The sequence below is a fragment of the Spea bombifrons genome, chromosome 9, assembly GCF_027358695.1.
Source record: "Spea bombifrons isolate aSpeBom1 chromosome 9, aSpeBom1.2.pri, whole genome shotgun sequence".
NCBI classification, from domain to species: domain Eukaryota; kingdom Metazoa; phylum Chordata; class Amphibia; order Anura; family Pelobatidae; genus Spea; species Spea bombifrons.
Genome location: NC_071095.1, coordinates 31,661,179 through 31,780,333, shown reverse-complemented (window position 1 = coordinate 31,780,333; position 119,155 = coordinate 31,661,179). Strand labels below are relative to the sequence as shown.

Below are 119,155 nucleotides of genomic sequence, written 5' to 3'. Positions count from 1 at the left end.
TACGTAAATGAAAGTCTCCTCCTTACCTTTCTGTGAGCATGGGAAATCAACTGGACAAATGCTGTTTGGTTAGGCCCAATTACTTTTAACTCCTTTTACATGTATAAATAACTGTAATATATATTTTTAATGTAATTATCGTAATCCCCAAGAACTTGTCTGCGCGATACCACGACATACGGTTGCCACACTATTTTATACCTTTGGCAAGTGAGCAAAACAAACACCTGAAGGCATGGAATTTGTTCTTGTTGAGCTATAACGGATGGTTCTTCTGGATGGAGGAGGTGGCGTTCAATGATGATATGTCATTTTGGACTGATGCATCAGGAACGGTGGGTTTTGGTTCTGTAAGGGTGTTTGGTTTTCAGCACCTAGCCGGACGGCTGGTTTGGGTCAAATCTGACAAAAAACATGACGCAGTTATTTTTTATTGTTGTGGGTGAAGTCTGGGGTAAGAGTTTTAGTAAAAAGGGAAAAGCAGAGGTTATGGCGAATCTGCCTCGCCCAACGCCCATAGTTTGTGAATGAGTGAGTGAACGAAGACTGTTTAAGGGGCACAGGTGACATAGGCAAGCTTCTTAGGGGTAGAGATGGCACAGCCAGGCTGTTTGGGGGCACAGACAAGCTGCTAGGGGCAAAGATGGCGCAGGCATGTGTATAGGAACAGATGGCATGGACAAGCTGTTTGGGTGCAAAGGTGGACCACTGAGACATGTTGTTTGTTAAGTTGAGAAGCCATGTGGCAATTTTAGCACTGGGATACTGTGATTTCTAGTTACACCACCTGGTGTGGTGTGTAGGCACATGAACTCAACCACACAATAAAATAAATGCTTTTTATTCCCATTCCAGCCCTGGTTGGGGGCCGTGACTAGGGGTAGAGATCAGACAATAAATAGCCCATTATTGAGTGAATGTGGGGATAGAAGGTGACTTCCTAGGATAATGAGCAGTACTAGGGTCAAGGATCCCCAAAACGGCTTGTATTACCAATGGCTAAACATGGCAAACAAACGATCAATCTTACTGAAATTTCTGCACTTTTGACATTTGGTTTCAACGGAGATTCGTACAAACAATTTTAGTTAAAAATAAAGATTGTATTAATCTGAATTCACAAGTCTAATATCACTTAGCCCCGCTCTGGGTCTAACAAAGAAGACTAATCCATGGCAACGTTTTGTATATCAAAATTTCTACCCACTCTTCTTGGTCTATGTTCCCAGTGTGTCATTTGTAAAAAAGACATTACTTCCTAAAATAGAGAATTTTATAGTGGACCAGGGAATTAGGGCCTGTCTCATTCCATGACAGGAGTTTCAAAGTGTCTTGGACCATAACCCAAGTAGGAGTGTGTTTGCAATAAGGCAAGGGTGATGTGGGAGTCCTGGCTGTGTTCCAGCCCTCAGCCCAGTGACTCCATTGTATATAAAGGAGAGGAGTGGGTTAAGTGGCCAGCAGAACCAACTTTGTCTGCAGTAGCATACCAATGCGTAATTATTATTTTTTTTTACTAAAAGCTTGTTGTAATATGCTTTTAGTATTCCACACTGGTAGCAACAGAATCAAGGAGGAGTGAGTACTCAACGATATTTATGGTAACAGTTATGCAATTTAATGACACTTAATCAGCAAGCAGGTTCTGTAACAGACTTAATAGGGCTTATAATATAGAAGGAAAGTCCAGGTAGTGAGCCTAGAGTAAAGTTATAGTACCTGAGGGTAATGAGAGGGAGAGTCCTGGTAGCTGTCTCTCAGAAGGGCTGTAGTGCAGTATTGCGAATGAGCTAGAAAGTAGCTAGGAGGCGGAACAAACGGAGCAGGTAAGTAGCAATATTTAAATATTTAAGGCGAAGGGGCGAACGGCGTTACGAGGGAACAAATCAGCAGGCAATCGGATAAACTTAAGTAGAAGCTAATTAGTCTGCGCGGTACACAATAAGCAGAACAGGGGGAATAAACAGGGATGAAGTCCAGAGGTCTGTAAACGGGGAATCAGTCAGCGCTGTACAATGAGCTGTAGGCAAAAGGGAAATCCTTACAGCAGTCCAGGTAAGTAACAGAGAAGATGATGCAGGGAGCTTCATTCAGGACAAGGAGATGGTTAAGCAGACAAGTCTTTAAGAAATACAGCTCCGGTCTGAGCGGTGGGGCCCTTCCTTGGATCACCTGTAGAAACAAGGTAAGCGTGCAGTGCCTTGAAGTGCCCAGAACCACTCCCTAAAATAGGTTTAAATAGGAAGTGATCATATTAGGTATTGATTACTTGAAGGAACAGTACCTATAATGTATAAACCATGACACTTGTGTAGAGAGTACAATACAGAACATCAAATTGGACATTTTCAGACCTGAGCATCAATAATGAACTTGTTCACATAATAAGTAGATCATACAATAAGCATACCTGGTAACTTTTGAGCTCCGGCTACCTGGAGCCTTCCCTTGCGGGACGTTAATGGGAGTTCCCGCTGACGTTAGTGGGCGGTCCCTGGTATGTGTGTGTGTGTTTGGGTGTCCGTGTGGCAGAGTCTGTCCTGGTATGAGTGTATTTGGGTGTCGGTTTGGCAAAGCCTGTCCTGGCACGAGTGTTTGGGTGTCGGTGTGGCAGAGCCTGTCCTGGTGTTTGTATTTCGTTACCTGTTGACTGGCACTTTACTTACTGAACGAATAAATTGAATCATTTCATTTTATCCAGAGATAAAACGCCCTTCTGAATTTGTCACTTCAGAGGACAAAACTTTCTAGCCCCAGAAATTAGGGAGAGGAAATTTTTTTTTTTTATTTACTCTATTTCAGTCTGCATATTAAAAAGGATTAGTGGCACTAAATTGTAGCTTCAGGTGTACGTGTATAATGGCGTTTTTTTAGTGTACTGATGTACTCCCACTCCCATCACATAAGATTCTATTTTATACTATTAGCCGAGCACTGATGTTCTCTTCGGTGCACATGGATGCCGAGGATATTAGATTCTGTCTATTCTGTGTATTTCTTTATTTCCATAAAAAGGCCCACCAAAATACTCAGCACCAGGCCCATGATGCTCTTAATCCGGCCCTGAATTCAGTGAATCTGGATACGTTGTGCTTGATTATACATGCACGTTTTTCAATGTCTTTTTTTTTTTTAGATTACCTTTTGTAAGGTAATTGGTTTTATTTGGAACTAAGGGGAAAATTAATAATGTAGTTGCATTTGTGCCATGGATTACTGCATTATGTATTTTTTGTAAGTATCGCTGGCTTTATAGTATACGGAATCAGAGCTCCCTATATGAGATTGATAGCTTGATAACACCTCCACTGTATGGTTTCAGGTTGAGGTATTTATATAATTTTCATAGTAAATTCCATAACAGTTTGTCAAAGGCAGATTTCTAATTCTTAGGACAAGTTCAGGTGCATCAGTTTCCTGTTATTGTGTCACTGACTTCCAATATTTGTTTGTGTAGCAAAGAATGCCCTAGCAAGCATTGCAGAACAATATTTCAGTCAAGCAAAACAACCAGACATATCAATCTACAACTATAATGACTCTGACCTTAACTCCTGGCTTTTAGGGTAATTGTTTTGCACGGATTTGTAAGAAAATCTTCTAAAACACTGTGATCTATGCCAAAAGGTTGAGCAACTAACACACCCTATATTTCCTATATTTAATTTTAACTTTTTTTTCCTATTCACCCAACTTAAGGCATTCAGAATAAATTCCACTAAAGAGGATGAGCATCTTGACAAAACAAATAATGTAGGATGAAATGAAGTAATTATCCAAATTATGTGACCAATATGTTATTTTTAGGTTAAAGCTTTTGACCCCAGGCTGTTTTTTTTATTTTTCGTACCCTTTGTGACCAATGTTGTTTTAACACTTTTGTAGTGCAAGTGTTTTGCTGTAATATATATTTCGTTTTCTTCAGATACTATTTGTTTGATCATATCATCTAATTTTCGATAAAAAAAGACAATTTGATGAAAAATTTAAAACACTTAATTTATTTGAAATAGATTCTACTATTTCTCCTGAGTATAGAAATACCCAATGTTTTGTATGTTTTTGTTTTTTACTATTTTCTGCAAGTTGTTGGGCAATAAATACAAGTAGTGCTATTTCGAAACCATTTTTTTCCCAAATCTGGTAATTCTGACCCATGTACTATTTTGGGTATCCTTGAAGCCGGCCAATGCAATTTACCCATCAAAAGACATATTTTTGAAAAATAAATATATATGTAATTGCTAAAAGGAATCACACTCCTACCATGCCTAGACAACCAGTACATGCTGGAACCAGGGTATGATATGAGTGCGAGTGCTGTGTGTGTATATATATATATATATATATATATATATATTAGGGCTGCAACTAACGATTATTTTAATAATCGATTAGTTGGCCGATTATTTTTTCGATTAATCGATTAATCGGATAAAAAAAAATGAATGTAAATTTTTCATTTATTTAAAATAATTTACTAAACAAATGATGTTAAATACAAACAGCAGAATAAAAAAACTTTGATAATACATTTCTTGTCTTTATTTCCCAACCAGCCCCCCAATATATGCACATTTGAGCCCAGGCTTGCTACGCTGCCTCCCAGACATGCCATGCTGCCCCCCCACATATGCCACGCTGCCTCCCACATATACCACACCACGCTGCCTCCCACATCTGCCACTCCACGCTGCCTCCCACATATGCCACTGCACGCTGCCTCCCACATCTGCCACTCCACGCTGCCTCCCACATATGCCACTGCACGCTGCCTCCCACATCTGCCACTCCACTCTACCCCCCACATGCCACTGTGCCTGATACGCCTTATACCCCCTGAAACACCACTCCATCCTCCCCAGACATTCCACCCTGCCCTCCCCACATATGCCACGCCATGCTGCCTCCCACATCTGCCACTCCACAATGCCTCCCACATATGCCACGCTGCCTCCCACATCTGCCACTCCACGCTGCCTCCCACATCTGCCACTGTGCCTGATACGCCTTATATCCCCACTCCATCCTCCCCAGACATGCCACCCTGCCTCCCAGACATGCCACTTCTCTACCCCCAGATATGCCACTCTACCCCCGATATGCCTTATACACCCTGATACACCACTCCGTCCTCCCCAGACATGCCACACTGCCCTCCCCACATATGCCTTATATACTGTATATGCCTTATACCCCCAGATATGTCACTTCACTGCCCCCAGGATTTAGATTCCCCTAAATTAACCCTAAACTCCCCATTAACCATAACTGCCCCTAAATTAACCCTTAACACCCCCTTAACCACAGCATCCCCTAAATTAACCCTAAAGACCCCATCAACCACAGCATCCCCTAAATTAACCCTAAACACACCATTAACCACAACTGCCTCAAATTAACCCCAAACACCCCATTAACCACAGCTGCTCCTAAATTAACCCTAAACACCCTATTAACATAACTGCCCCTAAATTAACCCTAAACACCCAATTAACCATAACTGCCCCTAAATTAACCCTAAACACCCCACTAACCATAACTGCCCCTAAATTAACCCCAACCTCCCCTAACTTTCAGTAGCCCAAATATATATATATATATATATATATATATATATATATATACATATACTTACAGTTAGATGAGTGTCACAGCCATGTGGTTCTGGCCTGGAGAAGGAAGGGGCGGGGCCAGTTGTCACAGTGATTACAGGGAGGGGTAGTAAGTAGGAGCTGCTGCTGTGAGACGGTGAGTCAGACTAAACGGATTATATAATGAGGGGGATTTTTCAGAGCGTTTGCTCTGAAAAAACCCTCATTTTATAATCGATAATAATCGATTCAACTAATCGATAATGAAATTCGTTGTCAACGAATTTCATTATCGATTATTATCGATTTTATCGATTAGTTGTTGCAGCCCTAATATATATATATATATATATATATATATAATCTCTACCACCCCCCTTCTCTTATACCATCACTTGTTTTAAGTTGTAACCTCTATCATGTTGATTAGTATTGCTTCAGACCTGATCAAGGGAGGATAACTCTCGAAAGCTTGTCTTTTTTAGATTATGTTAGTCCAATAAAAAAGGTATCGCCGCATACTCTGCAATACTCTATTTTTTGACATCGTGTCTACTGGACTAATACGGCTTCACCCTTTTACATTATATATATATATATATATATATATATATATATATATACACACACACACATTTTGTTATTGATTTTTTGACCAATTTTGTTTTAAATAGGTGGGGGGTCATTTTCGGTTTCGGCCAAGTGAATGCTGAATTTTCGGTTTCGGTCCAGAATTTTTATTTCTGTGCATCCCTGCTGTGTCAAATAGCTGCATAAGTCACTTCTATGATGGGGCTACTGATAACTCCATTGTCCAATGTGCTCTACTGAGAACACTGCAACCGACGCCGTTAATAAGATAGTTATATGATAGCTATTTACTGCATAAATGACATCTCAACTGGCAAAATAGCGGCGAACAGCAAAACTACGTATTTTTTATAAACCCTGTGCTTACATCTCTGAATTAATGGTGGCAAATAGAAAACTGTAAAATCCTTCCTACTGCTGCATTCGCAGCTGCTCTCTTGATTACGTACCTACCTTTTTATCAGTCATCACAAGCACGTCATCATTACATGCTCATCAAAGCGCGCAACATTCCCATGTAACAACAAATCAACACACACCGAATTACAGTTATGTTAGATGTAACAAAATACCTCATTAAAAGCTCAGCACACTTTATTGCAAGCATCACCATAGGCACATGAAAGTATGCCTCATCTCAACCACAGCACATCCTAGTCTTTAGCTCTATCTAAGTATGAAAGGAGCATCTGTTAATTGGTTAAAAAATACACCATGGCAGTTCAAAATAAAAGTCAGATACAAAGTTACCTAAAATTATCTTCAATTTATTCAGATTGGTTTTCTCTCCAGATAGTAAAAGAAAGATGTGTCTCTTTTTATACATATATACAAATTCAGATATAAAAATAGACAACGCATAGTAAAGAGGAAAAAAGGGCTTTGCATTGTTCAGATTCTCGCAAATTCGATTTACTACTACATGAAATGGTGGTTAACTATATAAAATGTAGGTTTGCAAATTACATGTGGGGATTAAAATGACTGCTATTTTGCAAATGGCCCTTCTTGCAGCATATTTGTTAATATTTGACTGAAATTTGTCTCCTTTTACAGAAGTTAGCTTCCGTTCTTCATGTGTCAGATAAACTGGAAGCAGGGTTTTGCACAAATGACGAGGTAAGAGACTAAATCTAGGACTTTGCCAATGATTACTGACTGTTAATAGATTTATTTAAAGGGTACTGTATGAGTCAACAAATCTATGCAGCAGATTTTTGATCCAATGAAAAACAAACATAAGAAAGGCAAATGAACATGGTGGTTATTAACGACACAGTAGGTGAAGTTGCATGCGTCATCCAGCAATACGCTCCTTGTATGGAACAACTATTTTCCTTTTCAATACCCAGTTTACTGGCAGTGAAGACAGCGCAAGCAGCTACAGTAAGGTTTAATATGATTTTATATGGGAAGGACCTCTGTTGCCCATGAGGCATCATTGCAATATAGTTTTTGTCTGGACATTTTTTCAGCTCCCAAGATTATATGTGGTAAGTAGCAGTACATTTGTAAGCCAGACATAACTCAGATCCAAAAATGTTGATGGTGATTTTTGGAAGGCAAAGATTTAACTGGTTCTGAACAGTTTACGGCAAATTATATCATGTAAATTCTGGAAGCGTTTGAAACCACTTAAAGCAAATTTTGGCCAATGAAGATATAGCAAAACCCTTCCTTCTTTTATCGAATATACAAATGGTTGAAACTACCTAGCACCTGGAGTACTGGGACCTTTGCAGTGTCTTCTTGTAGGGTCTTCTGCTGTAGATCCAATTGGATTCATTATTTTTGCACTAGCTGGAACAATGTTCCCTTTGCCTAAAGGGGAACTAATCGGCGAGGATGTGTTGAGTGGGCCAAAATCAGATATCCCAGAAGGTCGTAACAGAGAAGTCTGAAGAGGACTAGTAGATGGGAGACCTACAAAAACCAACGAATATGAAATTATGAGTTATGTCAACTCTAGATCACATCAGATCCTATAAGATATTCATTGTTACTGTATCTTGTTCTCTTTCTGCTAACAGTGTATCGAAATATAAATTGTAACCCCTTGAGGACCATTTCTTTAACCATGTTTGCACTAAATGTGCCTTTGCTTCAACTCTGATTGCCCACCAACTCATTTACTGCACCCCCACACATTATGCACAATGTATAAATACATTATATATACACCATCATTTAGTATGAAAAATATCTAATAAAGTGAGGAAAATTAGAAAAAATAGTAAACATTTTCACCTATAAAATCTATATATGAAAGAAAAAACCTGTGTATTTAGGCATTGGTCCTGTTTTTGAAAACACCACATGTGTCTGTTATTTTCATTTATTTTGGCACTTATAAGATTAAATATAAATGAGGTGCATCGCTGTTGCTAAACAAAACTTATTAAAGATGTGGTATGCTGGAAGTTATGCCCCAATAGCTGCCAGAAAAAGAAAAACTCCTAAACAAAAGCCGACATCCCAAAGTATTTTACTAGGGGCATTTTAACACTTTTGTTTTAATCATTTCAGCACCAGTTAGTCCTAAACATTGCAGTACTTTTTTTTTCATTTTTAACAAACCCATTCTATCCAGTTTTTTCTGGGTATGTGAAATTACTAAAACGACGTGTGATTTGTACGTGGGGGCATTTTTTTTTTTTTTTTTTTTTTTTTTTTACATTACAGAACCAATAAGCCCACTAGGGCATGACGTACCTGTTACGTTACCGGACGCAGAGGGGTTAAATCAAGCCTGTATGTGAAATGATTTTCATACATGCATTTGCTGCTTATTGTCTTATAAAATAAAGCTTACTGAAAAGGATAAATTTAGTAAAGTATTTTAATATGTATATGTTTTCCTTCAAGACTGGTGATCTTGAAAGTTGTTAACCAGTACAAAGAGCTTAACTTTGTAACACCAATATGTTGAAAAATGTTACAACAAACAAACAGTTAATGAGTTCCCTAGAGAGAGAAACAATTAAGTGTAATTCTTATTTGCCCCAAAATAATGGGATATGTAACCAATTCATCATACAGATCTATGTCATAAAACATGGAAATAATGGGGTTTAATTAAAAAAGTGATTCAGGTTGACAGTTTTGGAAATCATAGTAACAAACCTGCTCTCAGAGATCTTGGATGCTACCACTCCAATGTAATTCAGTAAAGCAATAGGTATTATCTATTGGTTGTATGTACAACTGGGTGGAATGTGAAATTGTGGAGTCACAACTAGATTTGTGTTATTGCATGAAAGCAATATTACCTTTTGGTACACTGTACCCATATGCTGCATAAGCTGCAGCAGAAGCTGCCGCTGCCCCAGCCATTGCACCGGCTATAGCTGCTGCACTGCCTGCAGTGGACTTGCGGTTCCGTGACTTGGTCCCTTTTGAGTTTATCCCACCACTCTTGGGACGTCCTCTGCTTCTACTTGAATTTGCACGTCCACTACTCGTTTCTAGGCTGGACATTCCTGTTTAATAAACAAAACAGAGGGTGGTAACCAAACATTTTATTGGATATTCTAGGCATTGATCTATTTAGTATACCCTGGTAAACCATCTCCATAGTGTACACAATAATAAATCTAAATTAATAGAAAAATTAACATTAATAACAATGATTGGATCGGCACTTGCTCTTATAAACACTCACACCTAAGCTTAGGGAGCCATTATTGCGATTACTGAAGGTTAAAAGAAAACAAGAACAAGTGACTACCGTATCGGCCCGAACATAGGCCGCACCACCCCACGCTTTGGGGGGGGGGGTGCAGCAATGCAAATGTGAATGCAGTAATGAAGAAAACAGAAAACCTCAATCGACAACACTCACCATTCACAGTGTCTGAAACAGATCCGGTGACTGAAGCTGGGGAGTTGGTTCCCCGGGATTGCTGTGCTGATGAGGAAGGATCGTCCACTATAACCAGCATGTCATTACTGCTCTCGTCTGGTGCAATAGATCCAGTGTGGAGTTCACTGCTAATTGATATCTGTTCACAGACAGGAATGCACTTTTTTTTTTTTTTTTTTACAAAATATAATGGTACATCATAAATAAATATCTACCACCAAAATAAACTTTTTGGGCAAAATAAAATTCACATGCATATAGATTTACTTAACCATCTACAGATAATAGTTCTACTAGCATAAGTTTTCGATATTGTATGTGTGGTGTAAACTACAAGCATCTACCTAGTGGACTTTTACGCATGTAGTTGCTTCTATAATCCCTTCAGCATTGTCAAAGAATGCACAGCACAACCTAACCAAAACATTTTTTTTTAAAAACTTCTGGAACTGATGACTTCAACTGGAACACACACATTAGAAAATGGTTAGGCAACATTATTCACTAATTAGTTACACTAAATATTTTGATACTGAAGGTTTACCTGTTCTTTTTTTGTTCTGGGGAAATACTAAGATAAGATAAAACTGTTATTTAAGATAAAACTTGTGTTTAGAAAATTACATACATAGCTTGGAATATATTTATAGCGTTGACCTCAAGCAGATTAATGCTCACCTCACTGAAGGGGCTTGGCACAGCTGAGTCTACACTGATAAAGGAATCCTCACCATCAGCTGAAAGGTTGGAGTTATCAGCTGACGGAACAAAAGGGATCACAAGATTAATGCCTTCTCTCTTCCTCCTCCCATCAATCTCATCCTCTTTCTTCTTCTGCAAAACAAAACCCCAAAACAAATTCTAAAGGTACTGTTATTCATTGTTGAGAATTTTATTTAAAAAAATGAATTTGTTTAGTGTTGCAGAAACATAAATCATCAACCTATTTTCTATGCAATAGTAAAATGTAAAAAAAAAAACCACAAAAAACTTGTGAAATGTATAGCTCAATTATTTATATCTAGCCGATTCTTGATAATTTCTTTTGTGACCATTCCAAACAGGGAAGAGGTTATCAATAATGACCACCAAAATTCACTAATGCACAATAAGTATAAGGCAACGTGTCAGAGTAACATCACCATGAATGGCAGGACCCGAGGTTTGTGAGCAGAACATTGTTCAAAGCATCACACTGCCTCCCCTGCCTTGCTTTTTTGTATCCTGGTGCATGCGTTCTCCAGGTAAGTAAGGCACACACGACCATCCACATGATGTATGTATGTTTAGTGTAGAGCTGCCCCTGGCCATCATCATTAAACTTCAACATACTACTTAATTCCAATACAAAGAGGTGGGCTACAAAATTAATAAAAGAAACGGAACACATTAGTTATGAAGAAGGGTTAATTAATTTAAATCTGTTTAGTTTAGAGAAACGGCGCCTCAGAGGGGATAGGATAACATTATATAAATATATTCGGGGCCAATACAAACCATTGTGTGCAAATCTATTCATAAACAAGACTATGCACAGGACACGTGGTCACGCATTTAGACTGGAAGAAAGGAGATTTAGTCTAAGGCAGAGGAAAGGTTTTTTTTACAGTAAGGACAATAATATAGAATTTTCTGCCTGCAGAGGTAGTTTTATCAGAGTCTGTACGGACGTTTAAACAGCAACTGGATAAATACTTGCAAAGACATAATATTCAGAGATATCATTTTTAAACTATGAGGAAACAGCTTCTTGATCCAAGGAGATATCGGACTGCCATTCTGGGGTCAAGAAATTGTTTTTTTCCCTAGTTTGTTGAAAAGAGCTACAAGCGTGTCTTTTTTCCGCCTATGTAACTATGTAACAACCATTTGCTCTCAACCACCATACTCATAACCTCCAAAGCCTAATCTCAAAACTTTAGCTAGTAGCTATAAAGATTGCATTGGAAAGCTCATCTATGCAAGTTTTTAATCCTCACTGGCACAAATGCTAACCAGCTAGCTGTTAGAGAGTGGTAAGTGCTCTAGCAGAATTTCTCAATGACCCAAAAATGGTGACATTTGTGAAAATGCTGTAAGCACTTGCTTAAACAGCATAGGGCATTTGATGCAACATGCCTTTGAAAAATTAGTCTTACCTATATTTCAACTATATGAACATATTTCAGGTTTAGATCTATCTGCCCACATAAGAGTCATAACCAACTAACAAAAAACTTTTGTTAAAATAAAATAGAATGGCTTTTGTATTATAACCTTTTCTGCATATTTCTCCCTTTTGCGTTTGCGCTCCTTCACTCTGTTTGTCTCCTCCAGTTGCCGCTTCTCTTCTTGTCGTTGACGTACTACGGGGAGAGACAACACAAACGGGTCTGAACAATAGCTTCTTTTTTTCTGAGAAATTTAGAAGCAAGCGAATAATAAAAATAAAAGACAAATGGAACAAGGGGCATAGCAACAAAATAACATTTATAAAAATGCCCTCTGGAATTTGCATTTGGTCTCTACAGATAACTGACTAATCTATTTGTTGGGTATTTGTAATAATATTGGTGTGATTGATTTTAAATCATACATACATTTTTTTTCTAGCTCCTCGTCATCCAGTAGCAGGCTGACCACTTCTTTTGGTTTAAGAGTGTCTGGTTTAAAGTTTCCACCCGATATCACTACTCGTTGGATCTACAGCACACAAGAAGAATAAACAAACAGTTATCCATGTTTTGTCAAACTTTATCTTGACTTGCATTCCATTGTTATAGTATTCAAAATACACAGGAAAATAGCTAAAAAATTGTCTAAAAAAATGAGAACAAAATCAGATTTCACTTCACAACCCTGATTTATTTGTATAAATAAAAACAATCCAGTGCTATCATATTTAAGTTTCACAAAGAGAAAATCTGTCTTTGTCCTGTCTTTACAAAAAGACTCCACAGTGTACAAAGAACTACTTTGAGCTTATTATGCAAACTTTGTAAAAGATGTCAGAATTTCCTTGTTACGGTTTCTCACCTCACTCTTTTCCTTTGCCCTCTGTAAGATTCGCTCCTCTATGGTACCCTTACAAATAAGTCTGTACACAGTGACCTGTTTGGTCTGGCCCAAACGATGAGCCCGGTCCATGGCCTGCTGGTCAACAGTCGGATTCCAATCACTGTCATAAAAAATGACCTGTACAAAAGAAAAGCGTTCGCAAAATGAGTCGTCGCAGCAGTAGAAACCGTAGCAGAGTATCCACAACTACATTTAAAGAAAACCTGAAATACTTTACCCTCCTACAAACAAAATAGTTTATTGGAAGTAGGTCCAATTATACAGTACAATTTAAATAACACCATTATAAAAAATAACCTTCGGTTATAGGGAAATTGTAAGCGGATACTTACTGTATCTGCGGCAGTGAGATTAATACCTAATCCTCCAGCTCTTGTGCTAAGCAGGAAAACAAAGATGTCCGTCCTGAAACAAAGCAATAAAAACGGGTCTTTTTTTTCTTCTTCAAAATGTTAACATAAATATGTTTTCAACAACTAACGGATCAACCAGGTGATCTTAAAGTATTAGGATAAATAATGAAACCTTTGTCACAATGATAATAAAGTTTCACATTGCAATATGCAATACATATATATGCACATATATATGCACAGACACACACACACTAAGGTTTAAAAGTTTGGGGACACTTATGAGTTCCCTTTTTGACAGAAAATCTTTATTTTCCATTAAAATAACATCAGATTGATCCGATATACAGTGTAGGCATTGTTAATGTTGTAAGTGACTATTGTAGCCAGTTTAAAGGAATATCTTCATAGGTGTACAGAGGACCTTTATCAGCAACCATCAGTCCTGTGTTCCGATGGTCACAGTGTGTTTGCTGACCCAAGTTTAGGTTTTAAAGGCAATGTACAAAGTGTTTGCGCAGCAATCTTGAAGGCTTTAATTAGCAGGAAGCATCCTTCCAAACAGATGATGTTTTCATATAACAAACAGCATTGTAATCAATTTCTATAGACATGTATGCTGAAAACCATTGTATACATGATATTTAAATACAGACAATTAACTACGGTTAATTTTGTAATTACTGATAACTTATTTTTTCCATCTCATTTATCTTAAGATGTGCCAGACTTTGTAGCGTTGTGGGTAACTGTATTAATTTCCTGAGTGTAATCTACAATTGTAGTAATGTGACCAATACATGGCGCTCACACCCCTGCTACTAAGAAGTCCATACATTAACGCACACAGACAAGGTTGGAACACTTCAACCAGACCATAATAACTTTAATAGCTGTCACTTTGCAAAACCATGGGGAGCAAACCCTATACAATACTTCCTTATGTCCCAAAGTATATAAAGTACCATGAGTGCAGCACCTCCAGCCTATCCATCGCCTGTTCTGATATGTCTGGGTGTAAGAGTGCGCGTTAAGCATTTGCTCCCCACTCGCCAAAAATGTCATGAAATATGGCCCCCTTTCCGTGCCCTATTTTTCATGGAAATTATAGAATTCTATGGGCACCTCTAACTTTATTATATTTGGGATCACTAACACTAAAGTAAAAAAGCTGGGGAGTTTTTTGTATAGACCAAAGTATTCTCGATATTTGCCTTCACTTGTTTGTGATCAAGGAGGTACTAATATGTCATGAAAAGATGCCCCTAGAGGACATCACTCCAGCGTCACTATTGTGAGCACTAACAAGGACCATACTAACATACTAGAAGACGCATACAACTTACATGTATACTAGGATGTTACTTTGAATGAAATACATAGCGCCAACAGTTTAGAAAATGTATAAGCAAAAGGTATGTGAAGCTTTATACATATGAACGAGAATTTCACATTTGTCTTCTGAATATTACATCTCAACTGATTATAATATTATCATATTATAATAATAGTGACAGGCTGGTGATGGTGGCATTATGTAAATGTGTGGTTTTATCTGTGTATACTAGGCTTTGCTGACTTTTCAGTGTCTTATTTGTTGTAATTTTTGGGGCGACAATCTTACAAATAACTTATATTTTAACCTATGGAAATAAGATATACATGACACCCATCTAGCTACTTTTATAATGTGGTACAAAAAAAAAAAACCCATTAGTTCCAAACCAAATAGAAAAACATATGGAAATTAAATGGCATTGTTAAGAGCCCCCATCCACTCAATAAATGTATGCAAAAGATGAGGCTGTACATACACACAGATCACATACACAGGGACAGTACACAATACAATGAAGTTTACACATAAGAAGGGGTAAAATATCATATTTTTGCTGCAGAAACAAAATATAGGCAAATTAGTTACAGGTTCACCACCTTCATCATTCTGGCTAAAGGCGCAGCAGCTGCAATTCCCAAAAGTCAGGATTACATTAACAAAATTAACATACCTGCTCTGGAAGTCAGCGACCATATCTCGTCTCTCAGAAATCTTGGACGAGCCATCCAGTCGCATGTACGTGTGCTTCCTGTATACCATGTACTCCTACAGAGACAGCAGGAAAATCGGTTACAAAGATAGTTCAGGACTTAAAACAAAACCAATTGTGTAGCAATTTCGTGGGAATTAGAATGGAGAACGCCTTACAATATTGTCTCTCTGAGCTCAGATATAGTGTCTTAGTCACAAGGAAACATACTTATGTTGTTATTCAGAATTGCAAAGACCAACAAATTGCTTGAAAATGTTATCTGTCGTAAGGCCAAGCAAACGTCAATGATTCAACCTCTCCATAGCTGCACTAACCTCTTTCCATCAAGGTATACACCTGCAAAATAATTCTTCCTTAACCAAGCCAAAATTGTCCCATTTGCGTTCCAAAAGCATGACAAAACGTACGCATGCAGGTCATTGGAGACAAAACAGTAATGTATGTGCAAAAACATGCATGTGGGGTGTGACAGAATGACCTGTCATACAAGGCCCCAAGGTAGTCAGAGATGGCTCCAGCCTGGCTGCCAAATATTCAGTAGGCTATATCAGTCTATGTTTTACAACAATACACTGTTCATTCCTGCTGTACTCAGTTCAAGGTAGTTGTGTCTACTTATTGCACATATCCTAGGCCAAGGGTGTCCAACCTGCGGCCCTCCAACTGCTGCAGGACCACATCTCCCATACTCCTCTGCCAGCCATTGAGCTGAAAGAACATTATGGGACATGTAGTCCTGCAGCAGCTGGAGGGCCGCGGGTTGGACACCCCTGTGCCTAGGCAATGAATCCAAAGCAGCATTGCAAAATGTGTTTTCCAAATTCCACTTAGACACCTTTTAATACTACACTATGGCTGCCACAATTAATGGAAAATCCCTGGCATGTGAGGTTTACACACACTCGGGAGAGCTTTAAAACTCTTTATATATATTTGAATACGGTTAAAAAATGAAAGCCCTGAAAAGAACTATATATCTTGTGTGGGGACCCAAAACGAAAAGCAAGGAAATCACAGCTGAAGAAGAAAGCAGAAATGTAGAACGTGCCATTTTCCTCGAGTATGAGAAGCCTTTTCATTTGTGGCAGCAGAGTGAATAAAGGAAGCGGGATTTTTGCAGTTTACCTCTAACAAGTCTATCATCCGGGTCATCTGCGAGTAAATGAGCACTCTGTGTCCTTGGGATTTCAGGTGTGTCAGAAGCATATCCAGGGCATACAGCTTCCCGCTGTCTGTGATTAAACTCTCTTTGTCTGCAAGCAGTGAAGATGACATTATGACAAAATACCATTACAGATTATTTTTGCAGACAGAACGGAAAACAATTTAAGTTTAGATTTATAAGAAGAAGTAAAACATTTTGTTGGATTTTCACTGTGATATTGCAGGACTTATTTACAATTTCTTTTTTTTAGATTAAAAGCACACCACCACAAATTCGATGTGCCTCTCATTCATAGGAGGTCAGAATGCTTGGTGTGTACATCTTTGCTATGCAGAAAATAAAATGTGTTTTCAAATTGGCATAAACTGTTTTGTGCAAGGTAAATAATTTGTGCAGGTCACAACATCACCCAGCAGCATCTTCAAGATTTGCTTTTGGAGAGCACCCAAGATGCCACTTCAATGGATGGAGAGACACTAAATCACCGCTGAATCAGATTATCATTTTTATTTGAAGTAAAATATGTTTAAGAACTTTAATATATGTATTTAATTTACGCCATTAAAACTAAGTTCAAATATTCTGTCCCAAGTTGAACTTTATACAGAGAGGGCTTGAAGGACATGACATCCAAGTGACCTATTGTTTTAAATTGTAAGGTATTTTAGGTACTTTTTATGTAATAAATCCACTCTACTTTTTCTCCATTCCTCTATTTGATAATTGGGACTGGAGGAATGAGACATCTCATATGTGACACAGAAGCCTGAGAAGTACAACTGACGTCACTGAATACAGCGAGTGCAATACATCTATTATCTATATATGCATATTCCTGATGAAGACTTTTATACTTTTATACAATACTTTGCTATGCACTTTGTTGCCTCTTTTTCTCATTGTGATCTCTTATGAAGGAGAACTGATCCTGCTACACGAGCGGAGAAGTTTGGAGCGTTTACTTTTTATCACACACAAAGTCTTTTTACGGTCAGATAATCTTTAGTGTACATCTTCACTTCTATACTTCTCTTCTAGTTATGAGGCACTAGGGATGTTTGTGCTGCTCATACACACAGGCTCTGTAATTCTGATTCCATCACCTACCTGGGATTCTAACATACGACCAGCCGTGCTGGGGTCTGATTGCAACCAAACCACCAGGGCTCGATGGAAAAAACTGCAAATGTCTCTCTGTCCAGTTAGCAGAATGTTCTGGGGAACCAAACATAGCACAGTGCCAGCTAATAAGGCATCTTCCATCTCTGAAAGCCTGCCGCTCACACTCGGCACTCCTGTCATTGCAGTAGGTGTCTATTGGTGCAGCAGTGACCTGTAATAAGAAAATAAAAATATGTCTAGACTATCTTTATTTGCCGTACACGCTTAAAGATTCTGGGGTCTCCTGGATGCTGGTATTTTAGCTACAGGGAATCTGTGGTTTGCCATGGTGACTCTTCTCATCTTTGAAGCTACGGGAGCTTTTCTGAGTGTGAGACATTCTGTATTCATTTCATTCTTTGACTTCACTCATTCTTTGACTTAATTTTTTCATTACGCGTATAACCATTTGTTACATTTGAGCTATATTTCATTAGACTACGGAATTTGGTAATTTGGTTTAAACTTTTTAAATGCCGGCTTAGTGCTTTGGGAGGCTTTAAAGTATCATCCTATCGACACATCTCCAAAGCTTATTGGCTGGCACAATGTGTACGCGACTACTTTCCATTTCTGTTTTTTCTTTGATGACTTTAGGTAGAATGGTGAAACATCCCTGGTAAAGAATTGTAAGCGGTCATCGAAAGGGAAGCGTAAGGTAACAAAAAAGGAAGCAAGTACTGTACTTACCAGAGGTGAGGCAATGCATAATGAAGAGGGGAATTCTGTAATCTGGCACTGTAGAAATTGACACTGACCGGATTTTTCCCCGTATATCCTATGGTCTGTAAATCCATAAACTGGCTTGCAATATTGGGTGAAAACAAATTCCTAAAGAAGCAAAGAAAATATTCAGAAGATAATCAACGATGGGCAGGTAACAGGTAAAGGGTCATACATTCTAATTTTTTTTTTATTTTTATTTTTTTTTTAAGAGCCCCAGGGGTGCTAATTTGTTTCCATTATATCATCCAATACATAAAATTTTTAGTAAAATGTAAAAGTTGAGTGAGTCAAAGTAAATATTTACAAAAACTAGACAGCGCAGGGAAATCTAGTTAGTGACAAACAGGCCTGCCCCATGCAGCTGATTCTACAGTGCCTTCCAAAGTTAGTCTAACAAAAAAAGAAAATAGTTTTCACATCCACGTTGCAGTTTCCCAATGTTTATTTTTCTGAGTGAACATATGAAAGAACAAAATACAGTAACCCCCCCCCCCCGAGTACAGCAATATATGTCATGTTTCTCAGATATTGTGGACTCAAAACCGGAACGTGAGCATTTGAATTTTTAAACCTTTTAAAATATTTTTTTATCAGATTGACAGGTTTAGGCTGCTGACATTGATCAGGGAGACCGATCAATAATCTGTGACTTAAAACGTCACTGACAAGTGATTAGGTAATAATTAAGTATTTTCTATTAATAATTTGTGGGGGGGTTTTTTCATTATTACCTTAGATGACCCCTCTCTCTTTCTAGGGCAGGGTCATCCAGGGGCTGCTATAATGATCAGATCACTCCTATTGGCCAGGAATGATCTGATAATCATCAGCCCACTTCTGATTGGGCTGATGATTATCTTCTTTTATTCAAAGAGGACATGGCACATACGGAACATGGAATGTAAACAAGCCACATCAAGATACAAAATAATAGTCGTACAGCCGTATCGAGTACTGTATAACAATCTAGATTATAGACACGGAAAACACATGATAGGATCAAGTTGAGTTCAGGTGCGAAGTGGTGGGGACATTACCAGCAGCAGTGCCAATGTGCAATTCTCAATCGCTTGTAGCGGCACTAGTACCCTCCTTATTATTGGGATCAGAAAGCTGTTGTCCAGCTTTTTCCTTACTGGCCCAGTAGTTGCTTTCACGCCCATCCACCAGTGTCCAAACAGAGAAGGTATTCGCTGACAGGAAGCACACTCAACCCCCTGAGAACACAAGCTCTCCTCACACCTGAGCTTCTTCAAAATGAGGTTACCCAGCACTCAATATTCAAAGTGAGTGAGGCTCTAGTGCTGCTACTCTTACCTTGGGGGACTAAACATTTGAATTTCAGTAACACAAGGAGGGTGCATGCGCGTATCCGCCAGTGCCCGTCTGGCAAGGTCTAGAGCCCTCCTGCTGCTTCACTCTCACTGTCCTTCCTCTGGGGGATCAACTACTTTAATTTTAGTAATATTGAGGCAATTCAGGCATGCACCAAGGGGCTGCATGTGCCCATTGCCTGCATGCCCAGGCCTTGGACCATACTGCTGCTGCTCCTTTCTCATTGTACATATTCTGGGGGATTATTTAAAAAAAAAACAGTAATATTGGGGAAATCCAGTCCTGCTAGATGTTCCTGCCCAGCACCTTCATGACTTTCCTTATTCTGGGGAATTCATTTATGTTCAATTCTCTTTTTACTTCTACTACTGCTGCTCCTACTGTCCTACCCACTTTCTTACTCTAGGGATAAATTAATCAAAATGGACCACTTTTGGGGAAATTCAGTCCCATAACACACTGCTGGATGTATGTATCCGCTGGTGCAGTGCAATATCAAGTCGGGCTCTCTTTTTACACCTTACAGTCTAATTTATATGGTCACATACCTCAATAGTATATTAAGACACAGATAATGCTATGACCGCTTTGTTACAACAACAAAAAAGGCAATAGATAAATGACTATTTTACCTGAAGTATAGTGGAACAGTGAATATTGGGGAAGCAAAGGGAGTAGTCCATAAGCAGCAATAAATCTGTGTTGGCAAGGTATGGAGATGTGGCACCGGAATCGCCCCTCTCATCCCATAATCGTGAATGGTTGATCCTGTATGAAGCTTTTAGCGACAAGAAAAGTGCTAACCATCTGCAAGAGAACATAAAAGGTACATTCATTAGACAAAAAAAAATTCCAAAAGTTGTTACAGGCTTCTTTCGCCCCTTCTACACTATTATAAAATACCAACCTATTGAGCTCAGTAAATACTAAACAATTGATTCTATGGGAGTTAGTTTTACAGTACAGTAACTTTTCCTTAAGTTCCGCTGCTGCCTTAAAGAATGACAGCTGGTAAGCTTGCGAGCAGGGCTCTCTCTCCAGCAAATGTATCGGTTTGTCTTAGTCTGTCAATTCTTGTCTTGTCATACCCCTTGAATATATGTATTGTATTAAGCTCTGCGTAATGTATTGTATTGTATTAAGCTACCGCTCAAAAGGCACTGACTACCGCAATAAATCAGCCAACCACATAAAAATTGGTATACTGCTCTCTTTAAACTTACTACTTAAACATATAGGAAATGAATTAGGCTCCTAAATTGTATTTTTGGTAAATGCTACATTAGTTTTGCTTTGACTGGGTGTGGTGGTATTATTTAAAATATTTCTGTTAATTTAGGCTCGGATTACAAAGAACATGAGCAGATATTTGCGATGCGCTCCGGAAGGAAATAATGCGAGATTCCTTGTTTTACGCGTATTGAAAATAATAAAATCGTATTAAAAATAAAATAATAAATTCAAAATCAAGATGCCTCTAAAGGGCTTGATTGTTGATACCTGAACAACTACTTACAACATAAATTAAATCACATGAATTAAACATAGAAAAACAACATGTAAGTGAGGCTGGCACACATATGTGAATACAAAATTTGTATTTATATATAATCTTGAGCAGTTTCCTCTAGGTGACATATATACGTATTGTCACACCTAGCAATGCATGCCAAGTAAGTTTTTGTTTAGGGCTGCAACTAACAATTATTTTCATAATAGATTAGTTGGCAGATACATTTTTAGATGAATTGATTAATTGGATAAAATTTATGTAAATTTTTTGTTTATTTAAAATAATTTAATGAACAAACTGGGTGTTAAAAACAAACAGCAGACTAATGATTGGATTTTGTGCATTTCTCTAATCACCTTATTTTACTATGACATCAAAATAAAAGCTATATTATAATACAAACAACTCACACACAATATTTATCAAACTAGGCTTTAATACCTAGAAAAGCTTTACTAGTAAATATTAATTTACATGCGGGGGGGTTTGGTCCAGAGCATTTGCAAATACGAGCAAATGCCGTAATACCAAAACTAACATTTCTTAAAATGCATAGAAACAATATACATAATTTATAGTTTCTAACCCCACTAATATGTTCCAAAATATATTCTGTCTGTGTCCTTGCAGGCCTACATTTCAGATACTACAAGGGCATTGGGGAATATGAACTATTTTAGAACACTACATAAAATATAGACTAATTCCCCAGACTTCGGAATTGAAGACTTGCATTTTTATAGCAAGGTGGAACATCATTTTTGGATAAAGCAAATACACTGGAAAGGATTAAAGAAAAACAAAACACAATGAGGTAAAGATCTCCACGGCATTCATGAACCAGCCTCCAATGAAATTGCTTCCGATCTCTCACCGTAATCCCATTCTCACACGAGCCTTTTGAATATAACAATCCTGCTTCCTATCTTGTAGAATTCATTCACTCATCACCCTCTGGGGGGAATTGCTACCCTCATGCGCATTATCAGTTATATATTTCTCCCGCATATTTGTTTAAGATTGGAATTGTGAGGTGAGCTATACAAGTAACTCTTGACTTATGTTGGGTTAAATTGTAAATTGAAAATATAGGCCAAATTCACATATCATTACATGTACTGTACAGTTGTGGCCAGAAGTTTTGAGAATGACACAAGTCTTCACAAAGTTTGCTGCTTCAGTGTTCTTAGGTATTTGTGCCAGATGTTACTACTGTATACTGAAGTATAATTACAAGCACTTTGTAAGTGTCAAAGGCTTTTATTGACAATTACATTACGTTTACGGAGAGAGAGTCAATATTTGCAGTGTTGACTCCTCGTTTTCAAGGTCTCCCTGTCAATTAACTTCTGGGCCACATTCTGACTGATAGCAGCCCATTCTTGCATAAACAATGCTTGGAGATTCTCACAGTTTTTTTTGTCCCCCTGCCTCTTGAAGATTGTTTCCCGGCCATGGGTGAACAATTTCGATCACTTTTGCAATTAGGCAAGGTGCTCCATCGTGGAAAAGGCATTGTTCGTCATGGCAAAGGGGGACTTTGCAATTGATTGGAATTCATCTGATCAGTCTTCATAACATTCTGGCAGCAGACTTTGTGAAAATTAACATGCGTCATTCTCAAAACTTTTGGCCACGGCTGTACACGTATCATTTTTAAGCAGTCAAGTCAATATAATGAATGTGCATTACAATCATAAACTCAAAATATTGTAAGTTGAACCATCATAAAACAGTTTTATTCTCACCTGGCTAGGTGGCCTTGTAACATGATATTTCTGATCTCTGAAGGAGAGATGTTTATGAAACGGAGAAAAGAGAAGCAGCTTTCTCTGTCTGATCCTGGAAAATAAAAACAAGACAATATAGATAATATCATGACCAAAAATATTAAATTCTTTGTTAGCCTTCCTTTGAATGCTTATTTCGGTAACAATCATCAAACTCTGAACTTCCACTGCATATCCAATGTGAAAAGGCAAGATATGGAGGGTGGAAGTGGAATACTACAGTGTCCCGTTGCACTACATTACCTATTAGATTTCCCCCAAGCTTCTCTTATAACATTAAATCATTATCAGTTAATGATTAGCATTATTAGGTTAAACAAAGTGCTCATTGCCCTTTAACTCTGAAGTAAATATGATCACCAGTGTACATGCACGCAACATGTGCTTGAGATAATGTCATTAATTTTTTTCTACAAAAACAAAATATCAGCATACAGATCCTCACCATTTCTGTGGAAGAGGGATTGCTGGATATGGTCTGGTGCAAACGGCGAAAGAACAACATTGATCCACCTGAAGTGAACACATATACAAAATAGATGCTCAGTAAATGTAAAAATGTGTATTCTGGTCTTTCAAAGTATTGCTTTACAAACAATCCAGATAAAATGACACTTTTCAGAAACCGATAAGAATGCAATTTTTATAACTTAATGTTATACATGAAACATCACATCTGTCTAGTCAGTCATAATAGAATATGCATTGTGCATACTAATTTTCATCTGACAAGAATACCATTTTCCATGAGTTTGGGAAGTCTCCCACATGCCTTTTGGCAAACTGCAAACGTGTTTGCTTTTTGTAGACTTTAAGCAATGCCTTTTTTCTGTCCACTCTTCCGTAAAGCCGAGCTTTGTGGAGCATACGGCCTAAAGTGGTCCTGCAAGCTTCGCTGTGGAGCTTTGCAGCTTCTTCAGGTCTATCTTTGGTCTCTTTGTTGCCTCTCTAATTAATGCTCTCCTTGCCTGGTCTGCGTGTTTTGGTGGGCAGCCATTTCAAGGCAGGTTTGTTGTGTTACTATAGTCAATCCATATCTTAATAGTGGATTTAATGGTGCTTCGTGGGATGTTCAAAGTTTTGTGTGTATATATATATATATATATATATATATATATATATATATATATATATATATATATATATATATATATATATATATATATATATATATATATATATATATATATATATAGCCCAACCCTCATCGCTTGGTGGTGCCCCTTGCTCAGTGGTGTTGCAGACTCTGGGGCCTTTTGGAACAGGTGTATATACACTGAGATCAGGTGGACTGCAATTGGTTGCCTGAGACCTTACTTAGGGGCTTCATAGCAGGAGGTGAATACATCTGCACACTGTTTTCCGTTTTTTTATTTTTTAGAATATGTCCGTTACATGAAATCCAAATAAAAATAAATTTTTATTCCGGTATTGTAGTATTTTTTACTACAAATGTATGCATAGCTGTAACACCTTAGCATACATTTGTAGTAAAAAATAGCTACAGCCAATACTTATTCATTAACAAAGGATTAAAAATGAAATAAAACCTTAGATTCTGATTAAAATATGTCCAGATACCGTTAAAGCTTATTGGAGTGCGCTACCAAAAATGTTTAAGCACGACACATTTCAATAACATTGATTTTATCTACTTACCGTATGCTAGAACTGTTGAAATTCTGGATGTTTCCATTGCGATAAAGAAACTTAGACATCTGGTATGGTCTTAAACGGCAGTGAAATGGGGACCAAGTCTCCTGACGTTCAAAAAGCTCAGAATGGTTACATACCTGGATAAAAGCAATAGTAGAAAATACACTGATCAAAAGTAAATCACAAATTCAAAGCATCCAAAGGTGAGGTTGAGAAATCCTCCTTTTACAGATCCATTTTGCAACTACAATTAATTTTAAAAGACAAGACAGAAAGATGAAAGGTAAGGTTAAAAAGACAGCTTTCTGAAAAATATCAAATTAAATAATACATCTATTACATTATCTATTGTCCCTGTTCTCTGCATTTATCTTTTCCAATGTGATTGTGAGCAGGAGAGAAACAGCATTTTTTTTACTACTTTTTTATTTTACTTTAGTTGGGGGCTACAAAATAAATGCAAATAAAAAAAAACACAAAACAAACTACTTCTCCCAAAAAAAACCACATATAATTTATGTAAGTTAAATAAATGAAAAGGGAAATAACAGTTGAACAATGACATGGTTGAACAAAAACACAAAATTAATAAAATTAATAGGTTACAAGAGGAAATCACAAATCCTATTTCTATTATTTCTCTGAAGTCTGAATTTCACATCCCTTAGGCAAAATATTAGTTTTTAATACATACAGGTTTAATTATTATTTTTTTTAATTTCTAATCTAGACAGATATAAAAGGTATGTAAATTATTTAGATGCATACATGCATCAGATATGCACACACATACATTTTTGAGTGTCCATGGTTAAATAAGCCATTTGGTCTGTGGTGTATTCCGACCCAGGGCAGCACCTACAGTCGTACCTCAAGGTTTACCTCTACGGAGGATGACCTTCATGTTAAGAGGTGGGTAAGGTTGCTAAGGAGGCTTCAATGTACACATGAGCCATGGGGAAAGTGGTAGAATGATCCATATGACTGTATAGTAGACTTGTGCACATGGACCAAAAACTGTTCACATTTTTTGTTTCTGGTCCATTCATTTTTGGACAATGAATTTCGTTTCCTGCCCTTTCGGTTCGGAAACAAAAATTTGTTGTCTCTCACACTCTTTCAATGTCTCCCTACTTTTTCCCCGAGAACAGCTTCCATGTCTCCGCTTCACCATCTCCTTCAGGGTAGCTCTTCTTTTTTTTTAGTTTATCTCCCAGCTTTTTGCTGCTTGAGGCTCACCCCTGCAGCACCTGGGCCTCTTCCATGTTCATGTTTATTTTGTTCGTACAAATGTCTTTAAATGAGGAAGGGCCCCCACAATACAAAGGGAGAAAGCGCAGAATTTTTCATTTGAATTTGTTTTTGTGTTGCACTTGTGTTGCACAAGTACTCCAAGAAACCAGAAAAATGCAGACACATCCCCAGAGAACAAGAAGCATTTCTACTTTATTCTGGCTTCTTGGAGTACCTCCGCAACAGACAAGAGAGTAAGTTAGATTTGAGTTGGAAAACCAATGAAAAATTCTGCACTTTCTCCCTTTGTTTTGTGCGGCGCCTTCTTCATTTTTAGATGTTTGTACAAACAAAATTGTTAAATTTGTTAAAGGTTCTACAAATCCAAATCTGCTGCATAGGTTGTTAGCTTCTCTGAAATATTAATATCTACTTTGCTAACAATGATGCTCTCCTTTTGCCAAATATTGAATAAAAAACAAAGCAAGAATTCAGCACATGCCTCGAGAGTATCATTCAAAAAATATCGGGGATTCCGTCACAGCGTTTGTTTGAAAAAAAGGCATCAACCCACTGCCTCAAGGTATGTATCACTGTATTAAAAACACGAGTTGGTTTTTCATAATCACCTTCCTAAACTGCATGACCAGGTTCATTAAGCTGCTGGTCGTGTTTTGTGATTGCTGTGCGGTACCCATGGAGGACTGCAGAAGGTCATCGATGGATATTTTGTTCTTCAAAGCTTGATAAAGCAGCTTCTGGCGGCTGGTCAGGTTGCAATACATCAGGATTTCAATCTGCAATTACAAGTAGACAGGCTGTTGGTTAACCAACCTCCCTGTTTGTATAATCATGGCGATCTGTAGATGTTCAATTTACATTTTAGAGACTGGAAAAGCAATGGACAGTAAAGATAAAGGCTAGAATTCTGTGGTGCATAGAGAAATCACTATTGTAAATAAACTATTATTACAGTAGGTATTCTCACCTTGTCCGACAATTCATTTTCCACATCCTTCTTAATTCGCCGGAGCATGAAGGGTTTGAGAATCATGTGTAACCGCGACAGTGAATCTAATGTGGAAGTGCACATACATTATTTTATTGCCAGGGAGTACTTTAGAGGGGTGCAAGTCCATGGCAAAACACGTACAAAAACAGTCTGTCAAACAGTTAAGCAAAATAAAGAACGTTGTATAACAGATACATACTTTCATCTATGGCAGATTTGTTCTCGGCATGACTTTCTATATCCTTAGAAAACCACTCGTTGAATTCATCGTGCGAGTCAAACAGGGTAGGCATGATAAAATGCAGCAGTGCCCAGAGCTGTGGGAAGAGTACATCGGATTGTTCTATTTACCATAACTGACAAGTGCCTACAGCAAGTTGATCCGTACATCAAGTACTTCAACAGAATAAAAACTAATATATACATGGCGTTTCTAACCATCAAACCTGATGCATGTTTAAAATAAATATTCAAAGGTTTCTTCGGATCTCAGCACAAAAACAAAACCTAAAGAGGATCCGGCTTGGGAAAAGCACACAGTTCAATGTAAGGTTACCTCAGCCATTGTGTTTTGGATCGGAGTACCAGTGAGCAGGAGCCGATTGCGACACTGAAACTGCAGTAGGATCTTCCATCGGACGCTATGTATATAAAGAAAAAAATTTTTTTTTACACTTTTGTTTTAATAAAGAATAAACGCTGGAGAGATTCATGGAATGTATCTACAATATGTTTGGTTTTTATTGTATGAAACACAAGATACATTTCCAGTAACACTGGTGTGGCCCAGGTATCTATGACTTCAGCATAAGAGAGCCTCTAAAGACTAACTTTCTTGTAACCACAGGCATGGTTCTTAGATCGTCAAAGAAATGCAGTTTTACACGGACCTCAGAAGATAACGAAACAGCTCAGTGTCATGAATGAGTAGGAAAAGTCACACAAAATATCCTATAACTAGCAAAAATAGCAGCCTCCATGTCTCCATATAAAGGAAGTTTATTAGAGCAAAATGAGATAAAAGCAGGTTACCTGACATGCATTACTTTATACAACTTTGTATTTTATCTGTTTTTCATGAGACTTGCCCACAATGTAAGCATTTTCCTCTGATGTACTTAAAATGACAGTATTTTCATACACAAACAAAACTGTTCGTTACTGTGCTTTCATTACAACAGTCACACTTGGAGATGTAAAATTTCCAGAAGACATTGGAAAAAACAAACATTTTTTCCAGGAAAACATGGAAAAAAAATCAGAAGAATAGAACAAAAAATGCAGTGTGGAGTAGTTTTAAATTACAAATTTTAAATTATTTTGTAACACTGGGAACATGAAATGCACTGTATGTAAAAGTGTCATGCTTGAAATAAAAGTACAGCTTATTCAGGAAATAATAAGCTAAATTTGCTTTTTAAAACTATTTTCTTTCTTGTAAATGGAACAACAAGGTCTGTATAGATTAAGAACATTTCAGCTATACATGAGAACAAGTAACCCCCCCTTTCCCTCAAATGCAACAAAATAAATGAAGAAACCAAAGACACAAAAAAAAAAAAAAAAAGATCTCCTCTAATCCTTATTATTTGTGCATCTTTCATACAGGTCTTCATGTAATATAGTTTGAACGCCATTTTATAAACATATAAACGTATTTATAATTGTAAAAGAAGAAGATATTCCACACTCCGTTTTGTTTCATTTTTTCCGGAAATCAACAAAAAATGGCTTTGGGAAAAAAAATCCCCAATTTTTCCTTTTTTCCCCAGACCTTCCCATCTCCTGTCACACTCATAAAATCCCAAACTCAAATGTAATGTCTTCTATCATCATGTATTACCCAGGATAGGGGAAGAAAAATGATGCCAACTAAAAACAGCTTGTAATCTTTCTAACACATAAATAGAAATTAGTTTAGTGATGATTTTATAGAATTGCAGAAATGTCACTTACCTTGAACTACTCTTTAGAGCCTGAGCTTCATCTAGCACCATATATTGCCATTTTACCCTCTGGAAGTATTTGACATCTTGCACCACTAACTGGTAGCTAGTGATAACCACATGGAAAGGAGCTTCCTGCGTATACAATGTCTTCTGCAAAACAGAAAAAATAGATTTCATACCTATAACACTACATATAGTGAGTGCCAAATATAATCACTGGCTTTATAATGAGTTAATTATAAAATGCCTCCGCAACTTTGGACAGCAGCCATGTTGTCATTTATAATTGTGCCATAAAACGTGTAATGACATGGAATCTCATATCTTCAACAGCAACGTGCATGTTTCTGTAGAGCGCTACGAGATGGATACTGGCACAGGAGATGTAAAAAAAAAAAATCCAATTGCCCCCTTACGGCAGCAATGATTATATGGTGTAGTCAACCTAATATGGCTGCTTGTAAGCACACCATCAACGCAAAAAAAAAACATGCCTGAAGCTTGTCAGTCGTGTAGCACACTTTTTGATGCCTGCTTCCACGCAGGGGATCAGATACGGTGCACCAACAAGCCCCTTTCCCTCAAACAAAAATTTCTCCCAATAACAAAAAAAAAAAAAAAAAAAAAACAGATTGTAGAGGGCAAGCAGAATGTTTGTGGCAAGAAATGTAGTTAATTGGTAAGTTCATCGTTCCAGCAGTTTGGATGCCAGGGGGAGAAGTTAAACTGGATGGCCATTTGACAGGGATTTGGAATCATGTGAGGGTTTCTTTAGGACGGGTGAGATATTAGCATGTTTAAATGAGGATGGGAATATACCAGAGGAAAGAGAGATATTAAAGATATTGGTTAGGGTTGGGGTAGGGACAACCAAAAAGGGGTGATAAGAGATTTAAAGGTACAGGGTCAAGGGGGTAGGTGATAAGGTGGGAGAAGGAAAGAACCTCAGAAACTTTAGTAGGGGTAACTGGAGTAAAGCAGTTGAGGGTGGCTTGTAGCGAGGTGAGAGGTTGAGGTACTGTGTATGCTCTAACTATACCGCCCATTTTAATGGTATTGAGAGCACAACCATTGCACAAGTATCTAAGATACTTTTTCCTAATCTAAATACAGTCGAGCATTGGACATTAACACAATTTGCAAAACTGTACACTACCACAACTGATATGAAAGGAAGCAATCGAGATGTGATCAAAGTACGGACCTTCAGGTTTAATTTCATGCATAGCCATTTAAAGGTGCTCAAATGTGATTGAACAAACTACCATTACCATAAACAAAATAATTCTTAATAGTTGGTTAAAAGTCTGGAACAAATTGACATCAGATAACCTACCTGGCCCCAAAACTTTCTGATTACTTTCCTTTCATGAGGGTTGCCCCAATAAGGTAGGACCTTGAAATAGGAAAAAATGAAACATTCAAATTTGAGGACCATTTGGTAAATATTGCTTTACATTATATTTATAAAACACCAGCACATTTAGTAAAAGAGTACAATGTTTTTATTATTTAGGCTTGCCCTACTTTCATGAGCAGGGTTCTAAAGTGTACGTATGTATGCTTCGATATACTCAGCCAGGAAGAGACAGGAAATTGTACAGACAAATCCCCTCCTAATTTAAATACCAAAATAACTGATTTACTGATTGGTAAGCCATAAATGCATATACACCCACCGGTCACTTTATTAGATACACCTGTTCAATTGCTTGTCAACTCATATAGCTAATCAGCCAATCACATGGCAGAAACTCAATGCATTTAGGCATGTAGACATGGTCAAGACGATGTGCTAAGGTTCAAGCTGAGCATCAGAATGTGAAAGAAAGGGGATTTAAGTGACTTTGAATATGGCATGGTTGTTGGTGCCAATCTCTAGGGTTTACAGAGAATAGCCTAAAAAAGAGAAAACATCCGATGAGCGGCAGTTGCGTGGACAAAAATGCCTTGCTGATGTCAGAATGGGCAGACTGGTTCGAGATGACAGAAAGGCAACAGTAACTCCAATAACCTCTCGTTACAACCAAGTTGTGCAGAATACTATCTCTGAAAGCACCACACGTCGAACCTTGAAGCAGATGGCTACAGCGGCAGATTACCGCACCGGGTGCCACTCCTGTGAGCTGAGAACAGGAAACCGAGGCTACAATTCCCACAGGCTCAAGAAAATTGAACAATGGAAGACCGGAAGAACGTTGCCTGGTCTAAGGAGTCTCAATTCCAGCTGAGACATTCAGATGACAGGGTCAGACTGCGTAAACAACATGAAGGCATGGATTCATCCTGCCTTGTATCAACGGTTCAGGCTGGTGGTGTATTGGCGAGGGGGACATCATGGATGTGTAGCAACTGTGTGATGCCATCATGTCCATATGGACCAAAATCTCTGAAGGTTTCCAGCACCTTGTAGAAAGTATGCCACGAACAATGAAGGCAGTTCTAAAGCCAAAAGGGGGTCCAAAAATAATCGGCGAACTAATCGATTATGAAAATAATTGTTAGTTGCAGCCCTACATACAACTGTATAAAATATTCAGAAAGTTGATACCACATTTCCATACCTTGAACTTTGGTACAAATCTTGAAAACTCTTGATGCCAGTTGTTCAATGTTGAGGCAGGTGAAATAATTAGGAAGGGCCCCCATATATTTTCTCTCTGAAATATAGAAATACATTTTCGCACATACTCGTTCCGAACCATAATAAAAGTAATAAAAATGTCTTCACTTCAGATCACAAAAACAAGGCAATTTTTAAGTCTAATGTGATTAAAATGTAGAAGTGTACAAAGGCTAACCCGGTTTTAGAAGAGCAATTAATATTTGGTGAAATACACAAGCATTCAGATGTTTCCCGTTATCACAGATCAAAATTCATGCATAATGGATGTTTCCTAATGTGTGTTACAGTGAAGAATTTTTTTAAAGGGTAGGTTTACCTCTGCAAGGTGTGCCAGGAGGGCAATACTTTGAACAGTTTTGCCCAAGCCCATCTCATCAGCCAAGATACCGTTTATACCCTATGAATAAAGAAAACAAAATGAGCACGATAATATCCGCAATTGCTACAACCATCACCTTTTTTTCTCACATTGCTCAAGGTCAGTCTTCCAGAAAAAGAAAAAAAAAAAGAAAAAAAAAACGACACATAAGTATAGCGGCTTCATAATTTTAGAGCTCTATTCCATCCCAAGCACCTTAACCTCCTTTTCCTCTACCAGTATAAAATTGCCCCAAACAGTGCACAACATTCCATTTCAAAACCGAATTTTCAAGAAACAGTATACTTTTATCTGTCTATTGTGGCTTTGTACTTTCCTTTTCCTTCTGTGTCAACTACGACCCTATGCATCCATGCCAAAATCTGGTTGTTTAGACAGTCTGTACTTTCTACTCTCTGTGAACCTTGTAAGTGCAAACTGGTATTCGAGGAGGTTCAGGAACACCTTTGCCCTAAACATCTTGAGAGAGCCGCCTTTGTCACAAGCAGATTATCCTAACCCCTGTGCCACCTTTGCCCCCAGTTTGTCAGTAACCCTGAACAGTTTAACGGTGCTATTTTTGCCACAAACAGCTGGTCTATACCACCAATGCCCCCAAAGAACTTGTTTGTGCCTTCATTGCCCATTGCACCCCCCTCAACATACATTCCTGCACATATAAGTAAACACACTTACACATGCTCAGACACTCATTTTTACTCATTAACACATACACACACATTCATTCCAACACAAACACTCCCTCGGACACCACTAACACATCCATACTCACAAACACTTTTACACAGGCATCCATGCTCATAACATACATACATATATACATACACATACATACATATATGCATACATACATATACATTACCTCACAAAAGTGAGTACACCCCTCACATTTTTGTAAATATTTGAAAAACCATTTCTTGCGAGAAAACTGAAATGACACTATGCTATAATGTAAAGTAGTGAGTGAGATTATATTTAACAGTGTAAATTTGCTGTGCCCTCAAAATAACTCAACACAGCCATTAATGTCTAAACCTTGGCAACATGTGACTCGTTAGTGTTACAAGGTCTCAGGTGTGAATAGGGAGCAGGTGTGTTAAATTTGGGGTTATCGCTCTCACACTCTTCTTCAACATGGCAACTCATGGTAAAGAACTCTCTGAGGATCTGAAAAAAAGAATTATTGCACTACATAAAGCTGGCCGAGGCTATAAGAAAATTGCCAAGGCCCTGAAACTGAGCTGCTGCACGGTGGGCAAGACCATACAGCTGTTTCACAGGACAGGTTCCACTCATAACAGGCCTTGCCACGGGCGACCAAAAAAGTTGAGTGCACGTGCTCAGCGTCATATCCAGAGGTCGTCTTTGGGAAATAGACGTATGAGTGCTGCCAGCATTGCTGCAGAGATTGAAGGGGTGGGGGGGTCAGCCTGTCGGTGCTTAGACCATACGCCGCACACTGCATCAAATTGGTCTGCATGGCTGTCGTCCTAGGAAGAAGCCTATTCTAAAGATGAAGCACAAGAAAGCCCGCATACATTTTGCTGAAGACAAGCAGACTAAGGAAATGGATTACTGGAACCATGTCCTGTGGTCTGATGAGACCAAGATAAACTTATTTGGCTCAGATGACATCAAGCGTGTGTGTGGCGGCAACTAGGTGAGGAATACAAAGACAAGTGTGTATTGCCTATAGTCAAGCATGGTGGTGGGAGTGTCACGGTCTGAGCCTGCATGAGTGCTACAGTTCATTGAGGGAACCATGATTGCCAACATGTACTGTGACATACTAAAGCAAAGCATTATCCCTCTCCCTTTTGGAGACTGGACCACAGGGCAGTATGATAACTACCCCAAACACACCTCCAAAAGACCACTGCCTTGCTAAAGAAGCTGAGGGTAAAGGTGATGGACTGGCCAAGCATGTCTCCAGACCTAAATTCTATTGAGCATCCTGAAACGGAAGGTCTCTAACATCCATCAGCTCTGTGATGTTGTTATGGAGGAGTGGAAGAGGACTCCAGTGGCAACCTGTGAAGCTCTGGTGAACTCCAGGCCTTAGAAGGTAAAGGCAGTGCTGGAAAATAATGGTGGCCACACAAAATATTGACATTATGGGCCCTATGGGTCACTTACATATACCTGCCTACACACACATACACTGCCCTTACAAATGCCTGCCAATACTCACGCATATACACATATAATGCCCTTGCACATGCCTGCCCATAAACACACATACAGTCATATTAAAAGGAAAGTACACTAGTTGAATGATATTACAATCAACTGTTCCTTAGCTGGTCTAAAATTTAGGTAAACACAACCTCAGATGAACAACACAATCATTTTACCGTGTAATGATTTATTTAACAAAAATAAAGCCAAAATGAAGAAGCCATGTGTGAAAAAAACTAAGTACACTCTTACTGCTGTGTTGTATTGTGTACTGTAGCCTACATGATCTTTGTATGTGCAATCTACATGAACATATACACTCATCTACTGTATAAATTTACTAAGGTTTTGTTAAATACGGGAGAATAACGGAGGAAAAATGTGTACATGGTTTGCCAAGTAAGGCATAAACTGTTAGCAAGGTTGTCACAGATTAACTATAGCAACACTACAAAAGCTAGCCCTGCCTCAGAGATAAAAATGTCTTGGCCCTTTGATTTCAAAAGATTTCCTATTTTAATACAACATTTATTCCACTATACCCTACAGCAAGTTTGATGTATTTTTTAAATGGCCCTACATTTAATGGATGCATCACACAGCTTAATAAACAAAAGTCTTCTCACCTGTTCATACAGATTTGCAAGCCAATTCATGCCTTTAAGCTGGTAACCTTTGAGTTTGCCATTAAATATTGTTGGCTGTGGAATATCCTCTCCTGCTCTTATCGAAGGATTAGCGAGGCTGTAACTCTCTCCAAAGCCACACTCAGACTGGTTGGCTGCCCGCAGAGCAGCTACCCGACTCTCCTTGGAATCTTCATCAAACGATCTTGTCTGGAATAAAGTTACATAGAAAAATGACCAGAACAGTTATACAGTGCCTTGCAAAAGTATTCAACTCACTTTTTTTTTTTTTACCTATTTTGTTGTTTTAGAGCCTGGAATTAAAGCCCAAATTGGTGAAGCCAAAAAATGGAAAAGTCCTGCGTGCATATGTATCCACCCCCTTTACTATGAAACCCTTAAATAAGATCTAGTGCCTTTAGAAGTCACATAATTAAAATGTAGATTGGAGTATCTGTCCATAGGACCACTTTAAGCCGTACACTCCACAAAAGAATGGCTAGAAAAAAAACCAAAAAACCGTTGCTTAATCTTATGAAAAAAACAGCTAAATAGATTCTACTATTTGTCCTGAGTTTAGAAATACCCAGTGTTTTTATGTTTGTTTTTGCAAGTAATAGCAAATCATTACTTGTAATTATAGCCCTATTTCGAAACCATTTTTTCCTGAATCAGGTAATTCTGTCCCATGTGCTATTTGGGACACACTATACTTCAGGTATGAAATTACTGCTCCTGGTATATGTCACTGTGAAATAACACGCCAATATTTGTTTTCAGTAACATCTCCTGACTACAGTGATACCCCCATGCAGAGGTTGTCCCATTACTGATGCAGCCACGGGCCCATCCATCTGGACCATCACTCATCTCATCAGACCATTCAGATATTTCTTGGCCCAGTCTCGAAGTTTCAACTTATGTGTCTTGCTCAGCGATGGTCAGGTTTCAGCCTTCCGTACCGTGACCATATCTCTGAGCACTGAACATCTTGTATTTCTGGACACTCCAGGTAGGTTGGAGTTCTGGAATATGATAGAACTGGAGGATAATGGGTTCCTGGTAGCTTCAGGTTTGATTCTTCTCAAATCACTGCCAGTTAACAGCTGCATCCCTCTGAAAGACTTTTTACAGTTTTTCACCTTTCAGAGTCAGCTAAATCTCCCGATATGCCCATTTTGCCTGAGAAAATGAAGCTGCCCAATAATCATGCACACCTGGAGAGAGGGTGTTCATCTTTTTAGGCCACACCCTCCCTCATTACACAAATATACATCACCTGATATGCTTAAATAAAATAAGCATTCAAGTTTATACAGCTTGGGGTCGGAAAATATGCAAAAAAATATTATTTGGTCAAAATACTCACTTACTTAATAATTGTAAACACAATGTACATTAAAAAAAAGGGTGAGTGAGCACTTGTGGAGGGCGACAAGCACAAAACTCAACCAGAAGGTTACATTTGGTTACTGTAGTTGTTCTTCACAAAAGCAGGCACACCATAGGCGCAAAGAATCATACTTTTATCTTTGGGTATTTTCTACCTAGATGTCTAGTACACTTATGATATTATACAGCATCTAGAGGACTGTCATCTACAATACTTTTGAATTTATGGTGGCGGTACAGAAAGAATAACGTAACATACAGTGTTCTCCCCTTTCATTCATCAGTAAAAGGTCCACATGCACTACAGTATTTATAAAGTTGATCTCTCACCTGCGCCTGGTGTATCCTATAGGCGTCTTCTGCATTCTTTAGGGCCCGAGACTTAAAATATTCACTGTCTGAAGACAAAAAAAAGTTGTTTTTGTTTTAAATAAAATTTGATACCTCTGCAAAGGCGAAATCTTTTATTCAAAATTTTCCTCTCCTGGAGTACCAAGTGTGTGTATGTATGTATGTACGTACATATTGCTAGTACTCCATTTGTTACTAATCATGACGGATTTCTCTGACAATGAATTGTACTCTGCACAAAGGCCTTCAGTATAATCTATATTATTGTCCTTGAGTTCACCCTCTTATCGTTACAGCCCTTTCCTTCCCTTTCCACTCATACCTGCATCCCCCAGCATGTCTCTGCTCAGACTCACTACCAATCCTCATTCCTACCCCCTCCTCCTCCATTCTACTCCGACCCAGCCATCATTATAATACGCCATGTGGAGTCAGTTGCTAGAATTCTGGAATATACTTTTTTTCCTCCATAATCACAAATATTTCTTTACAAGTATGTTTCCCTATTATGCATTTAATTACAAAAATGTGGAATTCAGCACAGTATGTGGGGCACCTAAATTTCTTCCACGCTGTACCTTAAGCACCAGGGAACAGCAAAAAAGTATCATGAGGGACATTGAAATCCTTGTACCATAATCTTCCTGGGTGATCCCCATGGAGACTCCAGATTTGCCACTCTGCCTTTGAGGTGAACCATCATCCAACTTGCTTAGGATTTCTTCTTGTATGTTGTCCGACCCAGAGTCTCCCTTGCGGCTGACAAAGTGAGCGTATAACTCCGTCTGCGTTATCAAGAAGTTTAATTTCCTTTGCTGCCTTTTAGCCTGGCGGAACCAAAGAAAGGTAGTTATTCACCGAAGGTTGAAAGTTGAATGGACATGCAATTTCTGCTTGCAGGTCCTTATTAGAGTTAGTAAGCATTGACAAAAACCTGGTTTCATCTCATTTTGTTCCAATACACTATTTTCAGACCTGGTGGTTGCCATTGTTGTTGGTCATGTAATTTTTCGGCGACTCTCTCTGTTCAGGCACCAGATTGAGCTAGTTTCTCCATAGCCATTCTATTGTTTACCACAGTCAGGTGTGCCAAGGAGATTTAGCTAGGATAACAGAGCTAGACAACATACAAGTTGGTAATATGCTCTGAAAAGATTATGCAAAAACTAGAACGGTTTTTCAAAAAACAAAACCAGCATACTATTTGTAAAAATTTTAACGTGGGGGCATTTTTTTTTGAGATGACATACCTGGTACATCCTGGTCTGCAGCTACCATGTAACCATGGTGTACCAGGTACGTCCTGGTCTCGAAGGGGTTAAAAAGAGTGTCCATAAAGTGTATGGCGCACACAGGGAGGGATCAGACACAGACCCTGATGCCGATCTCAGCGTTTCTGAATGCCTCAACATTGAGGCATTACAGCAACACCGTTAAAGCGAAGAAACGGACCGTAGATCATTTTGTAAGCTTGTTTAATGCCCTGACATGTCGCTGGTCATTCAATGAACATTTTTGTGTGACGTGCTTGGCATGCTCAAAGTAGTTGAAAAAAAAGATTAAAACGAGTTTTAAAATGTATGTATACATGGTGTTTTGTACATTAGTGTTTAGCAATGCTTCTACTAGCCCCTTAATTTTAAGTGGAAGGGTTTTCCATCACCTTTACCAACCATAACTTTTGTTATTGGCATGCCCTATATAAAGAATTCCAAAAATGGAAAATACATTAGTTGCCCCCAGGCAATCTGCTAAGCACAGTGTCAATTGGTGCATATACTGAAAATAACAATGTAACACTTCTGTCAAAGGATTAGCTACACTAACTGAGCTAATTGAAACTCAAGAGGAGTAGGTAATATAGAGTGGGCAGGGAGATAACCAAAAAATAAACTTTCCTTCCAGTTATGTATTCATTAAGCTTTACAATGTAATGCTTTTTAGTACCGGGATTGTTGATGGAAATCCAAGTGATTAACACTAAACTAGCAGCCTACCTCTCGCATTTCTTCATCAAGCTTACGTTGCTCCAAGGCCTCTTTCTCTGCTCGTTTACGATGCTCTTTCTCCACTTTGTCATACTTTTTCCAGTACAGGGACATTTCCTTGGTCAGCCTACGTGCACGTGGCAGGGTCTCCTTACAGTTTTTCTGAGCCTGAATGGCAGCTCTACGTACCTCCCTCATGCACTGGTGCGCCAGCTTAAAAGAAAACAAAAAGAAAAATTCAAGACTTAGGAACTAACTTTTTGAAGCCACCCTTTAAATGGCAGTACCGATAAATGACTAATAAGTTTAATTAAATAGGTTCCACCATGTAGGGCCAATTGGGACTGCCCCTTTACGCTTAAAGGCACCAGAACTCATCAGGATTTTGTATTAAACCTTTGATATTTTTGGGACCAAGACAGAAAAATATGAATTCCACCTGAAGAGGAAACATGAGGTCCAAAAAAAGTAAGGTAAGTGCATTGATGCTCATATTACTACTTCTTTTCTAAACTATTACTTGTTTCATTGTACGCTGCATGGAACACACCTGTGCTTTCTTAAGGGAACATCACACAGAAGACAACTAAACATAAAAGTATTTCCTTCACTTGGTCCAAAAAAAAACAAAAAACAAACAGCATTCGACAAAAACCAGACAGAAAAGTAACCTACTCGATAATAACTTGATCATGAAGAAGTTGGACATGTTGGTTCCTTTTAAATGGAAGCCTCGAACTTCGCAGTGCACATAAATCAATCAATAAGACAAAACTAGGGCTGCAACTAACGATTATTTTAATAATCGATTAGTTGGCCGATTATTTTTTCGATTACTCGATTAATCGGATAAAAAAAATGAATGTAAATTTTTCATTTATTTAAAATAATTTACTAAACAAATGATGTTAAATACAAACAGCAGAATAAAAAAACTTTGATAATACATTTCTTGTCTTTATTTCCCAACCAGCCCCCCAATATATGCACATTTGAGCCCAGGCTTGCTACGCTGCCTCCCAGACATGCCATGCTGCCCCCCCACATATGCCACGCTGCCTACCACAGCACTCCACGCTGCCTCCCACATATACCACACCACGCTGCCTCCCACATCTGCCACTACACGCTGCCTCCCACATCTGCCACGCCACGCTGCCTCCCACATCTGCCACTCCACTCAACCCCCCACATGCCACTGTGCCTGATACGCCTTATACCCCCTGAAACACCACTCCATCCTCCCCAGACATGCCACCCTGCCCTCCCCACATATGCCACGCCATGCTGCCTCCCACATCTGCCACTCCACAATGCCTCCCACATATGCCACGCTGCCTCCCACATCTGCCACTCCACGCTGCCTCCCACATCTGCCACTCCACGCTGCCTCCCACATCTGCCACTGTGCCTGATACGCCTTATATCCCCTGATACCCCACTCCATCCTCCCCAGACATGCCACCCTGCCTCCCAGACATGCCACTTCTCTACCCCCAGATATGCCTTATACACCCTGATACACCACTCCGTCCTCCCCAGACATGCCACACTGCCCTCCCCACATATGCCTTATATACTGTATATGCCTTATACCCCCAGATATGTCACTTCACTGCCCCCAGGATTTAGATTCCCCTAAATTAACCCTAAACTCCCCATTAACCATAACTGCCCCTAAATTAACCCTTAACACCCCCTTAACCACAGCATCCCCTAAATTAACCCTAAAGACCCCATCAACCACAGCATCCCCTAAATTAACCCTAAACACACCATTAACCACAACTGCCTCAAATTAACCCCAAACACCCCATTAACCACAGCTGCTCCTAAATTAACCCTAAACACCCCATTAACATAACTGCCCCTAAATTAACCCTAAACACCCAATTAACCATAACTGCCCCTAAATTAACCCTAAACACCCCACTAACCATAACTGCCCCTAAATTAACCCCCACCTCCCCTAACTTTCAGTAGCCCAAATATACATATACATATATATACATATACATACATATATATATATATATATACATACATATATATATATATACACACATATGTATATATACACATATGTATATATACACATATGTATATATACACATGTATATATACACATATGTATATATACATATATATATATACACATATATATATATACACATATGTATATATACATATATATATATACACATATGTATATATACACATATATATATACACATATGTATATATACACATATGTATATATACACATATGTATATATACACATATGTATATATACATATATATATATATATATATATATATATATATATATATATATATATATACACATATACTTACAGTTAGATGAGTGTCACAGCCATGTGGTTCTGGCCTGGAGAAGGAAGGGGCGGGGCCAGTTGTCACAGTGATTACAGGGAGGGGGAGTAAGTAGGAGCTGCTGCTGTGAGACGGTGAGCCACTGAAACAGATTATATAATGAGGGGGATTTTTCAGAGCGTTTGCTCTGAAAAAACCCTCATTTTATAATCGATAATAATCGATTCAACTAATCGATAATGAAATTCGTTGCCAACGAATTTCATTATCGATTATTATCGATTTTATCGATTAGTTGTTGCAGCCCTAGACAAAACCCTGGCCTGTTGTCAAGAAAGGTTTTATGAAACAAAGTTTACCTTTTTGTTATTTGTAAGCAGCATGTTGCGGGCTGAAACTTTTTGCTTGTAAGCCTAAAAAAAAAATAATAAAAAAAATAATAATAATTAATGGGGTGTGCACAAGAGATATCAGACTAAGTTATTACATGCTACACCGCTCAGCGGCCCCTTTCTGTGAGTATGCATGGTCTACTGCTTTGTGGCCGAGATGCTTTCACATTACAATAATGGCACTTACAGTGGACTGGGGCAGATTTGGCAGGGTAAACAGTCACCGTTTGTGTGTGGACATTAACACACCTCACAGCTTGTTTAATACAGATAAATGTGAAGTCATGCATTATGAGATAAAATTATGCATTATATTCTTTAAATAGTATCTCCTTGGGGAAAAACTACTGAGGAGGACTTGGGAACAATTGTAGACAACTTAGCAACAGTGCACAACGCCAGTAAGCAGCTGCAAAGGCCAACAGGATATTAGCATTTATAAAACGTAGTACTGATTCATGGGAGGAGATCTAGCTTTTTTATGGTAAGACCTCACCTTGAATATGTGGTGCAATCTTGGGCACATTTAAAAGGAATTTATGGAACTTGAAAATGTGCTAAGGAGGGCCACAAAATAAGGGGATTGGGAGATCTTAGTTATTAAGTAAGACTAAAAACGTTGCATCTATTTAGAAATATAGATATACGCTAGAAAACCGGCATCTTAGAGGGATATGATAACATTGTATAACTATGTGCAGGGCCAATATGAAGAGCTCTTCAGTGACCTGTTTATTAACAGAAACATACCAAGGAAGGGATTCTTTACAGTAACGGCAATAAGAAAGGCAGAGAACACACAGGGCTATAAATGATAGAATATAACAATAATATTTAGAGCTTCTTGATCCCAGGAGAAATTAGTCTTTATAGTAATGCTGGTTGAAGCGTAAATATGTATACCGACTCCAATTGCAAAAAAAACATTCTAAACTGTGTAAAAAGTTTCTACCTTTGGTAACTCCTTCTTAACAATTGCCAGCCAGACTTTTCTGCGACGGGCGTTCAACTGTTCAAGTGTCAGGTGCTTTTTCTTGCCAACTGGAGTAGGGGCATCGTGGGAAAATTTTGCAAACACTTTAGCATGGTGATGTTGACGTGGGATCTCCTCCTCAGACAGATCCTCTTCTTTTCGTCTTCTTTTCTTCACCTTTTTTAGCTTGGCTTCGGTGAAAAGCAGCAGGAAATGTTTCAAATGTAAGTATAATATAACTATACTGTTAAACAATTAGAATAATTAGATAATGTAACCAGCCAACTAAGCTGCAGTGGAGAACCTGGTCACATAGCAAAGCTATCTGCACCAAAATCATAGCTTGCTACGGTGATTGTCCACGGTAAAACACACAATTAGCAAAGCAACGATGATGATGATGATGATGGCTCCATTTTTTTCTAACCCCCCCCCCCTGTTTATACTGCCATGGATTTACTATTCAATCTAAAACTTTCACTAGAAAGCCACCATTAAGCTACCTTTAAATTTCTTCTCTTCTTTGATTCTTTTCTTTTTGGGCCCTAGGAAGTGACGGTTCTGTTCATAAAATGGATCATGGGTGGAAAGGAGGCCAGCACTGTAGTATTGATATTGCTGGAGCTGGGAAAAACAGAGGAACACAGGTATTAAGAGCACACAATCAAGATACTCATGTCATCACAAATGAGAAAAAAGTAATTTATTTTATACAGTATAGTTTTTGACTGCAGCCTCTCCATGTTGTTTCTGTAAGTCTAATATGATATGTGATGCACTACTTGTTATGCACTATTTAGCATTATACCCAGATTTCTGCTCTATGTGTCGCCTATGAAGGCATTGAAACTTAAGCATATTGCGTTGGACAAGCAGAGGCATATTATATATCAAGAGATGTTGTGGTTCTGAATTGCTAGCTTTTCTGTGATGCCCAGTGGACAGTCCACTGGAAGAATTGTACTCCATATAATCACTGACGAGACTCAAATCACTAACAAAGGTCCATTGGACTTGGTATTCAAGTTAAAAAAATAAGTGCATTACTTAGGTTGCTTCCTCTAAACATCATAACGTCAACACACAGTAAAGGCATTCATACCTCTTTATCTTTGTGATATTTGTTCTGGTACAACTTTCTGTACTTGTGCAATCTGAGCATGTCATGCAGTTCATCTTTAGACAACGAATACTCTTCATCTTCTTCACTTGGAGAGTCAGTATCACTGGAGTCCTCACTCAATAAAATGTTCTGGATTAAAAAAAAAAAAACATTTTTTTATTACCATGCTCCTAGTATGGCTACAACATTAGCTGCTGAAATGATGATAAATATGGCTGTTACCACTTTATACAGCAAGACCACAAAAAATATGTATACAAAGGACAACAAACTGTATGTAAAATGACTGAACTAAAGAAACTTGATAAACAATAAATACTGCTCAATCATAAAGTATATATCCACACTATAATATCACACTCAAGGCATAAAAAGAGCTAAATAAATCAATTATCTTACTAATTCTAAAAACAGTGATTTTGTTGAAGGTTAAGGCCTTAAAGATGCAGGACTTGACACTTTGATGTTCTCATTTGCATTGACCTGAAGAACTAATATGCACAAATGCATGCAGCACTTCAATCATTTTTTTTGGGGGGGGGTTGCTTTACATACCTTTAACCATCTTCTACTTTTCTTCAGTTTTGAGAAATTATACTGATTTCCTTTTTCTGACTTTGGCTCTGAGGATACTAAGGAAAAACGCACTTTAAATTATTGTTGATACAGTGCCAGGCAAAGAACGTAAGGACAATGGGCGGTCCCGAAACCCATTGAAAACAATGCATTTTGAGCCCGTACATGTACGGGCTTTGTCATTAAGGGGTTAAGAAACCAAACCCACCTAGCGGCAAAACTCCATTGACTGAATGAGAATGTCTACTGTCCAAGTTTCCTTGTCCTGATGTTTCCCCAAGTAGAGGCGACATAGGCTCTTCCTTCACCTGCATGGAAGGATCTTCAGACTCTGGAAGCATGGAGCACTCATCCAACCCATCCTCGCTTTCATCACTGCAAGAGTTGCTTGGTTTAAAAAAAATTGTATAGTTTAACAAATGCACCACAATAAGCTTCAGGTTATAGGATTTTTATTGTTACTGAGCCCTCTCTGCATAATCTAATTTGATATTTTGTCAGTGTGATATATGTGCTTGAGAGGCACTAGGCACCATGACCCATCTGGGGATTTATATTATTAAAAGAGCAGGCTTGTGACCATATACACAATCCATTAACCCAGATGGTTTTAACTCCATTTGTTCTTTACTTTACATTGCCTTTTGCACTGAATGTTCTTCACTCGGTTTTGCCCCTTGCCAATTTCTATCTTAACCCTTCCATCCTACATCCATTAAAAAAGCCGAGACTGGACCAAGAGACCAAGTGACCACAGTTCCAAAATTGAATTGCTGACAAAGAGTCAATCTCGACCCCCCCGTTGTGAGTTGTTTAAGAATAGCCCTTGAGGTCCACAATATGGACACAAGGGTGAAATGACTTCCGTAGAAGAAGAATATTGTCTGCACGTTTTCTCTGTTAACCTTTTCTGTCTTTTACCCTCTTTATTGTCCTTAATCTTTTCTTTTCCAACATATCTCTTATCCATAACCATATGTATAACTCCTTACGCCTTATTCCTCTTGTGAACCTTTCATGTTTTTTCCCCTCTAATTTTTAATTTAACACATATGCTACCCATATTACACCAGAAAAAAACAAATGTTTAGAATAAATAATAACAGGCATAACTGAGGACAAATATCGTATTATATATATTTGACAAAATAAGCAAGAACCTGGAGTTGCTTCTGTTAAATATAGCAGTGGTCTGGCGAAGAAATTGGTCCAGACGAAGGGCCCGTTCCAGGTACTGGAGGTAGAGGGGCTTCGCCAGCTCTGCAGGGCAGCCATCCTCTATGGCTTCCAAATCCGAGGCCATAGACTCAACAGGTCTTCATACAGAGAATAATTTGCAGAGCACACGGCTACAAAAAAATGCCACAATTAGAAAGCATTTTTCAAGATAATTTACCGTTTTTCAAGTATATCTACATTTTCATAAAGCAAAGATTGTTCAAAACAGTCCAAATACTTAAATACTTCTAAGGTAATTTTACACTTAAGTTTCCTTAAACTCATCTTGCAAATGAGTAAAGCTTTTTTCATGTTTAAAGTATTAGCCTCTATCATTCCCAATAGGAGGCTGTTTGGTTTAGGACCCTCGTCGTTCCAGCAAGCAAGAGTCTTAATGTAATCAGAGTGGAATACAGAAACAAGCCGAGTGAAATGTCAAGAGAAACGGACATAGCGTAATTCTGTAGTAATAAATAATGTATTGGTCGCCAATAGCAGAGCTTATGTGAAAAACTGTAAAAAGCGCATGTATACGTATGATTTGCGTGAAAACAGCAACGGGTGGATGGAAGTCTTTATCTGTAAGAAAATCTCATTCCATATCCCTGTCTGCGTCCTTTTATGCAAGGCGTACTGCGAGGCATTTTGCCTTTGATTGGCTTATTCACAGTAGGGGGTGCATTTTCCAGTCCAAATCTCTTGGATGGTTAATGTCACGTATCTGGCTAGCACGACCCACTACCTCCACTGTCTTGCGCTCCCTTAGCCTGGGACACTTTTGCGGTTTCCCAGTCACTAGCCGAGACTCAGTGTAAGGTAGAACCAAAATGAAGACTGCTATATTTTTTTACACGCAGGGCTGGTGATATCCAGTAAAACATACACATTAACATAAAACAGATACTGGGACACAAACCACCCCCTTAATTTGCCTCCCAGAGACAACAGGGGCCGTAAAGAGATTAACAATACGATAGGGTCCCAACCTCCACTATCTATCACTGGCCCAAATCAGTTCCAGGGATGGCTGGGGTAAATGTCTGTAATGGTGAAACTGGGGAATGGGGGGGAGACTGACTCATTAAACTAAAACAATGGTGGCACTCCCTGGTTGCAGATCCTGGCTGTCCGCTGGAGATAATCCCTTCAGCAAGTGATGGGATGATATACTGCTGGGGGTTGCCACATAAGTCTTTACAAAGTCAGGGCCCATAGTCAGTAGGGAGGAGGCTGGGTGTCGGGCCTCTCCAGTGGCCCCAGTGATGGAGGGTTCTGTCAGAGTTAACTGTATAATATATTAACATAACAGAAGGAAGAAGCTTCTCAAACATTAAAAAAGATACAGATCAGCCATAACATTATGACCACCTGTCTAATATCGTACAGAACCTCCTTTTGCCCACAAAACCGCTCTGACATGTCTAGGGGCTCCTCTGCATTTATTTCTGGATTTCTCTCCAGGATATCTTGAAGGGCTGGGTATTTTCTTAGCATAGGCCAACTTCTGATAATGTCTCTTATGTGTTTATGACACCCATTATAGTCCAAAACGATGAGGACTTCTTGTTTAGTCAGTTTTCTTTGGTTCTTTTGTATTCCAATAACTGGTTTCTATCTAAATCTTTATTCTAATAGCGGATTCCAAAGGATTTATTTTGTAATTCCCATCTATAAAGCTTTAATATTCTCTGCTTTTTTTCTTCATACTTAGGTATTTCAGTGCAGATCCTTCTTACATCTTTTAAACCATGAGTAACAGAGGAGTTAACTGTCAAAGAGATCCAGATCATAAATTGCACACATCCCCTCCACTATGTCAGCACCCTGAGGTCAATCAAGGCGAAATGCACAGTGCATGTACTACATGGCGGGTGTGTTCTGCTTTAGATACAAGGCCACAGACGGGTATACGGGACAAGCTTTCCTTACCAATACACAGATTTCTGTCTAGATATATAAAATGTCTAGATATATAAAATGTCCGGAAATTTTGAAGCCGTAATGAAATATGTCATGGAATATTGTTCATCGGAGCTTGTATTTAGATAATTTTTAGATATGCTAAGTAACAGATGATTGTCATGTCCTGATATGTAAAAACCATAGAAGTCAAAGAGGGTGTAATTTCTTTTTCACACAACTGTATATTAAAAATATATCACACATACATATTTGTGTGTTCTTTTGTGATTTGTAGATAATCTATATTGATGCACAAGTTGCAAAACCACAATTCTGGTTAAACGTTTGGTTAATATTGCAAAAATGGCCTGGTCTTTAGGATGTGTAACATTCATGCTCAACTAGCATACATACAAATGACTGGTGCTACTTCCTGACAGCCACTTTCAGTTTAAAAGACCAGCATAAGAATCGTAGCCTCCAACACTCTTCTGCGGGAGTTGGAATGAGCTACAGACTTCCTGGCAGTTTTGTGGGTTTTGAATTCCTAAAAACAGAACGCCCTTTTCTTAACCCCAACAAAGGAAACAAACAGGTTTGATGAACGTCTCCAAGGAACAGTTCTCTTCAGATAAATTTTCAAATACATATGGAAGTCTAGATGGTGAAGCAGATGCTCTGTCATTCTTAGATCTGAGGCAAAACAATAAAAACATTGTCCTCCTTGAGCTGAAAAGAACAACTTGGGTATAAACTATGGAGGAGTACACAAAATTACTTTCTTCAAATAACTGAAGACAGAGTTTCAATGTAAAGAGTGTCTGAATGTAATAGCCACCAACATGACTGTCTTCAAGGTAAGCATCATAATAGTGACTCCAAAGGATCAAATGAGATTCAGTTAAGGCGGATATGACTCCATTTAGGTCCCAAAAAGGGCCAAATTCTCTTAAAAGGTGGACTCCTGCTTACAGTATGCATGAAACATGGTGAAGAGCCAGTTTGTCCAGCAAGGCACTTAAAGCTGCAATGTGGACCCTTAAGGTAACGAGAGACCCTTACAGAATCAGAATAGTAGGAAGTCTAGGATTGGGCCTGTAGAGATGTTGTCTAGCTGAAGTATAGGTGAGAGTAAAATGAAGGGCCTGGAACTGGAGATGAAAAATGCTCTCTGACCACAGAGTTTTCCACAACTACATTGCCCCAGGACCAGCCATCATCCCAGGGACCAATGAGGCAGAAAGTTAAGGGCACTCTTTTTTTCCCATAGCGGGCCAAAAAAAAAAGAAAGAGTGGGGTGCTGCACCTACCCAGGATATAGCAAGAAAAAAAACAAACAAAAAAAACCACTGAGGATTAAAGGGAGGACCTGGACAGGGGGGGCTATCTCCTATGCTGGTGGAAGTGACCTGGAAAATACATGGAAGCAGTCAGCAGAATATTTTGCAAAAAGTTTCTCCCAAAACGTCTTGGCTTGCAGCAAATTCGCTCAGCTACCAATGTGCACACATGCTACACTCACCAAATATTTAGTTGTCTGGAACATGAGTCCATGGTGGTTCAAGAAAATGGTGGGGTTGGTGCCAAAACTTTTGAAAAAGAATGTAGCAGGCACCTGTGTTTGTTGAGCATTACGTGGCAACCATGGGGAAAAACTATGTGGCGCCAGCCTACAGAAATATGGCCCCTCCAAGGACCTTGATCTTTCTCACCTTAGTTTGTGCGGTTGCTGTTGGGCATATTTATTTTTATTTATTAAGGGCTATTAGCATGTTTCTCCCGCAAGAAGGGCTAAATTGGCCCTGTTTAAAGTTTTTAATTTAACAATTTGTCACTCAGAGCAAGTCAAGGAGCTAAAACATGGGACCAGGGCTGAAAACATTTAAAGTTTGTATAAGAAAATGGTCCGGTAACACAATTAAATGTTTCACATTGACCCTAGTGCATTACCTTACTTTTTACTCACTGCATCTGTAAACGCCACTGGTCATACATGCCTGCAATGTGGAGCGTTGAAGGTAACGTACATTCTGATATTAGCACATTAAAATGTATTCTGGAAAAATCTACCAGGTCTACATATTTGCTCTGACACCTCCATGTTTCTAGTGTGGCCTACCTGTTATTATGTAAAGTCATTAAAATATGGACATCCTTAGCATTGATATCAACAGTTACCAGTGTGATTATCTAGGAGGGCATTTAGACACCAAAACAAACAAAAAAAAACAGGTCAACAATTCAGGTGAATAAGCATAAACCTTAAAGTGGACCTGTACCAGAAAAACAATATTATATAAAATGATAGCACAAGGTAGATGATTTAAATAAACTAGCCATCAGAATGGCTAGCAAACATATAGATGTCCCTATCCACTCTAATAAAAATGTAGATCCTCTGGTGCATTCTGCAGGCATTTCCCCTGGGCCGGTCTCATGATTAGCTTCTTCTTATTCTGACATACATAATAGATAAAAGTGGTGTCACACTACTGGCAAGGAAACCAGTAGTTCATATAGAAAAAGACAAGTTAACATCACTGAACATGTTTTTGAGGTAGCGCTCATTATCCCCCCCATTAGTACCACCGCTAAATGAAGAAAACAATGCAGAGAACCCTACTTTACAGTCACACTGTCGCTACCGCAATACATAGTAGGACATATTAATGCTAGGGAAAAGGAAAGGCCAATGGAAACATATTTCTCCTTGGATATAAAATATAGTGCTGTATACATTTCGGTACACGTTGAACTTTTATCCGCAAGCTTGGAAGCTCCCCTTGTTACCAGGGTTACTTTCCTCAACAGCCACACTTAGTTGACTCTTGGTAGCAATGCTAACGAAGTCCTGTTTAATTATTTATATACTTTTATCGGTGATCAAGTCTTTACAACAAGCGGTATGATGAGGAGTCAGGAGTTCATCTAGTTCAGTGGTTGTCAACCTTCCTAATGCTGCGACTCTTTAATACAGTTCCTCATGTTGTGGTGACCCCCAACCATAACATTATGTAATTATACATTATGAAATATGCATTTTCCGATGGTCTTAGACCACCCCTGTGAAAGGGTCGTTCGACATCCAAAGGGGTCGCGACCCCCGGGTTGAGAACCGCTGATCTGGTTGATTGGGCCAAGCTCGCAGAGCTGGAACACATACCAAAAAGCTACCTGAAAATGGTATTCTTTGCATTAACTAGGACTGCTAAAGCGATTGTAGGAGTTATTATTTATTGTTTTATATAGCGCCAAATTCCGTAGCGCTGTACAATGGGTAGACGGGACATAAGTAGTATGTAACATAACAAATTGACGCATTATATTATTTACATAGCACCAGCGACTTAGACAGATCTAACAGTACATGCAGTTTAAGGGTATGATAAAAGATACATGGTACATTAGTTATATATTACTTATTTGTGTGCAAATCTGTTATTAACATTAGTCGCACGTAGCTATATTTTAAGGGTGAAACCGATTTAAAAACTTTATAGAAGAAACCGTGTGCTAGAAATGCCAAGGGCAGCTACTTGTGCCTTGTTTAAAGCTAATAAATTATAACTGGAACACGAACACGTGTCAATCAAAATACAGCACGTTAAAAGGGAAGCCTTAAAAAAAAATCAAACTTTATCCAATAAAACAAGTCTTGAGCGTTTTATGCAATGTAGGAATGTATGAACCCCACTCTCTCCAACACCCCCCCTCCTTCATATTTTTCATACACCCCCGTCAAACGCTCTCTCAGACCCCCTTATTTTGATTCCTCGTACACCGATACCGCTGCAGATCACTACCCAATTCCGGGCCTGTGTGACGCAGCGGCCGCTTCGTACAGACCCATCCTATATTCTGGCAATAGAAGCATACTTGAGTTTCGCTGTTCCCCCCGGCCTCACCTCGGGTCTCCCCCGCCCGCGGCCTGTGCAAGTAGCTGTATGTCTTGGATTGCACACAGCGAATTTGGCCTTGTCAGGTACTGCAAGCGGCAGCCACTCTCCCTTACTGAGAGAGAAGGGAGACAGGGAGCCATGGCGGGGGGGAAGCAGCGCCATTACCAAGGCCAGAGTAATCAAGCAAACGCATCTCTTCCCTTCGGCCTCAACAACCCATCAATCACATGAATCGATGGGCCACAAAACCAAAAATAGCTGTAACACCTTTCGATAGAATGCTACATATAGTAACATTGAAACACCCCTAGAACCCGTACTTTTATGGGGGGTCTAAATCGATACAATAGGCTTATCGATTAACTAGGCTTCCTTATGCAATTGAGATAGCCGAACTGGTGTGGTGACGACATACGGGGGTGGTGGGAGACTACGTTCGAAACATTAGAGTAAAACATTCAGCGCTGCAGGCTTTTTCTAAAAAAACGCCTAATACTACAGTTCTATACGGATTACGTTACTTTCAAGGATATCGATGCATACGGACACGTATCCAAACCATCCAATCAATTTTTCTTATGGTGTCAAAACACGGGGCTACGCTGGTTTAGAGCTTTAGTGCTTCGAACTCTTGGTGAAAATAAAACGGACGTCAGACGTTGCATCTCACGAGATGTATGGTGATAATATCGTGGGTGACGCAAGCGTGGTTCCAGTACTTCCGCATATGGAGCTATACTGGGTGCACGCGGTGAAGTCACAGGGGGAAATGGTGTGTTGCAAGTTGAGAAAGCACCCTCAAAGTGAAATATTACTTACGTAATATGCCTGGCTTTGAAATGACTAGGCCTAAAATAAAAAAAACTTTCTCCTTTCCCATTTTTTTTTGTCTTTTACCACTTCTGATTCAAAAGTGGGCCTTTGATTTGGTTATTTCACAATGGCTGATTTTATTTTTTGTACCCTCTGTGACGATGGCTGTTTTAACATTTCTGCAGTGCTCGCGTTTAGCTGTATATTTTTTTTTTTACTGAATCAATATAAGTTATATTGGTTTCTTTCTCCAGGACATTATTTTAGGACTTTCAATCCACTAACTCTACCACCAGCCTTTGCCGAACTTTTTAATTTAATTTTAATTTAGGTATGAGCTTACTGTTCCTGGTATATGTCAATGACAAACACCCACAACGTCTTAATACAGTGATGCCCCCACATGCAGGGGTTGTTTGGGGACGTCAGCATTTTTCAAATTGTAAATTTGACATGCGGTCATCCTGCCCCGTGTGTTAAAGATAATTATTATTATGACCTCCGACTCCTATTCTGCGTTTGGAATTTCACAAGTATGTCTGTATGAGGTCTCCAAGGGGTTAATTGTGGGAAGAAGAAAGTTCCCTGGTCCAGATTTATGCGCGTATAGATGGGGTTGGTGAAGCCCTCAGGAATGTAAGAGTCCACTTGTTCCTATTTTTTAAGTAGCTTTTTTACGTATTACACTATTTTTGTTTTTTATTCTATGTACGATCCTGATATACTTCTTTTAAGTTCCTGACACTACAACTGTTGGTAGCACATTGAGTGTGATGGGTGGGGGCACCTGGCGATTCTTGTGTTTGTTTTGTTTTTTCTTTTTTCGGGCAAGCAGCAACGCTGCAGGGGACCTGGATCCTCTTCTCTGGCTGCAGGCGGATGTCTGCGGGATCAGTGGGGCTTCTATAACGGGGCACCGGTGTAACGTAACCTTCCGGTGCTCCGCCATAGAAGCCCAGCGGAAGTACCGGCCAGCAGCAGCGGAGGTTGTCTCTGAGAGCATTGCACAGACGTTCACCGGCTGCCAATAAGCGCTGCAGGGGACCTGGAACCTCCTCTCTAGCAGCTGGTGAACGGCTGTGCAACACACGCAAACAACCTCCGCTGCTGCCAGCACTTTACTACCATGTAAACTAAATATTGTTCTTTCAAGAAGAGAAAGGGCTTTCTTTTGATACCATAGTTAGATAATTAGCTGAAAATTTAGGATGAGAAATTTAGTAAAAACTAGCACAAATTAGAAAAAAAAACCCTAATTTGTTTCATATATTTTCCCCTCTGAATCCTCACAAAATCAGGTAAAGTGATGGAAAATCCCCATCAAGTTTATCAATTCAGGTGTCCTGATTTCAGAAATACCTAATTTATACAGAATTTCTATACTTTCCCAGCACTATTAGGGAACATACTATAAGGTGTACGATATTCTTTGCAAAGCCTTAGAATTTTTACATTAGGTGTGATGGGATTGCAACTCTAAGGTTACACAAATAAACCAAAAATAACCACAAAAGTATATATTTCTGTAAACAGACAACCCAGACTATTGTATCTTCATGCAGCTATTTGGGCCCCAATTACTGTCAATGGTGGCCGCAGAAATTATTTCCTGCGCTTCTTTTCACCAACACTTCTGTGTTACTGAGAATGTTTTGCTCAGGGTATGTGTTTCTGCAGAGAAAGCCATCCAAAATTGTTTAGCTGCATCTCCTGATTACTGAAATACCCCACATTCTTAGCTTTTTTCTTGCTAGAGCGCCATATCATCCCTTACAATAGTGCCCTATAAGGTAGTATTTTTTATACTTACTGGTTAACGGATTTGGGGGTTGTGAACGGGGGCAAGGGGGTTATATCTTTTAGAGACCGTATATTCCGGCATATAAGACGACTTTCTAACCCGAGAAAATCTTCTCAAAAGTCAGGGGTCGCCGGGTATACTTACTTACCTAGCCAGAGATTCTCCACGAAGCCACGAATCTCTAGGGGAGGGGCGAGTGGAGAAGCCACCTCCCCTGGGCCGGTCTTCAGGGCCGTGCCGAGGTAGGTGCAAGATCAGGGCTAGTTGGGGAGATCACGACCTCCCTCTAACTAGCCCAACATTAGGGAGCTCAAGGTCTGGCACTTCAGACCTCGGCTTCCCTGCTCCCTAATCACTACGCGCCGGCTATTGATGCCGAGCGTGGGGATGATGTCATGTCCCGGCACTCGGCATCAATTGCCGGCGTGTAGTGATGAGGGAGCAGTAAACAGAGGTCTGAAATGACAGACCTCGCGCTTCCCACAATTGGATAGAAGATGAGAAAGGTAAGAGATGGGGAGAAAGGGGTGTGAGTGCAGTGTATGTATATATGTTGGTGTGAGATGGTCAGTGTATGTGTATGGTCAGGTGTGTGTAAGAGTAGTGTAAGTATTTGTGTGTAAGCTGGTGTTTATATATATATACACACATACCATATATATATATACACACACCATATATATATATATATATATATACATACACCAGATATATATATATATATATATATATATATGTGTGTGTGTGTGTGTGTAAAGGCAGGGGTGTGTGGTGAGGGCAGTGTATAAATATGTATGTATGGACAGGTGTATGTTAGTGTGTGCATGTGTGTGTGTGTGTCTGTGTCTGTATAACAACCAGCAAATCACCGGTAAGGTACATCGCCTGCCGTGATTGGCTGGTTGTTGTACTGGGTAGAGGGGTAGTCTTATACAGCGAGTATAGCCCAAACTCTATATTTGAACTGGAAAAGTGGGGGGTCGTCTTATACGCCGGAATATACGGTAATTGCGTTAGGGCAATGGGATGTAAGGGTTTTTTCTTTTATATTTTATTTTTTAAATTGCACTGTTATCAGTGCAGTATGGTTAGAGATCCTCTTAGGGACCTCTTGACCATGTTATTAATGCCAGTGATGTCACATTGGAGTGCACCGGGTTTTGACATCAAGTCCCGAACCACAGCCACAGTTGCCGCGCGCATCATTTCTGGAGGCATGCCGCCGTATTGGCACCCCTCATATGAGCAGCACCTGGGGCGGACCACCCCACACCAGGTACTCTACTGGCGCGACAGTCGCATTCAATCCCACTCGCCCCCCTGCCAAGCCCGCCCCTGGTCATGGACTGTGGTAAACCATGTAATCTGAATATGTCCAAAAGGAATAGTGTGGCTGTGGTGACATCTGATGGTATTCCAATGCACTTATGCAACCAGGTTATTTATCTACCCCCCTCCAAAGATTTCAGTTTGTTTTGCCATTGAATTGTTCACGTTATAGGTCACATTAAATGTGGAAAAAGTTGTGACATGATGTATCTGTCACATTCCTTAACATTGCAAGAACCTTGACAAGATACTTGCAGTGCCCATATCGGCTTCTGAATATGGACTTCCATTCATCCCCTTTTCTTGTATGGGCTAGAATGTATTGTATGCACCACAGAAGTCAATTTTTATACTGGAGCCATTTTGATCCAATAATTCAGGAATAGGGGGTAATTGGTAACTTATTGAGGTCACGATAAGCCACAAAAGGCATCAAGCTTCGGTCTTTTTTATCCACAAGGAAAATATCAGCCCCAACAGGTGATGTGGATGGACAAATACATTCTCCAAATTCACCTGGATATATTCTTTCAAATGCTTGAGTTTTGGCTTAGACAATAGCTAGATCCAGTAAAATAGTATAGGTGCCACGGGTTGAAGATCTTTGGGACAGTCATATAGTCAACTGGGTGGCAATTGATCTGCATAAGGTAACGGGATAAGATAATCTGTGACTGGTGTAGATTGTTGTTAACTTCAGATGCAGACACACATGCTATCACAAGATTTTGCGTCATATCCTGGAGTCTCATGGGTAAGCATAGGGCTAGTGGCACCTGGGAGGGGGAGAGGAGGAGCAGGAAAAAGAATGTGTGTGTGTATATATATATGTATGTGTGTGGTGGTAGAGTGGGTGGATAGGCCTTGAAGAAATACTGCACCCAGATACCACTAACCCTAGGCTTGCCCTTGTTCTCATAAAGTGTGCTTAAGGTGGAGGGATGGGAGCAATGGGTGGGACAGTAGGATGGACATGGGCCAGACTGATAGGGGGGCATGGGAGCCCAGGGATTAAGGATGTAGTTAACCCCCGAAATTTCTCATGATGAACCTGTGGATAGTTGTGTAGTTCTGGCTCCTCAAATCTGTTGCAAGACATTCAATCTGGGTTGTTTCAGTTTGTTAAAGTTGCAAATATGGGTTATCAGTTTATATTAAGAAATTGGTCTATTAAAACATACTTTCTTCTAAGCACCTCATTCCTGTCCTGATGAACCTCTATCTGTTGAATTATTACTAACATGCACAGTCACAGTGTCATTTTTGACACACTTGAAAGAAGAGTTTGCCTTCTCTGGAATTATGGAATTTAGACCACCTGGCGATCATCCCAACAAATGATTACATGGTGTGTATGTTTTCCCACAAACACCACAAATTTCAATCCCTAGCATCTGAGTGAAACAATAGGGAGAAGATAAAGTCAGATTTGGTACAACCACATAGCATATTCATATTCAGTAAACATTTTTATTTTATAACAATTTGTAAAGAGCCACACAACTCCATAGTGCTGTATAATACAGTAGAAATATGACCTGTTAAACAAGTATCAAAATATTTTCTTATCTCAAAAAAAGAAATCAAAACATTACAACACATATTGGGACGCTTTACCAAAAAAAGAAAATTATTCTTGCAAACTTAAGTCAACATCAGTTTTATATCATATTTTGAGCCTTCTCAAAATATATATTAATAATTAATGTTTGAATCAATCAAATTTTCACATTTATGCTTAATATCTTCAGGTGCATTCCTTATAAGGAGCCCCTTGTTGTTAACATCATAATCTTTTAAGGCCTTTTCGCTTCTCACTTGTTGAAGTACTCTCAGCTGTTGAAGTTCTTTGGGCAGTTCCGAACACGACAGCTGTTGATATAGAAAGGATGAATATGGAGTTTTCTATAGCCTGAAATTGGATTCATAAAGCTCAAAGCTTCCATGAACAAAATAAAAGGAACGGAAAAAAAACAAAAGTAACTGTACAACATACATTATAACTTTAACCCCTTAAGGACCAGGCTGTGTTTTACCTTTTGTACCATTGGGACCGAGGCTGTTTTAACACTTTTGCGGTGTTCGTGTTTAGATGTAATTTTCTCTTCACTCATTTAGTGAACCCACACAAATTATATGTTGTTTTTTTCACGACAAGAAGGGCTTTCTTCAGATACCATTGTTTTAATCATATTATCTAATTTCCCATAAAAAATATAATAAAATATGATGAAAAATTTTAAAAAAACCCACATTTTCTGACTTTTACCCCAAAAATCTTTTACGCATCCAAAAAAGCTAATGAAAAAACCTACTAAATATATTCTACTATTTGTCCTGAGTTTAGAAATACCCAATGTTTTTATGTTTTTTGCTTTTTTCTGCACGTTATGGAGCATTAAGTACAAGTAGCGTTTTGCTATTTCAAAACCATTTTTTCCAAATCTGGTAATTCTTCCCCCCATGTGCCATTTCGGGTATCTTTGAAGCCGGCCAATGCAATTTACCCCATCAAATCATATATTTTTGAAAACTAGACACCCCAAGGTATTTCAAATGCTAGAATGTTAACTCTTTACATGCACTAATTCTACCACCAGTCTTTGTCAAACTTTGTGGTAGTAATTTATTTTGTGTTTTTTATCGCTAAAATTGCTCTTCAGGTATGGATTTACAGCTCCTGGTATACATCACTTTCAAACAACAACCCAATATGTGTTCAGCAACATCTCCCGAGTACAGTCATACCCCCCATGCATGGGTTTGTCGGGTTGTTTGGGAGATAAAACGCCACATTTAGGAAGTGCACATTTTTTAACTTGGAACTTTTACATCTGGTCATTCTGCCCCCATGTCCTAATAGGACCATCTTTGAAGCCGGCTAATTCAATTTACCCCATCAAACCATATATTTTTGAAAACTAGACACCCCAAGGTACTTAAAATGGTAGTATTTAACCCTTTCCATGCATCAGATTCTACCACCAGCCTTTGCCACACTTTGTGGTAGTATTTTTTTTTTTATTTTTTTCACACAAATTGTACTTTGGGTATGGATTTACAGCTCCTGGTATACATCACTTTCAAACAACAACCCAATATGTGTTCAGGAACATCTCCCGAGTTCAGTCATACCCCACATGTATGGGTTTGTCTGGTGTTTGGGGTTAAAATGCCACATTTTGGAAGTGCGCTTTTTTTTCCCCCATTTCGGTCAGTCTGTGCCTATGCCCTATCTTTGAGCCCAGCCACTCCAACTTACCCCATCAAACCATTCATTTTTTTAAATGAGACACCCCTTGGGTATTTGAAATGCTTTTATTTCAATTTTTCCATGTCAGGATTTTTAGGAAGATACAGCGCTAATTTTAGCACTTGCTCCTAATAATAAACGTAATTTTTTTATTATTTATTTTACTCTTTTTGGACTTTTTTTAACATTTTGCTGGAACTGGATAGTTCCTCTAAAGCATAATAATTTTTAAATGTTACCATGTTTTTTTAAGCTTTTTCTTTTTTTCCTTTTTTTTAATTTTTTTTGTTTTAATATTTTACTAATCACATAGTGATTAGAAAGCTGGGCTCCATTGACTTGTATGGTTGAATGCAGTACCTGTATTCAACCTGCAAGCGGAGCCAGAGTTCTCTAGAGGGTCTGGAGACCGTCTAGCTAACTTTTTCAACTTTATTATTCTTTTTCCCGGGCCGCTGGCGGATGGCGAAGACAGCGTGCAGCTGCGGCTGTGACCGCTCTCCGGAGCGGTCACAGCCCGCCCTGGGGTAAGTATTTGGTGTCGCTGGATGCCTCCTGATCGAGGCATTCCAGCGACATCATTGAAGTTTAGGAGGTGATCGTTGATCGCCTCCTAAACGCTTTTAAAACGGGCGTCCGCCGCCATACTATGTATGGCGTATGTTGACACCTCGGGGAGGGGCCAGACATGGCCCATCATGCCGATCTCGGTGTTGCTGAATGCCTCGGCATCGAGGCATTACAGCAACACCGTTTATGCTTACAAAGTGATCGTTGATCACTTTCTAAGCTTGTTTAAGTCTCATGACGTGTCAGGCACGTCATAGGTCGTTAAGTGACCGTTTTGCATGACGTGCCTGACCCGGCAATGGACGTTAAGGGGTTAAAGAGAAAATATCACAAACAAAATTAAGCATTGCTGGGATTTCACAACAGCAGCTTTTAAGGCTATGTGAATGTGCGTTACTTTAAAGACAACCATATACTCATTGCAAGATCAGGAATATAAAATTAACAGTGTATTTTCCCATCTGTGCACTCATATTTGTGCTACAATTTATAGATGAGTCATATTGAAAAACACTAGTGGACAAGAGTTTCTCCTGAGTTTGATACTCAATTTTGTTTCCAATTTTACAGTAGAAACACACCTCACATTCATGTAATCTTATCCTCCCTTTACCAACTTAAATTTATGTACTACAATATTGTTTTTTGAGTCACATTCTAATACTAAACAAATATTTCAAAATTGCTATGAAGTTGAACTCTTATGAAATTTCCTTTATACTTTTTATAGGGAAGAACAACTTTCAGACACATGGCGCTTTTGAAAAGTTGTTTACGAGGGCAATTTCTGTTAAAAATAACCCACACATCCTCACCTGAAACTCACAACATAACACATTTGTAAATAAATAAAATACATACACTCTAGCCACTTTATTAGGTACACCTGTTTAACTGCTTAACACAAATAGCTAATCAGACAATCGCATCCCACTAACTCAATTCATTTAGACATGTAGACGTGGTCAAGACAACTTGCTGAAGTTAAACCGAGCATCAGAATAAGTAAGAAAGGTGATTTAAGTGACTTTGAAAGGGGCATGGTTGTTGGTGCCAGACTGGCAAATGGCCTCCACAGTCACCAGATCTCAATCCAATAGAGCACCTTTGGGATGTGGAACAAATCTGCAGCAACTGTGTGATGCCATCATGTCCATATGAACCAACATCTCTGAGGAATGTTTCCAGCACCTTGTAGAAAATATGCAACGAAGAATACTTACTATATACTATATAAACACGCTTCTGCGCAGCCATTTGCCATTTGAGGCAAAGATTGATTATTTTGGTTTTAATGCATCACTTTTTTGGATGCTCCCTTTTCTTGGGCTGAAAATTGAGGACAGATTGCTTTGTGGATCATTGTTTGAGGTAAGCAGAGTACAGAGTGGGGTCTGTGCCACTCCAAAGTGGAATCTCTGTATTTGAACCCCTTCAGTCACTGGAGGATGCAAAACTTATTTTAACCCCCCATCCCACCAAATGGCCAAGCTCAAAGATGTACCAAATAGGGCATGGGCAGTGGATCACCAAATGTCAAAGTTCAACATTGAAAAATGCGCATGCCCCAAATGTGGCCCTTTTGCCCCCAAACAGCCAGGCAAACCCATTTGTGTGGGGTATCACTGTACTCCTGAGATGTTGTCCACACTTTGACTACCACAAAGTTTGACAAAAAACTGGTGGTAGAATTAGTGCATGGGAAGAGTTAAAATACTAGGATTTGAAATGTCCTGGGGTGTCTAGTTTTCAAAAATATATGATTTGATGGGGTAAATTGCATTGTCCGGCTTCAAAGATAACCGAAATAGCACATGGGGGAGGGGGGAGAATTACCAGATTTGCAAAAAATTGTTTTGAAATAGCAAAACGCTACTTATACTTATTGCCCCATAACATGCAGAAAAAAGCAAAAAACACATAAAAGCATTGGGTATTTCTAAACTCAGAATGAATAGTACAATCTATTTAGCAAGTTGTTTTCATTAGCTTTTAGAGATGAGTAAAATATTTTTCAAGTAAAAAGTTTCACCATATTTTCTACTTTTTTTTATAGTTAATAATATGATACAATCAAAACAATGAAAAAGCCCTTCGTGTCCTGAAAAAAACAATATATAACTTGTGTGGGTTCAGTAAACGGGAAAGCTACACACGAGCAACATGTTAAAACAGCCATTGCCACCAGGGATTAAAAAAAAAAAAAAAAGAGGTACAATAAGTAAAGTTGCATAATTACTACAAAAGCAATACTTAATGAATTACCTAGTAAAGTAAGAAGGTAAATGAGAAAAAATGCACACATGCTAGCGTCTTATATATACCGTATTTGCTCGATTATAAGACGAGGTTTTTTTCAGAGCAAATGCTCTGAAAAATACCCCTCGTCTTATAATCAGGGTCGTCTTCTAATCAGACCTCAAATAGAGGTCTGATTAGGAGACTAAGATCCAGATCCCCCGCACCGCTGCAGGGGACCTGGATCCTCCTGTCGTCGCCCCCCCCCAATTTAACGCCCCCCCCCACACACTTACCGGTGCTTCCGGAGGTGAAGTTGGCAGCGGGGGTTTGTATGCGTCCGTCGCAAATACCTTCCCCGACTGTCAGAGATCAGAGTTCCCCGCGACAGCCGGGGAAGGTATTTGCGACGGACGCATACAAACCCCCGCTGCCAACTCCACCTCCTTCCGGCTGCCGCGGAATGAGACGTCAACCCGCTGCCCCGGCAATACAGCAGGAAATTGGAAGCACCAGTAAGTAAGTAAGTAAGTAAGTAAGTAAGTGTGTGTGTGTGTGTGTGTGTGTGTGTGTGTGTGTGTGTGTGTGTGTGTGTGTGTGTGTGTAGGGCATTTCTGGAATGCCTTATACCCCTATATGCCACTCTGGCACTTAGGGGGTTAAAAGGCATATTATGGGGCAGAGTGGCATATAGGGAGGTATAAGGCATTTCAGGAGGCAGAGTGGCGTTAAGGGGGCATTTAATAGTGCACTCTGCCTCCTGAAATGCCTTATACCTCCCTATATGCCACTCTGCCCCATAATATGCCTTTTAACCCCCTAAATGCCAGAGTGGCATATAGGGGTATAAGGCATTTCTGGAGGCAGAGTGCTCTATATAATGCCTTTTAACTCCTTTAATGCCACTCTGCCTCCTGGAATGCCTTATACCTCCCTATATGCCACTCTGCCTCATAATATGCATTTTAACCCCCTAAATGCCAGAATGGGATATAGGGGTATAAGGCATTTCTGGAGGCAGAGTGGCACATAGGGGGTCAAAAGGCATACCATGGGGCACAGTGGCATATAGAGGGTTAAAAGGCATATCATGGGCCACAGTGCCATATTGGTGTGGCAAGCCGGGGGGCAGATGTGCGTAACTGGGGGACAGGTTGGAAAATACAAGAAATAAAAACAAAAAAAAATATTTTTCTCAATCATAGCTTTTATTAAAAAAAATAGTTTACATGAATTAACATTTACTGGTAAAACTTTTTTCCTTTAGGGTCGTCTTATATTCAGGCTTTTTCTTTTTTTCCTAAGTTAATATTCAGATTTTGGGGGGTCGTCTTATAATCGGGGTCGTCTTATAATCGAGCAAATACGGTATATATAAAATGGTGAATAGCAAAAACTGTCTATAAAGTGTGCTACATTCTATAGAACATAAGCACATAATGGGTGTCTGCAGGGGCGGGCTGGGCCGGGGGGCAGGGGGGCAATTGCCCCCCAGGCCGCCCTGATTCCAGGCCGGTGGGCCGGCCGGTAGACGGATATTCAACGCAGCCGCTTAGTTTGCGGCTGGATTGAATGCGGCCATCGTGCTGGTAGCGTACCTGGCGGGGGGGCGGCTGCCGCTCATCTGAGGGGTGCCGGCGCGGCAACTGTGGCTGTGCGCCGCAATTTGAAGCCACGCCCACCATCTTCCGCACCGGAAGGACAGGACACAGAAGAAGAGGAAGAACGAAGAGGAGGAGGAAAAGTGACAGAAGAAAGGTAGGACAAGATTCAGGGAGAGTGGATAGTGTGTGAGAGTGATGGGTGTTATGCTGAATGTTTGTGAATGAGGGTTTCAGATAGCATGGATATATATATATATATAAATTAATTAATATTGTTGTTGATTTTTTTTAGTCTAATTTTGGTGAGTTACTTTTAATAAAGTATTTTAAAGTTTTTTGGGTTTTTTTTTTGGTTTTGGCTGAATTTTCAGTTTAGGTCCAGAATTTTCATTTCGGTGCATCCCTACTATATACTAAGCCAGTCACTGACGTGGTAGGCCTACACTACATCAATGTTTGGCTTAGTATATAGTGATAGGGGTTGTAGTGCAGTTTTGCCAGTGTGTGGCTCAATGTATAGTGATAGGCACGCATTGACGTCAATGTGTGCCTCAGTATATAATAGTTATGCTGTACCCCTGTCAATGTTTGCCTAATCATAGAAACTATGCAGTTTTAAAGTGTGTGGGGGGGTGCCACATACAGTATATGCCACAGGTGCCAAATACTCTCGGTACGCCCCTAAATCATGCGGCAGTCAGACCCAATGGCTGTGCCTCAGCTCTTTGTCCCAAGTCTTAAAAGGGGTGGGATGAAGAGCTGAGGCACAGCCATTGGGCGGTGCGGTGCGTGCACGCCAGCCGCTTTGATTTCATTAGGCGCCGGTGGAGTGACTGCCGCACGACAGCCGCTTTCAATGTCGCTCGCAGCCGCTTTGGTGGCGCACTGGGCCAGTTGACTAGACTTGCCCCCCCAGGCCATGGGCTGCCAGCCCTCCCCTGGGTGTCTGTCCCAAATGTTAGGCAAGCCACCAGGGAGCGCAGAGGGAAATGCTCTATGATTATACCAAACCACATAAAAAGAAAATGTAACTAGTGTTGGTAGATTACAGACAAAAACAAAAGGAATAAACTGAACAAGAATCCAAATTGCCCTACCATACAATTGTAATAAAAAATATGTATTAATCATGCAGTCAGCATGAAATACACAGAGAATAAGTTAAAAGAAAAAGATCTGACACGTTTCTCAATGTGACTTTATCCATGGTAGAGAATTAAGCCGTCACTGTGCTTTATTTGTATATAAAGCCCAAGTGTATTTGGGATTGGAGAAAATTAACATATCCCTCTTAGAATTGATTAGATGAGATACTACCCTTGAGAGGTGAAATGTGTATCAGATCTTTTTCTTTTAACCTAACCTCTGTGTATTAAAACAGGCAGATATACTCAGATCTTTCTTGGAATTACGTCACAGTTATCACTTACAACTAAGTTACTTTACCTTCCATGCATTTTTATTCTCAACAAGTCTTATGTTTTTTGAATGTTGCATAAAGAATATAATCACTTTACACATCAAGTTGGGTTGAATGCTAATCCATACCTCAGTGCTGGCTAGATCATCTTCTGTTCCCTGTCTACATGAGTTAAGATACCCATCAACCAATAGTGTATAGTCAGCCAGCATGGAGTCTAGCATGGCTAAGCGCAGAGTAAGCAGATGCATCACTTCCAAAGCCAAAACTTTATGAAGTGATGGTGCCAAAGGACGATCAAACCAGATGCTGGGGTTATCCTGTCCGGGTGAAACTTACAATTATTACAAGATTTCACATAAAAAAAATGCAGATCATGTCTTTCATAGCCATCCTGCCTTATATCCCTCCCCGACATTTTTTTCCACAGCAGACTTGTTGATGAGGGTCTGTATAAATGACAACCTAAAACGTCAGGGTTTTTATTTTTTTTAATTGCAATCTATAACTTATTGGCAATCATAAATCACTAACACAATTGGAAATCACAAACTTTAAATCTTATTATAGAAAACAAAAATTAGTGGGACAATTCCAAGGCAGTTGTGTGTGTAAAAACCCAAACATTTGGATTATAAAAAAAACTGTGAATTGTATGTACAAACTAAACAGTGCATAAACACCGACAACTATTGCTAAGCTACGTTGAGGAAAAGTCTGTGGACGCATTTGAAATTGGACATGCCATCAATACATTTTCAGTTTGGACAACTTTTCCTGCAGAACATCAAGTTAATTATTTATACCAGTTATTTATTTACTTAAGTGTAGGACCTGAATTTTTATAAATAGTAACAAATGCCTCTTTTTGTTTTGCAATGCACAATTCATATCGCCCAACATCCGGGACATGCAGTTCCGGACGCCAGACGGGTGTTTTTTTTCCCTTTAATTTAGCCCTCCTAAAACGTTCACCGGCTGCAAGAGAGGAGGATTCCCCGCGGCGCTGCAGGAGACCTTCTATGACAGAGATGCACCGCCAGAAGTGGAGAGCAGTGGCAGAGGTTGTGTATGGGTATTGCGCAGAGGTCCACCGACTGCCCCCGCTAAACACCAGGGTGTCTGAGGAGGGCAGAGTGGCATATCAGGGGCAGATCTATAAGTAAGGTGTATTATGAATTAAGGGGGGGGGACCTTAAAATGAGTATAGGGTTTCCAAATTTCTGTTTGTATATAACATATGCTGACATAACATACCAAAAATAAAATAAATGTATTCCTGTTTATTAGGTGAAATAATTTTTACTATTCCACTCATGTGTATTTTTTCTTTAAAAATATTTTTTTCTTTAAAATAGCACCAATCTTTAAAGGTGCGGCCTATAATCGAGCCAATACAGTATAAGGTGATATCTTAAAAGTTGTGATGCTGGTTCATGTTAATGCTGTGTTGAAAATCACAACAATCATTAAGTACCCTGACAATATCTCATCCAGGGCCGGACTGGCCCACCGGGATACCGGGAAATTTCCCGGTGGGCCGGCAGATTCGTAGGCCGGGCGGCTGCCCGAAATCTTATCTAAACGGCCGGCGCTACTTCAATTCTTTTTTTATTAAAGTATTAAAGCAGCGCCGGCCGCCGGCATCAGCGCTCAGCGGCCGTGTGCGATGGCCGCCTACTGATGGGAGCAGCGTGAGGGGTGAAAGCCCCGCCCCCTCGCACGGACCTTTCACCCCTCATGTTGCTCCAATCACTATGCGGCCATCAGATTAATGGAAATTTAATCGAAACGGCCGATGCGTGCTGACACCGCCGGCCGGAGCTACTTTAATACTTTTTTTATTTTACTTTATATGGCAAGCCGATCCGGCATATTCAATTTAAAAAAAAAAAAGAATTAAAGTAGCTCCGGCCGGCGGTGTCAGCACGCATCGGCCGTTTCGATTAAATTTCCATTAATCTGATGGCCGCATAGTGGCCGCATAGTGATGGGAGGAGCGTGAGGGGTGAAAGCTCCGCCCCCTCACACTCAGACTGCTGGAGCACCGGATGTCCTGTGGAAGAAGTAGAAGGTAAATAAACAATTTTTTTTTTTTTTTTAACAAACTGTATAATATTTTTTTTATATAAAAGCCTTATGCCCCCCATATGCCCCTCTGCCTCCCTGATATGCCTTATGCCCCTTATATGTCACTCTCCTTCCAGAAATGCCTTATACCCCTATATGCCACTCTGTTCCATGATATGCCTTCTGACCCCCTAAATGCCAGAGTGGCATATAGGGGTATAAGGCATTTCTGGAGTCAGAGTGGCATATAGGGGCTACAAGGCATTTCTGGAGGCAAAGTGGCATATATGAGGTTAAAATGCATATCATGGGGCAGAGTGGCATATAGGAGGGTATAAGGCATATCAGGGAGGCAGAGTTGCATATGGGGGGGCATAAGGCTTTTCTGGAGTGCCCCATGGTATACCTTTTAACCCCCTATATGCCACTCTGCCTCTATAAATGCCTTTTAACCCCCTATATGCCACTCTGCCTCTATAAATGCCTTTTAACCCCCTATATGGCAGAGTGGCATATAGGGGGTATAAGGCATTTCTGGAGGCAGAGGGGTATATAGGGAGTTAAAAGGGGGCAGAGTGGCAAGCCTGGGGCAGATGTCTGGCACTCCACCAGAATTGATCTGTGTTTGTTTTCTGGATATACCCTGCAATACGAAAAGACATCAGATTCTACTAACTTAATCAGGTTCTATTAACTTGACATGGGGCTCTGTGCAAGGCAGAGTTGCATATGGGGGGGCATAAGGCTTTTCTGGAGTGCCCCATGGTATACCTTTTAACCCCCTATATGCCACTCTGCCTCTATAAATGCCTTTTAACCCCCTATATGCCACTCTGCCTCTATAAATGCCTTTTAACCCCCTATATGGCAGAGTGGCATATAGGGGGTATAAGGCATTTCTGGAGGCAGAGGGGCATATAGGTGGTTAAAAGCAGGCAGAGTGGCAAGTCTGGGGCAGATGTGCATAACTGGGGGGGGCAGGTTGGCAAATAAAAGGAAATAAAAACAAAAACAAAAAATGTCTCAATCTAAAAATGTTTGCAGTAGTAAATGTTTTGATTCCATTATGTGTAATATATTTCATTTATTAGGGCCTTTTAACAGTTTTGCTTTCTGGTATTTTAATACAAATAATATGATAAAAAGAATGTTTTATAGTTATTTGTATGGCACATAGTGTGACTCGGGTGTAAGGGGTGCGTGTGGGTATTAGAGCTCAATCGCGAGATAAACTATATGGGGCTGCTCTCCAAATGTTTCCAGGGCTGCTTTTCAGTCCCAGTCCGGCCCTGATCTCATCTCTCCCTGTGAAGCAGGACACCACGTGTAGTACATCCATTCCTTATATAGTACCCTATAGGCAGTGTTCCCTCTAAGCTGTGCGCTTGTGCGCGTGCACATAGCTTTTTAAGAGAGCGCACACATCCAAAAATTGTGCGCACAACAGTTTTTCCCCAAAAAAGAAAAAAAAATTTTTGGAAACTTTATGCGGCGCGGATATTGTGCGCACAAAATTTTTGCTCTGTGAAAATTTTTGCACAAGAGAAATTTTCTGTGCACGCCACCTAAGAAAAATTAGATGGAACATTGCCTATAGGATAGTATTTTTAATACACCGGGGACTTGTGGATAGTGAATGGAGCGCGGGGGAGGGTTATACTTTTTGGGTAATGATATATACTGTCCTCCAGTGATGACCCAGTTGACATCAGCACTGCTGACAGGGGAGAGTCCAGGCTGTATCTCCTTTTCCATAGCTCTGCTTTTTGTTCTTTGCTTCTTCACCTTCTTCGTGTTCGCTACATTTTCATTGTTCTCCAGTGATCCACTGTGTTACCATGTCCTCCTGGAGCACTTCTACATCAGGACAGAGCCTCGGTGTGCACCACATGGACAGCCTCTCCCCTGACTGGAGGAATCGTGAAGAAGTTGTCCCGTTGTGATGCCGAAGCTTCACCAAGATGCAGAAGTGCACAAGGAGCCCAGGACAATGCAGCGTAGCACTGGGGGAAGCATATCACAGAGAAGAATGGAGATGTGGAAAATAAAAAGAAGGCGCAAAAGCAAAGAACAAAAACCTGAGATTAGGCGAGTTCCATTTCTGGATATAAAAAAATAAAAAAAACCTCTGAATTTCATCTGAACCAAAAGGGCAAGAATCAAAATGATTTTTCTGAAAGCTAATGAATGAAAAAATAAACAAAAAATTGGTTAGAAGGGGGATGGGAATAATGGATGAAGTGGGCATGCCTAAACACTACGGTCAAACCTGGAGAGTCCCTTTGTATGTTTCAATAGCAGGCACAGAAATCAAACCACTAAAAAAATGGGTTACATAATTTATTGTTAACTAGTCATGTGGAAATATTAGGTTTTATTAGACTGTAACGGATACCTTGGCTGCTTTATCCCATTAGGTGCCTGTTTACCTCACAGTGGTAGAATGCAAGTTTTAATTCTGGTCTTAACCACAACTTCTGGGTTTGGTATTATATGTATATTCAAACTTTGCAAAAGTGTACGCACCTTTTCAAGAGTATGACGTTGAGTCAAGAAGGAAACACGTGATGGTGGCATGTTGAGGTAACGAGTCAAGCATTCCTTAAGTGAGCTTGTACGATGAGGAAGGAATCCCCCGGTCCCCACCGAGAACAGGTACACATCAGCAACCTAGTAATAATTTGTAAAGTGCAATGACTTCAGCTGTTTTAATAATTAGTTCTTATGTATCCCCCACAAAAAAACGTAAAGTTTTAAGTTCTCAGGAATTTCATCTTTCATTATCGATTAGTTGAATAAATTTTATGGACTATAAGATGAGCAAATGCTCTGAAAAATACCCCCCTTCTTATAACGTGACCCCAGTACCAAAAGTGGTCCAAGGAAGGAAAAGCGGTGAACCAATGACAGGGTCATGGGCCGCCAAGGCTCAACAATATGGAACTGTGAGGTACGAATTAAAAAATAACCATATGATCCTACCTGTGTATCAAACACATTACTCAGGACAACACCATACTGATGAGAAAGAAAATCTCCCAGCCAGCGGCAGTCATGGATAACCTGCAAAAGGCATGGCGTTAAGTTTCTAAAACATCTACACAAAAACCTATGTACATTTACATATTAACTTGCTTAAATGGATTAAGACAGTTGAGAGTTAAATTCCAAGTGCATTACCGAATATATTTTTATTTGGAAAAACACAGGTTTTGTGTAAAGCAAAGGGGGAAAAAAGTGCACATTCCTAGGGAAAACGTAGGGGTGGGTAGGAGAAAGCAACTGCTAAGCTACCAGACGTGAAAGAAGCAAACACATGGATAAATATATACTATCTGCAGAAAGCTATTTAACACAAATCATATAGGATACATACAGAAATTCTACCCTCTTGGTCACCAAGCCATACTATTACTTAATGTCACTCATGTTTTTATCATGTTGAATACAAAATTGCAAAATGGTTGGATATTATGGTTCACCTTTAAGATAGATTTATCCTCTAGGACCACTTGTAGCCCATTTTTGAAAATCTTTGGACCGAGAATGAGGACATCAAAAAGGTATGCACGGCTTTTGCTTGCAACCTGCCAGAAAAGTTAATGGAAATATGGTTCATTTAGTGAGAGTGAATGAATATTATGTATTTTTGCATGCTCTGAATAAGGTTTTATTTAATACATGTAGCTCTTGCCAAGGAATCTGCAAATAAAACAAAGCCACCCAGAAGTATAAAATTACAGCAGTACAACACAAACACATTTGACCCAGAGAAGAATATCCAATAGTGAACCAAGTGTTTAGGATTTGTTGGATTAGCATAAAGTGTTTAGTCAGCCCAAGCTACAAAGTATACATAAGGGTATTGATTCAATGACCTTTCTAAACTTGAATAGATGTTCAAGATGATTGAAGTGCATAGCTACCTTAATAGCAAAATAAATGAATTCAATAAACAGAGAGACAACCAAAGAAAACATTTAGTCTGTTTTTGTACCATTTTCATTGAATTTAGTTTCTCACCTGTAGCCAGCAGATCTTTCCATGGCGGCAAAGGTTTAAGCCAACAGCACCAATACCCAGAACTTTCTGGTTTTGGAGATGTCGCACCTAATAGAAATAGACAATCAATGAAAAACTGCTACGGGCAACAGATGTTCCTACACAAAAATACAATGCTCTATACAGTATCGAGGACTAGTCCATGTGAACGTTCCCTGAAAGAGCTAAAATGGCCTTGTATAGTGTATTGTTCAATCAGTAAAATTTCTTGTAGGTTATTGTAAGTTCACTGATTCAACTATGATTGCACTACACATGGCAACCTCAATCAATATTGTAACAGAATTAAACCATTACCACCCGCTCCCACAATGTGTGTGTTCTGCTCCCGCCACATATGTGGCAATCCCGGCCGCTCCCGCCACATATGTGGTCAATCCCGCTACGCCACTTCTGCTTGGGCTAACTGGGGAGATCAAAGTTGCCCTTATACATTACACACAGCACAAGCCAAATGGTACAAGGCAGCCTCACAGATAAGTAGTAGGGGATGACTTGGGCCCAGCCAATATAAGTCTCTGGTTGTAACCATGCTTCTCTTCTATCGCAGCCCCTACATGCTTTTTGTTTTCCTTCATACTACTTGAGACATAGGGATTTGCACAACAGGTGTATTTTTTAGTTCCTGCCTTAGTTGTGCATTTTAAGGAGACAACCTCAAATTCTCTGCTTCACCATAAACTAGCTTGCAAGCTATCTTTGCCCTGGACCCTGACCCCTCAGCAAGTCATTGGTTGTAATGGTGACTAAAACCATGCCTTACTTTGGTAGGTGGGGTGGACAAGATTTTAGTACTAGGAGCAGATTGGGATGTTCGTATGTACTGCTACGGCTGTTGAATGCAACTAGTACTATCTTCAACTCCTGACTCAAAGCAAGAAGGCTTCTGCCTATTTGTGACTGTAAACAGTCAGATAACAATCCAAAAGAAGATAACAATCCAAAAGAGAAAAATCAGAATATATGTACACAAGGTACCATAGCAAACAAATGGAAAATCCCGTGCAGCTATGTCCAAAAGCACTTCTGCTCCACTAAGTGCACAATAAGACATTTATCCAAGAAAATAAATCACAGTACTCCAGGGATGTTGCCAGTGAATCCACACATTTAATAAGCGTGATGACTGGCAAGGTGGAAGTGTCACGACCTCCCTTACACTGGCACTCACCGCGGAAGTTATTCCACCTGGAACACTACGACCAAAGGAGGAGCCCCTGGCAGCAGCACCCCAGGATTTAGATCATCCCAACAGCAAGGAGGCCAGATAAGGTAGGTATAGGTAGAAGATGGCAGTACAAGGTGTAAGGCTTAGCAAAGACTGGATAACCGAGCCAGGATACGGACACAGGAACACAACAAGCCGTGGTCGAGATCCAGAGAGGGTAGTCAAGTAAGCTGTGGTCGAGATCCAGAGAGGGTAGTCAGGTAAGCCGTGGTCGAGATCCAGAGAGGGTAGTCAGGTAAGCCGTGGTCGAGATCCAGAGAGGGTAGTCAGACAATCCGTGGTTCAGCAATAAGATCAGCAAGGCACAGTACAAAATCGGCAGGCAAAGAGAGGTCAAGCAAGCAAAGGGTCAAAAATAACTGGAAGTAACTCAAAACACAACCGAGCATAAAGACCACAACAGGGTAACTGGCTAGAGAACTTCCTGACTTTTAAATCTGGCGCCAGAACCTAACCCCGCCCCTAAGATGACGTCACCGCTGAAGCTCCAGTCGGCCATCCAAACCACGCCTCCAGCTGCGTGGCAACGAAATGCTCCTGCCGCGAGGAAGGGACCGAGTACAGGTAAGTCCCCGACTCCGGGGGTCTCCACTGCTGCAGGCAGGCTGCTGCAGTGTAGTAGGATGATCCCCGGAGGACGCCCTATATGCCCCGGAGCTCGGTGGATCACAGGCATCAGCCTGCCTGTGTCTGCCGAGATCTGCGTCTGTGTCACTAGACTTCAGCGCCCGGCGTTCACAGGCATCGGCTTGCCTGTGTCTGCCGGGATCCGAGTCAGTGACACGCGATCTCGGAGCCCGGCGTTCACAGGCATCGGCTTGCCTGTGTTTGCCGGGAACCGAGACCGTGACCCGCGACCCCGGAACCCGGCGTTCACAGGCATCGACTTGCCTGTGTCTGCCGGGACCTGAGGGTGCAGCCCGGGATCCCGGAGTTTGCCGTGTACGGGCAAACTCTTGCCGGTACCGGCCGGGACTGTGACAGTACGCCCTGCTCGAGGGCCGGCCGTAGGCCAAAAAAAACCAGGTTTATGGGGAAATTTCTTATGGAATTTCCTAAGCAACGCGGGGGCATGAAGGTCTCTAGAATGGATCCAAGATCGTTCCTCAGGACCATATCCTTTCCAATGAACAAGATAAAGAACCGAATTACGTAGTTTCTTGGAATCTAGGATGGACTGGATTTCATATTCCTCTTGGGAATCAATAAAAACGGATTTGGGACGTGGAGTATATTTGGTAAATTTATTACACACAAGAGGTTTAAGCAAGGAGATGTGAAAGGTCCGAGGCATTCTCAGAGAAGAAGGGAGGAGTAATTCATATGTGACCGGGTTAATCTTACGAGAAATACGGAAAGGACCGATATATCGAGGAGCCAGTTTCATCGAAGGGACTTTGAGTTTAAAATTTCTAGTTGACAACCACACCCTATCTCCTATTAAGTAAGAGGGACCTAACCTGCGACGGCGATTAGCTTGACACCTATACATATCAGCCGCCCTAGATAAGGATAGTTGGACAGAGTCCCAAAGAGCAGGTAATTGAGAGATGTAATGATCCACTGCAGGTACTAGAGTTGGTGTAAAGGAGTGCGGCAACATAGTGGGATGAATTCCATAATTACAAAAGAATGGGGACAATTTAGAGGCCTCATGACAAGAATTATTTCTAGCAAATTCCGCCCAAGGCAAAAGTTGTGTCCAGTTATCTTGATGATCATTAATAAATACCCGGAGGAATCGTTCAAGGGATTGATTGGTTCTTTGCGATTGTCTTTCTCTCATCCGGTTGTCTAGCTTGAGAGCCAAAGAAACAAAATCTTCCAATTCATCAGGATGGTCTCTAGTGGATAACTCATCCTTTAACCTCTCCGAAAGTCCATCATAAAAAGCCTCAATCAGAGCTTCATTAGACCAATTAACCTCTGCTGCGATAGTTTTGAATTCAATGGCATATTCAGCCACAGAATGAGCCCCCTGAACGGAATGTAGCAGAGATAAGGAAGCAGTAGCGGCCTTGCCTGGGACATCGAAAGTTTTACGGAAGGCAGATATAAACGAACTGCAGTTATAAATCATGGGAGAGTCCCTTTCCCATAATGGAGAAGCCCAGGCCAGGGCTTTACCGGTGAGTAAAGAAATCAAATATCCTACTTTGGCTTTTTCCGAAGTGAACATATGCGGAGAGATTTCGAACTGGATGGAGCATTGATTCAAGAAGCCACGACAGGATTCAGGATCACCACTGTATCTGTTAGGAGCCGGTAACTTCACAGGAGACGACATGGGAACAGCGTCTGGAGGCGCAGAAGCCGGTGTAGATGATGAAGCGGCCCCCGAAGACGTACCAGCTGAACCGGCGTCAGAACGGGATACCAGAACTTGAACAGCATGCGCTATCTGCTCCAGGGTGTCTTGCATAGATTTAAATCTGGATTCATGAGATTCCAACCGCTGTTCATGAGAGGACAGAACCTTGTGCAACTCCGATGGATCCATGACCCTGTTGTACTGTCACGACCTCCCTTACACTGGCACTCACCGCGGAAGTTATTCCACCTGGAACACTACGACCAAAGGAGGAGCCCCTGGCAGCAGCACCCCATGATCCCAACAGCAAGGAGGCAAGATAAGGTAGGTATAGGTAGAAGATTAGGAGTTGGCAGTACAAGGTGTAAGGCTTAGCAAAGACTGGATAACCGAGCCAGGATACGGACACAGGAACACAACAAGCCGTGGTCGAGATCCAGAGAGGGTAGTCAGGTAAGCCGTGGTCGAGATCCAGAGAGGGTAGTCAGGTAAGCTCCTGCCGCGAGGAAGGGATCGAGTACAGGTAAGTCCCCGACTCCGGGGGTCTCCACTGCTGCAGGCAGGCTGCTGCAGTGTAGTAGGATGATCCCCGGAGGACGCCCTATATGCCCCGGAGCTCGGTGGATCACAGGCATCAGCCTGCCTGTGTCTGCCGAGATCCGCGTCTGTGTCACTAGACTTCGGCGCCCGGCGTTCACAGGCATCGGCTTGCCTGTGTCTGCCGGGATCCGAGTCAGTGACACGCGATCTCGGAGCCCGGCGTTCACAGGCATCGGCTTGCCTGTGTTTGCCGGGAACCGAGACCGTGACCCGCGACCCGGCGTTCACAAGCATCGACTTGCCTGTGTCTGCCGGGACCTGAGGGTGCAGCCCGGGATCCCGGAGTTTGCCGTGTACGGGCAAACTCTTGCCGGTACCGGCCGGGACCCAGGACTGTGACAGGAAGCTTGTCTGCTATATTTCTGGTAGTGACCTCTCACTGATATTATTGTATTGCACATATGGCTAAAAGCCTCAACCGTGGATTATTTATTGATCACAGTGCCTTCTATAACCCTGTTAAACTTGAAACGGACATTGGGACCCTTCTGTGTTTACTTCATCCAAAACACTCTACTAGCAAAGATTCAAGACCGTTGTAGTTCTGCTTCTCTCTGCCTCCCTCTAGTAACCAGTCTTCATATTGCAAGTAAGCATAACACTGTCCATTTAGTGAATATACCCCAAAGAACTTACCTGGATCATATTGTGATCCAATGCACCAGCTAGAACACACACCTTCATAAAGGTACTCGTTTCTCTCTGGGAAGCAGATCTTACTACCAACCCTGCCAAATGTTCCCCAAGCTTAAAGAAAGCCAAATAACTTATGTTAAACTATGGGTAGAGGCTTGGAGAGACCTCAATCAACACAGAAGCAATACTAAATTGGCCACGTCCAGTTTCTGAGAAAATGTGCTAATCATGTACTTGCTACGCCCTTAAAAGTCAAGATACACCTTAGGAAATACTGGTAATGCCCTGACTTTGTTGCAGGGGCAGGCATATCCCACTTCTGCACCACGGGAAAGCAGGCTGCTTCTTGGCAGTCTGTACTCTCCCATGTTGGCAGAAGCCAGCCTCAGACAAGCACTGATACACCATTGTATTCGGAATGTTCATCAGAGATTCCCTTCTGGTAAAAAAAAAAAAAAAAAAAAAAAAAAAAATATAAATAAAATGCATTGGGAGGCCAGCGATGTTGACTATGTGACTATGACATCCCTGGTATCCAAAACGATCCAAAAAGGATCTCAATCCATACTGCCCTGGGAACAGCCCTACCAATATAAGTTAGAAATGATACATACACTCGCTGGCCACTTTATTAGGTACATCCCTTCAACTGCTTGTTAACACAAATAGCTAATTGGCCAATCACATGGCATCAACGCAATCCATTTAGGTATGTAGATATGGTCAAGACAACTTGTTGAATTCAAAACGAGCATCAGAACGGAGAAGAAAGGGGATTTAAGTGACTTTGAACGTGGCATGGTTGTTGGTGCCAGACGAGCTGGTCCGAGTATTGCAGAAACTGCTGATCTACTGGGATTTTCACGCACAACCATCTCGAAGGTTTACAGAGAATGGTCCGAAAAAAAGATCCAGTGAGCGGCAGTTGTGTGGACGAAAATGCCTTGTTGAGGTCAGAGGAAAATGGGCAGACTGGTTCGAGATAACAGAAAGGCAACCAAGGTATGCAGAAAACCATCCCTGAACGCACAAAATGTCTAACCTTGAAGCAGATGGGCTACAGCAGCAGTAGACCACAATGGGTGCCTCTCCTGTCAGCTAAGAACAGGAAACTACTCGCTCACCAAAAAAAAAAACCATTAACATTGGTTATTACTAAACTCAGGACGAATAGTAGAATCTGTTAGCTTTTATAGACAAGTAAAAGATTTTTCAAGTAAAAGTTTTCACCATATTTTATACTTTAATAGTAAATAATTTATGATCTAAACAAGGACATCTAAAGAAAGCTCTTCTTGTCCTGGGAAAAAAAAATATAATGTGTGTGGGTTCAGTAAACGGGAAAGAAGAAAGTTACAGCTAAACACGAGCAGCGTGGAAATTGTCACGAAGGGTACAAAAAATAAAATCAGCCATTGTCACAAAGGGGTTAATTGAGTTTGCCAGATATAAAAGCTAAACGTATGATTACATATAAATTACGTATAAATACTTACAGCTGGACCAAATATTGGTTGGAATTGGTCAATTACTGTGTATTCTACTTCCTCCTCATCCACTGGAACAGAAAAAAAAGTTGACAGAAAATTGATCACTACCTATAACAAATATAAAAAAAACACCTGCATCATTTTTCTACCTACATTGCACACATTTTGTTGAACAGCATACAATGTTTAAACCATTAATGTTATGTCTGTCACAAAACATGTTTTTACAAGTTGGCATTGTAGACGTTCATCTCCTATTTTATTATAAACATTTTGTCACGCATAGCAAAAAAGTCAAGCCAAGGTCAGGGTGCCAGAATTCAGGGTACAACAAAGAACGAGCCGAGGTCAGGAATCTGGAGGTCAGAAGAAACAAGGTCAAGCTGAGATCAAATACAGGAGACTGTAACAGAATGCACACTGAGGAATAGGAACGGCCATCAGAGGGCAAGGTCTGATGTCTACTAAGGGCTTCTATAGGATGGGAACTGACTAGGCACCAGTAAGAGGGTGTGGTGCCAAAATATCTAAAAGTATCTGAAGTCTGACGTCACTTCCCATTCAGTGGATTATGGTGGCCATCTTGTGTGTGGAGTGTGTGGCAAGTTGTAAGACAATAAGTCTATAAGTACTTTTTCAAAAACCACTTTTCCAAAGCCGGCCAATGCAAAACCATCAAAACATATTTTTGAACTAGACGCCCCAAATTATTTCAAACGCTACTATTTTAACCCTTTTCCCTCTACAAATTCTATCACTAGCCTTCGTCATTTGTGCCAATTTTTAACTGGATGGTTCTCCTTAAGATGTCATGGTGACATCATTGGCTTTATAAAAAAAAATATATTTTACTGATTGCATTGTGATTAGTGAGCTGTGTTCCATTAACCTGCATGGTCGAATACAGTACCAGTGGTCAACCTGCTGGGGAAGACAGACCCCCTGGGAACTCATATTTTTAACTTTCTTCTGTTGCTGGATGTCTCTATATCGACGCAAGGGGCCAATAGCGAGTTCTGCAAGGGGATTCAGGTTTTTGAACCTGTTAAAGGACATCTTCATGTCACAACTAGGACTCTTGTCTGGATCTTGTTATAACAAACAATGTTGATCTTTTGTCAAACATTTAAGTAGGGAAACACTTGGGTAACAGTGATCACATAAAACTAGCAAAAATTAGAAAAAAAAAAACACTTTCCCTCTGAATCCTCACAAAATTGGGTAAAGTTATGGAAAATCCCCTCCAAGAAAAAATTAGAACAACAAGGAAACGCTAGGTACTGAGGCTTACAGAACACCAAGCAAGGATCAACAGAAACTTTGATCTTTAAATGTACCCAGAGTTTTTGACCATCGGGGGGACGGGGGGGGGTCTGAGCAGCCTCCATTCTTACTGCTGGATCAGACCCTAGGTGGGGGTACTAGGGTGAGGCACTGCGCATTGGTGCCCTGACGGACGGGCGCCTGACAGATTTACGCCAAACATCTCCACTTTGGTCTCATCTGTCCAAAGGACATTGTTGCAGAAGCCTTGTGGTTTGTTCCGATGCAACTTTGCAAACCTAAGCCATGCTGCTGTGTTTTTTTTGTTTGTTTTAGAGAGAAGAGGCACTCTTGTTCAGTCATTTTGAATACATGTAGCTAATTTGATTTTAAGTTTAAATGTTACATTTTGTTTCTGTGTCTGATGGGGTTCCTTGATATTCCATCCTTTGAGGGGGTTGTTCTTTAATTGGAGTTGTCCAATTATTGGCACAGACCAATTAGTGTCACAGTATAGGAGTTCACCAAGGAAAAAGCAACTTGGAGGTTCTCATCAATACTCCTCTGACCCATCAAGTGCCACCTAGATCCACCACCATTGCATTTCCATCTTTCTCCAGTTATCATGTTCACAATCCTCTTCTTCCTCTTCTCAATTTCCTCTATTAGTAAAACAGTTATCTCTCCAGCCACCTGCACACTATGTCTATATTGCTCCCTCATTCCGTCATTCTACCCTTCTCTCATCCCAGGCACTTTTTACCTTCACCTTCTCTCTTTCCCCCACCTTCCCTTACTCCCAGCAATCTCTATGCTCACACAAATCCTGGCCGTTTCTTGTTGTTCCCTTCTCTATCCTCTCAACATACCAGAAACTTCAATAATCTTGTACCCTGTCACTCCTCCAATCCTACTTTTACCTTTGCCCACTGGAACATAAAGGCCTCGGTAAAATTATGGTAAAGAATTCAACTATGTAAAATTAGTATTTTTCTGTTGCATAAGATTCTTTCTTTTCTTGTGGCATAAGATTGGGATGTTTTAGCTATTCTGTGAAAATAATCAACCTGGCCTCGACAGTAATATTCCTCTCATTTTTATCTGACCATTAGCAACCATTTTTGTGCTAGTGATACATAAGTCTAGTTATAATTATTTACTGTATTTCCCCATGTATAAGATGCACCTTTTTTAGAAAAATTTGGGGTGTAAAAACTGGCTGCGTCTTATACAGTGGTTGTAGATTTTTTATTTTTGTTTAACCTCTGTGTTGCTCAGCAGCGTCTCTTGTTCCTTCGAGGGGACACAGGAATCCAGTAGAGTCATGTGAATGTACATCACATCACATGACTCCGCTCCATTCCTGCTCCCCTGGGCGGGACAAGAGAAGTTCACTCAGAGTTCGAGCAGCGCAGAGGGAAACGAAGTCTGCAAGTGGCACCAGAAGATCTGCAGTTCAGGTAAGGTTGTGTGAGTCTGCGTATCGAGATTCACTGGTATGTTAATTTTTTATGCATATAAGCTTTAATAAGCATTCTATATTACACTCTGATTATTTTTCGATTTATGTATTTTGTGATCTTTTAATAAATAAGTAAATATAATTGGATTCTCAGTTCTTTCTTATAACTGTGCTCAATTTATTTATTGAATGTGAGGCCTATCCACATGTATTAAACTGAGCTTTGGTTTCTTATCACTGAGGGTGGAGAATAACCTCTTCTTAAGACATTACATGGAATGAAAGGTGTGACCAAAACTAACATCCTTACATAACATTGCCTCTAGTTCCATGCACCTTCTCGCTCTAACTTAAACCTGTCTATCCTCTTGTTACACTGCTCTCTCCTATGGTGACAGACCTGATGACAGGAAGTGTAGTGGAGTAGGCTTCCTATTCTCCCCACTTTGTAATCTCCACATTTGCGGTGCATGCTGACTATTTCCGATATTCAGTTAGTTGGAGAGTGTTTGGGTATGAGTTTTCAAGCTCCTTCGGTTTTTTTATGTTTGTGTTTTTAAGCTTATAAGCTTTGTATTGTTGTAATTTATCTCAAAACCATGAGACTTGCAACTTTCTATGTTTTTGTAACTTTGAGTGAAAACCAATATTCAGTTTTTTTTTAAATGATTGAATTGAAAAGATTAGAATTAAAAAGACTAATACTACTAAAAAACGAATCACAGCACAAACATTTCACAGTTACATACCTGAATGTTTGGCGGCTTGTAAAGCACTCTCGTAAATCTGTTGTGAAACGCTGGTGTAAGCTTTTGTGGGTACCACATCCTGCATCCCAATAAATACGGCTTCTTTCGAAGGAAAATCCTCTCTGCAACCAACCAGCAATTTAATATTTTAAACTCTTTAAGGTAAGGCTTTGTAAAATTATTTTTAATGTAAAGATGCAAGCATTACAGTTATTTTGGTCTATATTTGAACATTCACAATTTTCATATTACTTATTTAGTTTACCACACAAATTATATATTGTTGTAGGGCTTTCTTTAGGAATCACTTCAGTCCATACTAAATATCTACACATATAATGTGACAAACCCTGTAGCTCAGCGATGGTCTTCTTCAGGGCCTCTTCTTGCCCTGGGAGCACAGGGTGACAGAAAGGCAACAGTAACTCAAATAACCACTCGTTATGGCCAAGGTATGCAGAGTACCAACGCACAACACATCAAACCTTGAAGTAGGTTTCAGCTAAGAACAGGAAACTGAAGCTACAATTTGCACAGGCTCACCAACATTGGACAACAGAAGACTGGAAGAACGTTGCCTGGTCTGGATTCAGACTTTTGGCATAAACAACATGAAAGACTGTATCCATCCTGCCTTGTATCAACGGTTCAGGCTGGCGGTAGTGTAATGGTGTAGGGGACATTTTTTAAATTCAGGAATAAAAGATCTAGCCCAAGATTATTTCCGAGCTCTAACTAAATATATCTCAGGATTACAGCTATATTCATATAACTAATTTTGATAGAGTTGGTGAGCCCTAAAAAGTTTCATAATAAAAAATGGGTGCCTTTTTGACTCTTCCTTCAACTAGTCATATCAACGTTTCAGGTAGTGGGTATGTTCAAGTGTTGCAATTTGATCACCGAGACAAGCTAGTTCCTCCCCTGCCGGTTTTCTGACCGGACCTAGTTGTATGGGCCTTATGGGCCTAACAGAGAGTAGCCTTAGGTATGGAAAGGTCCTAATCTCTTGAGTAATTTGTTAAGACGGGAGTCTTTCTTGCTGTTGCTGGTCTGGCCAGAGAGCAGCAGCAGTGCCCATGTGATTGCCAAGATTACGGCGAAGTGGGGACAAAGAAGTTTCAGCTACATTATTGGTCCTCAAGTCTTCCATTGTGAATGGGTTAAAATACATGCACCAAAACAAGGAGAGAAATGCATGAGTGGCACATTGGTTCTTGAGTTTTCAGCCATTTAACTTCACAGGGCTGGTTCTTAATATTGTAACAGAGATGCTTTATCTCAGGTTCAACACTTCTAGGTCTGAGTATATGTGATGCAAATGTTCATGTTTTCAGTTTTGCAAATGGATGTGGGATTCTGCAGACTCACACATTCCTTCCTTTCCACACCCCCTCATGCTAAAATAATATTATTGATTTTTTTTTTTGATTGGGTAACAATTGATCAAGATGGTGCATTGGGAATCTAGATTTTAGTAGGGCTTCTGACACTGTCCCACACAGAAGACTTATAAATAAACTGCAGTTTATGACTTTGGATCCCAGTACTGTTCAGTGGTTTAGACAGTTGCTGAGTGACAGACAAGAAAGGTTTGTAGTCAATGGAGTACCTCAAGGACCTGTACTTGGACCCATCATCTCATAATTTTATTAGTGATATTGCAGAAGGTCTTGATGGTAAGGTATGTTTTTTTTGTTGATGGCACAAAGATTTGCAACAGGTTTGATGTTGCTGGAGGAAGAAGCCAAATGACAAATGATTTAGGTAAACTGGAAAAATGATCAGTGACTGGTATATAATCTGGATAAATTCAATATAATGCACCTAGATATGAATGATAAATTATGGAGGAATCCGGTATGCAGGGAGACTCTACTGAAGAAAGTTCAAAGAGCACCATTTAGAGGATAGTGCCCTAAAACTGAAGCAAGCTGAGGTCAGGGGTAACTGAGAAGCAGCAATCCAGAAATATATCAAGTCCATAAACAAGCCGGAAATATATCAAAAGCTGGGGTCGAATACAAGAAGCTAGAACTCAGAACAACAGGAAACTAAGAGGCTGAGTTTAAATGTTCTCGGGCTAAATGACGTCAACGGCAGCGCGCACGGCTGACCGCCTCCCAGCAGCGTGTGTAAAGCGCTGCCCTTGACTTCAATAAAATCACTTTCCCATCGCAGATTGACTACTTGAAGCAGTCAATCAACTGCAAGAATAATCAGACCATGGAATAGGAGAGATGCTGCTGCTGTAGGGCAGCCTCTTCCGCGTCAGCTAAGAGCTTTATTTTAAATTTGTTACATTAGACGATCACATTAAAATATACACATTTGTGTGTACATTGGCAGCATTTTCCTCTCTGTGATGGCCCCTCAGAGCTTGTGAGATATTTTAGTGTGTAATGTATGTCAAAGATGAGATGTGAAATCACCCCAAGGTTGGTGAGGGGTTACTGCATAAGTATTGCCAAACAGCTGCTCCAATACACACAAAGTGTCATTTTAATATCCATATTTTAACAAGCACCCAGGGATCACTTAGTGCCTACAATATGAGATTGATTGTTGGCATTTCATTTCCTCTTTGCCAACTATAAGCAATATTTGCCTATATTTGGCAAAACAGAGGACGTGCCAACAGCCAATCTCTCGGTGGGATGTCACAGGAACACAGAATTAAAAATTTAGGTTCACAATACCTGGGGACTGCAATGCATGTCTCCTGCATTCTTACCTCTTAACAACTGTGAGTCCTGGTTTCCCCTGAAGTGCAGCCATTGATTCTTTGTGCAGTTCCACTAAAACAAAGACAGTAGTATGAGCATGTTAATTATGCAAATTCCCTTAATTATATCATGAAATACAGGGTTAACACTTAGTCTACATATTACATTATCTGTTGGTACTCATTACACAACAGAGGCTGGATTTCCCCTTTTAGTGGTTTGTACATGTTTGACGCTTTTATTGGTCAATTAATAAATCAGTTTAAAGACCTAATGCTTATGACTAAGTACACAAGTGCCATACGCATTAAGCGATTTTTCTTGTTCTGCTTTGGTGCGTCGTGCTCCATGTGGATGTAAATTTTAACACTTATGAGCATTGTATTGACACTTTTGGAATCAATAGTTTCGTTTCCATCTTTTTGTTGCTAATTGGTACAGGCGTGGTCCTCCTGCAGGAAATTCATGGACCCAATGTTTGCTGCTCACACATACATACAAAGACATACAAAGCCAGCTTGCTTCTTTGGACACAACTTTGATTTTGTGACTATTCCAGAATGCGACCAAGGGAGAAGCCCTTGGTAGGAGTAAACTAGGACTTAGCGTATACCAACAACAAGGAGGCCTACATGCAAGCAGGTAAGTAATTGGTACTGAGTAGATGACGTTGACGCCTCAGGGATCGACCAGACATTGCCCCTGATGCAGATCACTGTGTTGCTGAATGCCTTGACGTCGAGGCATTACAGCAACACCGTTTGAGTGCAGAAAGCAAACGTAGAAAGCTTTCTGCACCCGTTGGAAGTCATGACTGTCCTGGCACGTCAATTGTCGTTAACCCTTTGTTTTTAGGCAATGTCAATTGTCATTAAGGGGTTAAAGTGACCTCTCAGCTATCACACACGACAGCTTAACTGTCCAGTTAAAGGAAAATTTCAGACTGATTATTTTCCAGTAAAGGACTTTTCATTTTTCCATTAGGCCACATGGAAAGAACCAAACTGCTTTTTGATGAAACCTTGGGGATTAAGTTCTTTGGGGGAGGGTACTTTGGGATATTAACACAATATATCAAATTGAAAGTTGATACCGGGCCATTAAATTTCTGTCAGCAGTTCAGTGGGAACTCTTGCTATGGACTGGATCCCAGATAGTGGAAGTCCTTAAAGGGGCACAAGAAACTGTATAGCTCACATGAGATATGTCAAGGAGGAGAGGGACATATGCCCAGAGAGTTATTACAAATAGTTTTATAAGCCAAGTACTTGTGCCCTACATGGAATAGGCAGATAATAGGTTTCCATGTTTATAAATTCAGCTACTAGTTTCATTACGCTTACCATTCAAAATATCACGCCCAAAAAGCAGCTGTGCTCCAGGAATGTTCTTGCCAGTTTCCAAATCTTCAACTTAAGGCATAAAAAAAAAAGTTTTTGGAAGTTATGGGGTACAAAATGATACATCCTCATATCCTTTTCCAAACGTGAAATTTTTCTGAAGCCTACATCTCATTTCAGACTGTATAACAGCCTGCTAGCTAATACCCCATTCAAGTATATAACGAATTTATAAGACGACCCCCAATATTTGAATATTAATTTAGGAAAAAACGCCTGAATACAGGAAGACCCCATACTAGTAAATATTATATAGTATACAGTTCATACGGTTAAAAAAAAGACCTAAGTCCATCAATTCAACCCTTCTACCTAACCTTCCTATTCTTGATCCAAAAGAAGGCAAAAAAAAAAAAAACCCTAATTAAGCTACTTCGAATTTTGCCATCAGTGGAAAAAAATCCTTTTTCACTCCAAGAGGCAATCGGATTTCTCCTTGGATTAAGGAGCTCTAAAATACCGTATTGGCTCGAATATAGGCCGCACTTTTTCCCCCCACTTTAAGTCTTTAAAGTGAGGGTGCGTCCTATATCCGGGGTCTAGCGCCCGACGGCAGGCAGCGGAGTTAGGATACAGATCCCCCGCAGTGGTGCAGGGGACCTGTATCCTACTCTCGGATGTGCTCAGAAAACCTCCCCCTGCCAGCACTTCCCACGGGGGGAGTGCCGGCACGGGAGATTGTCCAAGCGCATCGTGCAGACGTTCACCGGCAGCGGCGATGAGCATGAACGACCTCCGCTGCCAGCACGTCTGCTCGATGTGCTTTAACAATCTCCCTTGACGGGAATTCCCACGGGGGGAGTCCCGGCAAGGGAGATTTTTAAAGCACATCTTGCAGACGTGCCAGCAGCGGAGGTTGTTTCTGCTCGCATTGCCGGTGAACGTCTGCGTGAACAATCTTCCTTGCCGGTACTTCCCACGGCGGAATTGACGGCACCGGAAGTGTTATGTGTAGATGTCCCACGCCGGCCCCGCAAGACCCTGTGGAGTCTGTACCGGTAAGTTTGGTGTGTGTGTGTGGGGGGGACATCTTGGGGACAGAGTGGCAGCATATCTCAGGGGGGATAGAGTGGCAGTATATCTCGGGGGGGGGCAGAAACCTTTTTCATTAAAAAAGCACCTAACTTTTAGGGTGCGGCCTATATGCGGGTGCGGCCTATATCCGAGCCAATACGGTATTAATGTTATTCTAGTTACCGTATTTGCTCGATTATAAGACGACCCCCCAAAATCTGAATATTCATTTAGGAAAAAAGAAAAAGCCTGAATATAAGACGACCCTATAGGAAAAAAAGTTTTACCGGGAGTGAGGTATAAGGCATTTCAGGAGGCAGAGTGGCATGTAGAGGGTTAAAAGGCATTCCTGGAGGCAGAGTGGCATTAAGGGGGTTAAAAGGCATTGTATAGAGCACTCTGTTTCCAGAAATGCCTTATACCCCTATATGCCACTCTGGCATTAAAAGGCATATTATGGGGTAGAGAGGCATAAGGCATTTCAGGAGGCAGAGTGGCGTTAAGGAGGTTAAAAGCCATTTCACAGAGCACTCTGCCTCCAGAAATGCCCTATGCCCCATTTAACACTCCCCCCCCCCCCCCACACACACACACTTACCGGTGCTTCCAATTTCCTGCTGTATTGCCGGGGCAGCGGGTTGTATTGCCGGGGCAGCGGGTTGACGTTTACGCGATCCGCGTAGACAACTTCCGCTGCAGCCGGGAGGAGGTGTGGCTAGCAGCGGGGGTTGTCTGCGTCCATCGCGCAGACCTTCCCCAGCTGTCAGAGATCAGAGTTCCCCGCACCGGCTATTTGAGGTCTGATTAGAAGACGACCCCGATTAGAAGACGAGGGGTATTTTTCAGAGCATTTGCTCAGAAAAAAACCTCGTCTTATAATCGAGCAAATACGGTATATCCCTGTATGTCATGCCTTTCTAAGAAAATATCGAGGCCCCTTTTGAAGGTATCTAATGTATTGGATAACACCACCTCCCTTGGAAGTGAATTCCATATCTTTATTGTCCTCACTGTAAAGAATCCCTTCATTTGTCGTCTATGAAATCTCCGCTCTTCCAGTCTCGGAGGGTGACCTCTTGTTCTTTGTATATTTCCGTTAATGAACAGGTCACTGAAGAGTTTGTTATATTGGCCCTGCGTATATATATTTATATAATGTTATCATATCCCCTCTGAGACGCCATTTTTCCAGCGTATATCATTTTAACTTTTTTAGTCTCTCTTCATAACTAGTATCTCCCAATCCCCTTATTCATTTCGTAGCCCTCCTTTGCACTTTTTCTAATTCCATAATGTCCTTTTTAAAGACTGGTGCCCAGAATTGTACCGCATATTAATTCTAATGTAAACTATTTTTTCATATTTAATAAAAACTATGATTGAGAAAAATGCATTTTTTTTCTTTTCTTTGCCAACCTGCCCCCAGTTATGCACATCTGCCCCCAGAAATGCCTTATACCCCCCTATATGCCACTCTGCCTCCCTGCTATTCCTTTTAACCCCTATATGCCACTCTGCCTCCAGAAAGCCGTTATACCCCCACACACACACACACACACACCCTGACTTACAGTGCTTCCCTAGACTTCTCTTCGTGCTTCAGATTCCCTGGTGTGTAGTGGGGCACCTCAAGGGCAACCGGGATCACAAGAGCCCTGCTGTGCTGACCTGTGGGAGGGTCTTTTGTACTGCACAGGGGAAGCGATACCCAGCAGAGTCACACGAATGTACATGACATCACATGACTCTGCTCCAGTCCTGCTTCCTCTGTGCAGTACAAGAGAGCGCAGAGGGAGGCCATGCCCCCTGCTGAAGTCTGTGAGCGTCATTGAGAGAGATGCAGTGCAGGTAAGGGGGTGGGGAAGGGTGTTTGAATGAGTATGAGAAAAATAAAGGTTTTGTGTCATTTACTTATCTGCATATTTTATTAAAGGCCATATTTTCTAACAGTAAAAAATGAGTGCGGCCTGCACACGTATACAATTCTGATGAAGTGGCCCACTGCAGAAAAAACTTGGACACTCCTGTTATAGAGCAATAAGTACAAGTAGCATATTGCCATTTCAATCATTTCACGATTTTGCCTCCATATCCTATTTGGGACATGTTTGAAGCTTGTCCGTTCAATATACCCCCATAAAAACCCTCTGAAAGTTAGGGACTTTAAAAGATAATACTGTACTACTTATGAGTTTATGATGTGGGATAGTTTTAGAGGCAGGTCACAATGTATTCACCTCAACAAAAACCTCAACACATTTTATCAATAGCAAAAGGTAAGGCGAGTAAGATATAATTTAATGCTTACCTTTGCTGATAAGAATTGTCCGACTTGGATCAATATTTATTAAAACTCCCCGCAAACATCCAGTTTTCATTGTAATTTTGATAGTCTTCCCAATGACCCTGCTCAAAAATTTGTAATCAACAATGGTGTCCATGCCTCTGAAGTAACCAGGTCCCCTGCATTACAGAAAACAACATCAACTGCAGAAAAATATAGCATACACCTATTCTGTACAGCTTGGATAACATTTTGGCCTCTGAAGTAACGACTCAAACTTTAATCAGCCCATATGCATTTAAGCGCATATCATGGCTGGAGTGTCCCCTTAATGTGTTAACTTCTACATCTGCTTTAGCAAGTTCCACTTACATACTACCCTTTCAGTAATGTAGAATATCTAATTTACTATTAAATAAATTAATAAAATGGTAAACATTTTAAAACAAGCATTTTTTACTTTTATTTGAAAAATATTTTACTCACCTACACAAGCTAATAAAAAAACCTTCTAAATAGATTCTAATATTTGTCTAACATAAGCGTTTGACAGGGTCAGCTGGAGATATATGGCTGAAACTTTGAGTGCATTTGGAATAAAGGGGAAAATACAGCAGGCGATAATGGCTTTATACAGTAAACCAATGGGTAGAGTAATAGGTTCAGGAATTAATTCCAACTGGTTCCCCTTAGCGAATGGTACAAGACAGGGTTGTCCCCTCTCCCCACTTCTCTACGTCTTCTCGCTGGAACCACTCTCAAGAGATATTAGAGCCAGTCCGGGGATAGTGGGCTGTGGGGAGGGAGGGACACAAAAAATTAAACTTTATGCGGACAATGTATTACTGACAGATTATGGTGTTGATCCATCAATATAGCTCTATTGCTAACTACAAACTAAGCATAAACAAATCAACGGCATTACCATTCTGTCTTAATACAGTACAAAAAAAAGAAATTGAGAAAATAGGATTTGGCTGGACTAGCGAATCACTTGTCTATTTAGTTTTAAAAATTACAACTACTCCAAACTCCTGGATGGAGATTAACCTTCTTCCACTGATTAAGGAAATTAATGTATCCTTTAAAAAAATGAGGAGGAGGTTTATTCATCTCCTGGTGGGGAAGGATAAATGTAGTGAAGGCATATGCTCTACCCAAGTTTATATATATTTTTAGGATGACTCCATTTAGTATGCCTTATAGTTGGCTGGATTTAATTCAACGTTCCATAAATAGATTTATATGGGGAGCTAGAAAACCTAGACTAAAAGCTCAACTCATTTAAAAAATTTTATCGCACGGGGGTCTAAGTGTGCCTCTTATTCAGGAATATTCACAAGCAGCCTTATTTTTACATGCCTGTATAACTCAGAGAAATGAAGCAACACAAGAGGTATGGTATAGAGGTGAGATCCCTAAAAAATGATCCTTATAAAGATTTACAAACTCTTTTCTCCGACTAAGAGAGCCACAGAAATAATGGAAACAAATAGTTCGGTCCTAAGGCATCGCCTCAAGAATTGCAACTGGGTTAAAAAAAAAAAAAAAAAAAAAGGTGGGCCTTGAAGACAAGTTAATAATAGGTCTCCCACTTCTTATTATAGAAAACATACCGTATTTGCTCGATTATAAGACAAGGTTTTTTCCAGAGCAAATGCTCTGAAAAATACCCCTCGTCTTATAATCGGGGTCGTCTTATAATCAGACCTCAAATAGGTCTGACTATGAGACTAAGATCCAGATCCCCCGCAGAGATGCAGGGGACCTGGATCTTCCTGTGTTATGCCCCCCCCCCCAACTTACCGGTGCTTCTGAGTCCCCGGTGCTTAGTCCGGGCAGCGTGAAGAGCTCTATGCGATTCGCGTAGATAACTTCTGCTCAGTTGTCTATGCGAATCGTGTAGAGCTCTACACGCTGCCCGGACTAAGCACCGGGGACTCAGAAGCACCGGTAAGTTTGGAGGAGGGAGGGAGTGTTAAATGGGGGGGCATAAGGCATTTTTGGAGGCAGAGTGCTCTGTGAAATGCCTTTTAACCCCCTTAATGCCACTCTGCCTCCAGAAATGCCTTTTAACCCACTATACGCCACTCTGCCTCCTGAAATGCCTTATACTCTCCCTATATCTCCCACTCTGCCCCATAATATGCCTTTTAATATATAAGGAAGTTCTGGAGGCAGAGTGGCACATAGGGGGTCAAAAGTCATATCATGGGGCACAGTGGCATATAGAGGGTTAAAAGGTGTATCATGGGGCACAGTGGCATTTAGAGGGTTAAAAGGCATATCATGGGACACGGTGGCATATAGGGGGTATAAGGCATTTCAGGGGGAGAGTGGCAAGCCTGGGGGCAGATGTGCATAACTGGGGTGTGGCAGGTTGTAAAAAAAGGAAATAAAAAAATATTTTCCTCAATCATAGCTTTTATTAACAAACAATTGTTCACATAGTTTACATGAATTAACATTTACTGGTAAAAAATTTTTCCTATAGGGTCGTCTTATATTAAGGCTTTTTATTTTTTTTCATAAATTAATATTCAGATTTTGGGGGGTCGTCTTATAATCGAGCAAATACGGTAATTGGTAATTTAAATTTAAAAATTTGGAAACAAAGAGGCATATATATGATAAAAGAATAATTTTTATCAAATTTAAATCAAATTTAACCTTCCATCAGAAGAATCTTGTAATTATTTAAGGGTTAAGAGCTTCCTATTAAAATCTATAAATTGGAACCAATGTTCTAAAGCTCAAAAATTTGTTATGTTATTTAGCCGAAGGAGAAGCTCAGAACAAAATCTTTAAATCTGATAAGGTAATAACCTTGACTGCTAATGATGGCATGGTGGCGGCACCGGACGTTGTCTACGCGTATTGCGCAGATGTTCCTCGCCGGCCCCGCTAGACACACGGGAGTCTGCATTGGTAAGTCTAGGTGGGGGGCATATCTAGGGGGCAGAGTGGCAGCATATCTCGGGGTTGGGGGGCAGAGTGGTAGCATATCTCGGGGTTGGGGGGCAGAGTGGCAGCATATCTCGGGGGGCAGAGTGGCAGCATATCTCGGGGGCCAGAGTGGCAGCATATCTCGGGGTTGGGGGGCAGAGTGGAAGCATATCTCGGGGTTGGGGGGCAGAGTGGCAGCATATCTTGGGGGGCAGAGTGGCAGCATATCTGGGGGTGGGCAGTGTGGCAGCATAGCTATTCCACTAAATTATTTTTTTTTTCTAAGAATCTTATTTTTCCTTTAAAAAAAAAAGCACCTAACTTTTAGGGTGCGGCCTTTAATCGGGCCAATACAGTATATATATAAAAAAATATTCTAACACACAGAAGAAAGCCCTGCACTCAAACTCTCATCACTCTTGGGCGTAACTGTATTCACACAAAAGCTGTCAAATGACAACCTAGGGTCCGGTCAGTCAGCAACAGGTAGTATGTCAAAAAGATGTCAGCATCCCCATCCTACATTAATGTTTGAGATACAGAGTCGGCCCCTGAGGGCCACCACACATGCTTGGCATGCATGGGCTAATACACATGATAGCTGAGCACCACCCTTTAAATTAATGGTGGAGTCATCAGTTTCTGCTCCCTACATATTTGTATCACAGGAGATGCTTGCTTGCTTGCTTGCTTGCATAAGACTGTCGTCTTGCATTAGAGCGCCGGGGTGCAGTATAGCGAGACCCCCACCCTTTCATGCAAAGTAAAAAAAATCCTATTGATTTAAATGGAGGCACATTATGCCTGCTGCCACCTAAAAATAACATTAAAAATGGACAACAGAGGGAGCAGTACACCATAGCATTTTATCAGGTCAATATTTTATTTGTTAACGGTTAGTTTAATGTCATTGACACCCTCGCCAGAGAAAAGGTTAAGAAGTTAAGTACCTACCTTAGGAGAGGCTGGGGATCACTACCTGTAGTCTGTAGTCCTGATCCTCTGAGAAGCTGCCTGATTTAAGTAGAAGCATTTTCCATGCACGTGAATGGGGGTTCTGAAAAGACCCATTTACTGCCATAATGCTGAACCGACATCACATGTCAAGAGGTCAGCTGAACACATATAGCAAATTGTAAGGGATGGGAAAAGGGTCAATATACCTCTAAGCATTTGCAAGAGGAACGCCACAAATATGTAAAGGAACTTTTTACCTATCATGTAAATTATGGCTCCACCCGATAGCTGGAATGTATCGACCACACACTTCTTGGTAGTTACTTTTACTTTGAAGCGTGGTCTGCAGGTTTTATTATTATTCAGGAAATCGCAAACATCGGATAATCACACAATAACTGACAGATTAAACAAACCTCCAAAATATTTCTTTCTGCTTTTCTCAGTAATAACAAAGTCCCTTCTTCACGGTACACTACCGCGTAAAACCCACGTACCGGCTCCGCTACTTCCCGGCTTCTGACCGATCCAGGGACGTTTCATAAGTGGGCGGGCCAAACCATACCACACATGCTTCCCTTACTCGGTAACGAAAACAATCATCCGAGTTGCCCTTTGATATAATAAACTTTATACTTAATGTTTCATACACACAATGAACAAAATAATAAGCGTTTTAGAACACCACATAGAGGATGGCAATCTAAGCAGGGGCACGATTCTCAGGAGGACTGAGAGTAGTAGCCTTGGGAACGAAATACATTGGTTTTGTTAGCGTTTACAGCGTAATCCCTGTTTGGCGTAAAGGCGACTATAAATTCAGTAGCCTATTTATAACTCCTTAGGGACATAGCTTTAGATATCTTTATTTTGATTATAACATCTAACGTTCTATAGAAAAACATGATTTTTTATTTGATAAATGTTTTACTCATCAACAAACATCAATGCAAAAAATCCTACTCCGTGCAAACGACTTCTATTTTACAGTCCAGGGGAAGCATAAGTGCACCAGGGTCATGTGGCGTACGTGACGTGACTCCGGTGGGTTCCTGCATCCACTTGGCTGTACAAGAGACGTTTCTCGCACCCCGTGAGCAACACACAGGTAAGTAGCGGTCTCCTGTGGAACAGAGGTCCTGCGGAAGTCCCGCGACCTCTGTTGCTGAGGGCTGAAGTGGCAGCTGGCCCTTTTGGCTTGCCTTAAAGACGGCCCCGCATCAGTCACGCATATGTCCAGTCAGTCCAGCCCTGACTGGGCCTATTTTCACGTAGAGGCCTGGAGCTGCAGCTCCATCAGCCCCTACGTTAACCTGGCCCTGACTGAATTATAACATTGTGATTTGCCAAGTGGAGTAAACTACGTTACCCTTTGTGACAATCAGGAAAAGGAATTTTATGTCCTAAACATGGTGCTCTTCAATATAATTACAGTAATGTACGAATCACAAACTAATACAACTGGTAAGACAGGTTAGAGAATATTGCCAGATTTATTTCAAATGAGGCATCTCCTGTCTCTGTGAATGCCTGGGTTACATAGATATTTATCTGTGTATACCCGCTGGCCAAAAGTGGTAAAAACTACTAGCTAATATTGACGACTTATTAAATACTTGACATTATTGTGGTCAATAGGATATTTGAGATCAGTTAGGTGTTTTTATGAAAGCAAATCAGTCACCTTGCTTTACAGTTTAGTTTTTTAAATTTATAAAACACACTGTTGATCTGTAAAAATGTTTTGTATTTAGCCTTTTGAACTTTTGCATTTCAAGTTTTAATGTGTGGTTATGCTGACGTTGAGAAGATAATACGAGCTTAGTTATCTACAATAGCACTAAAATAAATCTCATTAGGTGTGTGAGTGCACACTTTTATAACTGGAAATACAGGCTGCTTTTCCATCTGTTCTTGGCCCTCATCAACATGCCTATTATCGATTGATGAAATACGGTATGACATATTAGATATTTGTGAGTTATGCTACATTTGTCATATAACATAATTACAACACCATCTGACACATGAGCTATAGTTATGTCTAACTGTTTTAGTCATGTATTGTTTCATTAAAAGCCTTGTATACATTCAAACATTGTCCCTATAGAGACTACCATAATCTATATGACCTACATCATCATCTACATATGGTTGGCAGTAATTTACCATTAGTCCATCTGTTAAGGTTTCTCCAACATACAAAATTCCACTAAAATATACAAATAATAGGAGACAGTTGCCTTATTTTGTATTTATCCTCAGGATCCTTAGGAAAAAACACTGGTACAATTTAAAGAAAACCTGAAAGTCTTTGGGATGCTAGTCTGTAGAATAGTGCATTTTTCATATAGATCCTTTGCTTCATCCTGGAAAATAAGAGCAAGACCAGTATCAATTCCAATTAAATTTCAATTTGTTTCTTTTTCTCTGAGACTTATTGTTAAAGGCCTGCTCATTTTCCAAGGCTTTTATATTCCTTATCAATATCTTTTCCTTCACTTCTGGTGAATGAGATTTACTATCTGTTCCTAATGAATTGCTATTAATGGATTTAAAGGTGTCATGGATCTTACAGCAAAGTTTAGTGTTCTCCTGACTGGACTGATTGCTTTCAGTATCCACAAAATCAAGAACAATAGCCTGACCCTTCAATATTTTCTGAGCTAATAATAATTTTCTACATTCTCATCACCACAGTTGTGAGTGTTTTCCTCTCGCCAACATTTCCAAGCTTTCCATCTAAATATGCCTTTTTTAGGTGACCTGGCTTCCCATGCACTCCCTAGCATTACTGCATCTATCCGCCAGTTTCTTTTCTTTTTATGCTTCACTTCTCATTGTAGCCATTTTGGCAGAAGTTCACCTTAGGGCAAAGTCATTGTGCTTTCAGTGACATTCTGTCCCTAGATTGGAGAGTTGGGACAGAGGATGTCACTGGAAACTCTGCCATCTTGACATAAGTTTGTGCCAGGTTATGTCTGTGGAGATGTGGAGATAGAAGATTGAAAAGGTAGAGAAGGAATAGAACACTTTAGTTATGAAGAAGGGTTAATTAATTTAAATCTGTTTAGTTTAGAAAAACAGCGCCTCAGAGGGGATATGATTGCATTATAGAAATATATTCGGGGTCAATACAAACCATTGCGTGCAATTTTATTCATAAACAGTACTATGCATAGGACACATGGTCATGCATTTAGACTTGAAAAAAGGAGATTTAGTCTAAGGCAGAGAAAAGGTTTTTTTTTTACAGTTAGGACAATAAGGATTTGGAATTCTCTGCCTGCAGAACTAGTTTTATCAGAGTCTGTACAGATATTTAAACAATTGGATGAATACTTGCAAAAACATAATATTCAGGGATATAGTTTTTAAATTATAGGGAAACAGCTTATTGATCCAAGGAGACAGGGGAGGGCTGGCAGCCTAAGGCCTGGGGGGCAAGTCTAGTCAACCGGCCCATTGCACCATCAAAGCGGCTGCGAGCGACATTGAAAGCGGCCGTCGTGCGGCAGTCACTCCACCAGCGCCTAATGAAATTAAAGTGGCCGGCGTGCATGCACCGCATGCCTCAGGTCTTCATCACACCACTTTTAAGACGAGGGAAGAGGAGCTGAGGCATGGCCATTGGGTCTGACAGCCGCATGATGCAGGGGCGTACCTAGAGTATTTGGCACCTGTGGCAGACCCTGTATGTGGCACCCCCCAACCACACACACACTTTAAAACTGCATAGTTTCTATGGTTAGGCAAACATTGACAGGGGTACAGCATAATTGTTATCATTATATACTTAGGGATTATGCGGTACCACCGTCAATGTGTGCCTATACATTGAGCCAGACACTGACAACCCCTATCACTATATACTAAGCCAAACATTGATGTGGTGTAGGCTTACCACTTTAGTGACTGGCATAGTATATAGTAGGGAGGCACCGAAATGAAAATTCTGGACTGAAACTAAAAATTCAGCATTCACTTGGCCAAAACTGAAAAAAAAAAAACTTTAAAATACTTTATTAAAAGTAACACCAAAATTAGACAAAAAAAATCAACAATAATATTAACACACACACACACACACATATATATATATATATATATATATATATATATATATATATATATATATATATATATACACACACATATATATAACAACAATCACAATCCTATCATGTCCAGGTTCTAACATGTGCTGGCTGACTTAGCATGATAGGAGTGTGATTGCTGTTTGCAATTATATATATATATATATATATATATATATTAATACTGTCATTGAATTAGTCTGTCCAATAAAAGTGTTAACACACCGAAGTTGGACCAAAAAATAATTTATAACAGCAATCACACTCCTATCATGCCTAGGCAGCCACTACATGCTGGAATCTGGGCATGAAAGGAATGTGATTACGGACTCCCTATGCCAAGCTATCCCCCAACACTTACACATCCATGCTATCTGAAACCCTCATTCACAAACATTCAGCATAACACCCATCACTCTCACACACTTACATTCAGCATAACACCCATCACTCTCACACACTTACATTCAGCATAACACCCATCACTCTCACACACTTACATTCAGCATAACACCCATCACTCTCACACACTTACATTCAGCATAACACCCATCACTCTCACACACTTACATTCAGCATAACACCCATCACTCTCACACACTTACATTTAGCATAACACCCATCACTCTCACACACTTACATTTAGCATAAGACCCATCACTCTCACACACTTACATTCAGCATAACACCCATCACTCTCACACACTTACTAATCCACACTCTCCTACCTTTTCTTCTTTCACTCTCACTTTTCCTCTTCCTCCTCTTCTTCTTCTACTTCTACTTCTTCTTCTTCTTCCTGTCCACTGAGCGCGGAAGACGGCGGGCGTGGCTTCAGTGTTGCGCGCCGGGATTTGACATCAAGTCCTGGTGCACAGCCACAGTTGCCGCGCGCACCGTTTCTGGAGGCGTGCCGGCATGGTGGCAGCCCTCAGATGAGCGGCAGCCGGGGCGGACCGCCCCCCTCACTCCCCCGCCAGGTACGCGTGACGGCCGCATTCAATCCTGCTCGCGGCCGCTTAGTTTTTAACTTTGCGGCCGCAGCCGCATTGAATGCCTGTCTGCCGGTCGTCCGTCCGGCCCACCGGCCCGGATTTAGGGCGGCCTGGGGGGCAATTGCCCCCCTGCCCCAGCCCGCCCCTGCAAGGAGAGATCTGACTGCCATTCTGGGATCAAAAAGGATTTTTTCCCCTAGTTTGTGCAAAATTGGAAAGAGCCACAGTTGGGGGTTTTATTTGCCTTCTTTTGGGATCAACAGCAAGAAATAAGCAGCTTTTACAATCCTTGATGGGCTTTTCTCTCACACCATACATTTGTGAGAGCAATTCACTTTTTATCACAACACTGAATTCATACATACTACACTATTATTTTGTATTATTATCTTATTTACATGCGCCCCAAGCTGTGCAGATCGATATCCTAAACATTGAGTGTTTTTTTGGGTTGCTGCAACTGCTAGGAACGTAAACTATTTCATTATTTATCTTTTTTTCCCAATGTGGTATTGGTATTTGTTTAACGTTTATAGAAAAAGATTAGACTGGAGAGAACACCCAAGTCCGCCAAACATGCTAGATGGTAAAAACAAAAGCATCCGTTGGTAAGTAAGCCAGTGACGGGATACACCAGGGTATCACAATAGGAACTGGAAAGGTTCTGATGGAGATGTTTTTCTAAGATGTCCTGGAATGTACAAACAAAGTTGCAAACTAATAGTGTGCGGCTCAATAAGAAGGTGATCATATCGGTGTAACCATCATAGAGGATGATATAATAAATAAATAGATAAATTAGATAACACTTGTAAAACAAGCCCTACACGTTTTCTTGGTTTGATCAACTTCCTCAGGAGCTATAGGCTTTAGTAATAGATGACATGATATACCTATAGTGTTTCTTAAATAATTATGCCCACAATCACAAGATTCCAATTATCAAATTATCCTAAGCAAAGTTCTGCTAAAGTCCACTAGTTATTGAGTGTTCTCATAGAGATTGTGTAGTGCCTGAGTAAAAGAGGGCCAATTTTTCAGAATGTGACTATTAGACTGTAGTAGGCGATGTGCCCATGCAGGAAGTTCTCCAGATAACAGAATATTACAGTTTGGATCGTAAAGTTGTGGCAGGGCCATGGTTTAAGTGAAAACAAATTTTTACAGGACAGGTTGGACAGAGCCTGGAGCAGGGTAACTGCACTCTCCCGGATGGGCATCTAGGGTTGTGTAGCCACATACCAGAGCCCTGACATAGCAGTTGATGTTGTCCAGAACAAAGCAGAACTTGGAGATATCCTGCAGGCACCCTGGAACAGGCATGAGACATAGCATTAGAATCATGTGTAGGATGCTGCAGGCTGGGAGTATGGAAGCTAAGCAGAGTAACAGCTGAAACAAAGGGAGACCGAGCAAGAAACATAACCAGACAAGACATACATGGTACAGGACACAACAAAGGACAGGGAACACAGAACACAAGAGATGGAGTGAGGAGCCAAGATAGGATAGGATATCTTAACTTGAACATGGGGAGAGAGGAACCGAGATCCTTAGATGATTCAGGGAAAAGAGGGCAAAGGTACATAAGAGACAGACACACATGAATACAGGAACTAGCCTAGAACTATAAGAAAACAATTGGAAATTCTGTCCCATCATATGGCCATATAGTATGCTTATTCAGTGAGTCCTAGCACTAAACCCTGCCTAATGAAATACTAATAAACCGAAACTATACATTGAATCTAAACACAAAACCAAGAAGGACATACCTTTAGACTGCAGACTGAGACAAACAGAACAAATGGGTGGGGCACACCTTATAAAGGAAATAGAGCTGAAGCAAAGAGCAGAACTGGAATCAAGGAATCAGAAGCACAGAACAGAGCATACGGAAATTCAGGAATGGATTATAGCAAAAGGGGAATGCTAGCAGTACTGGGGAACTCTGGCGAGAAGCGGCTCCGCAGCCTGAATGGAGCCTGACATCCATTTTTTCCTGAAAAATTGTCGAGATTCATTGGGTACTCCCTTCAGTTGACTGAGATCCTTATTTTTAATAGCCTGTAGCAGGTGCCCAATCATGGGATCTTGAGCTTGAGCCTGTTGTTTCTCTCAAGCTGTAACCACTGGGGTACAGTAGTGGGAAGACACATGGCTTCGGGAATAGCTTCTGGCGTACAACGTAGGGAGTCTGTACATCGCAGCTCAGAGAGGTTCACCCAATCATCATCTACTATGGAAGTTTGACAAAGGGGTCTCACTCCGGGACCAGGAATTTCAACCCAGTCTTCATCATCTTTAATCAGAGGTAGTCCTGGGTGCCGTGATAGGGCATATGCTCTTAAATGCTTAGGTCCTGGTTTGTATTTTAATGAAAAATCATAATTGGACAAGATAGCTAACCACCACTGACCTGTGGCACCTAACTCGGCCATGGTAAGTATGTAGGTGAGGGGATTGTTATCAGTTCGTACCTCAAATTTCACACCATAGAAGTAGTCATGTAATTTGTCTATGATAGCCAATTTGAGGGCAGAAAAGGTCCTGAACTGTGGAGGTGTTGGTGCCTAGTAGGATAGGAGCTGAAGACTGTCTTGGGCTAGGGCAGACTATATCCATGAGGCATATCTTTCCAGTATTCAGTTGAGGAATAATTATCTGAATTTGAATCACTCCATCGACTGGGTAAGGCTTGTCACCAATAGACAAATAGAAATCCTTTCTTCTATATGGAGGTCTGTTTTTTGTACCCCGAGATGGGGTTCTAGAGATTGTTGGCAGATGGGGGTCAACAGCAAGCGTCTTGACTGGTAATGCCTTTTCTCTTTGAGGGCATTTGGATGCATAATGTCCAGGGACCCCACACTCTTGGCACTGGAGTGGCTTCCAGTTGGGCAGAGAGGTACATGGGGCTTTCTTTCCATTTTCTCTCTCCTTATTACCTCCAGATTACATGCTGTAATGTCTGGGGCAAGTCCAGAAACAGTGCTAGAGATCCGTGGCTGTATGATGCTGCCTCAATGGGGATACATTTGTATAATGGATTACTATTAGATGCGTGTCAGTATAGGCGGCTGTCCAAAATATTTCATTAAACATAGAAGCAGTCTCAAAAGCTGCTTTGTAGTCCAAGGTAGTTATATGGTTTGTCCATGTAAGCAGGCCCTTGGTCTTTTGCTCGTGCTAATGAAGCAGTCCATAAAGACCCCTGGCAGAGTGTAGGGTATGTGCAGTGCACTTCTAACTAGTCAAGATCCGTTCAGTGTTCCCGCAGTTCATTTATGTAACTACAAAGTTGGAAAAAGGAAAATATCCATGTCACTAAACTTAACCTTGCATTGTGCGTGAGTTAAACACGCCTTCATAAACGCATCAATTAAACTGTTGACATATTGTATCCCTTTCTGTACCATTGGGTGTATGGGTATTGTGCCTCATCTAGTTGGAAATAGGTATTACCCAAACCGGAATGAAAAAGGTTACACTGCCGAGTCCCAGGCCAACCTCATACGCTTCCACGCTCGTATTGTGGGGCCTAGCAACGAGGTGCTAGGTGCTCAGGGAGATTAGCAAAAGGCGTATGTAAAAGCATATAGGCAAAGACCCATTGTCAGATATAGCCCCATCTGTGTGCGAGACTGTTAGAGATGCATGATGTCAACCCCTGGCCTTTTACTAATAAATAATTTTGGTGAACATCTGCATCAGCCTTTGGTAATTTCTGGGTCTTAGCAATAGCAGTAGAACCTGTGGTGGGTATAACAATCTACGGGAGTTCACACTCAATCAAAAAAGTTCCTACTGGAGTATGTTAAGGTTAGTTTTTCCCAAGAGCGCAATTCTGAGTGGGTCTAATTTAATGTAGAGGATATGTTTAACTTATCACTCAATGCTGCTGTACTCATTTCTCATCCGTGGACCCCACCCCACTGCCATGAAAGTTGACAGCAACATTTAAACTAACATCTGCATGGAATATTCCATTGAAGAATCCTGTCACGGTAGGGAGTATGTGATGTGCCGGTCCCAGAGATTTACTTTGGGGACTTTATTACATTTGCATCTTCCCTTTCTGTGATGCACAAGTGATGTGCCTCCCTGTTAATAGTTTGAAAACTTGGGAAGCCAGGCAGTTCTTAGCAAATTGAATTGTTCAAAATTGTCAGGGTCTGCTGTATAAGTTCCCAGTAGTAGCCTGTAAAGGCTTGTATCAGGAATAGATGTGAAGGCACCAGTTAGGAGTTGGAATGTCTACGGAGCCTGGAATTAGCCATCCTGGCTGGTAAAGGGGAAGACCTATTCCCCATTTATAATTTGTTGCCAGTATAGTCAATTTAGGACTGAGCCCTGGCCCTCACAAAAGTTTCTAATAGTTGTTTATCCTGCATAAATGCCTCAACATTACCCAGAGAGGCTGCACAAGTATGTCCTAGAGACATGACCATACCTGGGAGCTTCTCTGGGTCAACACCCGAATCCTCCAGGTCACAGGAGCGGGATCTTGAAACGCCCCGCTCCCCGCCCATTTGCCCTTTAAATGGGAGTGTTTCCAGCAATGTCGGCAGGAATGCCCACTGAAGTCTGCAGGGCCACCCAACGATGTCAGTGGCAGTCTAGTCCCGCAATGGAAGCAAGCCTGAGCTCAAAAGTTCCCAGGTATGGACATGACTTTAAACTGTGTGGTGCCATCATACTCCCCTGGGTTGTCTCAGGCTTGAAACATCAAATCCCTATAACCACTGTCTGGGATGCCGCTTGTCCTTGCTTCGGCTTGTGCTGGGTGACAGCTAGACAACCTGTGTTGGTACCGTTCTTGAGGAAGATAGATGTCCTGGGTGGGTACCAATAGGATCTGGGAAGGAGTATGTAAAGCTGGGACAGACGCCTATCTAATGGCTGGGAAGGAAGAGGTTATAAAATTATGAAGTCTGGGGGTTAAAAACACACAAGTAGTTTTGCAGGTTCCCTGGGTTATTAGCGTGGTTGGCTAACCTGAGGAACTGGGGCCAATGACCTAGGTAGGTAGTTTGGATGAAGGAGTCTCTCTTTTGTCTAAGTATTTTGCATTGGTTATTGCTATAATAACAAAATGTCTACATTGTTATACAACTATTATACAACTATAAAAACAATTCAAGAGTGCTGAGCTACATAAGGATGTGTATTTAACGCTATTACTCTGTTAAGTGATGCATATTATCACCTGAAATACTAATCTTTCATTCAGGCAAAAAGGACAGTATACACTATTTCCACTATGTTTTAGATAACATTTATTACAGGTGTGTATGAAAATAAATAGAATGGTACATAACAAAGACAGATATTAAGGACCAGACAATGCTTCTTCTTATTGACAAATGAAACAATGTAGTTAATTCAAATAGCTCCAAGTAATGCTTAAGACCACCAGCTTTTACAGCATTTGGATCCTAACGCTAGTGATTCCTTATTCTGTTTGGAAATTCATCTGTGTAATGCACAAAGGACCCCTCTGGCTGATAATACAAGTATGGAATGTGAAATTAAAGGCCACAACACTACTTTGGAATGTTCAGTATCTTCAGTAACAGCAACACCCTTTTTCGTGACATTAAGAAAAAAATGGTTGCCTTATTATTTACAAGGTAGCCTTGGTAACAATCTAAGGGGCAACAGCAAACATTACATTAAAGGATGGCATAGTGGCTACTACCACCTTAAGTTACATTTTCTAGGGCCCCATGGCATATATACATACATAGATACACATACGTACACCGCCTAATAGCAAACCTTGTTTACAAGACAACATTTTCACATAAAATTGACTATTACTGAAAATGCTCAATAGATATAACAAACACTTGCAACCAAATACTGTACTACAGTGGCATAAGCATATTTGTAGCTAGTGAATTCGCAGCCCATTGTTGCACTTTAATATTGCACATTTTCCCTTTTACAAATAATTAATGTTAACAAAATGACATTTTAATACAATAGGAGTCCTGTCTATAGCAGCAACACTTGTTTCTTCCTTTTCCATAATATTTCATGGCATCTATATCAATAAAATATTTATGTCCAAGTCAAATGATGAGGCAAAACTCTTTTTGAGAGGTTGATCATAATTACGTTCTCTGAACTGAATTTACTATTCAAGGTATCATTTTAAAAGGCACAATAACTTGTTCATCACCAATCTTACACTGCTTTTTATGCTGCAGGATGAACACAGAACCAATGCACTAATTTGGGGTTTGATGCATTGGAACATTCCCAAAACAACGGATCACTGGGTGTTAGGTACAAAATGGGTTTCTGACTATTAACCAGAAAAAGTTACTTTTAATTAATACTGTGCAACTTGTGGCATTTACTCTTTTGAAGGAATGAAGAGCATTTCAATGTGTGGACTTCACTATGCATTATTCACAGGGAGCTTTCCATGGAAGAGCAGAGTGGACTTTGTATAATGGATTGTTAAATTAATCAGTGCCAACATTATCTGTGGCCACCTCAACCCTTCTCACCGGAAAGAAATTACTGGAGTTGCCCCTTAAAAATGTATAGCGAAGCTAGGGAGTTGAGAATTCAAAGTATGACCTTCCATTAAGTGCAGAAGCATGCAACTCCAGGTGTTAAATGCCACAGGCAGCAATTTTTGTAGTTATCATCCCCTATGGATTAAGGCTTTAATATTCTTTACATTACTAGTGGCCCTTACAGAACGGATGTGTAACTGTTGCCAACTTCTACACCTTAGTGATAGAGATTAATTAAACCCTATAATCTTCTCATCACCAAGAAGGCAGCAGGTTAGTTATCCTTATAAGATATCAATGAGAAATTTGAACATGGGAATGCTCAAGTGGTTTATACACCTTGAGGTAGACTTTTTATGTACAATTCCCAGAAAAGACCTGCTCCTCTGAGAAACAATATACCTCCACAAAAGTTAACAACCCAATCCAATTACTGCTGTTGCTTTAACTGCTTGCCCAAATAAAGCACCTGTAAGCAGTCAATCTAAAATAAAACCGTATTTGTTAATCGCAGGGTTTGGAAAACCGACTGACATCAAACATTAGTTAATACAGTATACCCCCTCACATTTTCAGTACAGGAATAACATGTAAACTGTGTAAATCCATCTCACAATGTTGGCAGGATTTAAAGCAATTAAAAAGATATATTACAAAGCTGCTGTACATTTGGTCATAAAATGATGTTCTTTGATGTAAGTGATAATGTTTTGAAAAAGAGCCATCATATTGACCTCAAAATATACACTCCAACTATCAGTCTCAGCATAGTACAGCCAATGGGTCATCAGTGCTGTAGAGGCAAGGAAGAATGGCTATCAAAGATTCTTCTATAGAGAACAGATGCTTGTCTTCTGCATCCGGGCAATAGTTATGCATAAAGTCTGCCAGGCGTAAGAGATACTCTATATTATGCCCTGCGCGTCCACTTGATACTATAATTTGTGCTGCGATGTCCTCTTCGGAAGCTGGTCCCAAATAGCTTGGGTTTTGAGGAGTAGCAATGTACACAAGTGCCAACACTGCTCCTCCTTCTCCTTCATCTTGAGGGTAAAACTTAACCAGTTTAGTGATATAGCCACCAAGGACGGATTCACGCACATTCAGGTACTGTAGAGAGGATTCTATTTGGTTACCGCAAACCTCATAAGCCACACCCCATGTGCAATCCTGCAATAAAAAAAGAATATCATTCAATTTGCAATTCCGACATATTTACCAAAATATTTCTCCATGTTTAAGAATAGCTCTTTGGAGCTTTATGCAGCAATCTCGACAAGTGGAACTGTTTGTATGCATGTGAAAAACTGTATTAAATCTAGTTAACTTGACTATAACTTGGCAATACAGTCAGTGGGGTTGTATTTTGGCTTTGGGCAAAATCCCAGGGTGATCAATTTAAGTAAAAACGCTGTGATGGATATTTAAAGCAAATTTGGGATTCAATGTGTTTATTTAAATGCAGCAGCTGCATGGTATGCATATGATTAGATCTACAACATAATAATGATTATTATTACTAATAGTAGTATTGACATCATAAAAGAGGAAAACTCACCTCGTAATTTTCTTGTAATGTTACCACTCGACCAGGCTGTTAGGGAGAAAACAAATAGAATCTAGGTGAGAAACACGATTGCTGCTTTCCCATTAATACACTTATATTCCTGTTATCGTTAACGATTTACGTGTCCGTGGAGTCAAAAATACTTGGTTATGGTCTTAGTAAGTAGAATTACGTCAATGAAGGACGATGCGTTTATACGAAAGGACTATGCATACATTCCCATTCTACAACCTGAAATACTAAATAATTTAAGCCTATGTCTTCATTGCAATCGCTGCATCAGAGAACTATTATTCAGATACACTAAATAGTATTTTCTTCAGCAACCATTTCGAATTCATTCATTCATTCACGGAAAAAAAAAGATAAACCCAATTACCTGTGGAAGTCGTTGTAGCCCACTAGGAAACTTTTGAAATGATTCCCACTAAGGGTGTTATTAAATATCCTTGTGTGTAAGATGCTTACCATTTGCGGACTGCCTCTATGGAAGGTATCGCCTTGCCAGAACTTGCGGCTATATCCAGCGATAAAACCCACTTTACTGGAGGTAAATTCAAAATCTGGCTTCCAGATAAGGGAACCATATCCAAAAATCCAAAGGGACTTATTGAGGGAGATTGGCTCGTCCATGGTAATAGTGTAACCCTGCCAACGCGAAGCAGCCGCAGGTACCTTGCAATGAGGTGCTGATGTAGGGCACCAACGCTATTTAAAGCTGCTGCTCGCTTCCACGCCTTGTGAACGAAACAACGGCAAGCTTCTCGCCAATCATAACAGCGGAGGACGGCCAGAGCGTTCGGTACTTCAACTTTGTCCTGTAATGATTGGATGGTGGGTCCGTCTTTTACACTGGAATCCCCGCCCACAATTCGGCAGTCTGGAATGATGCAACTGTTCGGCTGGTTTCACAGTTCCGTCTCGCATAGAGCAAGTGGAGGAGAAATTGCATCAGGCAGGCGATGGGCGGGCGGTACGCTGTCAGCGCTGCCGTGATTTGCTCTCGGTACCAAAATTAAAAGGCGGGTAATAACTGAGAACTTCGCACTGTATTTGTTTTTTTTCGAATGTGACAAGAATTTTAGAGTTTTATAGTCTACATACCAAAATGTTTAATTAAGAATATACTGTACTTGTACGGTAATCCTACCTAAAGGTGCATATGAGGAGAAAAACTCTTTAACCTTTTAAGGACTAGGCTGTATTTTTCGTGACAGAGACTGGTTTAACATTTTTGTGATGGTTGTGCTTAGCTGTAATTTTCTTCACTCTCATTTAGTTTACCAACACAAGCTATATATATTGTTGTTTTTTTTTGTTTCAGGAGAAAAAGGGCTTTCTTTAGCTATATTTATTGTGATCAGATCATCTTATCTACTATTAAAAAATAAAATACGGTGAATTAAAAAAAAAAAAATTATTCAAAGAGGATATAGTACATATGAAGTACAGAAAAGGAATAAGGCAAACCAAAATACAGTACACAAACACGGTATACACGTATCATTGTATAAGGTAGAGATGGTACATTTCTGTAATAAGCAAGGTATGAACGATACAGGTACAAGAAAAACAGAAAGGGATCTGGTATATAAAGTGCAAAGAGACAACAGACAACCCAGGCGGTAATAGGGAGGTACAATACACAGGTATCAGCAGAATTCGGGGGCGCGAAAAGCACAGGTATGAAAATTGTAAAATGAACTGCAACAACACATAAGCTGCGTAAGGCACCAGTATGAGAGAATCCTGATATGAACCGGGGAGTTAATACAAACATGGGTAAAGAAGACCGAATAAAATATAGAAAAGGTAAGTAAACCTGTGAGAACTCAGCTCCAATACAATCCCTAATACTCTACCCCAACCGTAGCCAGAGCAGGTCAGAACCTTGGTATCGGAGAGGACGCCCTCAGCATCTGAAGGCAAAACCAACCAGTGGACCAAAATGCATTGTAGAGAGACAGTTTAATGGAATCATCCATAACAGCAATGAAGGAAGACCACTTTCGGAAGAAAGATTTAGCCTTTACGTCTTTATGCATGGTGGCCTCCAGCCAGTCCAAGCAAAAAAAGTTATTTAACTGGCCCACAGCCATGTGAAGAAGTGGCGGGGTAGGCTGTATCCACTGGGCCAGTATAGCCTTTTTACTAACCGCTGATATGGTAATCAAAGGAGTTTTGTCTCCGGCAGTATAAGAACGGACACCTAAAGATGGTAAAATTCCAAAAAGGGCCCAAAAAAACCCAATATCTTACTCATCTACAAAAGCTAATGGAAAAAAACTGCTAAATTGTGACAATTCATAATCCATTTTTTTTGTTAATACTCATTTGTTATTGGTTGGAACAAATTGTGATATTGTAATGTGACATTTATTGGGTGCTATTATCCTACTATTTGTTATGAGAATTTTCTATAAGGTTGTCTGTGGTGATATGCTAATTCAGTGATGTTATGAAGGTGAGGCGTATGTTGTGTTTATGTTATGCTCCCCAACTTGGCATGTCGCATTCTTTTGGTTTATAGGCTTTCACAGTTTTACTGTTGTTAAGTGTGTTTTGTGGGTGTTGCCTTGGGATACACATCTTGATGTCAATAAAGCTGTAAAATATCTTTTAGTGCCAGAAGCAGTATTTAGACTTATTGGGAAGTTTTGAGCTACAGTTACAGACGGTTCGGTTCCTACCGGTTCCTACTTTTCCTGAGGCCTGTCTGCATTTGAAGGCCCACCATTCCATGAAGATCATAATTAAGGTCTGTTTGGTGGTCCTAAGAGGCCACACAAGTGAAAATGACCTGGTAGGTACTCTGTCATCATATCGGGTGAAAACCGAGCCTTGACATCCTATGTTTTTATGTTTTTTTGCAACACTTAGGGCATTTTGCTATTTTTCAATACATTTTATTAAAAAAAATCTAGTCGTCCTGCTCCCACGTCCTATTTGTCACATGTTTGATGCCAGCCAATTCAACTTAAACTCATCAAACCACATATTTTTAACAACTTCCTCATTCCTCAACAGCCTCATAGTATTTTAAATACTGGAACTTTAACATTTTCCATGCACTAATGTAGTATTTCTTTCAAATAAACTCTGTTTCCTTATCAGGTTTATTCCTTTTAAGTATTTAAGTATAGTTCCTGGTGTATGTCACTGCCAAACACACCAATATGTGTTCAGCAAAATCTCTTCAGTACAGTGATACCTCTCACGCATAGGTTTGTTGGGGAGGCAAAAGGCCATGTTTGGGAGGTGCTCATTTTTCAACCTGGAATTATGACTTCCCTATTTGGCGCATCTTTGATGCTGGCAAATTCAGTTTAACTCATGAAACCATATATTTTTTAAAACAAGACACCCCAGGATATTTCAAATTGTGATATTTTAACTGTTTCCATTTCAGTGTTCTTGGGAAGATACAAGAGACTTGCTCATAAAAATAAGCATGTTTTTACATTTTGTTGGAACTAAATGGTTCCACTGATGGTGGCACCACTGGACAATTATTTTAACCTTTTACTAAATTTTTTTAAGTTATTTTTTATTTATTTTGCTAATCACATAGTGATTACTAATCTGGGCTCCATTGACCTGCATGGTTACATATAGTACCTGTATTCAACCTGCAGGGGAGCTCAGAGTTTTTGTGAGGGTCTGGACAGCACAACTTTTTAGTGGGGGCAGCTTGCCTTTCTGGAGCAACCACATGGCACTCAGGAGTGAGTTTCTGCCATCGTTAAATGCCTCAATATAGAGGCAGTTCAGCAACACTAAACTTAGGAGGCGATTGCTGATTGCCTCCTAAACTTTTTGTAAGAAAGCGGCTGCCGCTATATTGAATATGGCGAATGTGACCTCGTCTGAGAGTGAACGTATGGAGCCCATACAACTTTTATTGGTGTTGCTGTATGCCTCGATATCTGATCGCTTTCCAAGGTCATCCAATGCTATGACGTGCCAGGCACATAATTGGTCATTAACTGACGTTCCTGCATATCTGGGAACTTCTCGTCTCTGGCTACCCGGAGCTTTCACTTGCGGGACGCGGCCAGGACTTGACCCGCAGAGTTCCCAGGTATGGGTTCCTGGCACGTCAATGGTTGTTAACTAAACTCTGACTTTCTAAATAGTAGCAATAACAAATGCCAAATAAACTGTGGCAAATGCTATCAATTTAGAGCTATGCCTTCACCCAGGGCTGTACCTTGGCCCAGGCTTTATATACAGAGAGGAAGAGGTGGAGCTCAAAGAGGAAACAGCCTGTACCGGGACAGTATTCAGATTATCATCCTCAATCACATTGCTTTTTACCCCTCTGCTTACTTAGAGGATGCTGTCTTTTAAGTGTATGTCCAGTGTTTCTGTTATTAGACATCCTGTGGAGGGGTCTATAGCAGTAATTTAGCCTTCCCCCTTAGCATTGGTGATGGCCTGTGGTTTGGTGTATGCAGTGGTGTATTTTGTGCTGTGCAAAGGAACACAGTAATGCTAACCACTAAACACTAGTACCATGTTAATCATAACATAATTATCCCTGTGACGACAACTGATGTCCCAGGCATGTCACAAATAATTAGATAACAACAACATGCCTGGCACGTCATCACTTTGAACGTGTGTAGAAACCAAACGGTGTTGTTGTAATGCCTCAATGTCTGAGTGGCCCCTCCCCTAGACGTCAACGTCTGCCATAAATATATGGCTGAGGCCTGTTTTAACCCCTTCCTGACAAAGGCTGATTTTATTTTTTGTACCCTTTGTGACAATGGCCGTTTTAACATTTCTGCGCTGCTCATGTTCAGCTGTAATTTTCTTCTTTCCCGTTTACTGAACCCACACAAGCTATATATTGTTTTTTGTTTAGGACAAGAAGGGCTTTCTTTAGATTACATTTCTTTTACCGTATTTGCTCGATTATAAGATGACCCCCCCAATCTGAATATTAATTTATTTATGAAAAAAAAGAAAAAGTCTGAATATAAGACGACCCTATAGGAAAAAAAGTGTTACCCCCCAGTAAATGTTAATTCATGTAAACTATGTGAACAATTTTTTTTAAATAAAACCTATGATTAAGAAAAATATTTTGTTTTTATTTCCTTTTTTTTTTTAACCTGCCCCCCCAGTTATGCACATCTGCCCCCTGGCTTGCCACTCTGCCCCAGAAATGCCTTCTACCCCCTATATGCCACTGTGCCCCATGATATGCCTTTTAACCCTCTAAATGCCACTGTGCCCCATGATATGCCTTTTGACCCCATATGTGCCACTCTGCCTCCAAAATTGCCTTATACCCCTATATGCCACTCTGGCATTTAGGGGGTTAAAAGGCATATTATGGGGCAGAGTGGCATATAGGGAGGTATAAGGCATTTCAGGAGGCATAGTGGCGTATAGAGGGTTAAAAGGCATTTCTGGAGCCAGAGTGGCATTAAGGGGGTTAAAAGGCATTTCACAGAGCACTCTGCCTCCAGAAATGCCTTATGCCCCCCATTTAACACTCCCTCCCCCTCCCTCCTCCAAACTTACCGGAGCTTCTGAGTCCCCGGTGCGTAGTCCGGGCAGCGTGTAGAGCTCCACGTGATTCTCATAGGCAACTTCTGCAGCAGCCGGGAGGAGGTGTGGTTAGCAGCGGCGGTTGTCTGCGTCCATGGCGTAGACCTTCCACCGGCTGTCAGAGATCACGGGGAACTCTGATCTTTGACAGCTGGGGAAGGTCTGCGCGATGGACGCAGACAACCCCCGCCGCTAAACGCACCTCCTCCCGGCTGCAGCGGGAGTTGTGTACGCGAATCGCGTAGAGCTCTACACGCTGCACGGTGCTTAGTCCGGACAGCGTATAGAGCTCTACGCGAATCGCGTAGAGATCTACACGCTGCCCAGTGCTTAGTCCGGGCGACGTGTAGAGCTCTAAGCGAATCGCGTAGAGATCTACACGCTGCCCGGACCAAGCACCGGGGACTCAGAAGTACCGGTAAGTGTGTGTATGTGGGGAGGGAGACAGGAGGATCCAGGTGCCCTGCATCGCTGCAGGGGATCTGGATCTTAGTCTCATAGTCAGACCTAGTTGAGGTCTGATTATAAGACGAGGGGGATTTTTCAGAGCATTTGCTCTGGAAAAAACCTTGTCTTATAATCGAGCAAATACGGTAATTGAAAAATCTTTTACTCATCTATAAAAGGTAATGAAAAAACATGCTAAATAGATTCCAATATTTTATGCTTTTCTTTTTGTAAATTGTAGGGCAATAAGTACAATTAGTGTTTTGCTATTTCAAAAATATTTTTCCAAATCTGGTCATTCTGCCCCATGTGCTGTTTTCAGACAAATTTGAAGCTGACCCAGTAATGCAATTTATCTCAACTAATATTTTAACTCTTTTCATGCAGTAATCCTGTTGCCAGTCTATTTCAGACTTTGGTAGTCATTTTTTGTGTTTTCCCACACACATTTTATTTCAGGTATACATTTACAGTTCCTGGTATATGTCACTGTCACACAACACCCAAATATATATTCAGCAATATCTCCTGAGTACAGTGATACCCCCTATACATGGGTTTATTGGGGGTAATAGGCCACATTTGGGGCATGCTCAATTCAAATTTTTTACTTGGAATTTTGACATGTTGAAAATTCTGCCCCATGTCCTATTTGGGATATATTTGAAGCCAGTCCGTTCAATTCACCCCACATTTTACTTCAGGTGACAATTAGACACACCAGGATATTTGAAATACTGATATTTTAACGCTTTCCAGGCGCCAATTCGACTACCAGCTGTAGTCAGATTTGTAGTAGTAACTTTTCTGTGTTTTTTTTCCCACACACAATTAACTTTTAGTATGAATGTACTGCTCCTGGTATATGTCACTGTCAAACAACACCCCAATATGTGTTCACTAACAACTATTGAGTACAGTGATACCAGCCATGCATGGGTTTTTTCGGGTTTATATTTTGAAATTTGGACATCTGGTCAGTCTGTGCCCATATCCTATTTGTTTGGCGTGCATGAAACTGTCGTGAAGTGGTTAAAGTTGTTTGTAATTGTATATGCGATTATTAGTAGCAGCAACAAAAGAACACTAGCTTTAATCATGAAAGTTTAAGCCATATAAAAGAAGGTGATGAAACCATAATTGCGCTTGTCCTTTTTATAGCTTTTTTTCTGTGTGATGCTAGTTGTAACAGTCTGTCTCTATAGCAGTACCTTATGTGACTGAGTCACAAACTTAAGCTGCAGGTATTGTAATACCAGAACATAATTAACTCTTTTCATGCCCTAAAGACAGGAGGTTTTTTGTTATTTTTTACCTTATGTTTGTTAAACAATTGTTTCACTTTAATTGATGTACCTACACAAATTGGGTATTGTTTTGTTCAGGACAAGTAGAGTCTTCTTTTGAAATCAAGGAACTATATAAAACATAATTGTAAAAGCTAATATGTAAAAACTAAATGAAAAAAACTCACATTTTTTTGCTTAGGATTTGCTAATGGATTTCTTCTGCTCAGCAGGTGTCAATGCTGAACAATGACCCAATGTTTTGTCGGCGCCATTCCTCGATTATGGCAACACCTCACATGCATAGTTTATGTTGTATAGGACCACATTCACCCTTTGCATATTACCCTATACCCATCTGATCTCTTCTGTACTGATTGAACTGTCATATGCAAGCATGTCTCCATAGCTGAGCATTGCTGCTGATCAGCTAGCAGGAGAACAATAAGGCACCCCAGCAGGGTCTGGACAAACTTTTATGGGTCTCTTCTCTCCTCTCCTCCACTGACACCTACAGGAAGGGAGTGCTGTTAATTAAAGACACTGAAAGCATACCTAGAGAGATCTCCATGTGAATCATTCAAAATGAAGCGTATTCACCAAAATACACTTTGTTTTTCAAAGCTGGCTGACTGACAGCTGGTGGACTGCAGATTTGCACTTACGAGAACAGATGTCAAATGACACTATTTTATCACTTTAGTGAGAACACGTCTAAAGTACAATCTGCTTTCTCAACATTTTGTGGGGCATTGTAAAATAAATAAAGTAGAATATGCTAGAATTTGATCAAATATAAGATAAAATAAGGTTGTCTTATTATCAGACTTGAAATTGATTTGCATTTTTCTCAATTATTATTAAATATGAAAAAATAGTTTACACGTGAATTAAAACTTGGTTCTTATAGAGAAGTCTTATATTCAGGCTCTCTTTTTTAAGCTAAATTAATATTAAAATTTTGGGGGGTCGTGTATAAATCGGGCAAATAAGGCACTTTTGGATAGCAGGGAAATTTCATATTTGCCGAGATTTTGTTTTCCTTTATTTAATGCTGTCATTACAACATTACCTCCAGAACCCCCTATAGCAGGAGGAATCATTCTTCTCTACACTCATGGGGTACAGCCTCCTTCTCCGACGGCATCCCGTGTGTCCAGAGTCACCCCCTAGTGGTTTTGCGCATTTTGCGCACTCCTTGTGTTCTGAATTCTGCTGCTTCTGTATGGTGACATTGACCGTGCTAAGGTGTATGACGCTCTGGGGCTTCCCTATATAACCTGCAATCTACATTAGGGCAGTGCTCAGTTATAATGTAGTTATCATGGCTTCTGGCATCCTGCATAGTGACCAGGCTATTGATCTCTGGCTACCTGATCTCCCAAGTACACTGGCCTGCACATCCTCATTTCATTCGTGCTTGTGATTACCTCTAGAGTTCTGTTCCATCTTCAGATCTCTAGAGGCGTGCATCACTTTAGCAATTGTGGTTCCTCCTGTATCTAGGTTCCACCTACCTGAGTACTCTTATGACAAATGCTACTCACATTTGAGTAGACACATCATGTTATGTAAGACATGACTTAATGAGTAATTCCCTAAGCTTAGTTTCATGAAACACCCATCATACAAATTATGAAATCATTAATACAAAACGTGTGTGCACCAGTGACTGTAAAGTGCTGTGATATTTAAACATTGTTGACATGTTATAAGGACACTAACTTGGAAATATTTTCCACTTAAAACCTTAAGAATGTCATCTATGCCAACAATGCACAAAATATTCTGTGAAAAGAAAGCATGACAATATGGTGATTAAATTGTGTTAAAATAAAGACACAGACAGAGTCATGCAGATAAAAGGCCAGCATTATTGAACACTCTGGCAATTCAATGCAAGGCAGAGAAACTGATAAAATATATAAGGCAACAAGTGGTCATAGTCTAAAAAGAGAGATTCAGAGGTTTAGACGTAATGTAATGAAGTTTTACTTTACTCAGAGGGTAGGAGATAAATGGTAGATTATTGTGCTATCTCCAAAAACTGAGTCCAAAATCAGAGCACAAAAGAACTGATTAATTTATATTTAATCTGAATAAAATAGTCGCATTGGTTTTATACAAAAATAATGGTAAAAGACATACAAAAAATACATACAATTAACAAATTAACACATATTACGCATATTAAAAAATAATCTGTGGCAACCTCCCGATGTCAAATGTCCCTTGTCAAAAGATGTCCCATCTTCTCAACAACAAGAAAAATCCTTTTAAAATTTTCTGTTTTATATTTTAATGTAAAGAGTGTTTTTAGGTTCTAATTGATATGGTAATTTTGGAAGTAGAATCCACCAAAAACAAATTAAAAAGATTGAATTGGAGATTAAATGGGGCTTTACTGAAAGATAAAAAAAATACTAGATCACCTGAGACAGACTACAGATTTTTTTTTTTTAAAGAAAACGATAATGGAGAGGTGTCAGATGATATAGTATGGGGTACGTAAAAGTCGTTAATAAGAGGCCATTTGATTATAGCGAGGCATCACTTGTAGAATTATATGTATCTATGTATGAAGTATCTAGACAAAATAAGAAAGCACCCACTATTGAACTATGAGAGAAACTGGCACAAATGAAGAAAAAAAATACAACTAGAACAACCAACAAAGAAGCTAGAATACTTAAAAACAAAGTTCTATTATTTTGGCAATCGTGTGGATAAGCTCATCACCAACAGAGTAAAAGTAAACATCAATCTGTTAAGATAGTGGAGGGTAATATTCGGTATCTAACCATAGAAAAAATAGATCATCAAAGTTATTGAAGTCCCTCATCATGCACAGGAACAGCAATACTACTAGGTAGCGCTCAAGGAGAAGAGATCTGCTTGGTTATAGGCACATATCTATAATGTGACCAGTCCTGCTGCAAAGGGACACATGAAGATGTGGCTGGCTTCAAGACCGCTCTCAGCATACAGGCAAATTTCTCTGGATGCTGGTAGGTCAATCTAGCCTTGTGCACATGTCAATCAATGATTTGGATTTTTTATCTTCGGACATGAAAAGGAACCATCCAAACCGTCAAATTCCAGAAAAATATGAAAACATATTTCATGAAAACACCCCCCCCAAAAAAAACATGAGATGCAGTTAGCACAATTTGGCACTAGAGGGTGTAAGTTACATGTTTATTTAAAAACAATGCCAAACATGGAAACCTTTTTTCAACCTGCTGCCAGCTATCCCAGAAGTTGATTATTTGGCAATTTATTTTCATGCTATCGTTTTATATCAGCTAAAGTAACTTAAATTCTAACTAGTCAAACTTTTCCATTTAGATGCATAGCTTAAATATGTATTGATTAAGTGCACTTAAGTTTGCCAGGACAGTTTGTAGGACTGTGGGTAATTGCATGCTACAAACCAAGGCAGATTAAATGAAGAGACTAAGCCTTGGCTGTGCAAGAACATACGTTATATTACATTATAACATTTACTATCACTGAAACAAATCTCGCTGAATGAAGGAGATTAATTTACCATAGTGATAAATTTATTTCAAAAACACATAGTTTAACTCTTTTAATGATATAAATGTTAACATACTGAGTAAAAAATAATATAAGGAAAAAAACATTAAGTAGGAGGTTATTTTTAGTAACTTCCTTGGTTAGTAAATGAAAGGTTAACTGTGGGAAACATGTCAGTATGTTTTATTTATTAAGGTATTTTTGTTAAGAAAAAGGGGGGGTGCAGGTTGTATAGAGAAAACAGCCAAACCAAGCTAGGCTTTAATCAGACAGGAAAGGGGAAATGATGTCATTAGCTAACAAACAGGAAACAATGATTGTAACACAATGAGAACACAGCTTTGTGCTGAGAATTCATTTATAACATGCAGCAATGTATTTTACCCCCAAGATCTATATTTTATGTATGGGGTGTGCATATTTTATTGAACATTACTGTTTATATGTTTTGCTTTTTTATTATATTGCTTCTCATTAATATTTTGTAGCACAATCGCTAATTATTCAAATATAAATATAATTTATATATGAAAAAATATACATATACATATACATTTTATATAATTCACTTTATTTGGATATTTGAAGCATGTAAGTTGTTTAAGAACCACAGGATACATGTTTTCAAATGTTCTAGCCCTGGTGTAATGCTATAAAATATAGAAACATACTGGAGCATATATATCATAAAATGGCAAAGGCAGAATAGCCTTAAATTAAACCTTCTCCCATGGTAAGTATGTCTGTACTGACAGTGAGAGTCAATTGAGCAGGCCGAGAAATAATATAAATAATACTGGGATATTAAAGATCCCTCTCCTTTTGCTATTGTTCCATAATGATCTATATCTGCTAGGTATGTGGAACATTCTAGGAAAGTAAGAAGTACACTTCCTTGGGACCTGAAATGTTTGTTATTTGCCATTTGCTATGGTACATCTTTAGTGCCAATTGAGGGAATATTGTAGTTGGATAAAAAGTACAGTGGCTTGTTTACACCAGTCCAGGATAAGGTTTTATAGCATAACAATGCTCCCGAGTAAAATGTTGTAGGTTAAAATTCCACCTAAACTATAATAGATAAATAGTCTATTCCCAATGTAGCATATTTTTATATATTTTTGTATTTTGTATATATTTTTTTAGACGAAAAAATAACCCTCGCCTTATATTTGAGTCTTCTAAGGCTAAGATCCAGATCCCCCGCAGAGCTACAGGGGACCTGGATCCTCCTCTCTGACAGCTGGTGAATGCACGCAGACAACCTCTGCTGCTGTGACGGAGAGCCAACGTGACATGACTGGAGTCGGAGTGAGCGTAGTCATAGAAGCCCCGGCGGAAGTGCCGGGTAGCAGGCAGAGTGGCATATAGGGGGGTATAAGGCATGGGGGCAGCGTGACAAGCCAAGGGCAAATGTGCATAGCTGGGAGGGGAGCATGTTGGCAAATAAAAGGAGATAAAAACAAGAAATGCATTTTTCTCAATCACAGTTTTTATAAAAAAAATAGTTTACATGTGAATTAATATTTAGAAGTAAAACATTATTCTATTTTGGAGGGTTGTCTTATAAGTCAATCAAATGCGGTAAGTGTGCTAAAATTAAAAGGAAAGAAATTTAGAGCTCTAAAGAAATACCAAATTTAGCTGACTACCCGTTTGAATTATGTTTGTTACGATAGTAGCTAACCCCTTTCTGTCCATTGTACTCAACATCCCTAAATGGTATGTGGAAATGATAGTGGAAACGGAGGAGAAAAAACATTTTTTAAAACAAATACCAATAACATGAACATTTCACTGACAAGTTGAATTTGTCAGGGGCCAGCATTGAAACCAAACAGCTGACTACAATGTATTTAACCCCTTAATGAAAATTGACAAGCCTGGCACGTCATAGGGTTACATGAACTTAGAAAGCGATCAAAGATTTCTTCTCCCAAACGGTATTGCTGTAATTACTCAATATCTAGGCATTCATCAACATCGAAAAAGTGATATAGGAGCCCCACTAAATCTCTCTCTAGAGTGACAACATGCATCATATACAATATGACAGCAGCCGCCAGCTTTAAATGCCTATCTATAAATTCAGCAACACCAAAAATCCACCCAAGGAAGCACTGTGATCGCTCCGGAAAGCCCTCACAAGCACCATTGCAAGAGGCATTCCCTCTCACAAGGTGACGGGGCCCTAGGAAGTTCCTGGGAACTCTGAGCTTCCCCTTAAGGTTGAGTACAGGTACTACAGTCATCCATGCAAGCCAATGGAGCCCAGCTTACTAATCACAATGTGACTAGTACAATTATATATATATATATATATATATATATATATACACACACACACACATACATACATATATATATACACACACACATATATATATTTGTATATTATATATATATATATATATATATATATATATATACACATATATTAAGAAACACATTTTAAATACTTGGAACAGGTAAAAATAACTCTCAAGTGATCTCACTATCAGGGGAACCATCCAGTTCCAACAAAGTATAAAAAAAAGGTCCAAAAATATATGCACGAAAAAAAAAATTTTTGATGAGCAAGTCCTAAAATGAGTGCTTCCCAAAGAAAATTCTTGCATCCATGGGATGTCTAGTAGAGGATGGCATCGGGATGCGGGTCCCACGGAACCCGTCAAAAAAAACTTGCGGGCACGGAGCGGGCAGTCAGAGAATGTACTTGCGGGTCCCAGTAATCCCTCGCACTCCCGCAAGGCTTCCTTTGTGTGGCTCGCACACAGCATCTCTTTTCTTGTTCCACTGAGGAACACTTGACGTGACTCCGCTGGGTTCCTGGGCGGGACATGAGAAGAGGCGCTGTGTGCAAGCAACTTGAAGGCAGCCTTGCGGGAATGCATGGGAAATCTGCAGTTCCGGTAAGGGGGGGGGGGGCCGGATTGGACAGATATGTTCTGGGAGTGGGCGAGAGGGGAACACACATGTTGCGGGAGCGGGCGGTAATGGTCAGATATTCAGCAGGAGCAGGCGGGAAAATTGAATTGGCCGGGTTCAGAGAGATGTCACTGGGTGCAGACTGACCAGATGTAAAAATTACAAAAAAAAACAACCCGACAAACCTGTGGTATCCTTGTAATCAGGAGATGTTGCTGAACACATATTGGGTGTTATTTGGCAGTGACAGATACCAGGAGCTGTAAATTTTTACCTGAAGTTCAATGTGTGTGAAAAAAAATATTGACAAAGGCTGGTGGTAGAATTAGTGCATGGAAAGAGTTTAAGAATTAGCATTTGAAATACCCTGGGTTGAATTGTTTTCAAAAGTATATATATATTGATGAGGTAAATTTAATTGGCCAGCTCCAAAGATGTCCCAAATAACTCAAGGGACAGGATGACCAGATGTCAAAATTCCAAATTGAAAAGTGCACACCTCCCAAATGTGTCCCTTTAGCACCGAAGCAACCCAACAAACCAGTGGTGTCTCTAGCTTTCATATTTATGGGGGGGGGGGACAGGGACCAAAGTAGCGGGGCAATTAAACGCTACATATACACTAATTATATATATATATATATATATATATATATATATATATATATATAAATATTATGCGTTAGAAATGCATTTTCAACCACATGTACTCATCTCTTTGAAGCAAAGACTATGATTGAAATATGATTTAAAAAATAGATGAACTGGCATCAACTAATGATATATATATAAATATTATCCCCTGCAGCCAATGTATATATAAATATTAGACCCTGTTGCCAATATATTTTATAGTGAAAAAATTGGACCCTACCCAAGCATTTCATTGGGCCCTGTTCCACGCTCCCTAGCATGCAATCACTCCCTCCGCTACCACACAATCTGCAGATCAGGGGAAGACTATTATT

The 119,155-nt window shown here is 40.1% G+C and overlaps 3 protein-coding genes across 3 annotated transcripts; all 3 read right to left on the bottom strand.

Moving 5' to 3' along the window:
* Positions 1-7,340: 7,340 nt before the first annotated feature.
* Positions 7,341-51,162, bottom strand: INO80 (INO80 complex ATPase subunit). The gene is made up of 36 exons (XM_053474508.1): positions 51,013-51,162; positions 45,148-45,336; positions 44,196-44,362; positions 43,967-44,043; positions 43,391-43,540; positions 42,792-42,912; positions 42,268-42,479; positions 41,283-41,336; positions 38,598-38,801; positions 37,235-37,427; positions 36,580-36,647; positions 34,858-35,067; positions 31,991-32,071; positions 31,613-31,708; positions 30,385-30,444; positions 29,056-29,198; positions 27,656-27,740; positions 27,299-27,416; positions 27,076-27,161; positions 26,717-26,884; positions 24,858-24,991; positions 23,644-23,711; positions 23,157-23,250; positions 20,528-20,702; positions 18,525-18,665; positions 17,781-18,006; positions 16,634-16,761; positions 15,467-15,561; positions 13,437-13,509; positions 13,063-13,221; positions 12,627-12,729; positions 12,304-12,392; positions 10,726-10,881; positions 10,027-10,186; positions 9,455-9,664; positions 7,341-8,108 (listed from the first exon to the last, which is right to left on the bottom strand). Exons 2-36 carry the CDS (start codon positions 45,288-45,290, stop codon positions 7,894-7,896), a joined length of 4,662 nt encoding a protein of 1,553 aa, XP_053330483.1. The 5' UTR covers positions 45,291-45,336; positions 51,013-51,162; the 3' UTR covers positions 7,341-7,893.
* A 5,249-nt stretch (positions 51,163-56,411) lies between these two features.
* EXD1 (exonuclease 3'-5' domain containing 1) lies at positions 56,412-87,507 on the bottom strand. The gene is made up of 12 exons (XM_053474446.1): positions 87,354-87,507; positions 83,975-84,043; positions 82,640-82,703; positions 79,906-80,027; positions 77,371-77,519; positions 76,438-76,539; positions 70,128-70,214; positions 69,587-69,691; positions 69,087-69,167; positions 68,631-68,774; positions 64,163-64,354; positions 56,412-56,821 (listed from the first exon to the last, which is right to left on the bottom strand). The coding sequence occupies exons 1-12, from the start codon at positions 87,484-87,486 to the stop codon at positions 56,645-56,647; spliced, it is 1,425 nt and encodes a 474-aa protein (XP_053330421.1). The 5' UTR covers positions 87,487-87,507; the 3' UTR covers positions 56,412-56,644.
* Positions 87,508-103,153: 15,646 nt separating this feature from the next.
* On the bottom strand, positions 103,154-105,093 carry CHAC1 (ChaC glutathione specific gamma-glutamylcyclotransferase 1). The gene is made up of 3 exons (XM_053474517.1): positions 104,893-105,093; positions 104,416-104,451; positions 103,154-104,027 (listed from the first exon to the last, which is right to left on the bottom strand). Exons 1-3 carry the CDS (start codon positions 105,055-105,057, stop codon positions 103,620-103,622), a joined length of 609 nt encoding a protein of 202 aa, XP_053330492.1. The 5' UTR covers positions 105,058-105,093; the 3' UTR covers positions 103,154-103,619.
* Positions 105,094-119,155: the final 14,062 nt, after the last annotated feature.

Coding starts and splice junctions, on each gene's coding strand:
- INO80 (XM_053474508.1), bottom strand. CDS start 45,290: ATGGCCTCGGATTTGGAAGCCATAGAGGATGGCTGCCCTGCAGAGCTG. Junction 31,709..31,990: donor TCCTGGCACACCTTGCAGAG/GTAAACCTACCC, acceptor TCTATATTTCAG/AGAGAAAATATATGGGGGCC. Junction 20,703..23,156: donor TTACAAGGCCACCTAGCCAG/GTGAGAATAAAA, acceptor GTTCTCTTGCAG/ATGGTTAGCACTTTTCTTGT.
- EXD1 (XM_053474446.1), bottom strand. CDS start 87,486: ATGGACACCATTGTTGATTACAAATTTTTGAGCAGGGTCATTGGGAAG. Junction 77,520..79,905: donor ACAAGCCGCCAAACATTCAG/GTATGTAACTGT, acceptor TGTTATAACAAG/ATCCAGACAAGAGTCCTAGT. Junction 76,540..77,370: donor AAAATATGAGTTCCCAGGGG/GTCTGTCTTCCC, acceptor TATTTGTTATAG/GTAGTGATCAATTTTCTGTC.
- CHAC1 (XM_053474517.1), bottom strand. CDS start 105,057: ATGGACGAGCCAATCTCCCTCAATAAGTCCCTTTGGATTTTTGGATAT. Junction 104,452..104,892: donor ATAGAGGCAGTCCGCAAATG/GTAAGCATCTTA, acceptor TCTCCCTAACAG/CCTGGTCGAGTGGTAACATT. Junction 104,028..104,415: donor CATTACAAGAAAATTACGAG/GTGAGTTTTCCT, acceptor TTTTTATTGCAG/GATTGCACATGGGGTGTGGC.